The following is a 122,413-nucleotide window of genomic DNA, read 5'->3' on the forward strand; positions in this document are numbered from 1 at the left end:
TCGATATCGATATTGATATTGGTACCTATATCGATATCGATATATATCGATATTGGTATCGATATCAAAATCGATGTCAGTATCGATATAGATACCAATATCGATATCGATATCGATAGTTATTATTTATATCGATATCGATATCGATATGGGTACCAATATCAATATCGCTGTCCATATCGATATCAATATTTATATCGATATCGATATTCGATCAATATTGGTATCTATATCGATACCGATACCAATATCGATATAGATATCGATACTGACATCGATTTTGATATCGATACCAATACCGATATCGATTTAATCATAACTATCGATATCGATATAAATCATAACTATCGATATCAATATCGATTTCAATAATAACTATCGATATCAATATCGATATCGATATCGATTTCAATAATAACTATCGATATTGATATCGATATCGATATTGGTATCTATTTCGATATCGATATCGATATCGATATTAATCATAACTATCGATATCGATATCAACATTTATATCGATATCGGTATTGGTATCGATATCAAAATCGATGTCAGTATCGATATCTATATCGATATGGTATCGATATCGATATCGATATCGATATCGATAGTTATTATTTATATCGATATCGATATCGATACCAATACCGATATCGATATAAATCATAACTATCGATATTGATATCAATATCGATATTGATATTGGTATCTATATTGATATCGATATAAATCATAACTATCGATATTGATATCAATATCGATATAGATACCAATATCGATATCGATATCGATAGTTATTATTTATATATATATTGATATCGATATCGATATTGGTATCTATTCGATATCGATATCGATATAAATATAAATAATAACTATCGATATTAAAATTGATATCGATATAGATATCGATACTGACATCGATTTTGATATATCGTTATCGATATCGATATCGATTTAAATATCGATATTGATATCGATATCGATATTGGTATCTATATCTATATTGATACCGATATGGATATAAATCATAACTAAATCGATAAATATCGATATTGATATTGGTACCCATAGCGATATCGATTTCGATATAAAAAATAACTATCGATATCGATATTGATATTGGTATCTATATCGATATCGATATCGATAGTTATAATTTATATCAATATGGTATCGATATCGATAGTTATTATCTATTTCGATATCGATATCGATATCGAAATCATAACTATCGATATCAATAACGATATCGATATCGATATCTATTTAAATATCGATATTGATATCAGTATCGATAGTTATTATTGAAATCGATATCGATATCGATATTGATATTGGTACCTATATCGATATCGATATATATCGATATTGGTATCGATATCAAAATCGATGTCAGTATCGATATAGATACCAATATCGATATCGGTATTGGTATCGATATCAAAATCGATGTCAGTAGTATCGATATCTATATCGATATGGTATCGATATCGATATCGATATCGATAGTTATTATTTATATCGATATCGATATCGATACCAATACCGATATCGATATAAATCATAACTATCGATATCGATATCAATATCGATATTGATATTGGTATCTATATCGATATCGATATAAATCATAACTATCGATATTGATATCAATATCGATATAGATACCAATATCGATATCGATATCGATAGTTATTATTTATATCGATATCGATATCGATATGGGTACTAATATCAATATCGATGTCCATATCGATATCGATATTGATATCGATATCGATAGTTATGATTTAAATCGATATCGGTATTGGTATCGATATCAAAATCGATGTCAGTATCGATATCTTTATCAATATTGGTATCGATATCGAAATAGATACCAATATCGATATCGATATCAATATCGATAGTTATTATTGAAATCGATATCGATATCGATACCAATACCAATATCGATATAAATCATAACTATCGATATCAATATCAATAGCGACATTGATATTGGTATCTATATCGATATCGATATCGATATAAATAATAACTATCGATATCGATATCGATATTGGTATCTATATCGATATTGATATCAATATCGATATCGATATAGACATAAATAATAACTATCGATATCGATATCGATATCGATATCAATATTGGTATCTATATCGATATCGATACCAATATCGATAAAGATATCGATACTGACATCGATTTTGATATCGATACCAATACCGATATCGATTTAAATCATAACTATCGATATCGATATCAATATCGATATCGATATAAATATTGATATCGATATGGACATCGATATTGATATTAGTACCCATATCGATATCGATATCGATATAAATAATAACTATCGATATCGATATCGATATTGGTATCTATATCGATATTGATATCAATTTTAATATCGATAGTTATTATTTATTATTTATATCGATATCGATATTGATATATATCGATATTGGTATCGATATCAAAATCGATGTCAGAAACAATAAGGTACCCAAAATTGAGCCTTGTGGGCCACCCATAGTGGCTTAGTTTTAATAACAACGTTTTGTGTTAAAAGCAATCGAATGCTTTGGACAGATCACAGAAAACACCAATGGCATTCTGCGAACGTTCCCAGGCATCGTTAATATGCTTTATAAGTCTTGCGCCTGCATCCGTTGTACTACGACCTTTAGTGAAGTCAAGTCAGTCAGTAGAGTCAGTCAGCCGAGTCGAGTCAGTCGAGTCAGTCAGTCGAGTCGAGTCAGTCAAGTAAGTCAGTCGAGTCAGTCGAGTCGAGTCAGTCGAGTCAGTCGAGTCGAGTCAGTTGAGTCGAGTCGAGTTGAGTCAGTCGAATCTGTAGAGTCGAGTCAGTCAGTCGAGTCAGTCGAGTCGAGTCAGTCGAGTCAGTCAAGTCGAGTCAGTCGAGTCAGTCGAATCTGTAGTCCCAATATCGATATAGATAGTCAGTCGAGTCGAGTCAGTCGAGTCAGCCAAGTCAGTCGAGTCGAGTCAGCCAGTCGAGTCAGCCAGTCGAGTCAGTCAAGTCAGTCGAGTCGAGTCAGTCGAGTAGAGTCAGTCGAGTCGAGTCAGTCGAGTCGAGTCGAGTCAGTCGAGTCAGTCAGTCGAGTCAGTCAGTAGTGTCAGTCAGACGAGTCGAGTCAGTCGAGTCGAATCTGTAGAGTCGAGTCAGTCGAGTCGAGTCAGTCAGTAGAGTCAGTCAGTTGAGTCTAGTCAGTCAAGTCAGTCGAGTCGAGTCAGTCGAGTCGAGTCAGTCAGTCGAGTCAGTCAGTCGAGTCAGTCAGTCGAGTCAGTCAAGTCAGTCGAGTCGAGTCAGTCGAGTCGAGTCAGTCGAGTCGAGTCAGTCGAGTCGAGTCAGTCGAGTCGAGTCACTCGAGTCGAGTCAGTCGAGTCAGTCAGTAGAGTCAGTCAGTCGAGTCAGTCAGACGAATCAGTCGAGTTGTGCTTGGCCCAAAGCGCTGTCATATCAGAGTTGACTATAATATCGATTCAAATTGATATCGATTATAATATCGATATCGATATTTATATCGATTTCAGTTATCGACTATAATATCGATATTGATATCGATTATAATATCGATTTCATTTATCGATAATATTAATATCGATTATGATATCGATTTCATTTATCGACTATAATATCGATATTGATATCGATTTCAGTTATCGATTATAATATCGACTCTCATTTTAACTATCTAATAATAAACATTAATCAATAATCTAATTACGGATGGAAAAGCCGGTGGCAGATGGAAATATAGAAAAAAAAATATTTTTCACAAATCCAAGACAACAAATTTTGTAAATACATTTTAATTACATTATCAAATTTTAATATAAGAATAAACTAAACTGTTTACAAACCCGAATTTAACATCACTATATAAATGCGAATGAAAGAATCTGAAAACAAAAAATCACATTTGATTTACCACTACAAATCCAATAAATCCATCATGGCGGGATTTACTGAATTTCTAGAAACGAAATAATATTTTAACACAAAACAATACTTAGTCTTCTCGTTAAACCCGGTTTGATGGATGGCCGCCAAATATGGCGCTTATTATCATAATATATCGATATCTGATTATTGTGGTCGTGAGTGGCCGTTATTGTTAATCATTAGTTATTACTGCTAGCTGTTTTTATTGCTTACTATCTGGCTCCTCTCATTTCGATGGGATGTTATTTAATATAGCTGCGTATTTATTTTATGGGGAGTTCAAAATATTTTTCCTTTATCCCATCCTGTTTAACAATGGTTTATAACACTGCTGGAATAGAGGCCTCTTTTGATGGGAGGGTAACCTTATAGCTGTGTTGGTGATCGCAGAATACGCTGTAATAGCATAGAGGCCCCCGCTGCCTGATCTTCGTTATATATAATCCATCTCTTAGTCACCTCATAAGAAACCCGCGGTAACCCATGCAACTCTACGGCTCATAAACATATCTATGTAAAAAATCACGTCAATAACGTCGTAAATCGATATCAAAATCGATATTAATATCGATATTATAGTCGATATCAATTTTTATTGATATCGATTTCAGTTATCGATTCTTCAAATTGATCAAAATTGTTCAAATTGATTTAATTGTTATAATTGTTATAATTGATATCGATTATAATATTATAATCGATATCAATTATATCGTCAATAACGTCGTAAATCGATATCAAAATCGATATTATAGTCGATAACTGAAATCGATATCAAATTGATATCGATTATAATATTATAATAACTGAAATCGATATCAATTTTGATTGATATCGATTTCAGTTATCGATTCTTCAAATTGATCACAATTGTTCAAATTGATATCGATTATAATATTATAATCGATATCAATTTTGATTGATATCGATTTCAGTTATCGATTATAATATCGATATTGATATCGATTATAATATCGATTTCATTTATCGATAATATTAATATCGATTATGATATCGATTTCATTTATCGACTATAATATCGATATAGATATCGATAGGAATGTTTTTTGATTAGGCGTTACTTGCTTAAGCATTGCCTTGTTCGTCGTTCATGAAAACAGGTATTATATTTGGTGCTGCTACTTGACCATAAATCTAGAGGGCATCAAATAAATCCAATCGCAACTATAAATCATAAGCAATAATTTGTGATAGGAAAAGAATAGTAGGTATAATATGTAAGGTGAAACCTTAGTAGGGCCCCAGGATGGTCATTTACGATTGATAATTTTGATTGTGAAAGTGCGTCTGTCTTTTAGTTTATTTATGTTTGGCTACCATCATAAATCCTGATCAAATTTGGCACAGAGATATCTTGCTGCCTAAACACGCATAATGAACAACATTGGGATAGGTAACGTTTCCGCATGGCTAAAAAAACAATTTTTACTTTTTAATACGAGTTTTAGATAGTCCACCTATCCGCACTCGGCCAGAGTGGTGGACTACGGTCAATCAACCCCTTCTCATTGTGAGAGGGACCCGCGCCCATTATTTGGCCGGTAATGTGCAAATATCATGATGATCATGATGAATGTGCTTAAAGGTCAGGCATTTTGAACATAATACTTACAATATACAGGTAGGTGTGATAATAAGGCAGTGGGTGTTCTGCGAACGTGTGTGCATATTTCGAGCGCGCTTCGGATAATCCCAGTTATTTCGTACAAGTTAGCAAGTCACTGTCGCGCGAAACAGGTAATAGCTTTTGTTACTGGTCTTGTAGGGCGACCATGGGATGAGATACGGAAGTAACCCGAAAAATTAAGGAGTAACGTAAAACCTTCATTTGTTAAAAGCCACATTTCATCTACCTTCACGGATCTAATGCAGACCAAACAAAGTGTCCCAACACAGATCAAGTTATCTGCTTGCTCGAGCGCATTTTTTTTAATTTTTTCCGATCTGGACTAGTAGGAGGCTTCATCCGTGGCTAGTTACCAAGGACAAAGACCTGCCGCCAAGCTATTAAGTTCCGGTAAGATCGCGCGTAGACACCGTTAAGTATAACTGCCTACCCTAACCCTAGCAGGTTAGACTACGTCAGAAATTATTTAATATCATCAACGTATTTATCGGCCCACTACAGGGCACGGGTCTCCTCTCAGAACGAGAAGGCTTGTTCAAAATTCAAAAAATTCTAAATTCATTTATTTCAAGTAGGCCTAATATCTATCATCATCTTTTGAAACGTCAATTCTGTCGGTGTGTAGTGACTCTACCACCGGTTCGGAAGGCAGATTCTACCGAGAAGAAGCCGGCAAGAAACTCAGCAGTTGCTCTTTTCCAATATCAACAATTTACATTTTACATTTTAAAATTCATTTTTCTAGTGAGAGTTGAAAGCGGAGCCGGATGCTTCCAAGCAACCTTGTCATTAAGAAATTCATCAATTGTATAATAACCTCGCTGTAATAAATGTGTTTTAACACATTCTTTAAACTTATGCATTGGTAGGTCCAAAATTACCTTAGGAATCATATTATAAAAGGATATAAAGGATTGGTAGACTTCACACGCCTTTGAGAACATTGGAGAAATCTCAGGCATGCAGGTTTCCTCACAAAGTTTTCCTTCATCGTTTAAAGCAAATGATGTTTAAATTGCTTAAATTAAATTAAAAACGCACATAGCTCCGAAAAGTCAGTGGTGCGTGCCGGGGCTCGAACTCGGTCTCCACGAAACGAAATCCGAACCTTACCCACTAGGCTATCACTGCTTCGAAATTATTTATTCAACAGTATTATAGGCTGATCCTTGGCACAGTAAATAAAGAGGCTAACTTGAGATCTCTTAGCTTAAGTTTAGCCAGTCAAGCCTATTCGATCTTGCTCTATTACCATAGACACTACCGTTACGCCCGCCCCTACTTAAAATCCAAAATATTTATAATTCGCATGGAGTCCATATTTCCCTCTAACACTTATCTGTCCTCAGATTATTTTTATGATGCGACCCCTACACAGAGCGGGTGTCGAAGCAGTTACGTTCGGAATGGCCGATTTGAACGCTAACTTTGAGGCTGTTTTTAACCACCCTGCATTACTTATGCATAGAAGCCACTACAAGCAGATTTTCTTTGGAACTTCTCGAGTAGTTTTTTAACTTCGTTGCATTGTTGCGACACAGTAGGAACTGTAAATGGCAGCTAACAAATGGATAGTTGGAAGTTTTTATAAGTTTTCAAGTAAAAGCGCGCGTTGACTTTTGGGTTGAATTCTCTTTGTTGCATGAACAATATAAACGGGGAAGTGTGAACTTGCGATTGCGTTTATCAAATAATTGCATTAATCTGACCTGTTTTTTGTAGCTATGATAGCCTAGTGGATACGGCTGTGGCTTCCGTTTCGGGGGGAAAAAGTTCTATGTGCGACACGCATTATTTACTTTTCGCAAATGTAAAATGTAAATTGTTGATATTGGAAAAGAGCAACTGCTGAGTTTCTTGCCGGCTTTTTCTCGGTAGAATCTGCCTTCCGAACCGGTGGTAGAGTCGATTCTTCCCCCCATGGTCGTCGAGCCCTGGGGCTCTTCTCATGGCGAGCTTACGCGCTCGCCCTACTCCCCCGGTGACGCCGTAGCTACCCCTCAGGTGGCTATCGGCAAGTGTCCATCCGAAAATCATTCTCAAGCATTCAGTATCAAGTAACTTTAGCGGGAAACTGCTCGGTTATATGTCAAATGTAATAAGTAAAAACAACTTAAATAAATAAATACCTAAATTTACCACGACAATACAAACATCGACATCTAGCCCCAAAGTAAGCGTAGCTTGTTTTACGGGCACTGGGTTTGCTGTATATTTTTATGAATACTAAATTTAAAAAAATTAAAAAAAAATCAAAATTCATTTATTTCAAGTAGGCCTAATTTATAAGCACTTTTGAAACGTCAAGTCAGTCTGTTTGTAGTGACTCTACCACCGGTTTGGAAGGCAGATTCCAATGAGAAGAGCCGGCAAGAAACTTAGCAGATTGCTCTTTTCCAACATAATTTTAAAATTTAACAATCTTTAGAATTTTTCTGTTTTGTGAGAGATGAGAGCGGAGTGGCCTGCTTCCAAGCAGCCTTGTCGTTAAGGATTCATCAATCGCGTAGTACCCACGATTTCTTAAATGTTAAATGGATTATATATTGTTTAAACTTAGGTAAAGGTAGATCAAATATTCCGTTCGGTATCACGTTATAAAAGCATATACCCATCCCCACAAAGGATTTCTGCACTTTTCTCAAACGATATGCAGATATCACTAATTTATGTCCGTTTCTAGTTAGTCGACTGTTTATATCGACTTTTTGTTTATAATTACTTATGTTTTATTTAATAAAGATTATATTATTACAAACTAGCTGTTGCCCGCGACTTCGTCTGCGTTTGATTTTGTTTTTGATATGGCATTAAATTTAGTTGAATATCTAAAAAAAATATAAGTATGTAGTATCGCTAAGCCTTAAATGAGGGGTTCGCTGCTGTCCGCTGCGGAGTTCAAAAATAATTATTTAAATCGGTTATAATTTAATTATGGTGGAATTATGGTGTAAAATCGTCAAACACTCATCCTTTCTCCAATAGGAGCCGAGCTTAATGTCGGGATAAAAAGTATCCTATATTACTTCTAACACTTTCAAGAATAGGTGTACAAAGTTTCATGAGGATCGCTCAAGTAGTTTTTGCGTGAAAGCGTAACAAAGACACTTACATTGACATTTATAATATTAATAGGGATATTATGGTACGAATGGTTTCGCGTGATCTAAGTTAACTTAAATACTTATGTTATAAGATATACACATAATGCCGATAATTAACCGCTATAATAATTAAGTACAGTTATTTAAAAGGTACTGCCAAAACAACCGCGTCTAAACTTACCACCGACGTAAAGCGCGGTGTAGCAGGTAAACTATTTATTGTTATTGTGCTATAAAGTTTCAACAGCTACTAGGGGGCTCTTAATTGGTTCCTACAATGTTCGCTTTTACGATGATCGCTTAACGATCGCCGCTACCAGGCTCCTAATGGCACCAGACACACTTTTGTGTCGTTAGAGGCCTAATCTATACCACTATCGGCGCAATCATAAATACATTCCAACTAGATAGAACCCATTGAACGTATTAATACTAACTATCCAATATCCATGTATAAGTTTAACGTAGTTTTTTAGTAGTAGTAGTATTTTGTCTGGTGTTGGGAGGCTTTGGCCGTGGCTAGTTAACCACCTTACCGACAAATACGTGCCGCTAAGCGATTTAGTGTTCCAGTGCGATGTCGAGTTGAAACCGATTAGGGGAATGACTACCATACTCCCTAACAGGTTAACCCGTTACTATCTTATACCGCATCATCACTTAACATCAGGTGAGATTTCAGTCAGGGGCTAACTTGTAGTGGAATAAAAAAAAAGTAGAACTTAATGTGATAGCGCCGGGGTAGAACTACCGCTATGTCTATATCATTTACCAAACAGCGTTGTTTTCCAATATGTATATAACAATCTTAAGACAATAGAATCTTATTTAGCCCAACAGCTAAGTCTAGCAATTCAAAGGGGCAATAGCGCCAGCATTTTGGGTACCATGCCCATTAGTGAACAGTTAGACGGCTTACATTTTGTTACAGTAAATTTTGATAACTATAAATTCATATTTGCCAGATATTTTATTAAATAGTCAATAAATAGTTTTCAAATAAAAATTTTATTTATTAACAACCAATGTTCATGAAATAAAATCTCATATTTATTATTAATATAAATATAAAAATAAGTAAACCTAGGAAGGGATTCTGGTATTACTATGGCTAAAGCGACGGGTTATGTGTGTATGTAGAGTTAATATTGAAATTCAACTAAGTTTTAGGTTAAACAATTTATACTACAGACAATTAAATTATGGCCGATTACATTTGGAAGTACATATAGAGTAAAACCAGCCATCGTTCAAATAGTAATTAACGTTAGTGTTCAGCGTCGGTATAAGTTGTAACTAAATAGTATTTATCCAACTGTATGTTAAACGAGACTTTAATTAAAGTTATGTGTGTTTCAAGCAATTAAAATATCACTTGCTTAACGATGAAGGAAAAACATTGTGAAGAGACCTGCATGTCTCATAGTTTTCCACAATTTCAGCCATTTTTTGTCACTTGCACTATCACTTGCTTAACGATGAAGGAAAGAACATTGTGAAGAGACCTGCATGTCTCAGAGTTCTCCACAATTTCAGCCATTTTTGTATGCAGATCATCGTGTCCAAAACCAGTGAAAACGCCCCACGCACTTAACACCCGCGGAATGTTGCTAGCTCACATTTTTTTTTACAATTTTCCCATTTTATGGTGAACGCTCAAACATTAGAGGTAACATTTTTAATGTCAACTGCTAAATGGTATGAAGTGGCCAACCGTTTGTTCGAGAAACACTTCTAAAATGGAGCGGTTTTTGATGCTTCAATATTAGTCGTGTACACGGTTTCTGTGTGTTCTTAATTCTGTGCCTTCAGTCTATGCAAATGAAACCGCGTGGAACAGCTAGCGATGTATGAATCTTATATCTTATATCTTTAAACGAGCAATTCTTGTATATGTATATATAATTGAAATCTCGGAATCGGCTCCAACGATTTTCATGAAATGTAGTATACAGGTGGTTTCGGGGGAGCTAAATCGATCTAGCTACGATTCATTTATATTGGAATCTCGGAATCATTTATATTGGACATACGACCATTTTTTTAAGTCGATTCATTCGCGGACGAAGTCGCGCAGGTCCGCTATTATAGATTATGGTAGGTACTCAAATGCAACAGTTTCAGGGAATCACCCAACTTCGGGTTTAAAAAGGTGTTGTTCTTGCATTACACGCCACAAACACTCGCATCGCTGACCTACTTTCCTAATTCACGCTAAATTATCGTCCTGCCCTCCCGTTTCCAACTATTCATTAGATCCTTATATTAAGTTGCTGAACAGAAGCGATGGTAGGACTTCGACTTTACTTTCGAGGGGCCCAGTTCAAATCCCACACACTTTTCTAACTTATGTGCGTTTTAAGACTCCTTTATTTATGATACCATACCAGTATTTGTGAAATTAAGCATTGCTCCGTAAAACAGGCAAAAGCAAAAATTGTTTCCAAGCATGCTACCTTAACCTATGATTCAACAGAAAAACTTTTCTTGTCATCATGTCGTGTCATAGAAAATGCAACTTTATCAACTTAGCGTGTATTGTACGATTTGTTTATTAATCGACTGTAATTTCAGCTGTTATATTGTAAATACGCACCCACAAAACCTAGTGTGGGTACCATCGGTAACATGGAATCTGTAAATGTTGTTTTTGATAATAAATATTTTTTCATTTTTTTTTAAGCAATTAAAATATAGTGTGCTTTATCGATGATGAAACTTGCATGCCTGTGAGTTCTCTATAATGTTCTCAAAGATGTGTGAAGTCCTCAAATCCGCACTGGGCCAGCGTGGTGGACTACGGCCTTAAACCCTTCTCATCAGTGGCGTGCACTTCATATATGCACAAATGAACTGCCTACCCCAATTGTATACACCTTGTATAGAAGGAGAATTGTTCAATGCACGCCACTGTTTCCCACAATGTGGGAGGACCCGTGCCCTGTAGTGGGCCGATAATGGGCTGATATGGTGAATGGTGATGATGATGACTTTCAAACCTACTATGCACAGAAAACTTGTTCGAACCCATTAAAAATCCGTTTAATAAAAATTTTGAACGCACAAATAATAGGTGCATACAAAGAAGCGAAAATAGAAAACTCCGAGAAAATGTAAAGAAAAGTCTCACATCGCGTTAAGACTGTTCGTAAACAAAAAGGTGCTAGCTCCATATGTACTCGCTACTCGCATAGTCGGAATAAAGAGTGGAAGGGCATTGTGGTTGGTAGGTACGTGTTCCACGGGCTGCCCTACTTCCCTGATTCCCGCTAAATTGTCACCATACACAGCGGCTTGCGTTGCGGACGGCTTATTGGATCTGTGGATACACATTCTTCTATGATCTATGGTTTATTACTAGATAGCTACGTTTCGCGATTTTACCCGTAGTGAATAAGTCTGTTTTTTATTGCAATTACAACTGTAATTATAACTGTAATAAGAATGAATATAATCTATCATCTATCAAATTTCCAGTTCAATTCTTCCAGTAGGTTTTACGTAAAAGATTTGCGCTGCGTAAGTACAAACAACATTATAACATAACATGTAAACGAAGAAAATAGCAAACACATACACTTTTGCATTTAGGTTTATGATAATATATAATATGATAAGTTATTAATGCGTAATTTTTTTTAAAGAAGGTTATAATTTTGAAGATAAAAAAATAGATACCGTACTAGTATACCAAAAAATCTAAAAGATACTAAATAGCTACGTACAGATGCTATATAATCAAATTTCAGCTGATTTTGTAACATGACAATTCTAATCAGTAAATCAGTAAAAAAAGTGTCTCAATTGAATATTGTTTACAAACATATTTTTAAAAACATCTCTTTTCAGTGAAAAACTGATTAACAAAATAAAAATATTGTAAGAGTAAAACACTTCGCATTTCCGCGAATTCAAAGAAAAGACTTCGTCGTCTGGTCCCGCCATTTCTAAAGTTTAGCGTTCCACATTCAAATTTGAAGTTTTCTCAGTCGCCATTAGTGGAATCGCGAATACGAACACGTCTTCTGTTCGGAAATTTATATTGCAGAAGGTTTATGTTGCAAAGTTTTAATTACAAAAAGTATTAAGCTGTAAAATATTAGGGTATCATAAGAAACTTCGTGGAAACTAAGAGATTTATTAATATAATCAAACACTATGTTCGGCTCATTACTGAACTGATCTTGGAGAAATTTGGCAGAATGTTAGTCGAAATATCCGCTAGACCAAAGAGTAGACGCAATACAAAAACGGTAAACACAATTAAAAATAAAAAAACTATAACCATTTTCAGATCATTACCTAGACCGTGGACCTTAGATGCGGCTAGATCAAGCAAAAACCGGTGCAATTTATATCCATTCCAGTTACTTTATATGACAATCGGTTAGCAATAAATTCGCACGGGCGTTTATTAAATTCATACATTATAACATCAACATAATTATGATTTATAGTAGTTACTTATTGCGTTTTGAAACTCTGCCTTGGGCGATGATGAGTTTTTTGCATCCATTAATATAAATTCAATACCTTGGTAGTTACAAATCAGGGAACTTTACGGTGCTCACCCGTTTTAGAGCACAAATATAGTTTATTATATAAATCATGTGATGGTCGGTACTTCATACTGACAAGACGTTCTTTGTTTTGCTCCGTATTTAAAAGTCATTTTTAGTCGTTAAAAGTGCATATAATCATGTTATTCAGTCATCACAGTATTAATTGTGAACGAGTGATCATAGTTTGAATTGTAAATTCAGTTCCTTCAACTGGACAAAGGAATACGTTACGTGTTTAACATCAGGAGCAGAGCGTCTAACAGTCAAGAATGTATCGCATCAATCAAATATGACAATCGCGCTTGCCTACTGCAATAGTCATTGGCCATTGCGCCTAATACTTCATTTAATAATCGACTGTTTGGTAAGGATGTGCACTCTCTTATATATCGGCTAAATAATCGTAATATATTTAATTAGGCTTATAGTTCAATTAATAATTTAATTAGTATTTCAAACTACGCTTCAATCATCAACTGGAAAATACCAGCTGTATTTTGGTGGGCGGTATGTACGCTCCGCGTATATATTCAACTTTTATCAATAATTCAAATTAATTTCACTCTTTTCGTATACTATCGTTCTCATTTGCAATCTGGTCTAGCCAATGGCAGAGCTCGCTTTCCGAGCCTACGGTTGTACACGAATGCTCATTGGAAAATTACTAGAATTTGATCTTTTATTATTCCCGCTATCGTGGTAGACAACATAATTCAAGTTATTTCGCCCCTGTGAAGTTGTTGTGCAGCGTGTGAGTGGAGTGTGGATCCAAATCTTCATTCTTGTGTGCCGTGCCGTGCCGTGCCGTGCCGTGCCGTTCCGTGCCGTGCCGTGCCGTGCCGTGCCGTGCCGTGCCGTTCCGTGCCGTGCCGTGCCGTGCCGTGCTGTGATATGCTATACTGTCGCCCTTTGCAGTTACGATTGCATAAAAGGGCTAATTTATAGTGGAATAAAGAAAAGTTTAGTAAATAATATAGTTGTCACCACCGCTCCTCGTCGTGGACGTCGTACGAGACGACTAAGCGAATATAATGGAGAACGGCCAACAACGTCCTTTAAAATTAGGCCAACAACGTCCTTTATATCCGTAATTCCAGAACGTTTCTAAATCGAATCGAATCTAATCTGCCATTGTTTAGTGCGGCTAATTGAGACGTCGGGTTTCGCTTGAAATATCGATATTTCATTTTATACATACGCGTTTCATCGCCCACGTATCTACCTACTTACGTATCGCAATCAGAACATTTAAACCTTACGGTATAATAAGAACAATGTACCTACCAGCTGCGTCGCTATTCCCGTACTGTAAAGTAGTACCTAAGATAAAGAATTTGATGATTAGAGACAGTTAGATAGTTTTTTTTGTTTTATTTTAAATGAATAAATAAATATACTACGACAATAAACACATCGCCATCTAGCCCCAATGTAAGCGTAGCTTGTGTTATGGGTACTAATATAGTCGATGATTTTTTTTTTTTTAAATATACATAAATACTTAAAATATACAGATAAACACCCAGACACTGAAAATAATCCATGTGAATCGAACCCACGGCCTTGGACTCAGCCAACCGCCTGTCATGAAGTTAGTTGAAGTTAACTAAATGATTTGCCATTTGTAAGTTGGTTAAATCTTTAGCCGACAACAACAATTCTAACGCGATGTCAACATTATATGTACCTCCAAGTGTAGCTAAAAACTCTATTAAAAATAAAAAATAAAACATTAATTTTCTTAATGATTGAAATAATTTTTTAATTAATTGATATAATTTATCATTAATTTTAATGTTAAAGACAACGGTATTTATCGGGAGGTACATGGAAAGTTGCTAAAAATAAATAAACAATATAGCATCGTATCCGTTACGTGTTTCATAAACACTATAGATATGGATTTTTTTATTTTTTTTCATTTATGTATATTTTGTTAATTTAGTTATTTGAATGTAGCTTTATAATAATTTAACACCACCTATTTGTTCTCCCTCTTGTTATCCTAATCCTAAGGTTGCCTGGCAGGGATCCATTTTAAGCGATAAGGCCGCCTTTTGTATTCTACTCCAGTTTTTGTGTTTCTCTCTATTCGTCCTTTATTTTCCTAACTGTGTAGTTGTGTACAAATAAAGAGTTTAAATAATAAATAAATAGGCGTAGTAGGTATTTAGTAGGTTTTGGGGCGTAATTGTAACGTATCTAATAGGTTATAGGCGGTCTATATTGCGGTCGGTCTGACCATCGCAGTTATGTAGGTACTTACATTCTGCTTGACTCAGATATTATAGAGAACAATCTCATGCAAGAAAAATATTGAATGAAAGTATAAGTACAAATTAAAAAAAAATTGTCGACCCTTAATATTATTAATGACAATACATTACATATGAACGTGCTAGTGTGTGCGTGTGAATTATAATGTTAATATTATCCAGATCCTTACTCTTCAATCTGTTGCCATAGACTTGAAAACGTTGGCTCCGGAGCGAGTTATTTTTCGTAGCAATAATTGATCCATCTTATAAACAGAGACATTTCGTAGGGGCATGTACTACAGTGTCACCATGTGTCCATAGACCATGCGAGTTAAACCTCATGTGCCTGTTATTAAACCGGCAACAACGGCCTTCAGGCCGGAACACGGCACTGCTGGCAGCAGAAATCCTTCTCCGGACGAGCTCTGTCACAAAAACTACTACTACTGCTAGATTTAAGAGTCCTAAATGAGTGGCTTGTAATATACAGAGGAAGAAAAGAAAGGTAAGATAAATGATCTAGTTCCCACTCCCCTTATTACCATCGAATCGCAAGGAACCGTCAGGATCTGCACCCCTACGTGCTTGATATACCATGGACGCGTACGATGCGTTATACGTCCTTTTTTCTGATTCTGAAATGCCCTTCCAGCTTCCATTTCCCCCAGTACCTATAATATGAGTACCGTCAAATCAAGAGTGAATAGGCATCTTCTAGGCAAGCGCGCTCTACCTTAGAATGCATCATCACTTACCATCAGGTGTGATTGCAGTCAAGCGCTCGTCTATTTACATAAAACAAAATGATCCAAATAATTAATTAATAATTTTGGAAATGAATAGATGATTTAGTGTGCGCAAGCACTTTGCAGTTTATACAGCATTTCGCAATCCGGAGTAAACTGCTTCGATATTGGTTCTGGCTCATTATTGATAAGTGCAGGTTTCGGGTGTTGCTGCCTTCAGGGCTGTACTTACCTAGATAGGGTTGTCACTCTATCTCAAATAAAAAAAACTGGTTCTCTTGTTACACTTCGCTTTTATTAGACTTTTCTTACTACCATTTATTGTATTATGCCATGTGGTGACGGCAATCGTGATTATCTACAAAAGAATCCGTGAGGCTATATGTCTAACTTTTATTGGTACGGGAGCTAGCAACGTCTGAAAAGTAAGAATTTTAGGTCAGCTGATTTTGTGATATTTCGTCCTTCTTGCACTTTCGGTTAGAGTCTGGGCTATCTGGCTATCTCACCGTTCATTAGTGCGCATCCTACCTGTCCAATAATTCTGGATTTTAAAAACATTTTAGAAGGCGTAATTTTGATTTTTTTTGTTTTTAAATAAGTCTACCTGACATACTTTTTTTATTGCCAGACATTTTCGACAATGCTAACTATGTGCCATACGCGATTTTTTTTTTTTTTATAATAATTTCAAAGTATTTTATAATGTCTGTAATTTTAATATTATGATATTTAAAGATAAGAAAAACTTAAAATAAATTTTCCAGACATTAATTCGATTGTTAAGTCTTGAATTAAAATGAAAAAGTATTGCAGTATAATGCTAGTAGTCCGAGAGAGACAGATGCAGAATAACTTCTTCTGCTTCTTGGGACCTTTCGTTGTCTTCTAAAACTCTATCATCTGCAACAGAAAAAAATAATCAGTGTAATTCTTATTGTTCGATATAAAACATTTTAGTTATTATTGATAAATATTCCATTTCACACTTACTTTGAACAATAATATCTGCAACTGAGGATGGTAATTGATCTCTCAAAAACCAGACAAAATCATATTTCTCACCGTTAATGGTCCAACCGAAAGCCATTGGAGATAAAGATGTTGGATGTTTTGAGTGAGCATTTCTCCAAATTTTCGTCACGTAACGAATTGCAATTCCGCTTTACAGGGTGGCAAACTGGATGAGTGAAAGTTTCGAAGTTCTCATCTGATTTTTTAGACTTACTTACTTACGTACTTGAAAATAAATGAAATCGAACATCATCAACATTGGAACAATTTTTTTATGTTTTTTTTTATTATGAATTTACTGTATTCTTATATGCCGACACCACACCGCAGAATGAGTTTGATACCCAGATAAAATTCGGTAAAAAAACAAATAGTAGAAAATCGACAACCCTGTTTATTACCCTCTTGTAATAAGTGACTCTATAACGTAGTTATAGATAAACTATGAGCCGGACCTGTACATTGTAAATACTAGTTGACGTAATATTAAGCCAGGAACACATTGACAACACGCAAAGTGCACATCATAGATGCATAAAACACTGCCTGTTTTAAATCATTGAGAAAAATTCAGTTTTCCTTATCCTAAGGTTGCCTGGCACTAGTGGCGTGCACAGGGTTTTTGACCAGGGTATGCATAAAGCAGGTACATGGCATAAAATGTGAAAATTCCCCTCTAATACGAGTTATATAAAATAATTTGGGTATGCAGTGTTTTTATGCATGTATGAAGTGAGCGATAAGGCCGCCTTTACTACATTCCTTAAGTATAATGTAATGTAATGATCTAATGATTTTTTATTTTTTATTTTTGAATGTTTAACTTACCTAGTGCTTACTATGCTGGTAAAAACCGTGAAGAATGGAGATCAATGATCTAACGTACTGGAACACTAAAGTGGCGATCACGACCCTCTTTACCAAGACTGACTGAGAAGATTTTATTTTTTAGTTCATTTATTCACTTCATAAAAATAAACATGCCATGATTGTGATACACTAGTCCCACAAAAACAGTTGTTTTTACCATGCAGTATGCTATTTGGTAGGAAATAATATTTTAGTACATTAATTTATTTGACTTAACTCGCATGTACCTAATCAACATAATTCACAGCCAACTAATATCCCACTGTTGGGCACAGTTCTCCATCATTGTGGGGGCTTTTAAAGCAGAGGCTCACCATGCTGCGTGAATGCTGGTTGGCGGGATTTTTGACGTTTATCTTCACACAAGGTGGATCTACACGATCAGATTCTTCACTCTCAGCGGTTACGGGTATGTTTAAAAAAAATGATGTATATAAATTTAATGGGGTGTCGTATATTTATGAAGCGTGTTCCATATATGCCCATGACATAAGGGCGTTGAACTAATAAGGTATCAATTGATCAAGGAATCGAGATGTAGCGAAGAACGGTTAAACTTGAAATGTAGCACCTTCATTTTGTATACAGGTTTGATGATGGTTTAAAGTTGCTGAGGCAAATGACTTGAAGTGCTAAATAGGAAGTAATAATCGTCGTACAATGTCTTACAATGTTTTAAGTAGGTATATTGTCTAATATATAATAAAACGTGATTGCGTTAACGTTTAACTAATATTTAATAAAACGTACTTGCGGTAACGTATAACACACTTGTTGCGTAAAGGCCGCTCTAACAGTATATTTAAACAACACAGCGTTTGTGTTTGCCGCACTCGCAGAACGCCGGAAAAACACGCCCAGCGTGTTCGGCCGCATCCTTGTAGGTACATTTATTTTAACACGCCTAGCGTGTTCGAGCCGCACACGCGTTACGTAGTTTTAAAACACAAACGTTGTGTTTTCAGCAGTCAACGACGACACGTTGACTGCTGCCTAACATTAACAAATACGGTACACGAGTGCGGCAGGATTACACGCTAGGCGTGTTTTCAGCACTGGTGAAGCGTATTCGAAACAGGCGCTACGAGCATGCGGCCCCACACGCCTGGCGTGTTTAAACTTATCGCGACAGCTATGCGGCCTTTACGCAACAGGTGTGTTATTACATCACTCGTATTTCCTCATTTATTTATTGAACAACATGAAAACCCAACACTTGTCGAATTTTAATAGCAATTTGTATTTTTTTGTTGGATAAAATAGAATAAAACTTTAATGTAGTCAACACAGATTTTCTTTTTTTCAAAATTAATCATTTTCTAAAGAGCTTTAAATATAGTGGCTTTACATCTGGTAGGTACACTATTTTACTATATTCAAAATCGCGGCAACGTCAACCTGTGTGTAACTTGTGAATGTCATTTAGGAATCATGATAAATAAATAAGTAAAAAAACAGTATTAAATACCTACTTACATACGAATGCGGATTGCCGACAAAGAAGCAAATTTTAAAATAATATGCATTTTAAATATAATAATCCTTCCAGTAAATATACAGAACCATTGTTAAATTTACTTTTAAATTCGAAACAATAGTAACTCATTCCTGAGTAGTTTATTGGTACCGCTGGCCGCACCGATAACGTTTATTTAAGAAGATAAGAAAAAATAAGGATGCGGATGCATCGTTTTGTAATTCTGTCGGTATAATGGAATGCAAACCGATATTTATAAAATAAATTATTGACGATACCGATACCAATGAAAATAGTGCAGGCGAACTCAGGCGTACAAATATTAAAAAATATACAAATAGACGTCAAACTTATGTTGCGGATACCTTTATTGCAGAAAAACATTGTAGAGTATGCTAAAATATAGGACGACGATCCTATATCGATATCAATATCTATTTCGCGTCCCTATAAAATATTTTAAAACAATGCAATTATCTAGGTGGGTATTATTTAGTGATCGATGGTATTATACTATTGTTGCAAATATTTGGTCGAAAACATGTTTTTTATATGAACTTGTTAGTTATACGTGTGATGGTCGATTCTCTCGATGGCATGGGAATTATTAAGAAAAACACTCATGTATAATGATTAGATAACTAACAAAACAACGAATTTTAAGTAGGTATACTGTCTAATATATAATAAAACGTAATTGCGTTAACGTTTAACTAATATTTAATAAAACGTACTTGCGGTAACGTATAACACACTTGTTGCGTAAAGGCCGCTCTAACAGTATATTTCAACAACACAGCGTTTGTGTTTGCCGCACTCGCAGAACGCCGAAAAAACACGCCCAGCGTGTTCGGCCGCATCCTTGTAGGTACATTTATTTTAACACGCCTAGCGTGTTCGAGCCGCACACGCGTTACGTAGTTATCAAACACAAACGTTGTGTTTTCAGCAGCCAACGTGTTAAGAGTTTGGAACATCGTCGCAAGGTTGCCTGCCTTTCGGTATTCTATAGGATATATTTCGGAGAGTGTGCTCAAGAACTATTTGATCTAGTCTAGATCTAGAGGGGGGACCTCGCCTTTTTAACATCGAACCGCGAGGCACCGTAAGAATCTGCATCCCTAAGTGGTCGAGATACCGCGGACGCGTAAAAAGCGCTTGCCATCTTCGTTTCTGATCCGCATCGCTAGGATCTGGAATGCTCTTCCAGCTTCCATTTTCCCCAGTGCCTACAATATGAGTACCTTCAAATCAAGAGTGAATAGGCATCTTCTAGGCAAGCGCGCTCCACCTTAGGCTGCATCATAGCTTACCATCAGGTGTGATTGCAGTCCAGCGCTCGTCTATAAATATAAAAAAAGTCTGCTCACAAGTAGTGAAGTAGGTAAATGATAACCGAAATCAAGGCTAAACTGCCAACGACCTGACTCCAGGTTGGTACCAAAAATACAACTTAACAGAAAATAGACAATACCTCACCTACCTTGGCCCAACCAGAGTTCCGAACCACGGACCATGTAATCCCTAGTTGAACATGCTAACAACTTGACCAGGGGTTCCCAACCTTATTTAAGCATGCAGCGGTGCACTTACTAGTTAAGAAATTGGTCACGGCCCCCGCGCCCTAACCTAGCAAGTTAAAATAGATAGGCAAGTACCTACTTCTTAGTTAGGCAGATAGGCGTAAAATAAAACATCATCATTATGAAACTAATTAAACAATAATGTATAATGAATAAAACTATATCTAACCCCGACAATACCATGGCTACGCTGGGTGATCTCCATACAACTTTTCAAAGTGTGGGGACAAGCCGTGACTCCGCTGCAAAAGGACTATCAAATAATATTATTTCTTGATATTTTCGAAGTACATGGCTCACCTCTTTACTTTCTCTCGGCGGTTAGGTTGGGAACCCTTCACTAGACCAACGTGGCAGTTAAATACGTCATCGTCATCATCATATCAACCGGTAAACGTCTAACTGCTGGATATAGGTCATTTGTAGGAAGTTCCAAATTCCACGGTTTTGTGCCGCTTGGATCCAGCAGCTACCTGCGAGGCGCAGGGAAAATACAGATAATATAAATTCCAAATGCACAGCGCTCACCGTTGCACCAAGGGGGTCGTTAAAATATGTTAAGTGTTAGGTAATAGGTATAAATAAAAAACACATCTATTTAAATGTATTTAAGTGTATTAGCAACGTTGGTACATGAGATTACTGGATAATACTGTCGTGGAATATCATCGAGACGAACAATTCGTCCACCAATAACAATCGAGTGTCCGAATGAGTACAAAACGTATAGTCGTCAATAAAAACGTGCACGCCCTAAATGCTTACATTACAATATTCAATACTTCAATACAACTCCCATTTACGCCCCTATTCTATAAATTCAATAACTGAGTAAAAGCACGGGCACAAATACTACGCGCCACCCCAAGCCACGCAACACCACAAGTGTGAAGACAAATCAAATCATAGTATTATATATGACTAGACACACGTTAGGTACTAACACTTACACAACGTATTTCTAGTCCAATAAAATACTAAGACTTTGAGTCAACACGGAGAAAATCGCGTGAGGTGACATGTTAGCTGTGTGTAACCGGCTTAATTTCCAGGGTTTGAAAATTTTGTCGATTCAGGCGTAGCCAAAACCATACCATATGTTTACTTAATTCACAAAAATGTAATAGATTTTTAATCAAAACAAATAATTTTAAAAACCTTGAGTATTTTTACCTACTTGGATAAGTAGGTTGTGTATGGTTGTGTTTTCCATGTGAAATATGTGATGCAGTGGAACAGACCGGCTGTTGTGGCGGCGACGCAGTGGGCTTAAAATAAAGACAGTTTATTTCCTTTAGTAAACCATCCTTTTATACATAGCGAAGTAATTTCAATGTTTCTTTTACTGTGCGCTGTGTGTGTATCTGCTACAATCGTAACCACTCTTGTGTTTATGTATACCCGGCTTATCAAATGCGAGTTCAACCTTTTAGTAAATCAATTAAGTTAACAAGAACTGTATTACAAATTATTATTTAAAGGACAATATTTATTATTTAGTTTAGTTACGACTGAATCGTGGTTATGCTTATTTATTACACAAATCCTAAACAGTATCATAATACTTAATTATATAGAATTAAATAATTATTATACCTATTAATTAATATGGCCATCTTTGAATTTCTCCGGTTAAATAATTAAATATGATTAATATTATCGAAAAAAACAAATCTTTATAAACAAAGCAATAATTATTATGAACACAAGCAAAATTACGTTACGATAATAATATTGTGAATTTTTTCTTTCGTTTAATACAATAAAAATTAGTTATTTCAAACCCTGGTAATTTTAATTTATATTTAGTTCACTACTGGTAAATATATAAAATGTGAGCATTCATACAGATAGGATTTTTATATAATTAAATACTCGACTAGTACAAGATTTTTTTTTTAAATTATTTGAAACGTCAACTTTCCATACAAATTCGTACGTTACATTCATACGTTCGGAATCACGTGTTACAAACTTGCAATATCGCTAGATAATTTTAACTATCCAATTATATACTATAAAAAGTTACTAACAACGTCTAATACCCGATAGCGTAAAAAATGAGTAAAATAAAAAAAAAAAAAAAAGTTAAAAAAACAATGGAAGCCTTATAACTTTAATACGGACTTATATGAATAATTTTAGTCGCCTTTTGCTTCGGACGACTCTAAAAGATAAATAAAATATTTGCGGTAGTCTTTTCAAACAAATCCTTACATTTGAATTAGCAGTCAATAAAGTTACAATAATATACACTATTTTATATTATACCTATAAACAATAGGCCTTTTGTTCTTTAAATAAAAACAACTTAAATGAAAATTCATAAATATGCAAAGTAAAAGGTAAAATAAGGGAAAATAAAAAGAAAACAAAACCAAATAAAAATCATTCTTTAATATTCGGTGTGTATAATATAATTTTCTTTATGTTAGAATGAATATTATTTCCTATTAAAATCTACTTACAACTTGACATAAGACAAACTATTTAAATACAGCTAATTAATGTCGCAACGACAAAATGAATAATTGATTACTCGTTAAATAAAATTTCATCGATAAAACTTTTAAATAAAATATAAATAAATCGAGTATTACTGTTCCAACAACTCTTAATATAGTCTGTGGTGTGACCACAGACAATAATATAATTATTTAAATTGTGGTGTAACACGAAGATAGTGTAGTAATAACTTAAAAACTACTTAATACCTTCAAGAGATCTTGTGGGTATCGCGACAGCACTGAAAGTTTTTTATGTATAATTTGTAATTATGTAAAAGACAATAAATTGTAAGTTCGCTATATAGTTTAATGACGTTTGTAAACTGCACATAAAAAACAAATTACGTAGTAACTTTGTAATAGCGAATCTATTTTTTTTTAAATATTACAAAGTTATTTAACATTTACCGCAACATATTTTTTAAAATTTGTGATAATATTAATTTGGGTTTTAACCATTGGTCAGTAAGGCAAATAAGCTATAAAAATAACTGTTATATCTAAAGCAATAACTTCAAAGTTACATCGTCATTAGACGACCTGTCTGGAACGCATTTTTAAAAAGGTTTATTTATGTAATATTCTCAAAAGAAAAAGATACAAGCCTCGCCCAGCTGTTCCTATGTGTGCGGGCGGAAAATACAAGCAATACAAGTTGAACTGAAAAAAGTCCAGTGCTGTCGATGGAAGATTGATAAACGATATACACAGCAAAATAATGAGTAAATTGCTATTAAACAATACTTAGAGAGTGTTAGGTAAATATTTGATGTTAAATTATAATACAATAATTAAATTATATAATATCAAGTTAATCGATACCCCTAATAATGCCTACCATACAAATTGAAACCATAAATAGAAAAATATCATAAACATTAAATAATTAAAAAAAAAAATTGAACTCTCCTCTTAAATCTAAGCCGAAATATTTGCAATCTGTGGATATTTCTCTTTCCAACCAAAAAAAAAGGTTCGCTTCATAGAAGCGACGTCGCCCTGGCAAGCAATATTTTATTGAAAAATCTGTTTTTCACAATCGCTAAATTGTTTATAATAAAATATCATACAAAACTTACATACACGTCGTCATGATCATACAACATAGATTACGCTTTAACTTCAAAAAAGCATGAACACATACTGTTTTTCACACAATTTATACGTAACAATACAGAGCTGTTAATACCTCAAACGTCAAAGAGGACCCAACAAAGACAGTAATGATACTGACTTATATTACAAACGCAGAAATTGCTGTCTCTATACAAATGACCGCTTAAACATTGTCACATTTAAAATTTAATATATACGAGTGTCGGTGACTAAAATTTCGTAATTCTAATTTCCTTGGACACTTGTTATACAGCATCAAAATGACGTCAGTCTATTGGAGACAAATCAAAATGACAGCATTTGATCCTCTGTCCCGTGGCATATGAATAAAATGAAATGAAAAATCATCATCTTCAGGCTAATAATGTCCCACTGCTGGGCAAAAGCCTCAGTCCTCATAGGGGGAGAGAAATTTGAGATTAGCTGCTCTAATACGGATGAGTGAACTCTAACTTTTACATGTTAGTTATAACAACGCTTACAGCTTTACACATTTACTCTCCAAGGCAGAACTGAACAGAAAAAGCCAGTACTTACCTGACATTTTTTTCCCTTTGGCAATTATTTAAGTCACTAAATCAACGAGGCCACTTTCATGAGCCTAAGACTATATTCAGGAATAGCAACACTTTAAGGATATTTAGAATTCTAGAATTTACATTTCCCATTAAAATTCCTATCTTACACAGGCTTCCTCTTTTTTTCAGGAGAAAGTGATTAAGAGCATATAGGGTATTGGTGGGCTACTGAGGTAATAGCATCTCGCTTAAATTCTGTGTTCGTGTCTTTTTAGTTTCTGTGTAGGCCCTGCTATATGTGCATGACGTCACTTAAATCATATAATGCACTGGATGAGGGTAGTTTTGTACCAGGTTACTCAGTCAATCACCTTCGCGTCGCGGACGTTTGGAAATGCATTATTGTGCATAAAATACATCGAAATAGAACATCACAAAAACCCTTACTCTAACCGCTTATATCTTTAAATACATTATATTATGGACCGAGAGCTGGTGGGAAATTTTGAGCATGCATTTGATAAAACCTAAAATAGTTTGTTCTCAAAACTCTTCTTCACAGAGCATGGAAATTTACTGTCACTGTCAGCCTGTTTGTATTGCATTCACGATTTATATTTTTAGTCCTAATTTATTATCACATTAAAAACAGTTCCTGATAAAATTTAAAATTTTAATACTTCAGATTTGTTCTTTAGTGTAACGACAGGCTATTTAAGAGCGGTACGAACTACAAGGCTGGCAGATCTGTAGTGTATTATTCAGTTTCGAAAATACTGCGATTTGTATACCTATTATTAAATAATAGCAAATTTTAACGCGAGTGAGTTTTTATTGCGGACAATCTATAAAACCGACGTATAGGTATCAAATAGCTATCAAAGTTAAGGTTTTTGATAACTACCTCCTCAAAATTTTACACCCACTCTCCGGCTATCAGGTTCGATTATGATAAATAAATAGCTACAACACTAAAAAAAAATATAATAAAAAAACGGAGGGAAACCGCCTACCAAATTTCTAAACTAAAGCTGCCAACTTCACAATCGCGTTTAATGTTATTAATTCTTTGTTTGAGAGATCATGACCGATCCGTAGGCAAATATTAAAAACTATACTGTACTTTTTTTTAATAAGATATATTAAAAGTTCAACAAAAAGAGATAATAAATATGAACCAAACATGACGTTATTTACTTTGAAAATAACAATGTCTTTGGAGACAATAAATATCTGTGTTTTCTTATTCAAAGTTAAGAAACATTCATTACGTCTTTTTGTTGATCTTTCTTTAAATCGTCCGCTTCATATTTCTCTTTCGTGACACTATTTTTGAAAAGTTCTCTTACATAATATCGATTCATTTGAATACTCATCAAAAATCTATTCACAAAAAATATGAAGATTAGTTTACTCATTGCAAATGTCTGTGTGATCGTTTTTACAAATGCATATGTTTTCTATAGCATATCGTTTAATTATAAAAACTGGGACACTAAAATTAAATAGTTTCCAACAATAACATGATTGTATATATTGAAAATAATATAATTTTAGAATCAAACTCTTTTTCAATAACATTGAGTTAGAATTAGTTTAATAAAACTAGTTAAGAAGTTCTCTTAAAATAATTTAATTTCAAAGTACAGTTGACTAATAAAAAGCATTCTGTCACGCTGACAATATTTTATTAAACTACTTGACAAGTGACAGCCATTTTAACTGAAAAGGAAAAGAAGACTGTTCCATAGTAATTACATTGAAGAACCGACCACACACAATGCAATGAAATTCAACAAATGACAGTGCGTATCTACAAACGGAAATGTTAAAGCTTACAAATACAATCCAATAATGCTCTTAAGGCTATATAAAAGACGGATATTCCTTAAGTATATAAGAGGACAATAGACACCTATATTACATTATTCAAAGGTTCTGGAATGAATACAAAATATTACAAAAACTTCATATCGCATTATCATCTATTAGCCCCCCCACTCGTAATATTAACGAGTCTTAGATAATAGTTGGGCTAAGTGTCTACTGTATACAATATAAATAATAACAATATTCAAATCCTGAATATTATAAAGTTAGTACATTATGGTTAAGATACGATGACCGTTCATTATTACCTATGCCATATTTATAGCAAAAAGGTTGAGTCAGCAACAAAGATCACTTAAACTTTAGTCAATGCTTTTCTCTTTGATAGTATTCACTAATGCTAAATCGCTACTCTATATGGTCAGAACGAGGGACTCTATTAAGATAATTAATAGCACGAGCGTAAGCGATGTTATTTTTAGCAACCTCTCACAAAAGTTACATTGACAAAGTCCTTCGAAACGCGAATATCAAATTTTACATACATCATAGTGTATGCATATATTATTGTGCGTTAAAAAAAAAGCATACAAAATCACCAACGATACAACCGCGAACGTTGATAACACGGATAACTTTTTAAACGTAGGTATATCTAATATTTAAATGTGTCGCTGACTGTACCTAATGGTGAAAAACGAACATCCAAATTCCATAAATTTTATGAGCCTCAATGATAATATGTACTAAAAATACAAAAATTCAATACACAACACCTACGGGAATCCCCTTCTCGAAATAGTTTAATAGTAAAATGGCACAACTATGTACAGGGGGAATTGACTCGATCGTGTATGAACATAAGTTGATACTTGTAAGGCGAAACACATATGAAAAAAATCACAAAACAACTACTTACGTGTTCTTTGACTATCGTAGTGTTCTTTATCAATTTGTAAGCATGAAATCATTCAATCAGGCAATCTTCAAATTACTTTACTAGATGGCACCACAAGATCCTACATCGCGCTAATGAACTTTTAACAAATGAGCGTTATTTATATAAATTCCAAAGATGAAAAGTCGGAAAAAAGTTATCGAGTCAACCGGGGAAACTACAGCTGGCAGATAACTTGAAAACAGAATTATTTAATTTGACCATACAGTGGGTCGACGCTGCCAGCATCTTGGTTTATATTCAATTAGGTTTTATTTTGGAAAATAGGATTGTTTTTCTTCATAATACGAATTTTTAACCAAGTTGGGCGATTCTTTCATTGGATATTTTACGAAAAATGATCATCATCATATCATCGCCGTACCGGCCCACTACAGGTATTTCACCACACTGTCCCAGTGCGGTTTGACTCCACACGCCTTTGAGAACATTATGAACTCTGAGACATGCACGATGTTTTCCTTCACCTCAAGTAATATTTTAATTTCTTAAAACGCACATAACTTGGAAAAGTTAGAGGTGCTGGGATTCGTACTCGGCCCCACGGAAGGGAATTCGAAGTCCCACCCACTGGGCTATCACCGCTTCTTACTGCGCTTTTATCTATTTGGTCCTACGAAATGTTACGTTAATAATTCTTCAGATTTATTATTTTGAATATGATTAGCTTAATTGACAAAGAACAGCATAACTGTCACCGTTAGCTTATTATTGATACGTTATTCGCCTTTATATGAATTTTAGGTTAGCACTAAAAATAAATAAATTAAATTAAATTGATCGCAATAAATATTGATTACATTAGCTTGAAAATAACCAAATCCATAACTTGAATATATTAGCAAAACTTTAGCAACCGAAATCGACTTTTGATTTCTTGTACATAAATATTACTGTTATTTATAGTCATAAAACATCTCACTTAGTCTAAACTCAATTAAGAAGTAGAAAATGCGAAAGAACCGTGATTTAAAAAACCTCAGTACGTAAATGAATCAAAATAATGACTTAATAATTTTAATGATTTTTGTAAACCTTACATTTAATATTGTTTATGGATACTTCACATCTAGAGCTATATAGAAGAACTTTCGTAACTTTCGACCTTTACTGCTTTATAATAAAGTACAAAATGCCATACACTGTCCAAATACGTTTAAACATCTATGAATTCAGACCAACCCGAATTAGAAAATAGAATAATATCAAAAAAAAAGCCCAAACTTACTACAGCAAATATTCATTCATAAATTCCCCAAAAAAATAAACGCAATAAAAAAGCTAAATCAAAACCTTGTTATTCTCGTAATATCACGGACAAATCACAATACATGTTTATTTGGGTACCCTAAAATGAAAATAAAGATTGTTCATAGACAATAAAAAAAAATCGAAACGCTTGGTCCATAGACACGAACTGTAAAAAATACCGGTTTTATTTCCTAAGTCAGTCCTGCGGGCCTAGACAAGGTTCGGAAACAGCATATTTCTTTCAAACGCTAACGGAAATAGATTTAATTTGTATTGATTGTAAGCAGTGTAAAACCGATAATCAACTACAATTTACCAATTTACGTGCTATAAGATAAGACGCTTTCAAATTATTTTTGAAGTTATCTTCTTTTGGTGCGTTTGGGAAAAAATGATGAGCATAAATTTGTACGATACGCGCGCACTCCGTCACAAAAAACCGACACCTTGAAGTTAGCTATAAGGTGTACACTTTCAACTGTCAAAGCCTGCGGGCTCATTCCGGTGATTTAATCGATTTATTATACGGAAATACCAAATTTTCAAGATATTCAATTAGCGTTTATAGAAAAAATAAGCTTTTCTTGTCCAGACCCTCTGTTGAGTGTAGATATAGTACATAAAGTACTCAGTAGCCCGTTTTAAGTTTTCAAGACAACAAATGTACGTTTTCACACAATATGACAGATTTGCTAGAATGTCATATATTACAATATTATTGACAACACGTTTAACCAATATAGAAAATTGTCCATAATATTGAAGGGTGTGCGGAGCCTTTGTTTACATGAAACTTGGGAGACCTGTCTTATGAAGTATGTAGCTTCAAAACCCGTACTGTAAGTTTTTAAGTTAGCAAACGTGTCAACCAGTATTACAAAACTATCGATAGTTTGACTATAGATGACCTTGAAAACTATTCTGGGTATCGATAATATCGATAACGCTTTTCGAGCAATAACATTTTAAATGATAGTATCGATAGTCGACACTAGGCAATACAATCGATAGTAGACACTGTGGATACTATTTGTTTTGACTTTACTATAGATAGACTATCGAATTTGAACTATCAGTATGCAGCATTAGGGAAAGATAGATTTACGCTGAAGCCATTGGTTTTTTTTGTTTACCTGAAAAATTATATTAATGGTTGAGACTGACTGTCCCACAGAACTTACTCACTCACTCACTCAGGACTCTTACTTGCTATGATAATGCAAACAACGCAACGCGATTTGAGTGAATTCAAATCAAAAAGGTTTTTTCAATCGGTGAAAATACCACAGAAAATCTTATACCACGTGGCATTAAGTGTCTGTAGAAATTTCTGAATTTGAAATTCTGGTTTAATGAAACGCACCAGTTTGATTTGAATCTACACGCGTTCCGTCGCGTTGGATCAATTTTTGTAATTTAAAAATGTTACCGCCATTAGAGTTCAGATCTTAGGCTTGGTTTAAACGGATTATTGGCTTTAGCGGCTGCTTGGTGGCGGCATCTGTGCTTGAACACCCTGAAGATTCATAGGCCGTCCGTTGGGGTTGCCCATGCCAAGGCCATCAGCGTAGTTTACGTCCATCGCTGGCATATCATCGTTCTGGAACATATATATTTATTTATACACATATATTATTATTATTAACACAGTGACTTTTATTATTACCACTCTCGGAGACGAAATTTTTGCACGGCAACAGGAGCTAGAAGAAGTTCATGCCAGTTTGACATTTGTTATTTGCGTGCGCCAATGTTCGGAGAGTGGATAAAATCGTGAAAGGGGATAAACCTTTTGTCCATTCCCCGTAAAGAAAATGTCTCCTGCCAATTCTAGTCGTGCTGGATTGGTATATATCACTTTGTTTTTTGTCTCCAATTGAGTGACGCCATTTTGGCGCTGTATGTTGTGAAGCTAAACCAGGAACTAAAATCTAAATTACTAATCATCATAATCCAGTGATAATAACCGGGACCGATGGCTTAACTTTCCAAGGCAAGGGGGTTGACACCACAAATTTCCTAACTTCGGGCTCTTACTAAAAAATATTTTACAGAAAATACAACAATACCTAACAATTACTGGCCGACCGCGGATTCGAACCCAGGACCTTGTGATCCTTAGCTGAACAATATAACAACTAGATTAACGAAGCATTTCTAATAATACTATCATATTAGTTCCAGAGACACTCCCATGTCGCATTTGGCGCTTCAAATGGGGAAAACATTTAAGCTGTCATTTTGTTCATAATAGAAGTCAGTGTATGTACACATAAAATTTTATACTTAATTTAAATAAAATCTAGCGCATACCTATACAATAATGCTCCTGTATTTATATTCTATACATTGCAAAGAGATGGGAGAATTTATAGCAAAGTATAGATGAAACATAAATGTAGCCCAAACCTGCATTAGAGCTTACTTTAAAGAACAATATTTTTTCAATAGCAAAAGAAAGTTTCCAACTAGGCGAGATCTTTACAATTAATTGGAGCAAAAAAAACATATCTCTTCCGGGTCGGGTTGGTTACAAAATATAAACTAATATTTTATAGACCATTGGTTGCCTGAGAAAAAAATATCCCAGAGACTAGACGGTGAAATAGTAGTAGAAAAACAAAATACAAATTTTTATCACCAAAACATTCTGTGTGGGTGTGCAGTTAAAATTTTATTCTATATCACATTAAAATTTAATTTTTGTTTAATTACTAGATTATCTTATGATTCAAAAGATTATGTGCGGGAGTGTAGTTAAACATTATTTATTTACATTAAACTTTGATTTTTATCAGATTATTACATTACAAGCTGGTGCCTGCGTGCTTGGTACACGGTTACAACGGTGTTTTACAAATTGATCTGTTTTTCTGGGCTAAAAAGTAACCTGTTACTCTGCGTCCAACTAACTCTATGCCTAAAAATCAAGGTGATTAGTCGCTTAGTAAGGACGCTAATGGATAACAAACAAATAAACAAACAACCAAACTTTCTCATTTATAATATTAGTTAAAGTTAGGTCTTACCTCGCGATGGCGTCGTATGGTGCGATCTTCATAGCGAGTGCCACCCGTAGAGGCCATGGGGCGACTCAGTGTACTGTTGGCTGCCGACGGTGAATGCGGAGCTCCTCCCGACATGGGTGTCCCTTGACCTAAAGCCCCATGCCACCACAATCAGCTATTTACACTTATGCATTACACCTTCCTTACATACGAGCGCAAGACAATATAGAGTTATAGACAATACCACAATGCAAATGCATAATACTCGATTACAATACAAGCTGTACTAAACATCAATCCAAATTTATAATTAACACATCTTTATCATATTTCCTAACGTCCATATTTACTTGTCTTATTATGTAAACTATTTTTTTTTTATATTTAGTGTACACATATTTTTTGAAATAATAAATTACATACAGATTTATTTTATTTGCTTCTTTATTCGCATCTTGATTTGTACACAACTACGAAGATAGGGAAATAAAAGAAGAATAGAACAATAAAGATGGAAGTATAATACAAAAGGCGGCCTTATCGCTAACTAGATTCCGGTCAGGTAACCTTACACTTAAGGGCAACACATACACTTTTATATGGCGTTAATCAGTTTCGATTTTGGTCAATGGACCGATTTTGACTACATAACAATATTCACCCGAAGTTATTAAGATCAATCTAATTAGAAATCTCCAGATGACAGAGTGAAATGTTAAATAATTCAAAATATAGTTTACATTACATATAATAAATATATATATATTACGACAACACACACATCGCCATCTACCCTTAAAGTAAGCGTAGCATGTGTTATAGGTATCGCATATATATTTATGTATGTTATCCACGCTACTGTGACATGTGATCACATATATAAATACTTATAATATAAAGATAAACACCCAGACACTGAAAAACATTTATGGTCATCACACAAACATTTTGATTCCCACAACTGGACTTTGGACTTGACCGTTGGACTCATAAAGAAGGCTCAATGCCCACTGCGCCAATCGGGTATATTAAAGAGGCTACCGATACGAGACAAACAATAAAGCCACAGTATAAATAGCGTCTTGTGTAACTTACCGCTGGTGTTAGAGGAGGCCCGAGGTTGGGCGGCTCGTGCGGGGGTGAGGAAATCTGCCTCGCGCCAGCCATGCTTACGGTATACCTCACGCAACTCCGCGTGCGACCACATCGTCATTAGCACTTGACCTGGTAATAACACATCCCGTTTTCACTAACGACAAACAAAGCAATGACTAAGTAAGTAACGCCTAATCAAAAATTTCTAGAAGATTTAAATATAAATAAATAAATATACTAAGACAATACACACATCGCTATCTAGCCCCAAAGTAAGCATAGCTTGTTTCATTGGTACTAAGATGACTGATGAATATTTTAATGAATAATATAAATAAATACTCATAAAATACAGATAAACACCCAGACACTAAAAGAAAACCATGTTCATCACACAAACATTTTCCTATCGATATATAATCAAGGATTGTTTTTATATATATTTCTTGCGTGCGTGTGTATGTCACTGAACACCTCCTAAACGGCTGGACCGATTTGAATGATTTTTTCGGTATGCGTTTGGATGGGACCCTGGATGGTTTAGATTCACAAATCAGCCTGACAGATGGCGCTGGGGTCCGCTAGTACATATATATATTTTAAATACTATTGAAAAGTGCAAACCTGCAAACTTCAGCACTCTGGGGGTGTGGCGGTGACGTTGCTTGGTGAGATTAAGCAATCTCTCCACTCCGCCCGCTTCGAGTAGCGAGCGCGAAAACTCAGCGCTCTTTTTGATGACTTCGTTAAGTGTTGCTAATACTGCCGCTATCGTGTCGTCCGATGTGCCCTGGAATTAAATTGAGTTTTAGGAAATGAAATGTATTCATTTGAATATGAATATGTGATAAAATGTTCTTAATAAAATAAAAAGTCGCAACATATCCGGTCAGGCAACCCCAACATAAAAAATTTAGACATTAAAACAATCTAGTTCGGAGGCTTATCAAAGCCGTTAGTCTACTACTTAAGGATACACAATTGTTTGAATGATAAAGGCCGTAGTCTAACAAGCAGTGGTGTGCTTAGAGGGTATGCACAGGGTATGCAGATGATATGTAACAAAGAATAACTCCAGTAAGAGTTATAAAAACTTAAGAGTAGGCTTTTTATAACTCATCCAAAGCCTATCCTAAAGTTTTTTATAACTTGTACTGGAGATTTTTTTCATTTTAAATGATCTGCATACCCTGTGCATACCCTATATGCATGCCACTGCTACCAAGCCGGTTAAAGGTTTCTTGTATCCTTACAAGAAACCTCACACGTCACACGTCTGTGAGAACATTATCGAGAGCTCCCATGCATGCAAGTCTGTTCTGTCTCCAAACGCCTAAACGGATCTTAATAAATTACAGCTAAGAACTATCTCGATTACATCAGCTATCAAACAGAAAACAACACATCGAGATCGGTCCATTTGCTTAGGAACTACAATGCTACAGACAGGCAGACATAGATAAACACGTCAACACCCCTAATTTTGCGTTGGGTGCTTAACAGGAAATATGGTCCAAATACCTGGTCATGCTGTTGGTTTCCACTGGGCAGTTTCTGCACCAGGTCCCGCATAGCGTATTTGCCTATCAGCTCCTTGTTACGCTGGTCGATGGCCAGATTCCTGAGAGCAGTGGCCACGGCGCAAACTACCCTGTCGACCTCCATTCGCAGCAGCTCAACCAAGATTGGTAGACCTGGAAAACATTACAAGTTGTGGGTTAAAAGTTGGCATGCTTTTAATATCAGGTAACTAAAATGAAATTGCATGTGAGCTGGACTTATCGTATGGAAGCAACAAAAAATTCATTAGCTACCTTTGTATAAATCTATACTATACAATAGTAACAGTAGCTTTAGTTTTACGTTTAATTATGGCAAGATCAATAAAGTTAAACAATACGAATAAAGTTATCATCTTACAACAATGTAGAAAATTCTATGACGCATTAGAGAGCCTTTTCAAGGGCTGTTTGAATAACGTTATATTTGATTTTGACTTTGAATATGCAAAGTTAATTTGAGTTTTTTTTTATTATTAATGGAACAGAGAAGTACCTAGGTATAATACTATGCATAAATAAACTGTATGTAAGTCAAAATAATATTAACGATTTTGTAATTTTTATTAATAAATTAGTTTAAAATTTAAATAGACAGCAGATAATAATAAACTGAACACGAGTATAAGTACAAGTACTAATAAGGTGCTAGAATTGCAGCCCCAAACTGGTTAGCGCAGCGTTGGTCGACCCCCAACGAGGTGGACAGACGACATTAAACGCGTCGCAGGTAGACGCTGGATCTAAGTGGCACAGAACCGTCGAATTTGGATTTCCCTACAAAAGACCTATGTCCAGCAGCGAACGTCTGATGATGATGAAGTATAATTCAAAACTTCTTTATTCATGTAGGCCTATCACAGGCACTTATTAAGCGTTCATACATATAATATGTTTACATAATTGTAAGGAGATGGTGATAACTTCGTTCGCCAACTTAAACCTAAAGCTACGAGGGTTCCAAACGCGCCCTGGTCTAAGAAGAGCCCGCAACAAACTTAGCCGGGTATTTTTTTTTTGTTAAGTAAATAACAAAATAAAAATAGTTTATTTCGGTAAGAAACAAAGTATCAATATATCGCTGAAGCCTTCTTTTAAGAGTAGTATTACTACCCCTGTGTCAGAAGACTCCGCTCTTCCATTCTAATTAAAATAAACTCAACAAATTACATTAAAATGAAGGTAGGTAAACAAACAAAACAAGAGATACAAAAGAACAGACATGTTATACAGAAATTTAGATGATAATAAAAATTACAACCTGTTTAATATTCAAAATAAGTATGCGTCTTTGTGTGTATGTATGTATGTATGTATGTATGTATGTATGTATGTATGTATGTATGTATGTATGTATGTATGTATGTGTGTGTGTGTGTGTGTGTATGTGTGTGTGTTTGTGTGTTCGTGCTCATGGTTTGTGTAAGACAAAATTTATGACAATCCACGACTGATAAATTCAATTTTATTTCCGACGATTTGTTATCACCATCTCACAGTAAACTTATATTTCGCTAAGTTAGAGCCAATTCACACCCAAGCTTTTTTATCGTTTAAATATTATATAAGTAATGTGGTTTTCTCATTACTATACCTTTCTCTTTCCTGACGGCAGCTCGTATGTCTATGGATGGTTGCCAGTAGCATGCGGCTAGGTTCTGTAGCGCGCCAGCCGCCGCTTCCAAGGTCTCCGGGTTTGAACACGTCTGCAGTAACGCCATGTATAGTGGCACTACCTGTGGTGACAAAGAAAATAAACAAATATTATTTGCTTCATTATCCACCCGTTACCGGCCCACTACAACACACGGGTCATATCTTAGAATGACACGGGTTTAGTTCACCACGCTGGCCAAGTACGGATTGGTAGAATGCACGAGCCTTTGAGAACATTAAGGAGAACTCGCAGGTTTGCAGGTTTCCTCACAAATTTTATTAATTGTGGGAGGCTTGTCCTTCGTTTACGCTCTAACTAAGAAACAAATAGATTTTTGAAAGTTAGTTGAAAGGACAGAGAGTAAAAAAGGCTATCTTTTATCCCAGAAACACAATTACACAAGTCAACGGTCAATTGGTAAACCCGTAATAAACGCTGTCGAAGAACGAAGGTCAACAACTAGTGGTATAACATAAGAGTAAACGTACCTCGGGTGACCACAACATTTCAGTGCCTTTGGGCACACTGTATCCCAGCTGCGTGTTAGTGTTATTGTCTAATTGCTGAGGTTCGGGATCGCTCTTGCCCAGTGGACTTGTTGAATTCGAGGATGAGGAACCCTCTTTCTTCTTTTTACTGCCACCAAAGCAGCCCAGATTTTCACCTGCGAAAATAAATGATTAAAATGTAGCTACATTTCTAAAATAGGAATATATGTAATTCAAGACAATATGTGCTAGTATAAGCGGTGATACACTACAGGGCACGGGTATATACCCAGAATGAAAAGGGGTTAAGGCCGTGGTCCACCCAGCTAGCTCAGAGCGGATTGGGGGACCACTCCACACACCTCTGATAACATTATGGAGAACTCTCAGACACGCACGATGTTTTCCTTCAGCGTTGAAGCAAGTGATATTTTAATTACTTAAAACACACTTAGAAAAAATTGTATAGAAGCAGGCGTTACTTTGCGGAAATCCATGATATATTAACAAAATTAAGCTTAATTTGCTATACTCCGCGAAAAACAGGAGAATCTGTGTGGTGTAATTTATAATTTCTTCAATCCTTATACTCCACATCAAACAGATCCTCGGCAATACACCCTCTACGCACGTTTCGCTCCGAAACCGGGGCATCATCAGGAGATGTTGACTTTACAATGAATAATTGTCTTAATAATTACTAATAATAGCAAATTAAGCTTAATTTTGTTAACACTTATAAAAGTTAATTGAAGTCTCCATTACCTTTCGACGCGCTGGCTTGTATCCTGGATTGTCCTGAAGATTGCGTAGGGGGCGCTCTGGTGTCGTATAGTGGATCTTCTATTTCTTGACATCTGTCAATTATAAATTTTATTTAGATCTCGTGATTTATCAAAAATATTGTGAGACGGAAACTAAGTATTATAAGTATTATAAGCTTTAAAATTTGATAGAAGCAGGCGTTTACTTGCGGCAATCCATAATATATTATTAAAATTAAGCTTAATTTGCTATACTCCTCAGGAGATGTTGACTTTACAATGAATAATTGTAAAGTTAACAACTATTCAACATCTTCTGAGGATGCTCCGGTTTCGGAGCGAAACGTGCGTAGAGGGTACATTGCCGAGGATCTGTTTGGTGTAGAGTATACGGATTGAAGAAATTATAATCGTAGGGGAGCCCAAGCGGGCATTTCGGGATTTACTAAAGCGCGGCAGATTAATATACAGGGGGATACCTTGTACCCGGTTAAGTACCTCCACAAAACATGAGGCGCATATATAAGGCCGCCCGTGAATGATACAGGATCAGATTAGTAAAAAAAAATTGACCATCAGAAATTCTCGAGCGCGTCAGATTAAGGTAGGGTGAGTTAATTACATCCTAAAAAGTGTATATTCCACTAATCTGACAATTTGAGAGTGACGTAAAAAAAGGGGAGGGCAACAAAGTTGTAAAAAAAAACGTCATCTCGACATTCTCGAGCGTAGCTAAATTTTTTTTTATTTTGAAGGAAATTATTCAAGAATAATGAAAAATATATAATCTGACGATTTCCGCAAGCCGAAATAACAAAAATTCGTCGATAAAGTTAAATGCGTGCAGCTGCGTGATGCCTACATTTCCTTCTCCGCGTTACTATTCCTCTCTCACTCTTTCTCTATCTATTACTCTCTCACTCCGTCCCCACTCTGGTTTCTGTTGCCATGACGCCATCACAGCTGATCATAAAGACTCGTTCGTGGCATACTGTTTACAACGTGTTTCCAACGTTTTGGCTTTTTTTGCTATTTTAATATTATTTGTGTGAGTTAAAGTTTATAAATATTTAATATGAGTGATATTAATTTGAAATGTGTATTTTGTGGTGATACTTTCACCACAAAATACACATTTCAAATTAATTGTAATCCTTACAAAAAACAATTAAATTTACGGTAGAAACATTAAAAAAATGTGTAAATATTTTGGAATATCGTCGGAGCAAGCCGATGATTCTTCAGATGAAGATGATGATTAATTAATCTATTAATTATAAAACATTCAATTGTTTTAAGTTTTTTTTAAGTAATTTTTTTATAAATACATGTAATTTACTAAAAAAGCATACACTTATTTATTTGCATGCTATTTCCTGAGCTTTTTAATTAATTAAGTTCAATGATTTAAAAAAATAAGAAAAAAAAATTTTTTGAAAGTGGTTTTTTTGGAATAACTTTTAACCGGCTTTATCGATTAACTTCAAAAACTAATCCGCCTTTGAGCTTGAAAAACCACGTCGATCGCCACCAAGCTGGTCAAAATCGGTTGATTCGTTCGAGAGATATCGTGAACGAAAGAAACCCGAAAGAGTTAAAATTGCAAAAATACTTACGAGGATGATAAAACTGCGTCGAATGGTGCCAACTTCATGAAAATTGGTTGATCCAGTCAAAAGTTATTGCGGTTTGGAAATTCCAAAAATAGTGTTCTATGAAACTTTTATCAGACTTTCGAGCTGGGAGAGCTCAAATGCATAGAAATATTATTTCTTTGAACTCAGCGAACTCAAAATATCACATAAATTATATTTTGAGCTCAAAAATGTCATAAGTACAATTTCAAGCGCCCAGGAATGGAATTAGCGGGAAGTTGCAGGGATGGCCTTTAAAGTGAACCGTTTTTCTAATTTTTTTTTGTCAGATCAGGCGAATCCCTCTAGATAATCGTCAGATTATGAGACAGTACGTTTTGAACATAAAGATGATCCATATATATCTTAATCTGACGCGCCTGAGTATTTCAAAATGGCGATTTTTTTTTGCACATTATGAAAATGGCCGCGAGTTTGCGTCCCATCGAAATCGTCAGATTAGTGAATGAGAGCTTTTTTTTGGTGTACTTTACACTCCCTTAGAAAATCTGACGCGCTCGATTAAATTTTTTTTTTTTTTTCATTTTCAACCCTTAAATACAACCACCCGCATCATGCAAACGATTAGATTAACATACGTACATTATTAAAAATACGTAGGGCATTGATGCTATCAATATCTGATGCGCTCGAGGATGTCTATGCAACAGTTTTTTTTTACATATTTAAAAATCTATAGACGCTTCCCCCACCGATGTAAAGGTATATATCATATAACATTTTTTTCTTCTTATCATCTAAGCTTTGCATCCCAATAGGTCTCTACGACGCTCGAGTAAATCCCCATTTAGCCTCGTGGGCTCCCCTACTATAAATAACACCATACAGATTCTTCTGCTGTTCGCAAATTAAGCTTAATTTTCATAAGCTTTAAAATTTTTCTGTCTTTTTTTTTTTTTTTTGTATAATGATTTTCGTTTATAATTAATTTTCGCTTGGTAGGTACTTATTCCTAAGCAATTGTGGTTAATGTTATCGTATTATATGTATAACTAAGTAGTGGAAACTTCGTGTGATACAAAAATACGGCATTACTTTTATGTGTAATAGTACTGTTTGTTTCCCTTGAAAAGCTAATAAATAAATAAGATCAAATAGCTGGTTCCGGATCAAATAGCTTATAGAAATATCCGCTTCTTTATTGTAATAGTAGACGGTCCAAGCAGATGACCCACTTGATGGTAGGTGGAAAACCAAAGATCTACCACTACTAAAAGTAGCTTAACGACGTAGTTCCAGTATTCATAATACCAACAATGCGTTTTCAGATCCGGAGCCGCGTTTCCGCCGAGCTGTTTCTAGGCGATAGTTTTCCACTAACCAGGTGTCAGCTTGGGCCGTCAATAAAAAAAGCGAGTCTCAGAGAGTTTAAGATTCTAGTAAGAACTTATGAGCGATTAAAATATCACTTTCTCCAACGGTGAAGGAAAACATCGCGATGAAATCGCAAAGGTGTGTTGAGTCCACCAATCCACTCTGGGCCAGCTTGGTGGACTACGGCCTTAGCCCCTTCTCATTGTGGTAGGAGACCCGTGCCCTGTAGTGGGCCAGAAATGGGTTTGATATGATGAATAATATTAAATGCATTTATTTTAGGCCAAATACTTATAAGAAAAAAATACTGTAATGATAAGCAAATAAAGAGTTCGATAATATAACTTAAATCATTTTAAAATCACCATTTAATCAAAAATTAAAATGTCTAATAAAAATTGCAATTAAATATTTTATAAAAAAAAAAAAAAAAGCTAAATAAAAATCAGATTAACGCTTCTCATTGTGGGAGAAAAAAACAAGGAATCAAAAAGTACTTAACACATAAATTTGTACAAATTATGTTTTCTATGAATTAGACCGAGCAAGAAACTCAGTAGTTGCTCTTTTCCAACATAAAATGAGGATATATTATACCTATATGACAGATTCCGTAGCACGCAAACGCAGTTCTCAACAATCTTTGTGCCGATGGCGTTGGCACTCAATGCTGCGCGTACGGCGTGGAGTAAAGCTTCGGCGAGACCAGCTAGTGATCTTAGCCGACGACGCGCGTACTCGCCAGCGGATGATGCATTGCGAAGCACGCCCGATGCGTTGCGGAAAACTAAAATAGATAGATATTATATTTTAATAAATAAATATACTACGACAATACATGCATCGCCACCTAGCCCCAAAGTAAGCGTAGCTTGTGTTATGTGTACTAAGATGACTGATGAATATTTTTATACATAAATATATAGCAATATACATATGAACACCCAGACACTGAAAAACATTCATGCTCATCACACAAACTTTTTCCAGTAGTGGGAATCGAACCCGCGGCCTTGGATTCAGAAAGCAGGGTTGCTGCAATCTGAGCCAATCGGTTGTCTAATATTACATGGTAGCTAATTTTTGACGACCTGGCGCAGAGGTGAGCACTTAAAGTGGCAGGTTTTTCTCTATTCTGATTTTTCTCTGGTACCAGAGAAAATTCAGAATAGAGGTGGAGGGAGGTTGGGTGGTGGTTGGATTCCACCGTGGCTTGAAACCAACATGTTGTCCCCTTGCATCTGACAAGTGTTTCCTTGTCAACATCATTTAACCGACTTCCTTCAAACTGGTGGAGGTAATCAATTCGGATGTTTTTTTTATATGTAGGGTCAAAACTCATGAACGACGTGTAAATGCAAACCGAAATATAACTTCACAGGTTAAGTTGTTGAGGGCTCTTCTTAGACCAAGGCGCATTTGGAACCCTCGTAGCTTTATGATTAAGTTAGCGAACAAAGTATAACATATAGATTATCGCTTATTACGGAGATATTTATATGAACGCTTCATAAGTGCCTGTGATACGCCTGCATGAATAAAACAATTTGGATTTGGATTAAAACTCAATCTAGCCCCAAAGTAAGCGTAGGTTGTGTTATAAGTACTAAGATTGGTGTTGAATATTTTTATGAATGATATACATAAATAAATACAGAAACACCTAGACACTGAAAAACATTCATTTTAATCACTCAAACATTTTTGAGTTTAGGAACCAAACCCACGGCCCTGGACTCAAAAAGCGGAATCGCCGCCCACTGCGTTAATCGGCCGTCACATTTTTATAAATAATTTAAAAAAATATATATTAATGTATATGTTGTGCTTGCATCTATTGCTTAATTGTCACAGTTTAGATTTGTAATTTAGATTTGGCCTTATTTTAGTAATAAGATAAACCCTTAACCAAAATAATTTGTAACGCTGTTGGATTACTAATGAATAAATAAATATATATATATATTTATATGTCAGTTCATAAGCTACTTTTTCGGGCATGTTTCGTACCTGTGGACCAGTACGTATCGCCAGGGTTAGTGGGGTGCCAGCCGGAATGCGGAATGATGACTTTGTTGACAATGACTTGCGCCGCGTCGTCTATTATTGACTGCTTCAGGTCCTCGCATGAGGACATGTTCCATATTACTCCCGTTACCAGTTCTTTTACCTGAAACATATATTTACATATATCTAATACCTCTGAACGGGCAATTCTTTTATACAACAGGTAAAATGAAAACCGAAATAATACTTCAGAGGCTTTACTTAGCTTAGACTGATAAGTTTCAAAGACAGTAAATAATGTACCTCACATTATTTACTGTCTTTGAAACTTATTAGTGAAACCGAAACCATTGCCATAGTTTTTACTAAAAGAAATCAGATACAGCCCTAAACATCACATGCAAAAGTAAAATCAAGTGACTCCTGTTACTTTATTAGGTACGCGTCGCGTAGCGTAGGTACTATGCGCGTGTCGGTCTTTTATCACCAAAAGGGTTGTCATAAATAAACACTTAAATAATTATGTAACTTAAATAAATACGTACACGTAACTATGTAACTTAAATAAATACTTATTACGTAAAACGTAAATATAATTTCGGAAACGGCTTAAACGACGTTCATGAAATTTAGTATGCATGGGGTTTCGGGGATGACAAATTGATATAGGTTTCATTTTTAGATAACGTCGTTTTATCCGTGTTGTCAGGCAATGAAAAACTGCTACAAATTATCATACGAACACCAAGATAAATGTAACCACCATCTACAATGTTATACCTAATAGTTCAGGTGGGAAATCGGACGGTCCCGAAACCGTAAAACTCCGAGTCTAGATGATTATTCTTTTCACTTTTTATTTAAACTCTTGAACAACCAAAAAACGGTTTACAAAAGACGGACTTAATGCTAAAGCATTTTCTGCCAGCCAACCTTCGGAAGTGCGAGAAAAACGAGTATTTTACTTATTTATTTATTTATACTCTTTATTTTTGTACACAACTCAGAAAAACGAGACAAAAAAAAAAGAACAAACACATGAAGAATGAAGCAGGATACAAAAGGCGGCCTTATCGCTAAGTAGAGATCTCTGTTAGGCAACCTTACGATTAGGAAAACTATGAGTAAGGGTGTGGCAAAAAAATAAATTATATTAGAAAGTATAACATTTTATATTTAGAGATATTGTTTGAAGATCAGAAAATCTCTGTATCTACTTTTTCCGCCCACCAATCAGCACTGGACCAGCGTGGTGGTCTACGGCCTAAACCCTTCTTATTCTGAGAGGGGACCCGTGCCCTGTAGTGGGCCGATAATGGGTTTATGATAATGATGTTGAACTACTCTTTTCTTTGGAGTACAATAAAAGTGAAATCATTCATTCATTCATTCATTCAATCACTCAACAATACGTTCAGTAATTCATTCATTCATTAAATCAATCAATAATTCATTCGTTCAATAATTAATTCATTCATTCATTCGTTCATACAAATAGTTACCTCCATGTCGGTTGTTCGACACAGTAGCGCCATCAGTGAGGGGATGCCGCCCGCGTCTCGTATGGCGCGCTTGTTCTCATCGTTCTGCCGCCCGTACGACAGGTTTCGGAGCGCGCCGCACGCGTTGCGGCAAACTTCAGGGTTCTCGTGCGATATCAGCCGCACCAGGGGAGGGATACCGCCTTGGGACAGATAAATAATAGGAATTGAAGCAAAATGGATGGACACAAGAACGACACACATTTTTATATCGACGACCTTCCCCGACCGACTTGCATCATAGATAATAGAGACCTATGATTTTTTTTTTCCACTAAAAATGAACCATTAACTACAATTTCGCGATTATTCACATTTGACGTTACATCTGACGTTTGACAGCAAACATTGCAAGATTTACGCCTATCGCGAGATACGTAATCACCCTTACGGGCTAACCTGTTATGGGGATGGCAGTTATTTAAACACCCCTAATCGGTTGCTACGCGACAACGTAACGGAACGCTGAACCGCTTAGCGTCTTTGTTTGGTAGAGTGGACGGACCAGATCAGAGAAAATTCAGAAATTACAAAATTCTAATCGAAAATGTATTTCAAGTAGGCCTATTTTATAAGTACTTTTGAAACGTCAAGTATGTCTGTTTGTAGTGACTCCACCACCGGTTTGGAAAGCAGTTCCTACCGAGAAGAGCCGACAAGAAAGTCAATAGTTGCTCTTTTCCAACATCTACATCTTGAGGGAGATGAGAGGGACGCTGGCTGCTTCCAATCTACCTTGGCATTAAGAAATTCATCAAATGTATAGTAACCTCGCTGTATTAGAAGTGTTTTTACACATTTTTTTAAATATATGCAACGGTAGGTAGGTCCAGAATTAGCTCAGGAATCATGTTGTAAAAGCGTAAAATCAACCCCACATAGGAGTTCTGCACCTTTCGCAGACGATATGCAGAGGCTGATGATGATGAAGTATCACGTCCAATTAAGGGTTTTTTTTCATAAGGTTCAAAATAGCATTAATTTTGCTACTTTTCTTTGTTTGGTTGCGTCACCGGTCATAGAAATACGTATCAAAAAATACCCAGACTACCTACCATAGTTCTGTAAGCGGTAATGGTTATAAATAATTTATATGTGTAAAAGGGTAATTCACCGAAACGTAAGTCGTACCATAAATTAGGGACAAAAAAAAGCGAGAACAATAGCGACACTGACATTTATCCTTATGAAGCATCTTAACGCCCTACGAATAAAGCTTAGATTCGCGTAATTCTAATGTCAACAACAGATGACGTCATTTTCAACTGACGTTATTTCTTTACTATATACCTAAGCTCCTCGTCTTCTGCTTGTTAGGGTCGTCCATGTACGTGAGATGCTGCAAGTATGCCGCTGCGTTGGCCTTCACGACGTCAGAGGGTGAGTTAAGGAAGCCGATCACTTCGGGTAGGTTGGGATCCCTCCACTGTAGACCGCCGCCGTCTTCGCGACCGCCGACGCCCACTCCGCCGTGGACTGTAAGTAAAGTAAAGACTAAACGCTCAACTCAAAAATAAAAAAACTTTTTTAAAAACCAGGGTGTAAAGTATTTTGATTTTATGCATTTAAAAAAATTAATATCTTATAATAATTATTATCAAAATTAAGCTTAATTTGCTATACTTCGCGAAAAGCAGGAGAATCTGTGCGGTTTAATTTATAATTTCTTTAATCCTTATACTCCACACCAAACAGATCTTCGGCAATATACCCTCTACGCACGTTTCGCTCCAAAACCGGAGCTTCCTCAGGAGATGTTGACTTTCCAATGAATAATTATTAAGTCACATCAATACACATAAGACTTTTTGGGAATCACATTTAAATAGTTATATGGTAAAATAATTATTAAATCCCCCGGAAAGGTTATCTTCGTGCTATTCCGGGATATAAACTATATTATGTCTACCGCCAGGATACAAGCTATATGTGTGCAAAATTTCATCAAGATCAACCACTGCATATAGTGGTTGTGCCGAACATAGGATATAAACAAACACAAATAAATAAAACAAACACACTTTTTCATTTATGTATTCTAAGCTATCTTACCCAGCGCCATGTTAGCCATTTGTTTCTGAAGTTCCTCTTCGTCACCGTACATTGACTGCCCGCCTGTGCTTCCTAAGCTTAGACCATTTTGTGAATCCTGTAATAAAAAAAAATCATAAACTTAACAAAATTTTGTGTTAAAATGAAAAAATAATCCCACTTCTGAAATGAGGACACAAAATTTTCTTTTCTTTTAATATTTAAACGGAGCAAGTAGATGGCTCACCTGCAGGACTAGCACAGGCAGGAGATAAAATTATATCCCCGCAACATTATTATACGAATGATACACGTTATTTATATCCCCTGACAGATAACGTGTCCACCTGCTAACGTTCTGGAACATGGAATAGGAGCATTTTACCCCCGTTTGTTATTACACATATATTTTTGGATATTATTTTGCACTTGTGCGCCAATGCTCTGATAGTTGATAAAGCTGTGGGAGAAGGTACATCTTTAACCTTTCCCCGGGGAGATAATTGTCTCCTGCCCATGCTAGCCGTGTTGGTGTGATTAGTGTGAGACCATCGCCTATAAACAGAGCAAATTTTGCAAGCAGTTTAAGAACGAATCCTACGATGTGCCGCCTTGTGTCCTGCAACCTGACGCCTTAGCCTCTTTAGATCCTGTGATATGCGAAAATTCATAAATTGCACTTGTCCGGTGGCTAAATATATTGAGTGTTATTATTAACTATTCCGTAAAAACTGAGTTCTTAGATTTCAGCATTTTGATGATTCTTCCAGATAGCTTAAGGAAATCACCGTTTCTATAATAAAATCAAAGTTGTGAAACTGACCTTGAATGGTGGCGCTTGGTGTTGTGGTTCGTACGCAGTGGGATAATGTTGATATGCGTACGCATCGCCTGCATATTCTCCGCGCGGTGACGTCACGCAATAGTGCCGTCCCAGTTGCTCTAAAGATGCCGAGTCGTACCTAGAAACAAAACATCAACATGTCATGAATGCAAGGTCTATACTAATTTAAATAAAACTGTATCCATCGCCTGTAGCTATGGCCTTATCTTTTAAGCAGGGTTAAGAAATAATCTATTTTTATATTGTTTAAACATGTGTAGTGTGTACATTTTTGGATTGATCAAACTGATTTGGGGACTTTATATTGAAGCGCGTTTAGTTGCCATAGTTGCCGTGCCCGCCTTGCTATAAGTTGCAAAATCGACCATAAGCGGGCGTTCAACCCAGTCAACGCTTCACAAAGATGCGTCTCATTAAACGTTTTATAAATATCGTTCATAGATACAGTTTTCAAATATTTACCGGAACCGGAAAGCAAACTTATCTAAAACTTTTTATCTTCTTGGATATAAAATAGAATTTAGAATAAAATAGAAGTTTATATAAATCGAATAATAAATAAGCGACCTTAAGCCTCATCAGGTCATCTTTATTGTTTGCCAAAATATCACAAATGGTTTGAACGACGGCATTAAGAATAACATTTATTACAATTAACCTATTTGACAAGCTCTTCTAAAACTTCAAGACTTATAGTTAACGTTACTAATTAATTTAAATCACTAAGTTGTTTAAATTAATGAATAAGTTTTGCATACATAATAAACATTCGACTCCCTACAAAGCACACAAAGCATCCACTGGATACTGGACGTCAATCGTTTGATGATATGATGACGATAGCATATTAAAAGCAAACTAACCTCTGTTGCAGATGTAAATTGTGTTGAGGTGGCATGGCTCCTGGAGACGCGCTTCTGGGGGACGCACTACCTCCGCCCTCTACATACTCCTATAAAAAGAACAAAATGTAAAACTTTATAACAAAAAGTCAGAGACCTCTCAGATCCCGATGACCTAAGTATGTAGGGAAAAAAGATTAAAAATTAGAATAGAATACAATATTAATGGCCTATTTCACTGACCTATGCCACAGAGGCCTTAGATACTTTGACTTAAAATAATTACTGTCGACTGCTAAATGAATTGAGTGACTAACCGCCTGTCAGAAACACTACTATAGTGGAGTGGTTTTTTGATGCTTCAATATTAGTCAAGTACCTAAACGGATTCTGTATTTTCTTAGTTCTGTGACACGAGCATATAGCCCTTAAATAGAATGGAGCGTTACCTGCGCCATATAAGCCGGCACCTGTGGTTCGACGAGGTACGCAGGTTGTGCGGGGTAAGCGGCGCCGTAATGCGCGTACGTGCCGTAATGTCCGCCGCCCGTGCCCGCGCCTACTCCTCCCGCATATCCGCTCCCCACCGAGACTGCTTCCATCACCTGATGATACAAAATACATCCTAATTTGTTTTACCGATCGAGGAAAACTTACAGCTAGGAAAGAAAGAAGGATAAGTGAAGTAATAAAGCACATCAAATTACAAGTTTTCATATAACTGACATAGAAAAAAAGGGGAAAATAACGTGCAAACAATGACAGTCAATAATCAATCCAACAAAAATCTCCGAACTAAACTAAAATGACAAGTCAAAAAAGGAACCAGTGCCTGAGCAGCGAGGCTGTCCAAGGCTGTGGGTTCGATACCCAACACAAGAAAATGTGATTTTTTTTCAATGTCTGGGTCTGTATATTGTGACTGACTGACTGACTGATCTATCAACGCACAGCTCTAACCACTTGACGGATCGGGCTGAAATTTTGCACGTTGCAGTTATTACAACTTAAGCATGCGCTAAGAAAGAATTTTTGAAAATCCTTCATTTATGAATTTATTTACATCCATCCAAGTTACATCCATAAAACTCTGATTTTTAGGTTTACGATTAAAATATAAAGAAATAAGTGTTTCACAAATTTTAAAAATTTCCCCCCAAAAGACATCAAATAGGGGTGAAAAATTTATCTGAAAGTTTCTGTTTTTTTAAGTAATTTACGTTCATATTTTTCTATTAGCAGCAAGACACTTATTTAAACTAGCAAAACAAAAGCTAGTTTATTTATAATTGCCTTTTATAGGCCTACGTGAATAAAGATTTTCTGAATTTGAATAAGCTTAATTTGTAGAATTATGCCTGACCGCTTTGTCAGCTTGTGCATATGAAACGGATGTTTTACGGGAACAGAAATAGGCCGGGCGTTGCAATCGTGTTTTTAATTTTGGTCTTGTCAAACGGCCGACTCTAGTGCTGTTTTTTATACAGCTCTTTTTCGCCGTACGTTATTCGCAGTGATAACTGGCGCGCCCTCTAGTGTCGCAGTTTGGCCCACTGTTCGCTGGCAAGCAATAAACTACAGCTATTTTATATACCCAACCCCAGCTAGCAATGGCCAGGAACAATTTTCTCCAAGGGGAAAGGATAAAATATATATCCCCACAGTTCAAATCCAATTCAAATAATCAATACTGATATTATTAAGTTGAAGAGTTTGTTGGGTTCAACGCGCTTATCTCAGGAACTACTGGTTCGAATTGGGAAAAATTTTGGTATTTGATAGTCAGTTTATCGAGGAAAGCTATAAATAGGCTATATAACATCACATTACGCCTATTGGAGGAATAGAGCATAAATGAAAAAATCTTGCAAAAAATATTCCATTTGAGAGCTTTCGAAGCGTGCGATGCGTAAACGGTTAAAGTTACGCCAAAACAATGTATGACGGAATTTTTCTCTTTAATACTTAGTTGTAATAAAAAGTCCGCGTCAGCGTATGTCTATCATATCCTGACTAATACGCGGACAAATTCGCAGAGTACCGATGGTGTTCTTATAATGTCAAAGGGGGTAAACGTCTCCTTTCCCTTATAGCCGCACTGTGGCAGTTGGATAAGTAATTTTTATCTTTGTGAGTGGATATAATCAGGGGATTTTTTTTTTGTCTACTGCCTATTGTAGCAGAGCTGAAAGAGTCGCCCTCTTTCAGCGTAGAACCTGGAATAGTCTGGGATTATGGAAAATATGCAGGCTGAAATGATGAATACGTGTATTATGATAGTTAAGCTTTATTTGCTATACTCCGCGAAAAGCAGCACGGCTAGCATGTGCAGGAGACAATTATATCCCCGGGAAAATTTATCTTCTCCTACAGCTTTATAAACTCTTAGAGCAATGGCGCACAAGTGGAAATAATATCCGAATAATATATCTGAAATAATGAACGAAGGTAAACTTCTCCTTATCCATGTTCCCGTGCTTAGCAGGCATGTAGCAGGTGGACACGTTAATTATATCCCTTATTAGGGGATATAATCGGGGGATATAATTTTTATTTCGTGCCCGTGCTAGCCCTGCTGGCGAGATTCACTGTAAAGTCAACATCTCCTTGGGATGCTACGGTTGCGGAACGAAACGTGCGTAGAGGGTATATTGTGGAGGATATTTTTGGTGTGAAGTATAAAGATTGTAGAAATCATAAATTACACTAGACAGATTCTCCTGCTTTTTGCGGAGTATAGCAAAATAAGCTTAATTTTCATAATAAATCATGGAATTCCTGCTTCTATTCAACACGTATTCATGTGTGCCGTGTAGTGACCTGTTACGAGGCGATTAAGCTGACATAAGGAAGAACGGTTTGCAGCGTCCTTTCGTCCTCAAACCCTCCCGTTGGTGACGCCTTTAGTCCAGCAGTGGACTGTTGTAGGCTCTTGATGGTGAATAAGAACTCTAGCTGAATGTACTCACATGAGGGTATTTCTGCGACGGCGCCATGGTAAGGTGCCCCATATGGTTGTAGTGGGAGGCGGGCGAGGAAACGTACTGGCCGTAGTCGGGTTCAACGCCGCTGCCGACGGGGTATTCGCCCGCCTTATGTAACATAACAAAAATCATCATCATCACATGATTGAATGAATGAATGATTTATTTATTTATTTACTTCTCCACATAAGTATAAGTACAATATAATGTTGCTTACGGGCTATTGCGTTACACAGTTATAATGTGGGGACTGATGCTTGAACTAGGTAAAACCTGTGTCTCAAGCAATATACAAGGGTGAAAATAATATAGTTTAAGTAATGTTATAATTACAGTTCTAAGAACAATATATAAATTTAAGTAAGAGTAACTTTATGTTCAATATTTTAAATAATAATAACAAAAAAAAGGTACCCTTATCTAACAATTTTTGAATTCCTTTATTTTAACAGAAGATTTAATAATGTAAACACGTCATCAACACATTACAAGCCCACTACAGAGCACGGGTCTCCTCCAACAATGAGACGGGGTTAAGGCCGTAGTCCACCACGCTGGCCCAGTGTAGATTGGTGGACTCCACACACCTTAGAGAACATTATGTAGAACTCTTAGGCATGCCCTTTTCCACACGATGTTTTCCTTTACCGTTTAAGCAAGTGATATTTTAATTATTTAAAACGCACATAACTTTAGAAAAGTTAGGTGCGTGCTAGGATTCGAACTCGGCCCCCCGAAAGTGAAGTCGAGCTTATACCCATCGCGCTATCACCGCATATTTTCATATGTTGCAAATATTTCATACAACGACATTAAAATAACATGAAATACATATTAAGTATTCAAATACATATATGTAGCTGGGCCGTCTGACTAGGTCGCATATGTTCTACTACGGATCACAAGGTCCTAGGTCCAGTTTAGGCAAATAAATGTTAGACATTGAGTTTTTCTTCAATATCACCCTGGACTAAAGAATGGTTGGTGTGCACTCCCGTGCCTAGGAAAATCGCTTACGAATGATAATAATAGTTGAAGCCCGCCAACCCGCATTGGATTAGCGTTGTGGGTCAATGCTTCAATTCGCTCCTCCAGTGAGTGTTAAATAAAAAGCTGGACTGCCGTTGATGAACAATCAAACGATTAATCAGTTATTTTCCGTAAGGAACGAAATAACAGTATAATTCCTTATTTAATAAATATCTAATAATAAAAGTTCATGGACGGGTTTAGGTGCTAAGGAGGATTGTTAAGCACACTAGTGCCGATTCCGGTGTACACAGATCTCTTTATCACTATCGACCCATTACCGGCATTTCAGGGTACCGGTCTTCTCTTAGAATTAGAAAAGTATAAAACAAGAGCGCGCGTTGTCGAACTGGATGCGAATGAAAATTTGTTCCCGTCGACATTTTCATTACGCTTACTAGTAATTAAAACCTCTGTTCCGTGAATTAATTCATTGTTTTCCCGAAATTTAGAGAAAAGCATTATGCAATTCTCGGCCGAATGAGTACTTACTCGTAACTGCCTCGTTTTGGTACAAAGGCTTCTTTATAATTTAGCCGTCAATTCTTCCGTGAACTCTTTAGATACCATAATGTTTTCAAAGGCGCGAAATGTCCGCCAATCCGCACTTCGCCACCGTTGTGGACTATGGTCTAAGCCCTTCTCATTCTGAGAGGCGATCCGTACTTTGTAGTAGACCGGCAATGGGTTTATAACGATGATGAAAATATATAAATAAAACATGCAATGATGATTGAAAAATCTTCTATATATATAAAAGAGAAAGTGTGTGGGTATGTTCCGTATAGGCTCCGAAACGGCTGGACCGATTTCAATGAAACTTTCAAGGAATCTCCGGATTGACCGGGCGTGTAATCCTGTAAAGTTTGGTGACGATCGAAGCACACCTATTTTTGAACTGTCAAACACAGCTTTTAGTTACTATGATTTAATAAAATAAAACAAAATCTAGCCCGGCGAAGCGGGCTGGGTACGCTGGTAATAAATAAATATACTACGACAATACAGACACACATCGCCATCTAGCCCCAAAGTAAGCGTAGCTTGTGTTATGGGTACTAAGCAGTGGCGTGCATAGAGGGTATGCGCAGGGTATGCAGATGATGTAAAATTCTTTGTTGTTCTTCTGCTTTTTATAACTCTAACAATGCCTATCCTTAAGTTTTTTATAACTCGTTTGATGTCGTCCGTCCACCTCGTTGGGGCCGACCAACACTGCGTTTACCTGTGCGGGGTCGCCATTCCAACACCTTGGAACCCCAACTTTCATCGGTTCTCCGAGCTATGTGCCCCGTCCATTTCCACTTCAGCTTAGCAACTCGCTGAGCTATGTCGGTAACTCTACGGATCTCCTCATTTCTGATTTGATACTCCCAACATTGATCTATCCATCGCCCGCCGAGTGATTCTGAGCCTTCTTACGAGGCCCACAGTAAGCGACCACGTTTCGAAGACTTTGGTCTTCAGGCACTGAGGGATTTTGGACGAAAAGATGTCTCGAAGTTTTCCGAACGCCGCCCATTCGAGTTGGATTCGGCGGTTCACCTCTTTCTCAAAAATTAGGATTAGATATATAGGAGGGTATGAGGATAGGAGGACTATTATAGGCTATTGATAATAATGATGATTGCTCTACCTGCATAGCGAGATGGTGCTGATGCGCGAGCGCAGCCGAAAGCTCCGCGTCCTCGGTGGAAGCGTCCGACCGCGACACGGGGCTGTGCTGCGGACCATACGCGCCCTCTACCGGCCCGTTGCTGCAACAATAAAAAAAAAATTTTAGAAAATTGCATATTAGTTTGGTGTAAGATTAAGAAGTTACCTATATTGATAGAAGATTTGTTTAGCTGTGAAGCCAGCCATGCATAATTAAAAAAAAACATTTTTCCGTGTATAAAAGTATCCCATGAACTGGAGAAGTACTGGAGATGATCCAGTATAGACACCAAGTACTTCAATAAGAATAGTGCAGAGTTGAAATTGAAGAATACTTTTCACTGTTTACTTTATACTCGTAGGTCCGAATAAAAAATAAACAATTTCGTGATACATATTTTCCTAGTTAACTATTTTGCATTAAAAACCTGCTGAATTGACTAAACAAATTTCTATGGAACCAATCGGAAAGTAATCGTTCAAATGAATTTGAATTTGAAACACGAGGTTATTTTTTCAGAAAGTCAGAAATGTATTTCGTACGCATATTAGATTTCAATACCGCAGACAATAAGATATTAAATTATCCTGCCCAAACTAGCGAAATTTGCATATCGTCTTGGAAATGTTACGAAGTCCCCTTATGAGGTAGGTATATCAGACGTACCAATGCATACGTTTAATAAGAAAAGAAGAAGAAGAATAAGTTAAAAAACAATTTATTTCAGCGAGTTTACTATGCAATTTATGAATTTCCTAATGATAAGGTGGCTTGGAATTAGTGTTGCCCAAATTCAGTCTTGGTCTTGCAGTCTTGGTCTTGTTCTTGCGTTTTTGCAAGACCAAGACCAAGAACAAGACCGCGTATTTTTAGCAAGACCAAGACCAAGACTGACCGTGCAAGACTTGAGCAAGAACAAGACATAGCCTACAAGACTCTTGCGTCTTGCAGCTAGGACTTAGCGCTATTTCACGGAGTAGTTAGGTGTAACAGTTCGGTGTATAGGTAGGTAGGTACGCTTAGGAATTCTATGAGACGCAAAAAACTATATCAAAGAATATGAAAAACTGGACCTATGCGCATTACGACTAATACCATAAAAATAGCGAATAAAAAAATATCTATTAAAATCAAACTGAGTGCATGCATAGTTATGTTTTAACCATCGGCACTTTGATAATGCGGCATCAAAGGTTTTGTACTTACTTCTTAAAGAAATTTGCCGCTTTTCGGAAGTACATGGAAATGATACACGCGCCGGCGGCTTCTTTTGAAATCTAAAACAATCGTTGCCGCCGCGCCGAAATCATAACATTTGACACTATTCATGCAAAATAATTTCGAATTTTAAGAGTACCTACAGGTGTTCCAAAGAATAAATAAGTTTCAGATTGGTGATTTTAGATTGGTGGAGGACGCATGAGACAGAGTATCCGATTTTATCGAAAATGGCCCGTGATTTTCTCTCAATACCTGCAACTTCAGTACCCGCTGAGAGGTTATTTTCTAAAGCATCATTAGTAATTAGAAAACATAGAAATAGGTTAAGTGATGAGTCAGCCAGATGGTTACTTTGTATTAATTCTTGGTCAAAAGAATTGATATAAAGTATCATAACCTAATGATAAAGCTGTTGATTTGTGTTGTATTTTATTTTTTATTCAAATAAATGATAAATCGTAAAACTCTTTTATTAAATTTCTTATAAGTTGAGGGTTCAATCTCTTTCTAGACAGATAAGTATTGTTCTTTAAAATACAGTCAAGTTATTGTAATTAATTTGTTTTTTTACATGTTTTAGCAAATGTAAGCTTATAAATCATAAATGTTTATTAAGAAACAGTTACTTCCATGGAAAACGACATATAGGTCAGTTGATTTTTCGAATTTCTTATCAAATCTTCAGTTATTTATTAATCTGCTTGATCTTTACTATGGCTATGTTAATTCAAGCTCACAATGTTCCAATTCTAATACGTTTTTCTAAGATTTAAAGTAAACTTTAATAAATAGTAATAGACTAATAGGTAATTGCAAGACTTGCAAGACTCTTGCTGCAAGACCAAGACCAAGACCAAGACTGGGAGCGCAAGACCAAGACCAAGACCAAGACCAGGTGTATTGGCGCAAGACCAAGACCAAGACTGGCTAAGTCTCGTCTTGTTCTTGCATTTGGGCAACACTACTTGGAATCGCCAGATCCGCTATAATTCCTCGCAGGATAAAATAATGAACGTGTTACATGTGGATAATGGAAAAGAGCAACTGCTAGGTTTCTTGGTTGTATTTTCTTATTCCATAACAAGTTAGCCCTTTACTGCAATAAGACCTAATGGTACGTGATGGCCCAAGATGGTAGCCGGCTAGCCTGTTAGGGCTTTATTGCAGTTATATTAAATTCATGAACACCAATTGATTTCTACGCGACGTCTTAACATACCGCTAAATCGCTTGGGGGGACTTCTTTTTCCTTAGGGTGGTAACCAAAGCTTTATAGCCCTAGCGGCAATATGGGAATTTATAATGTCTGGATTTTTATTGGCATAGAATGCCTACCATTCTATGCCAATAAAAATCCAGACGTAATATAAATTCCCATATTGTCGCTGCCGTTGATAGAACCAACGTCCTTAAAAGACCACAGCGCCATCGCTACGCCATGGAGGTAGTCATTTTTCTCGATATAACTTCCCTTTTGAATCAGTGGTAAGTAGAGTCTGCCAGATCTGATTTTGAAAATAAAATTCGATTTTTTAAATGATGTCTAAAATCTGTTAACTAACCCCTAAGATTTGTTCCAATTGAGGCAAGCAAAGCAGAACTTTTCTCACGTACTTCATGCGAGACCTTTCGAAAGAGATTATAAGTTTAACTCTACGCCTATATTCCGTGGCGGTAAATCACTTGAGAAGCCTTATATTATGTTTCAGCCCTTTTTCCACGAACCAAAATATACGTGTAAATTTCGTTATCTGGATAACTTTTCGAAGTTTGACACGATATTGGTTCTGCCCCGGGCGTCGAAGAAAAATACATCAAAGTTTTCTCGTAGTAAGCGTATTTTTGCTTAATCGATTTTCCTTTTTTAAACATAAAAATTTCATTTAAAATAAATCTATGTGTCCATGTATATTTGTTGGTTTGAAGGCGCTAATTTGTAAAACAACCAATCTGATAAGAAAAACTTTTGTTTGGTTTTAAAAGTCCAATTTTGAGAAAGTTTTTACGTTATCTACAATCAAAGCAAACTAAATAATTTCGTGGTCGGGAGATGCAACGCGTTCGATCGATTTATTGTGTAGGGATGTGTATTTTTATCTCTGCCCGACTGGCATATGCAGGAGACAAAAAATTCTATCTCCCGGTAATATCAACTGACAAGGTATAGAGTTTACTTTTCCACCTGTAAAAGCACTGCTATAGGAAAAAGGAGAAGTTATAGTAATATAAGTGTAATATTAAAGGGGGGTAAACTTCTCCTTAGTCCATACTGGGCCAGCGTGGTGGACTACGGCCTAAACTATTATCATTGTGGGAAGAGACCCGTGCCCTGTAGTGGGCCATTAATGGTTTGATGATGACGATGATGAGAAAAATGTGCAAAGTTATTCTACGCAAACTTTCGTTTCATCGTAGCAACAGGAGCAATAATGAAAATATAGATCACTTTTGGACCAGCAAATTTCTAAACTCACTTTCGTAATTACATGACAATAAGAGCAACATCTATTGCCTATCATTATAACCACTTCACTTGCTGCGCTGTAATTATAATCAAAACAGACGTAGACTTTGTTTCATTTAGGTGCACATGTTCAATGCGCATTGTACGTGAGGGTATCCGGCAAATCAGAAAAACAATCGTTCCGATCTATTTGTTTTGAAATCACTGAAACATCTGTTAGTTTAAAAATAGTAATGCAGTCAAGACTCATGACAGTTGTGATGTTACACGTACGAACGACATAAGATCGGATATGGTAAAAAAATATGTTGGGTGGAAGGACTATAACCAGTCATAAAATAAACAATGCATTCAAGAGTAAAGTCTGGCACGAAAAATGACAGATCTGTCATTTCGTATCTCTATCGTAATCTGTACTCTACTCTGCGTAATTCAGGAGTGACCTATGGGAGGAAACCCGTGAAAATATCAAAACCGGTGTCGGTTTTAGGTTGGGGTATCGTTTTCTTTTATTGAACCGGTTAAATAGATACGTCTCAATTATCAGATATTTAAATCGCGTTTTTTTTAAATCGCGTTGATAACCAGTTAGTTTAAATTAACTCAGCTTTAGAAATCGTTCAATCAGTTAACCGGTTAAAAACAGAACGATATTTCAATCGGTTACCAACCAATTCCCAGTACATTAAAACTACATACGAGCTCTATTTCATATATAGAGCTCATATGCGTGACACTTAACCAGCTAAAAACTTGCATTTATCTGTCGGGATAGTGTGACTAACAATAAAGGGTTCAATTGGCATTAATTACCGCCAGGTGTTTTATTGCTTCAACCATTAGGCGAGATCACTGGTCGTCTAAATTCAAATTCTCGACCAAACTCCACCGTTACGTTACCGTCATTTTTTATTTGAGGGTGGAATTCTTTTTTGCTCTGTCTATAGTACTAACCACTATCCCACTTCTGAGCACGGGCCTCGTTTCTCAAAGAAGACCAATGCGAGTTGGTGGGCTATAACGACTATTAGCAAAAATTAGTGATATTAACTGGCTTAACGTGCTCTCCAAGTCTGTCCCTTTTCCTACTTCCGGTGTGGTGCGGAAAATTTCTTCCACACAAAAAACACAAAACCTAACAATTTTTGTCCCGATTCGGAATTCGAACCCAAGACTTCGTGATCCGTAGTTAAACATGCTAACCACTAGACCAACGAGGCAGTTTTTTAAACATTAAGTAAAACAAAAAAATGGTATGAACTCAAATTTATGTAAATATTCTCTACGAATTGAAAATTGCTGTTAACACCGATGAAATTCAATCGAATTTAAATTTAAATTACCTGCCGGTTGTTCACCCTAAAGATAAGAGCAATAAAACTCGTAAGGATAATTACGTAACACAATACTTTTTATCATACCTATTGTAATGTGATTATAAGCGGCGATAGCCTAGTGGTTAGAGCTTCGACTTCCATTTTAGGAATGCTGCGTTCGACCTCCGACACATTCTTACTTTTCGGGTGCTATCTGCGTTTTTAATTTGGGAAAATTAATATGACTTGATTTATTGGTTAGGGAAAATATCGAGAGGAAACCTGCATGCTCGAATGAGAGTTTTCCATAACGTACTTGAATTCGTGTGAAGTCTAACACAAACTTGGTCACCTCAACCGTTCATATTCTTAGAGGACTTAGTGGGCCCTTTAGTGGGCCGTTAATTGGTTAATATTAGTATTGATGATGAATGTGATTCTTGCAATATGATAAACTCAAGTTCCACGCTAGGCAAACTGATAAAAAGTTTACTCCATTCCGCGAGTCGTTTAGGGATACCCATTGGTTTTTTTTTTTGCACTGTGGACTCTTCGAAATGTTGTGACTGCGTAATTGACTCTTAAACCTCTTGAGTTAAATTGGTTTCAATCGATCTCTTCACGAGGGCGTTTTAAACAATCGTATTTGTTTTCCGTTTTCAGAGGGATTCATATCAGCATCATCTTCCTCATCATCAGCAGCAGCAGCAGCAGCAGCAGCAGCAGCATCATCACATCAGCCTATTGAAGCCCACTTTTTGGACGTAGGTCTCTTGTATGAAGTTCTAAAATCAACGGTCCAGGGCCGCTCTTTTTTCCAGTGGCTCCCAGCCTCGTTTGATGTTATATTTTATGTTAAGTAGTTCGTATACGAGTGTACAGTTTTATGGCGTGTCAAATGCTTAAGCTCTACCTTGTTAATCCACTAAAAATCAGTGTGGAGTTTTTAAACGTCAACAAAGTCTTAGTGGGGATTAGGGGTGTCACTAAAGAGTTTTGTTTTGTATTATGTTCCTTTATTTAGAGTGTAGCGGATTTACTTCTGTAATATTTAGTAGCTTTACATTTAATGGGTTTTACAGCATAATCATCATCATCATGAACTACAAACTAAACTACTTTCAGCTACACTATCGCATTAGGTTTAAGTATTCTGTAATGATAGTGTTAGAATAAGAATATAAATAAATAATAAATAAATCATCTATGGCCCATTAGTATCCTACTGTGGAACACACTTTGGACTTTTTCATAGGAGAAAGAGTTTTAGCCCGCTAAGGCAATCTTATCTCATTCTGAGAGGAGCCCCGTGCTGCCGGTATTGGGTTAATAGTAATGATGATGATGATGCCCTCTTCGACCCACGCAGATCAAGCCTTGGGGACCTTGGGTGCCATTTTGCTCCAATGCAGGTAGCAAGGGTTTAATCATTACACAGTATAATCATAAAATCCTAATATTACCTGGAACCACAGAATCGTTAAGAAACATACAGAAACCGCGTAGGTACCCGATTTTGAAGCATCAAAAAGCACTCTACTTTATTAGTGTTTCTCGAATAAACTGTTAGTTCACTTCATACAATTTAGCAGTAGACAGTAATTATTTTACCTCTAGTGTTCTAAAAGTTTACCATAAAATTGGAAAATGGGAAAAAAGTTTGTGAGCTCGCAACATTCCGCGGGTGTAAAGTGAGACGCGCGATACGTTTTCACTGTTTTTTGACACAACGCACTGCATACAATAACGGCTGAATGAGGATTCTGTTTATTCTTAATTCTGTGCCGGGAACATAGAGGCAAAAACACAATGTACATATTTGATCGGTAGTCAAACATGCTCACCACCAACATGGCATTTAAAGCAGATTACGGATTGGTTTGACATTTCATTGACTTAAAATTTGTTATTTAAATCTCAACCTGTCAGAGGTATAGCAGATAAATTGCAACCATACCTTTAGTCGGTTTCTGCGCGGCGTCATACGGCGGCACATATTATTCGGTAGGGTGGTAATTAGTCGCAGCCGAAGCCTCCCACCAAACAAAATATAATATAAAACTTACTAGCTTCTGCCCGCGACTTCGTCTGCATGGACTTCAGAAATGGGTCTAAACTCCAAAGCTTCGCTCGTTAACAATTTTTAATCCTACTACGGGTACCATTTTAGAGATCGGTATAGAAAGTCCTTCAATAGCATAGGTGGCATGCGTACCAAATTTCAAAGCTGTCTGCCGGCAGACATCTTAGAAATAGCTCGTATAAAATTTTTAATTATCCCTAAGGAACTACTAAAGGAATCGGGATAAAAGGTAGTCTATGTTCTTTTCCATGTCAAAGGCTATATGCATGCCAAATTTCATCCAAAGCTGTTCAGTCCTTTTTGCGTGATTGAGTAAAATACATCCACACAAATTTGAAATTTATAATATTAGTAGGATTAATAAACGTACTATCCATGTTAAAATATAACCGTAGAGAGATAACTGAGAAAGAAACTAAGTATTCACCTTAAAAAAAAAGCGGCCGTCTCAAAAGTGAAAGACGCATCTAGACCACACTTTGAGATCAAAGACTAGTGTTTCTGAGATGGGAATGTCTTTGTACCGGCGGGATGATGTAACAACACGTCGTCCCCGCGACTGTTTTGCCGGGCGGGTTTTATAAAATTGCATTTGTTTTGTGCCCGAGTACATGTGGCTTTCTAGTTTATTATATTGTGACTAAATAAAAATGTATCCGGCTGCGAGCAGTTGCCTCGAGCTTTTCGCTGTAGGGTTTCACATACTGCGTTGAACTTACAAGTTACTACGATAACAACGCTTGTTATATTGTTAAGTTTTTTTTTTACAGAATACGGAGTAGGGTGCAGCACAAAACGATGCGTACTCTTAGCATTTCTATTGAAACAATGAGCCTACAAAAATCAAACTTTAAAAATGAATGATTAAGCTTTAAAAACGACTGACAGCCGGTCGGCGCAGTGAGCAGCGGCCCTGCTTTCCTCGTCATGGGCCGTGGGTTCGATTCCCTCACTGGAAAAATGTTTGTGTGATGAGCATGAATGTGTTTCAGTGTCTGGGTGTTTATCTGTGTGTTATAAGTATTTGGATTTGTTTTATAAGAAGGTTACCATATATAGCTCCCAAATTTGTTAAGACGTATTTAATAGTTAAATTTTTTTAGTTATAGGTCTTTGATCATCAGTTCAGAATTAGCCGGAATGGATTCTATTAGCTAGAACTAATAATTAGTTTCCCATACAATTTAATATTGGAAAGTAGGTGGTATACGTGTGTGAAATACAATTTAGTTAAATTTTATAAGTACCATATGCCGATCATTTATCACGTCTTAATAAAGTAAGTTTCCCAATTAAAAAATCTCAATTTCTAGGTTATATAGAATAAATAAATAAATAAATAAATAAATATACTACGACAATACACACATCGCCATCTAGCCCCAAAGTAAGCGTAGCTTGTGTTATGGGTACTGAGATAGCTGATGAATATTTTTTTATGAATATAATACACATAAATACTTATAATATACAGATAAACACCCAGACACTGAAAAACATTCATGTTCATCACATAAACACTCTCCAGTTGTGGGAATCGAACCCACGGCCTTGGACTCGGAAAGCAGGGTCGCTGCCCACTGCGCCACTCGGCCGTCCATACGGCCATAGAAGTTTTAGTAAAACTTTTGTATAATCTGGAAATAAGAATACATCGATTCCGGATGTCTTAGTATTTTCCGCTATCAACATCAAATTCAATGGACATTCGAGATTGCAATGGGTATTGCAATATTCACAATCCGTATCTAGGAAGTTGTAGGAATTTCCTAATAATGTCAAAGGCTTATTGAACACCTTTTTTTACCAGACACGACCATGTGTTTCTTTACCTCGAGAGCTAAAGTTAAGAAAATCAACTGATCTTATTCTCTCTCTCTTCTGATATGAAATTCAGCTATCTTCCCCGGACATTTCTAGAGAGTAAAGTCTCCAGTCCAATTTTTAATAGCTGTTTTATTTAACGGTAGCTCACAATTATCAATTGTATTTCAACAGCAGCGAGGTTGATATTGGAGTGACGGGATGAGATAAAAACAAACGTTTAACGCACCTCCAGTTCACATTGTTCCGGGATAAGCAGTTCGATGTCCCTTTTGAAGTGTACCTACCGAACGGTATCCACGTTCCCATATAAAAACCATACAACAAAGGAAACTTTTCGTTTGAAGCATTCGACAATTTCCTGAACGATTATGAATTTGAAACAACTAGGTCTTTGTCGGAGACGTTGATTAGACTTTTATTGATTTTGGTGTTCGTTTAATAACAATCATCGTTATCAAGGGGTTATATCCTAGTGGTTAGAGCTTCGGCATCCTTTTCGGGGTAACCGAGTTCGATCCTCGGCACAGATCTCTAACTTTTCGGAGTTACGTGCGTTTTTCATTTAAGAAATTTAAAATATCACTTGCTTTAACGGTGGAGGAAAACATCGTGAGGAAACCTGAATGCCTGAGAGTTCTCCATAACGTTCTCAAAGGTGTGTGAAGTCTACTGATACGCACTTGGGCCGCGCGGTGGACTATGGCCGAAACTCTCCTCATTCTGAGAGCAGACCCCCCGTGCCCTGTAGTGGGCCGGCAATAGTTGGATCATGATGATGGTGATGATGACCGGCCGGCCCACTACAGGGTTACTGTCGGAATTACTGTTACTGTTGCCCATTGCAGATTGGTAACTTGACACGCCTTTGAGAACAAATTCGACGGCCGATTGGCGCAGTGGGCGGCGACCCTGCTTTTTGAGTCTAAGGCCGTGGGTTCGATTCCCACAACTGGAAAATGTTTGTGTGATGAACATGAATGTCTTTCAGTGTCTGGGTGTTTATATGTATATTTTAAGTATTTATGTATACTATTCATAAAAATATTCATCAGCCATCTTAGTACTCATAACACAAGCCACACTTACTTTGGGGCTAAATAGCGATGTGTGTATTGTCGTAGTACATTTATTTATTATTATTTATAATAACAGTTAAATAACAGTTTCAAAAAAAAAAATTATGGAATATATTAAAAAAATAGCAGCAAAAGAAATAATAAATTTACTGCAGCAGCAGATTGGCATTATATTTAAGGACGGGTTTTTTTTTACAAAAAAACGGATAAGTCTGCCTTTTACTAAAGCATTTTCTACTAGAAAACTTCGAACGTGGCAGAAAAACGACTGAAGGTGTAGCCAAAAGGTTGTTACAAGTCATACTCATAGTACCTACCTAACTTATAGCTTAGATAAAGTACTCAAAAGTTATATTACGTTTATGGGGTAAAGATTGACAGAGGCTCCTTTTTAACCGGGAAAATTCATGGTTGGCATGGCTAAGATCGAAAGTTCAATTATGTTTTTGCCAATTCCTACTTAAATAAAGGAACAGATTACGATGAGATTCGGAATCTGATATTGAAGAATCCTTGACCTCTAAAGTCTATTATATTAGTACCTATTATTAATGCGACTCGCGGGCAAAGCCATATCTAAGGATCTCGTTGAGTGTTACTTTAATTATCTATCATTCATTTACATACTTTTTTTTAATCTCAACAATGTTAATTTATGAAGGGAAAAAAAAAAAAAAACCTTCGCTTGTGGGGCTTTTGTGGGCTCCAGCAGGACTTATATCCCCCAATTATATCCCCTGACAAGGGATATCATTAAAGCTGTGTCAGAAACCTCCTAACTATACGCGCCGTTTCAAGGGCTAGAGCCTCCTATTATGAACATTACTTTTTATAATCTATCATTTATTCTTTTTAATTTTTTTAATTTCTTAACAATGCTTAAAAATGAAATAAAAAACACTATTAAAAATTTATAAAAAAAACATCCACCCTCCGCTTGCGGGGCTTTTGAATGCCCAAGCAACCGGCGGTCAGGGCTCCAGAGTGAGGAACCTCCTCACGATACGCGCCGTTTCAAGGACTACTGCCTTCTGTATCCGACCCTTGCTCCAATAACCAAGCGAAAGCTTCTTAGGATATTGGTCGAAGCTTTTCGCGAGAAGACCATTGACTGAAACGACGATCAACAACGAACAACAACGGTCGAATCAACATTCCACATGGCGGTAATCTCGTAAGCACGGTCCAAGTATTTAGATACTTTTTCCTTTTCAACTTTCACCAGATTATCGTCATGTGGAATAGTAATGTCAACAATTATTGCACGGCGCACTGATCGATCAACTAGCACTATATCAGGTCTATTAGCTGTAATATACCTGTCAGTAATCGTTCGATCCCAGTAGAGCAATGCACTGCTATTTTCAAGAACTGACGCCGGGTCGTACCTATAGTAAGGCATCTCAAAATCGATTAGGCCAAACCGAAGAGCAAGTTGTTGATGAACAATCCTGGCTACTTGATTATGCTACTTTTTATGAACATTAGTTTATTATTACATCTTATTATTATATTATCATATAAATGAGAGACACTGTTCTGAATCATAGAAACGTCCCTAAAAAATTTTTTACCGTTATAAAATTCGGAAGTTATTACATGTAAATTCGAAAGTAAATAAAATACCGTAAAAAATCTTTTTACCCTGTTGTAAGACATTCAGCATAAAATGCTCGTATCACAACAATAACATAACATACAATTTCTAATAATTTTACCGGATCGTCATTAACTCCACCTGTACTGTACCCTGTATGGGTTTGAATTTCGGAATATACTGTAGGTAACCAAAAATAGTTCTTAAATCTAGTCAGGTACGTGTGTAGGATTTTTATGTGCGGAACGTGTGCAGGGGCTCGAAGCCGTATCTGATTTATAGATTTTAAAACACACTTTTGCGAATAACTTTACTGAATAGGAATCTTATTAAACCCTTCTCATTCAGAGAAGGAAACCTGTATGGGCCTTAATGGGTTAGTGATGATAATGGTGCAACAAGTAAGCGGGCCGATTATTTTCTTCTAATAAGTGAACAAACGTAAAGATAAAGTATCAGAAATAGTCACAAAGAATAGAGGCAAGAGACAGAGACAAACCGGAAATAAAACTTTACACTAAAGATCTCGAAATTAGCATGCAAAATAAAAACAGCGGATTACGAAAAATTTGGCGTTCAGTTTTATGACAACCGGTAAAATTATTTAAAAGAAAGTTAAGAGTTAATAAATAAATAAATATACTAAGACACAAATCGCCGTCTAGCCCCAAAGTAAGCTTAGCTTGTGTTATGGGTACTAAGATAGCTGTTGAATAATTTTATAAATATAATACACATAAATACTTATAATATACAGCTTAACACCCAGATACTGAAAAACAATCATGTTCATCACACAAATATTTTCTAGTTGTGGGAATCAAACCCATGGCCTAGGACTCAGAAAGCCCAGGGTCGCAGCCCACTGCGCCAGTTAGCCGTCAAATGATGTTGATGGTGTTTAGAAAGTAATTACATATGCGGATACTCAAGGCAGCCCTTAATTAAAATAATTTAGAACTTCCTCTTTCTATAATACTCTATCGTAGGTTTTGCATTGAATGTGGACAGTTACGATGTACAGTAAACAATTGGTGAATAGATAAATAGACAGGCTCGTTTAAAACAAGTAGAGTAGCAATCAGCAATGGTTAAAAATACAAGGCAAGCTTAATACGAGACAAACTCTAAATAAAACTAGACACTAGAGACCGATAAAGCGGTCTCGAAACGAACATGTAAATAAAAACAGCTTGGTACGAAAAACTTGGCGTTGAAATTTGGGACACCCTGTAAGTAAGGTTATACAAAATAACGCAGTGAGTTGTTTTATTGTTGGTGTGTAGTACGTACATGTGTGACACTCAAGGCAGACTAATTAAAATAATCTACGATGTAGCCATATTTAAAAGAGTTAGTTCTACTCTTTTGAATATGGCTACATCGTAGATCTCTCATTGAATACAATGGCCTGCTTATTGCAAGTGGTCCATCAGTGGCAAAATTAATTATTGAAGAAAAAAGTATGCGTGCGCAGGGAAAAGTAATAATGATTCATAAAAAAAAATGTATTGTATAATTAAAGTAATCATTATTATCTAGAAAAAAGTCCGCGAGGAAATACAATATCTGACTATCACAGCTAAGTCACAGTAGCAGCTTTTGTGTTCTAAAATTTTATTAGATCGCCGCGACCGCCGCGCCCGTCGAAACAAAAAATGATAAGAACTGTATAAGAAATAATACCTACTGCGATAATAATGTAAGGTACATTATTATTACAGTACTTATTAATTCTTATTCAAATAAATAGTTTTATCATCAACGGTGTTTATTTAGCCATAAAATTCTTTTTAGTTTATTCCAATCGGACATTTAAGTTATCGCAAGTTTAAACATTCAAAGACTATATAAAATACGGTTCTTTTTAAAACTAACAACCGATTTTTTTAAAAGAATACAAAACTTCAAAATATCTGTACACACTACTACTAATACTAAACCTCAATTGAATGCCACACATCTCCCAAATAAACTGTTCCTACGGGATGCTACAAAAACAAAAGCGAAAGAAGTCGCGGGCGACAGCTTGTGTCTGAATAATGTTACAAAGAACTTAAAGACAACGTCACGTGTAGGTATTTCACTTGTATGTACGTAATACTTGCGAAACAACAAAGTAATTCCAAAAATAGTTATATTCCGAAACGTTTCTAGATCATTCCTTTTGTTCTAAGCCTTTGATAAGTGGTTTAAAAGCAGACGAAAAGTAACTTCAAGCGAACGAGTGATCAATTGTGAAACCTAAGGACTTCAGCTACGAGTACTATTCTGGACAAGGATTGACCTGCGATTTAAAGTATGTTCTGCAACCTTGTCGAGAAGATTAAAGTCTGACTTAAGTCATCAGGTGTTCTTATTCCAAACTTTAGAAAACTTAGCACACAATGATAATAATAAAAAAATCATATAACGACGCATATCAATGCAAATAATATTTTGGCCAATACTCAGAATGGATGTAAGTCCCGGTCTCGTGGTACAAAGGAACTCCTCATCATTGATACTGCTATTTGCCAGCAGGTTCGGCGAAACAGAAAAAACCTCACGGCTGCTTGGATTGATTACAAGAAGGCCTATGATTCGGTGCCTCATTCGTGGCTCATGGAAGTCGTTCGGTTGTATAAAGTCGATGCAACTCTATGCTCTTTTCATGAGTCATGCATGAGGCAGTGGATGACAGTCCTTCGTCACCCAGGAGCTCTTGAGAAATCTGAATCGATTGAACCGATAGGAATTAAGCGGGGTATTTTCCAGGGCGATAGTTTGAGTCCTCTATGGTTTTGCCTAGCCCTTAATCCTCTCAGTAACTTGCTGATGGACTCAGGACTAGGATTTCGCCTTCGCAGAGGTGGTGAGCTCATATCTCACTTACTGTATATGGATGACCTCAAGCTGTATGCATCAAAACGATCAGACCTTATGGCATTGTTAAAGATAACTCAGACCTTTAGCAATGACATAGGGATGGAATTTGGTGTAGACAAGTGTGCGGTAATCATTGTAGAGCGAGGTAGGGTTGTGAGCTCTGAGAATATAGTTCTTTCAGAAACTATTATTCTCAAATCACTTCGTGAAGGGGAGACCTATAAATATCTTGGAATGTCAGCACTTGGTATTGAGGTAGGGCACATGAAACAGGTAGTGCAGGAACGCTTCTTTAGCCGCCTGAAAAAAGTACTAAAGAGTCTTTTATCAGGTGGTAATAAGGTGCGTGCCTTTAATAGCTGGGTCATGCCCTTACTCATATACACTTTTGGCATTCTAAAGTGGACTCAAACTGAACTGGACACCCTGGACTGTAAAGTTCGCAAACTGTTGACGGCTTACCGTATGCATCACCCACGTTCCTCTGTAATGAGGTTGTACATCCCACGCAAGTGTGGAGGACGTGGTCTTCTGAATGCCAAGAACCTTCATAATCGTGAGGTGTGCAATCTTAGAGATCATTTTCTTAGAATGAATATGGGTATGTGTAAGGATGTCGTTGCAGTAGATAAGGGTCTTACTCCACTATTCCTTGGCAAAGAGAACTGGCGCAAGCCAAAAGTACTTAGCAACTCAGATCGTGTGGCGGTATGGAAGAGTAAGGATTTGCAAGGCAGATTCTACATGGCCCTGTCGGGACCAGATGTAGATCAAATCGCATCTGTATCCTGGTTACAGTTCGGTGACCTATTTGGGGAAACCGAGGGTTTTGTCTGTGCAATTATGGACGAAGTCATCAAGACGAGAAACTACCGGAAACACATTATGAAAGATGGCACTCTAGACATATGTCGAGCGTGTCATCGTCCTGGGGAGTCCCTCAGGCATATAGTTTCCGGGTGTTCTCATCTTGCTAACGGCGAATACTTGCACAGACATAATCAAGTAGCCAGGATAGTTCATCAACAACTTGCTCTTCGGTTTGGCCTTATCGATTTTGAGATGCCTTACTATAGGTACGACCCGGCGTCAGTTCTTGAAAATAGCAGTGCATTGCTCTACTGGGATCGAACGATTATCACTGACAGGTATATTACAGCTAATAGACCTGATATAGTGCTAGTCGATCGATCAGTGCGCCGTGCAATAATTGTTGACATAACTATTCCACATGACGATAATCTGGTGAAAGCTGAAAAGGAAAAAGTATCTAAATACTTGGACCTTGCTCACGAGATTACCGCCATGTGGAGTGTTGAGTCGACCGTTGTTGTTCCGATCGTCGTTTCAGTCAATGGTCTTCTCGCGAAAAGCTTCGACCAACATCTCAAGAAGCTTTCGCTTGGTTGTTGGATCAAGGGTCGGATACAGAAGGCAGTAGTCCTTGAAACGGCGCGTATTGTGAGGAGGTTTCTCACTCTGGAGCCCTGACCACCGGTTGCTTGGGCATTCAAAAGCCCCGCAAGCGGAGGGTGGAAGTTTTTTTTTTTTATAAATTTTTAATTGTGTTTTTTAATTTATTCTTAAGCATTGTTAATAATTAAAAAAAAAAAAAAAAAAGAAAAATAATAAATGATAGATAGCTAAAAAATCATGTTTTTGAAGTTATACTTTACTTTTGTCGCGTTAGGGAAAAATGGTAAGAGTAAACTTTTACGATGCGCGCGAACACCGTCACAAAAAACCGACACCATGTAGTTAGCATAATCAGCATTTTAGTGTTTCTAAAAAAGGTTTGACAGTTGAATTTCAATAATTCAAACAATACCTTTTTTCTATTGTTAGTGTTGTTTTTTCTACAAACGTAGAATAAGGCGAAAGTTAAAATTTTTGAAAAGATTTTTATCTTGTTACGCCAAAGACGTTTTCCTTTTTTATATTTAGTTTTACATTTTGACACTGAGACACAGTTGTTATAGAAGACTTAGCCCAAACAGTTACGAACAAGTAAGTAAACAAACAGCATGTCTAAATTAAGTAGAGTGTCAGCGTTATTTGCAAAAATACAAGGCAAGCGTAATACGAGACAAAATGTAAACAAAACTGTACACCAGAGACCGATATAGCAATTTCCAATCTCGCTTGTAAATAAAAACAGCGGTGTACGCAAAAGTTAGTGGCAAAAAGCGAGTGTAAACGACAAGATATTTATCTCCTTGGGAGATAATTAAGTTAGAAACAAAGAGAACAGTTGGTACACCTGGGTACTTAATCAATGTAGCTACAGGATTGCTCTAGGAGAATTCTTGTATCGAGTTTTCTAACAATTTCCTAGAACAAGAACTGTTAAGCACTAGTTTTATTTTGATTAGCCCAGTTACATGTTGAATGAAAATTTCCGAATACAATGCGTTCGGAACTCCATTCTTATGGTATTTAAGTAAAATTTGTAGATAACAATATCTAAATTTGTATACAACTCACCAAAACAAAATACGGAAATTCTTTAATAAAGTTATTTATTGAAATCATCGCAAAGTGTGAGTCAGACCACGCATCGAGGGTTCTGTACCATGAAAATAAACGTCTTATAATAATTAGAAGACTTTGGATAGAAACGGGCGTTACTTTGCGGAATTACATTATTTATTATGAAAAGTAAGCTTATAGACAATATCGCGTATAACCAGAACTTTGATTTTTCTCACTAAAATAAGAGACTGACTTAAGTTTTTGGTATAAGTTTAATTCTAGTACTTAAAGCCGTCTCTGGTGACACACGAGGTGGACGGACGGACACATAAAATGGAATAAGGTCTTATTTTTTATGTATTACCTATACTTATATAATGCTCTATCGACTCTTTTTATTTAAGACTTTTTGTTTTGCAAACTACGTGCAGATAAAAAAAAATTATTCAAGAACATGGAAATAAAATAACTTCCTACTATCATATGACCTAGTAACCCCTCTTAAAAGATTCAATGCACCTTTTAGCTCCATTTGCAATAAAAATAAAAATATTTTATAATTTTTTACCTTTTTAATAATGTTTTGTCACATACGAGTATAATATCATTTATTGCTACTCCATTTCGAACACAGCAGGCAAACACAGTAGCGAAATAAGAAGTTGTAACAGACGGGGTCGAATCCTAACAGTTATTTTTAACTTTTTAATACGGAACCCTAAAAACCTTGAGAGTGATGATTTTATTACTCTGAAACGTGGTCGCTAAGCTAACTATGGAGTCCTCAAGCGGGCAATGGAGAGAGATGTGCTTGGAGGTTCTTTACGGGAATGAGGACATCTGTAGAAAGGCTAGGGTCAGTGACAGTAGTAATAGGCGGGGCACATAGATCGGAGAACGGCTGGACGTTAGGGTCCCAAGGTGCTGGAATAGCGACATTTCTGACGCCCTCCCTGGCGCAACGGTGAGCGCTGTGAATTTAATCAGGAGGTCCGATTTCCGGAAAGGGCAATTTGGCAATTTATAATTTCTGAATTTTCGCTGGTCTGGTCTGGTGGGAGGCTTTGGCCGTGGCAAGTTACCAACCTACCGACAAAGACGTGCCGGTAAGCGATTAAGTGTTCCAGTGCGATGACGCGTAGAAACCGATTAGGGGTAAGACTACCATACTACCTCCCTTACAGGTTAGCCAGCTACCACATTAGACTGCATCATCACTTACCACCAGATGAGATTGCAGTCAAGGCCTAACTTGTAGTGGAATAACCTCAAACGAATTGCAGGGAGCCACTAGATCTATTAAAAATCTTTCCTGATTGTGTATTAAACTCCCTACAGGATAGTTCCTATACGGAGTTTAATACACAATAACATAAAGGGAGACATAGTTTTCCAGCAGTGGACGTTTATTAGTTGACATGATGAAAAAGCTTTATTGGCTCTGTTGATTACGGTCACTTGGGAAAATTTTGATCAAAATTATATCCCTCGCCTAATTGCTCAACGTAAACATTTTAATAAACGCATCCTCAATAAAAAAGGCAGCTGTGTCTTAAAATTCCATTAACTGGGATTAGGCACGCCTTCTATATTTAGATTCCCCTCAATTTGCCGTTCTTTAATCACTTTGCGAAAATTTTTGATCCTTCGTTTATTATATTTACGCGAGTTTATAACTTAACAACTTTTTTATTGTTTCTGTTTATTACAAGCAATACGCAATGTGCACCGAAAATATTATTGTATCCGAAAGATTATTGGATTGAATAGTGGAAATGGTATGAAAACTAAGCGAGGTCAAAATGTTTATTTTCCATCCAGGTGATGGATGACCTCGGGGTGTTTAAAAGGACACCTCTACAATGGGCAGATAATATTCGAGCAAAAAATCCATTAATTAACGATTTTAATGTCTGAACGTTGACGGGGGTTATTGACCGATTCGGTGTCGCAATTGACAACGTGATGTAGTATTGGCAGTATAGATATAAAAATGCTAAAAGCGAACAAACTTTTTTTTATTGGCCTAATTGTTAGGTATTTGGCGTTTCTCTCAAAGAAACCGCATTCGATCCCCAGCACGCTAAGTTATATCCGTTTTTAATTTATATAATTAAATATCACTTGCCTTAACGGCGAAGGAAACATCGTGAGAAAATATGCACGCCTGAGTTCTTGATAATGTTTTCAAAAGCGCGTGAAGTCTACTAATCCGCATTGGCAACAGTTAGGTGTCCACCTAACTGTACACGGGTCTACTCTCAGAATGGGATGGTCTACTCTCAGAACCCTTCTCATAAATAACTTTAACGAAAAAAGGATTTTAATTTCAACGAGCCTGGTGCAGGGAACTTGCGAAACATTTTGCGAAAATATAAAAGCGTCGCGAGCGCGGTCTACCCGTGTTTGTGTTGTAAATAGAAAAACGTAACGTAATTGGTTTTCCTCTATTTCTGAACCGCCTAGTGCCTGCGCCCTGAAACCTTTACTGTGACATCTCCTGCATTTTTTATGTCGTGAACAGTCGAATGTTATATTAAGTAATGTTCCATCATCATCATCAATTCCAAAGATTGACGTCCACTGCTGGTTAGATCTATAGTTAAAATCCACGATCCTGGTCAGCTGTCGTCAACTCGTCGGCTGCCGACCAACGCTACGTTTACCGGTGCGAGGTATAATTCTCTACTTGACGGAATATTCCACATAACATAGCTTATTATACGTACTAATCTTGACTCTTCCGCAGTCGGATAACTATAGTAATGCGTTGGCAAACCCGTTGAAAAGTGGACATTCGTAAGCTGGATGTACACCGTAAGACGGTCAAATGAGCCGCATACGTAGACGGATAATTGTCAACTTAGCGCAATTAAGCTTTAGGTGTGCAATTAAATTACAAATGGGTGCGTTCGCGTTGTAACGCCGGACGACGGACGGATAATTTGGACCAAAGTGGACGAATCGCCTGGTTGAGTACAGTGACTACTCATCTCTATTTTCATTTGTTTTTTTTTATTGAAATTGTTTCGTTGTGCTGCAATAAAGTTATTCTATCTATCTTCTCCCGAGGTTAATGATCAATCTCATCCAAATTCTTAATCGAATAGTAGAGTTAGAAGAGCCATCGTTATCGACAGTGAGATCAGGAAAAGGATAGCATTTCTAAATTGAATCTTGGATCTAAAGTATTTGTTTTATATTATTTCGGGTGCTATTATATTTTTATAATTTTTATAGTGTTTTTAACTCACCACCACTCTACCGTCGCACTGCAAGGAACCGGGCGGGTGTTCACCCCTAATGTTGTAATGTTCCGAAAACTCGCACGAAGCGATTTGCATCTTCTTTTCTCATACCCATGGCTGGGATTTCGAGTTCTGTGTTTCCTAATTCTTACAACCTGGATAACTAACAAGAGTGAACAGGCATCTTCTAGGCTAGCGCGTTCCTTCTTAGGCCACATCTACACTTTCCATCAGGTGAGATTGTGGTCAAACGCTAGTCTATTACAATTTAAAAAAAAGAAGAAAAATACTACATGCATTTTAAAAAATTTAAAGATTTGCAGGTATTGTTTGGAAGCAATTACTTTGTCGTAGTCAATGGTATTCGCTGTACAATAAGTTTTATGTGAAAGCTGGGAAGAAACCTTTTCTTTATTTGCGGCAACATGACAAAAAATAAAGTAAAAGATTACGATTCATCAATTGCCTTTTGGCGCAGTGGGCAATGACCATGCTTTCTGAGTCCTACCTAGGCAGTGGGTTCGATTCTGGAAAATGTTTGTTTTATGACTAGATGATGACTAGATGGCGATGTGTGGATTTTCGTAATATATTTATTTTATAACAGTTTACTTCCTGGCTAAAGGCCGCCTCTAACGGGAGGATTTTCCCATAATCAAGCTGGGCAGACGAGTTGGTGATCGCAGTAGACGGAAGTAGTAACAGAGAGGACGCAACTGCCTGTTTCCCTTTATATTAATGTTATATTCACAAAAGTGATATAATGTACCGCTACCAATAGAAAGACCACTCAGTTAAGTATTGGAAATCAGGATCACTCAAATACCATTATAAAAAAATAGCACACATTTTTTTTTTTTTTACGTATAATGAGCAAATTACCCTAACGTTAATATTGTAAACAGTATATGAAACGTTAAATTTTTGCGCTAGAAGAAGCACGTAAACTTGGCTTTGTTTTGTGTACGTGATATCATCCATTGCAAACCGCGAATAAGCACGCACGGTCCACTTAGTGCATCGCTGCCATAAAATAGCCATGAATCTTTAACTAAAAACGGGAATCAGGAAAAAAAACAAAATTCATTTATTTCAAGAATGCCTACTTTATAAGCAGGTCACGTCATCACATCATATGTCGTCAGCAACGTCACTAAAAAAAAGATGTTTTTTTTTTTTTTACTCTAACACCGGTTCGGAAGGCAGATTCTAAGGAGAAGAAATCGGCAAGAAACACTAGAGCAGTTGCTCCTAAATTTAACAATCATTATTATCTTGTATTAGCAGTTTTTAGTAGAAGAGCTGTTTGTGGCAGAGCTTGTCCTGGGAAATTCTACTGCCATGCTTTTTTGCCGCAAAGCGTCGTTGTTGCAATGCTGTTTTCCAGTCTTAAGTGCGTGGTTGCAGGTGTAATTACACCTACGCCTCAGGTTAATGGACGCAGGGCAGCATGTTGCAGACATGGTCCTGGCATCCTTGAGGTGATTTATAGGCGATGATGGCACTTAACAAAAGGTAGGCCATCGGCTTGGTCCATCAATCATAACTATAAAAAAAGCAACATTGCTACGAGGGAAATTTATTAGGACATAATCGTATTAAAATGGAAACAGTTCCCAACCGCAGCGTTTAGCGCCAACTGTGGTATGTCGGTTAAGGTTTTTTTTATGGCGTGCGTTATGCAAGCGCGTGCGCAGCGAGCATTCAAATAAGCCCCCCGAGGCAGACTGACAACGCGACTCGCGAGATATAACATTCCTGCATAAATATTATAGGGCCTCGGATTACACGCCGTATAACAATAAGCGTTTCTTTTTTAATTCAAGCATTGATAGCCCAGTGGTTAGGACTTCGGCTTCACTTTCGGGGTGACCAGTTCTAATCCCAGCACGCACCTCTAACTTTTCTAATGTCTCTAACTTCTCTAACATTTCTTTATGTGCGTTTTAGTAATTAAAATATCACTTGCTTCAACGGTGAAGGAAACCTGCCTGCCTGAGAGTTTTCCAAATTCTGAAAGGCGTGAGAAGGCCAGCAATCCGCACTGGACAGCGTAGTGGACTACGGCCTAAGCCCTTCTCATTTTGGGAGGAGACCCGTGCAAGTGACCTGTAGTGTGCCGGAAAAGGATTGTTGTGATAATAATGATGATGAAAGCCCTTAGTGTGATTTTGCAATCTTGTTTTAGCGGCCTCACCGATTTAATTGTAAGGGCCTTATCGATTTATATGCGGCATCGTCTCGGCCCACGAAATTTCTTGGCACGTCCATCACGTAGTGGGTTGGTAAAAGGTTGGAAACGATGATGAGAATGATGTTTTGCAACACCGTTTTTAATGAGAAGTGGCACAAAGAAACATAAATTGCTTGCATCCATGAAGACCGACATAGGATATTTGTAACCCGGAAAAAGAAAGGGTTTATACGGGATTTATGAAAAAAAAGATTTTTTCAGTTGCTTTGAAATTGTAGGCTCTTAACCAGACTGCCTGATAATATGTTCTTTTGTCCATTATTATTTTAATTCTATTATTTGCGTCGCATACGTTAACAAAAACATTTTATTTACCTATTAAGGATTTATAGTGATAATGGTATTATTGGTAACTACGCGTATTTTCAGTGACTTTTAAAGTTTAGAATTTTAGCCGACGGCTTGAAAATAATATTTTTGTCACATATTTATACTAAAACCTTATACCTACATATTACCAACGTATAGTGATTGTGGTATGTAAATTACTTGAGAAAACTAAATCAAATTTTCAGTCCGGACCGCGATGCAGTGAACCGGGCGAGGCTGGGCTAGTGATACCATATTATTACCATTTCGAAAGGAGACCGAGACTCGTACATTCGTATTATCATCGTCCTGCTCTATCGTAGAAGATGGAATTAGATCATAGATATCGTTGGCAAAAGAGGGGCACACCGCAAAGAATTAGTACGACCTGTTACCCTACTCCCGACGAGGGGGCAGTTCAAACTTCTTATTTCTATCTGACCCCCTAAGAAAACAGCGCGTGGACTGACCGGAAAAAAAAGTTTTATCTATCTTTTTATTACTATTTCTACCCCAGAAGTGAAAGAGGAGGGCATGTAGAACTGACCCGCAATCTTCAAGTTGGCTATATAAAATGAGTTATTAATTTACTGAGGTAATTTTAATAAACTACCTACACCTCTGTCTCTAAATAATACATAATTTATATTAAGTTTAAGCTAGAAAGCCGTAATAAAAGGCACATAGGCGATAAAAAAGCTAGGGTAGTAATGATTATGTTAACCAGGTTTATCTTATTCGGTTTTAAATAGCACTGTGAAAGAAAGAAAATGATTAAAATGTAAGCTACGTCTTATACAACGAATATAGTTAACACCATCTTATTAAATAAATGATTGTATGTCACGAGTGAACGTTAAAGTCGGTTTGAATAAAGAAAGTTTTGAGTCTGATTTAGATATATGTACCTACACAACACAAGTTGTAATAAATATATGTATCTATAGGTATAAACGCCAGAGAATTTACTTTTTTGACGTCTCATAAAAATTGCAACTCTGCGAGCTATTACGCAATGTCACTCGAGCAGAAAATTTCATTTCGTTAGCTTTCTAGATATGCAGTAGGTAGTTTACTACCTACTACTAAATTTTAATTATTATTGTGTCTCGTTTTTATTACATCAAGACGTTTAAGGTAGGCAATGTTTTTTCATATAAGCGGTGATAGCCTAGTGGGTAAGACTTTAGCTTTCCTTTCGTGGAGACCCGAGTTCGATCTCCAGTGTACTACTGCCTTTTCGGATTTATGTGCGTTTTAAGTTTATGCATGCTTTAAAGTTCTCCATAATGTTTTCAAAGGCGTGAGCAAGCAACCAATCCGCACTTGGCGCACAAACAGCGCGGTGGTCTACGGCCCACAAACTTCTAAAACTAGGAGGAGACCTGCGTCCTGTAGTGGGTCGCTCAATGGGCTATTAACGAGGATAGTAAGGTTTTTTTTTATGTAAACCTAGTTAATGTAATTTGCCCTGAATTGTTATTTAAGCGATTATTTGAAACAATATTTTATGGTAGCAAGGTAGTACATTCTCGGTTTATCAATAAATATGCCCACCCGAGTCCTGAACATTAAAATTCACCTAGCTCCCTCAATCCAACTACGGTAACACATATGTATAGGGCATACATACACTAATATTCAAATAAATCGCAATAGTACAATTTAAGTAGCGTTTCCGCTGAAATCAACAAATAAACTAGCAAGTTGGATGTTACGTTCGTCTTAACTTTTGAGAGAGAATAAATTTTCCTTCTCGAAAAACTGCGAACTGGGGAGCACTATAATTATTAGCTTTATGACTCCGACGCAACAACGCCGGGGTTTGTTATAAGTTTAACGTGTCTGTGCGTGTGTTTGTCTGTGGCATCGTATTTCCCGAACGGATGAACAGATTCTTGAAGACGAATTAGTCGGGAGTGTTTTTAGATAAGTTTGATGAAAATCGGTCCAAGATGGCCGCCGCCACAAAATGGCGGATTTCATATTTCTGACAACTCCCTCCCATGATATGAAAGAGTATTGAAGAGATTGAAAGAAATTGACTTTAAGTAGAATAGTGAACCTACACTGTATTGAGGTTTTAAATTTTTAGTTTCTAGCGATTGTAGAAGCCACAGATCAACGAACCTCGAACCGTAACAAACAAAGACACTTTCGCATTTATAATATAAGTACCAATGGACAACGTATTAGTCAATGATCATATAGGTATAGTACACAAATTGGTCTGTACAGTTGGCGTGTTTTAATAGTGCGGTTAACCAATAACCACTTTTGACTCACGCTGGAGATCTCGTTAGGAAAACAAGGTCACAGAAAATGTAGACATTAATTTTGTTATGCATCGCATATTTAGTTTTAAAAAAAGTTATTTTAATTAATTTTTAGGATACCGCACACTCGATTAAAATTCGTTAACAAACTATTAAAACAAAAAGAGACTTAAGAGTGAATAAACGAAAAACTGACTCTGATTTATTTTGAGGAGAAAACCGGGCACTTTTGGTACAGTAGGTAGTTAAACCTACTGTACCCACCGTTCGTTTGCAATTATGCTAAGTTTCGCCAAAAAGAAGAACGATGCTTATTTGCGACATAATCAATGCAAGTAGTCAATCATTCCGCCAAAACCACGGAGCCTAGAATTAATATAAAATTCGAAATATATGGATGACCTCGCAATAAAATTACTATAACTTATCAAGGCCACAGATATACTATGAAATACTACGGAACCTTATCCAAACGAGTCCGGCAAACACTTGGCCGGTTTTATAATAATATTATTGAGCTGAGCACAACGCTCTTGTATCATGCACTTGTATAAGAGGGGGGTTTATACTGCCTCGTCGGCTCGTTGGTCTAGAGCTTACCACTTTAACCTGCAGATTTCGAGGTATCGGGTTCGATCGCCGGGTCGGGCCAATGAATAATGATGCGGTTTCCTACCATATTAAAAGAAGCAAAATTGGCGGTGATTCACCCCGTGCCTCTTCTCAGCGGAAACTGCCTTCCGAACCGGTGGTAGAGGCAATACAAACAGACTGACTTGACTTTTCAAAAGTGCTTATAAACTAGGCGTACTTGAAGTAAATGAATTTTGTTTTTTTTTTATTGGAGTAGTCTGATAGAGGTTAGCCACTGCAAGCTTTTAAATATAAGAGTTCCGCAACCGTTCTCATCATCATCATCACCATCATCAGCCCATTAACGTCCCACTGCTGGGCAAAGGCCTCTCTCCTATGAGATGTTTTCATCATCATTCTCAGTCTGTTCATTGACGTGTTCCACGTGTCAGATTAACATATTATTGATCTTCATAGCGTGTAAGCTAGATATACTAACTCGCATATGTTGAAGGTTCCGTTGATTAGCATGAACCGTATTATTATAACTTATCTTTTTATTTTTCCTATTGTTACCAACATTAAATTAATTTACATCTTCATCAACATCACCTACACCCTATTACAGTCCTCTGCTGGACTAAAGGCCTCTCCCAACTGGAGGATTTGCCAATAATCACCACACTGGGCAGGCGGGTTGATGATTGCAGTGGATGGTAGTAGTAGCACAGAGGAAGTTGTTGCCCGCCCTCCACTAAATTCCCTTAGTCGCCTCGTACGACAACCGCGGGAATAAGAGGGGTGGTGACAACTGTTATCTGATCTGCCGTCACAACACGGCACTTTTGATATTATATTCAGCCAGCGTTTGTAATGTAAGCTCAAAGTATGTGTTTATTTATGACATCATATTAGAAACCTCTAGATTTATTAGTGTTTCTCAACTATATTTATGCATGTTTTATACTTATAAACATTTCTCTTGAATCACTCTATCTTAATATTTATAAAACTCCTGTCACGATGTTTGTCCGCGATGGACTCCTAAACTACTTAACCGATTTTAAATTAAATTGGCACACCGTGAACAGTCTGGTCCAACTTAAGAGATAGTATAGCTTAGATCTTTAATTATAGTCGCAATTTTATTCTATTGCAAATTATTTGTCTATAATTTTGGCCAGTCACATGTTATAATATATATATATATATACTACTATTTTTTAAGGCTTAGCGATTCTGAATACTTTAAAAACAAAATCAAACGCCGACGAAGTCGCGGGCAACAGCTAGTCGATTTATAAAAAACGCATCAAAACCCCGTTGCGTTGTTTTAAAGATCTAAGCATACATAGGGACAGACAGGTCACTGATTTTTATTCATACTACGTAAAGATTTACTTGAAACCGACTCACTATAACTTTGGTTTAATGTAAATCATCACATAGATAAATTCAGATCGCGATTCTTTTCGCAGCACATTGTAAGTATTCACATTTCCGCGCCGTACGTCATTACATTACATAAATTTCGCTACCCTAAGGAGCTGTGACGGTACTTTGGGGCTTTGGGTCTCGGCATGTTTTGTTCATCAAAGGAATTCCAAACGCTTCGCTCGGCACGCTTTGCACACTTGTATTGCATAAACTATAACTTGGCCACTTCACGGTTATGTTCAAACCCCATTCATTGGATTGAAACACATACCTAGCAGTTGGGATGCAGCCAAACCGCAGAGTTTATAGAAGAATAACAACTTTATTAAAAACAAAACGAATGAAGAAGAAATAATAACAGAAAAGAAAATGAAATTTAGAATTATAAATTAAAATTACAAGAATCTTTTAAAATCGTGCGTCCTGAATTTGGGGGAGGGACGGTTTTGGGATGGCAGAGACCCATTTCTCCTTACATATTTTTTTATTGAGATCATATGTGTTTTTCTGAAAAAAATATTTTCAGTTAAATTTAAGGTTGTGTTAACATTAATATTCAAAAGCCCATAGAATCTAAATATCCGGTCGGGCATATATGTATTCATGTTCTAACCTGACTAAACCTAGGCTAGTCCTGAATTATCAAAATACGTCCGTATTCACGAAATTTATTTTGGATAACACCGACGACGATTTTACACTAACAATAGAAACGGAGCGAAAGACGTATCAAGTGTAAAATGGCGTCTTATGTTAATTTCATTAATTTAAAAACAATAAATATATAAAAATGCGTATTCCTTAAAATTATTATAAGCTTTTCTATTATATCGACAATTTATACAAAACTTGCATTTTACTGAAGTATTGAGTTTTTCTCACAAAAATTACAATTATCATTTTCCATTATCTCAAAAACTTGTGTTTCCTTATATAAAAAAAAAAAAAAAAAAAAAGGAAAGTGACCATCCTTTCTCCATCAAGCGTATCTCGAAATGATAAAATTTAGGACGCAAGATAAAGTCAAAGTCAAAAATATCTTTATTCAAGTAGGCCCACAGGTGGGACTGACTTTTGATGCGTACATAAGAACCACACGGTAGTGAGATGATGGCGATAACCACATTCGTAAACTTAAAACTAAAGCTACGAGGGTTCCAAACGCGTCCTGGTCTAAGAAGAAGCCCACAACAAACTTAGCCGGGTTATATAAAAAAAAACCACCCAAAAATAGGCTTTTTTAACAACTAAAAAGCAAAACATAAATATATAACATAAGTCGGTGGCAAGTGCAATTTCATAATTACTTAATATTGATATACTTTGTAGAAGATTACATGGAAATCTTTATTAGCAAGGAAAGTGTCTCGTAATTTTCTAAATATTAAAATTTTAAGTCGCAGATTCTGATGAAAAATATAATTCAGATGAAGGTTATTTGAAATATTACGACGACCGTCACAAACGGCCGATGGATGGATGAAGGAGAACTCATACCACAATACATGTGTAGCAAAAGCCTATGATTGCTCATAGATCGCTCTTAAGCTTTCTGAGGATTGACACAGTTTTGTCAACTTGACCTTCATGCCGTATTAGTAACCACACTTTAGGTTAATTGATCCGTTGACAGGCATAAGTGAATTACTGGGTAGCAACCAAGTTAAAGATTATACGATAGGCAGGCTTCTACGATTTTATTATGCAAGTAGTTACCAGTAGGGCTTACAAATTGGTTCATTTTTCGTAGAAAAAATCGCTATAACCGGTTGATATCAGATAACGGTAGCAAGAAACGAATTCTACTAAGCGGTTGCTGGCCGGTTTCCCGGTGTGAGCATTGACTGAGTTCATTGAACGCTCGTTAACAATCACTTACGTACAAGTGAGGCGAGAACGGTTCGTTCTATGTATCTTTGACCGCGTGGCCACGTGCAAGAAACTTATTATAAAACTGTTTTATATACGAAACAGTCCCAAATCAATGCACTCGAACTAAACCTGAATGTAAAAACTCGACAATTATATTTCATCTAAGTTTTCACAATTTGTCAACATAAGGCAGTCTTCAAGTTACTGGAACAGTAAGTGCATAAGTCATGCAAAGTAATGCATCAGGTAATGGAAGGTGGATGGATCCATGTATTGGCTAACCGCATACAATAACCTCGTATATGACGAAGAAGATATTTAGATATAAGATATATGAAGAAGATTAATGGACATTAACTACCTATGATCGTCGTCCATTCACAAATACATAAACAGCTGCTTGTTGAAAGTCAATATAACGATATAGACAGCGTTTAATTTGATGAAAATGATCGGTGCACTCATTTAAACAGTGTGAAAGAGAACAATCTACCGCTGTCATAGTGTATTAATGACTAGTTACTTATTTATTATTATATACTCGTACCTATATATAATAATAAAATATTTATCATCATATCAACCCATTACCGGGTCTCCTCCCACAATGAGAAGGGGTTAAGGCCGCAGTCCACCACGCTGGCGCAGTGCAAAAATATTTGAGTACCAGCCCGGAGCTAGGAAGTTGTCCACCGATCTACCACGGAGACGACGTCTAGGCGTCGTTATGAGTTATCATTACTCAGAATATTCAAGTGTTAGGTGAATAAGCTTGTTCAACTTTTGGCCCGAAACCCAAATCCCCTAACAAGCTCCTAGACACTCCATACGCAGAGTAACAAGATTGGGGAGATGGAAAAAATATTTTTTTTTATAAATAAATATCCTACGTCAAAACATATATCGCCATCTAGCTCCAAAGTAAGCATAGTTCTGTTATGGATATTAAGATGACTGATGAATATTTTTTATGAATAATATAAAAATAACATAAATACTTATAATACTTATAATACACAGATAAACGCCCAGACACTAATAAACATACATGTTCATCACACAAGCATTTTTCAGGGGAATCGAATTTTTGGGAATCGAACCCACGGCCTTAGAAACACGGTCGCTGCCCATTGCGCCAATCGACCGTCCAAAATATATGGAAACTTGATAGCTACACATCTATACGCTTGATAGCATTCGCAACCAAATATCTATTGTTACCCATTTGCTTTAAAATTAACTGGATTTATATATATTCAAAATACAAATGTTGGTATTTAGAAAGAATTCATTTATACTGCGTTTATAGTAATTATACTTATTATTTAAGGTAGTAAACAAAAAACTTAAACAAATTTAAGGACCTCATAATTGGACCAACCAAAATACTTTTAAAGAAAATGCGGATATATATTTTGCGCCGACTTTAAAATCGGCGGATACTTTTTTGACAGTACTTAACAGAATCGGGAACCTCCTGGGAGTCGTCAAAATATAATTATAACAACATTATAAAAACCTAAGCATAATCAAAAAAAGGAATTCTGATTCCCTTTCAAAACACTCCTAAAAACTTGTTTTGCGTAAATTACGCGATTAACGTTACTTTTAGTTGTTTAAGAAGATTTTACGTTTAAAAAAAATTATCTTCTCATCGCGATGAAAAACTAACGGCGCGCGCCAACATTACCCTTCTTATTTTTGAACGTGACGGTTGTGTTAAAGGGCAGCTTAGGATGTGTCTGCGGATCGCGGAATAATAGCTTTATATCCCGTATAGATTTTCCAACACTTCAGTCCACCCGTCCGCTCATCCTTTGATCCAATATACACTGATATTTTCGTTGTAATTGTGCTCAACATTCCCATCGACTTTATAACTGCTTAAAGTGTTCTGCATTTTATGAGAGAGTGAATATGAGTATCTAAAGAATGGATGGGAATCGTCCAGGCATGCGTGATTAACCTTAGACTGCATATTCATTCGTCACATACCATCAGCAGACCGATCACTGAACACCAAACTAAGCTAGCCTCTCTGGAACCGCAAAATATCCTGTCAATCCATATTTTGCATTCTGAAAACTATGTTACACTTCAACTCGGTTGGCAGATATAATTACGTGATGTCGTGTGTAATAAGCGGTGATAGCTCATCGTGCCAGTAGGTAGGACTTCGACTTCATTTTCGGAGGGCCGAGTTCGAATCCCAGCACCTCTAACTTTTATAAGTTATGTGTGTTTTAAGCAATTGAAATATCAGTTTCTTCAACGGCGTAGGAAAACATCGTGAGGAAACCTGCATGCCTGAGAGTTCTACATAATGTTCTCAAAGGTGGGTCAAGTCCCCCAATCCGCATTCGGCCAGCGTGGTTGACCCCTACAATCGGTCCGTAATGGGCTGATAATGACAATGACGGGCTGACATGTTGAATATATAGATATAAACAATATATTATTATACCCATATTAAAAAAAAATGACCGCTGTGGCACATCTTGAGAGCACGTTACGCAGTCTGTTCCAGTTATTAAAGGGGCCAATGCAAGTTTGTTGTATCCTAGTTATATATCAGAGCTTTGGAATAACAAGGCAAAAAAAAAAAAAAAACATTAAATTAAAATTAATAGATCCCACTATCTAAGTCGGTTAAAACACTATAGTTTGTGTGAAACAACGTACCCAATGTATAAACGATATATATTACATAAATTTATAGAGTATGCTTTGAACTTAAAAAGGCCTTTCTGCGATGAATAAAGCAAAACCTAATTAACATTGCAAATAGTTGACATTTAGCTTAGTCTTGAATAACTAACTACCACCCTGACTAGCCTACTCGAAAGCAGCGGGGGGTTAGATAAGTACTTTTTTGAAACGATACATATTATACCTACTATATTAAGTAACATATAGCATATCTGTTTCTAAAGCGATGAAAATGCCGCATTCTAATGCTAGCACGCTAAACTTTTGTTAAGTTTGCCTTGAGTTTTTATTTTTAACGTTTATACAACTTGTAAATGAAAGCAGAAATATTACTTCAGATGCTTTAGATGTACATTATTTACTGTCTCTGAAAATTGATTAATCATGAAATATACTGATACCCTTCAGCTGTATTTTGTGATTCAGTTAAACGCTGTATATGGGAACGATAATATTGGAAAAGAGCAACTGCTGAGTTTCTTGCCGGCTTCTTCTCGGTAGAATCTGCTTTCCGAACCGGTGGTAGAGTCACTACACACAGACAGACTTGACGTTTCAAAAGTGCTTATATTAGGCCTACATGAAATAAATGTAGGCCTAATATAATAATGAATTTTGAATTTTTAAATTTTGATGAAAGTTTATATGAATAAATAAATACATATACTACAACAATACACACATCGCCATCTAGCCCCAAAGTAAGCGTAGCTTGTGTTATGGGCACTAAGACGAATAATATACATAAATACTTTTTTATATACATATAAACACCCAGGCACTGAAAAACATTCTTGCTTATCACACAAAAATTTCCCAGTACTGCGAATCGAACCCACGGCCTTGGTTTCAGAAAGCAGGTTCGCTGCAACTGCGCCCAATCGGCCGTCAAATATATGTTTTCTATACTTATAAAGTGCTGAAGGGCATTTTGTAGTGTCTTGTTACTAAGATTTCTATGGTGGAAAAAACCCCAATGTGCACTATCTCTTATCATAGTCAAGTCAAGTCAAATATTTCTTTATTCAAATAGGCACATAGATGGCACTTTTGATGCGTTATTATATACAAAATGTGTACATAGCAGTGAGTAGTGATGGCGATAACTACAATCGTAAACTTAAAACTAAAGCTACGAGGGTTCCAATCGCGCCCTGGTCTAAGAAGAAGCCCACAACAAACTTAGCCGGGTAAATATAAAGGAGTCAGGGCAACCACCCCTCCCCCTTCGGCCTCAATGTCGCTCATCGCAAATTACAAGACTGTCGAGAGCTAAGCTCGGACAATTCTACGAAGCCGGGGGATTTGGTGCGCTTCGATATACGAATGGAGATTTTAAAACTAAAACCTATACCTACGTACATATTAAAAAATAAAAAAAAGGAACAAACCTTATATAATCTGATTTTATTTGTTTTTCAGGTACCGAAATGTTAACAGAGATTATCATCATCATCCGCAACCTATTTACGTCCTACTACTGGTCACAGGTCTCGCCTATGGTAAGAGGGAAGGTTTAAGAGAGCGCCACGTCACTCCGATGCAGGTTGGTGGGCTTAAACTACTATTATCACAAGTAAGTGATAATAACCGAGACGGTCGTAATAACGTGCTCACCGAGGCACGGGGGGCACGACCTACGGCCTAACTCCGGACTGGTACTGAAAATTATTTAACAGGGAAGAGACAATACCTAACAATTCTAGGCAACACCCGGGATTCGAACCTAGGACCTCGTGTTCCGTAGTTGAACATGCTAACCACTAGATCAACTTCTCATTCTAAATTTCTCTTCGTCTCTCTGTTCTTAAAAATTTTGTATATGCATTTGAAATTAATAAAAATTGATAGTTACTCCAAGTCTAGCTCAGAACACTAGAAAATATGATACGTGTAATAATGAACGAGCGCGGGATATAATATGTCCCCTGCTATGCTATGCTATAAGATGTCAGCTGGTTAATAGGGTTTGACAGTTATGCTAACCGGTTTCAAGTGGTATCGTACCGGAACGCAAAATCGCTTGGCGGCGCTTCTTTATCGGTAGGATAGTATGTAGCCACGGCTGAAGCGCATCACTCAGTACCACCAGTCAAGGCCGGATAAAATTTAGAAATTATAATAAATGATTAAATGAATTTAATCATTTATTATAATTTCTAAATTTTATCTGATTAAATGAATTAATCATTTATGAAAAACACATGAAAACACTTTTATTGTACACCACAAAAACATATAGAAAATTTTTAAATAAAATTTAACACAGTAAACAATTTGTGATGTTAACCATACATGTATGTAACTCTCAGGCCCATATACTTGTATCACTATCAAAGAAATTACGCTAGGCACAATGCTTTGTTACTGACTGAATGACAAACCAACAAATACACCTTTGCATGTATAATATTGGTAAAGAGAAAACATAAAAATGTTCTTATTTTAATTGCAAAATGGACCAAAATGGGGCGATGAATTCTCAAGTTGGGGTGACTCGGTCAAGTGAGATATGATAATATGAAAGAGATTTCTAAAATATAATATTTTTTTACTAGGTTTTGACTTATCATTAAAGTCTATAATATATCCCTTATACCCGATGTTTGCAAACATAAAATCCTACTCATAAACTTACTCTTTCTTTCACGCAGCGTCTTTTCTGGAAAGACTTTTATCTTGTTCGTTAAATAAGTATAACTTCTAACGCGTGTACAGGAGTACACACACGTTTTTTTTTACAGCAATAATTGTAGCAGCAGTATGGCCTGTGTTCATCAACCTGAGGCGTAGATATTAAGCTATTTGTGCCTGTAATTATCCGGCAACCACGCCTAGAACTGCTTTGCGGTAGAAATAAGCATGGCCATAATACTCTCCCGGGCGAGCTCTGTCTACAGAAAGCTCTTTAACTACTGACTGATCTTTGTACGTAGCTAAAATATAAGATAAAAAAACATAATCATAATCATTTATTTGCAAAAAAACATGTGAAATTATAGATGTTAAAAATATTATAAGGAACAAGGTTTTAGCCCATTTAGAGGTATGCAAATCTTAACTTAAAAATAATTAAAAACATTCATAATTAGATTACGTCAATTATAATATAAATTAATTAATTACAATGTCAATTTTATGTCCGATGCTATATAATGATAATGAATTTAATTTAGGCCTTAAGTACCAGCAAAGTACTCATCTACGGAATAATAACATTTTTCAGTAAGATATTGTTTTAATTTGCGTTTCAGCTTATATGTACTAAGATTTTTATCAGTCAGCTCCTCCGGCAATTTATTGTAAATCTTAGGTGCCATATTAAAAATACTTTTGCCAAACTGCGCAGATGAATGTTTTGAAAAACAAATTTTATTTCGTCTCCTTGCACTCTCAGAGAACCTAAACAGATTTCCATTTAATTTGATGAATAAAACAACTTCATAAATGTACAGGCATACACTAGTCAATATTTTTAATTTTTGGAAGTGAGGTTTGCATGTGTCTGTTGGTTTTAGGTGACAAATAGCACGTATACATTTGAAGTGAGCTTAATTTTTAATTTCAAAATTGGAATATCTTAAAATCACTCTTATATTCCCTAAATCATTTGAATATGAGCCTTTAATAGAAATATTGTAACCGGGAAAATCTTTTGTAAACGACTAAGGCTTCCTGTTTTGTTCCGGTACACAATAAAAAATATTTATCCATTCACTCGATGTTATAAAGAATGCCGGAACGTTGCTTGAAAGAAATTTATAAGCAATAAAAGAACATAAGGATTTTCTTATTGTTTTTGTATTACAACAAAATGAAATCGAATGCCTCGGATTATATATGATTTCGGCACAATTGATAGCCATAGTCTTTTTGCTTATACGTTATTGATTAAACAACGATAAATATTATCGTTATTTAATCAATCACATATAAGCAAAATTTATTTTTATTTTAATTATTTCATTATATATGATTTCGGCACAATTGATAGCCATAGTCTTTTTGCTTATACGTTATTGATTAAATAACGATAAATATTATCGTTATTTAATCAATCACATATAAGCAAAATTTATTTTTATTTTAATTATTTCATTTAATTGCCACAGGTCCATTCATCAAAACACGCCTGTAAGAGTTTGATTGTAGCAATAAGGTAACCACTGCTTTTTCAACCATATGGTTTCTTGGTTCTTTGTTCGCCTGTTTTTTGCGATCAAAAAAGTTTTAACTTCTTCAAAATTTAATTTAATTTCTGATTTCTAATCCAATATCAAGAGAAACGATTTAAAACATAATATCATTGTTCTAATAGAAAATATTACTCCCACATATATATATACCTACCCTAAACATAATCTAACGATGATAAGAGCTAGCGTCTTATTAATTGCTTAGTAACACACTATTGACTGTTATCAAATTAAATGTTATTTTTTTAACAAGGAATTCTTATGATTACCGAATAACTGAAAGTAGACAGGAAAATTGTAAGGCCAACTTAAGTTTAAACAAATGTGATTTATTAAGACTGAAAAACATTATAAGTGTTTACTTATAACAACCCTATTGAAGATAAAAGACCGACACGTGCATAGTACCTACGCTACGCGACGCGTACCTAATACGTACATGAGTCACTTGATTTTACTTTTTCATGTAATGTTAGGGTTGTATCTGATTTATTTCAGTATAAGCTATGGCAATGGTTTACTCAAAAACTATTAGCGTTTAGGTTTCACTGATAAGTCTCAGAGACAGTAAATAATGTACCTCTATAGCCTCTGAAGTTTTATTTCGGTTTTCATTTACACGTTGTATTATATTTCTTTAAATAACGCAAAATCTAAGACAAATACACAAATAAAGTTAAATTTAAATAAATGTTAACACAAATCCATAACAGTAGGTTCAGAAGCAGTAGTCGATTTATCACCTGTATTGGAGCGGCATAAGCAATTTGGCAATGGTGCCAGTAGTCGGAGACATTAGCGATAAAACTAAATTGTGACCGCTTATCGCAAGCCTGGCCACTGTTGCTGTTTGTTATCACAAAAAACAATATATTTATATATAGTTTTTGTATATATATATATATATATATAGATATAAATATATTTGTAAATGAATATATGAGTAAGCTATTTAAAGGAGTCGCATTATGTGCTTTAAGGGGTAAAGAAAAGATCTCTCAATTTAAACTATCAAGGCTGATATTAAAAGACGAATATAAGTACAATTTATTTTTTTTCAAAATATACACATAGTATACTTTATAAAAAAACTTCAGCATATATCTAACAAATATTAAATAAGCAGTATGTTAGTGACGGTATTGAAATTAACAAGTTAGTGCAATAGCTTTATTTTCAAAGAATTATTGTTAGACAACCCTTTGTAAAGAAAGACGAGCTGAACAACATAAAAAATAAAGGAATGTAAAGAACTTCATACAGTGTACATTTTGTGCAGAGTGCAGAAATATAAATTATTTTGCACGATAAAATACTGACTGTATTGGAGCGTGGCGTTCTCGATAATTCTCATCAATCGTGGACGAATAAATCGAGAATGGGAAAATTGTTAATGAAATTTCGTGTTCGGTAGCCCATCTTTAACTCTTACATGAGCGAGTATATTTTGAGATTGGCAATAAGTGAATAAAAACACATATCATGTTTTTATAGGACTGTCATGTATTGTTGGAGTTTGTAAATTGACTTCTGCGGTAATTTTAAGGATTCTAAAACACTAAGTAGAATAACCATTATTTTAAAACATATTTAATTTAAATATCACTGCAAATTTACACTTCTTTAAAGTGCAAATTTTAAGTGCAAGTTTAAAGAATTCGAGAGTATTTAATTTAAGTTTGTGAATAAAATGTGAATAAAATTGTATTGGGCTGCTCCGTCTCTAGAGCTTCTTCAATCGATTAAATAAATCTGCGTCATTACCAGGTGAATTATTATAACATTGCTCGGCCCAGGCATCCTTTCTCATACTAGGGATGTAGAGCAAAGGTTTACTATTTATAAATCGCTAGAAAAAAGGGATGGTTTGACGCGCTGTAAGCTCTTTGATTCGTATTACTTATCACGACGATTAAGAAATATAGTGCACAATTATGAAAACTGTAAAAAGATAATTCAATTCAAAACTCGCGAAAGTATTGTTTCAAATATTTCAAATAAATATATTTATAACGCAGACATTATCAAATAACACAACTTATTATTTGATACTGCTCAGATAAGTCATTGCTGGTAAAGATCGCATTGCAATTGGTAATGAACATTCCGAACGAAAAATCAGGATGCTTACCTAATGGAATTAAATTCGACTAAAGATCGAATAGAACTTTGTTTCTACAAGACATGAATACAGCATAATGATTTAGCGGTTCATTTAAACAACGAATATATTTTTTGTGTTAATACACTTTTTCATTATTTCGTCAATGACAGAGAGCGAACTGTAAACATTCGACATACAGCTGCGAAATCCAAATGATTTCTTGCTTTCATACAGGCATCCCAGAAACGTAATGGTTAAATTCAGGCTGTTGGATAACCACAACCGCAGTTTTGATAGAATTTCTAACGCAAAGAGTAAATAGCAAGTAGATGCAAAATTTTCGAAGCCCTCCTTCAATTATAATTGGAATTTACCTTACGACCACTTACTTGAGGCACTTAGCTTAACAAGATGGTTCCAAAACAAATATCAAGGAAGTGTTTTGTTAATTAATGTAATATAATTAAGTGATGGTAAGGAAATAAAAGAAGAGGAATCTAGAGATATATAATTTCATTATTTTCCGACAACCGATCGAAGTCCACTGCTGGACAATTTTGTAGGGAGTTACAAAATCCACGGTCCTGGGCCGCTAGTGACTTGTTCTTGGTCCGTCCACTTAGATGTGAGCCGATCAATGCTGCATTTACCTGTGCGGATTCGCCATACCATCACCTTGGAACCCCATTTATCCCCAGAGCTAGGTGGTTTTTGGATATATATCCAAATGAATATATAAAGGCAGAGTAAACCTCAATTAATTTAAGTCTGGCGACACTCAGAAACCTGAATGATTAGAATTCACTAAGAGTAGATACGCCATTATTAGATAAAGCCCCTCCGTCGGAAAGTAATATTGAACTCCACAACTTTATAGACATTTCGCCGACTGGGATGTCTTGATCTCTTCAAGACGTGTCTTACAGTGGGAAATAGATTTTGATTTGTTATCATACAGATCTGAATGTCATATTTCTTGTTCTCTCTTGGTATTATTGGCATTATTTTCTACAGATGAGATCCACATTATCGTCTCGTTCATACGATATTGTGTCATTTCGATTTTAACATGACTCTGTTTTCAAGGGTACAAGAGTGTCACAAATATCCCATTTGTCACTGTTTGTATGATTTACGATTTACTTTATTTTATTCCTCTACAAGTTAGCCTTAAACTACAATCCCACGTGATGGTACGTGACGAAACAATCTAAGATGGTAGCGGCCTAGCGGTATGGCAGGTATATTAAGAATAGCATACTCGTGATAGGGTTCTCCGAAGCATCATACCGGAACGCTTATTGTCTGGTGGAAGATCTCTATGGACCGAAGCCTCCAACCAGACCAGACCAGAGAAATTATGAATTCCCAAATTTTGCCCGCCGAATTTTGATCGAAGCGTTACTACCACTTATAAGACCACAGCGACTGCGCCATTCGTTAAAAACTTTAGCTCACTTACCGAGATATTGACGCTCACGACTTATTTATTTACCTTCTTGAAAACATTGATTTTCCACTACAAGATAGCCCTTGCCTGCAATCTCACCTGATGGTAAGTGATGATCAAGTCTAAGATGGTAGCGGACTAACCTGTTAGGGAGTATGGTAGTCGTACCCCTAAAAGGTTTCTACGCGACCGTTTCTCATTGGTACACTAAATCGCTTAGCGGCACGCCTGTGTCAGTAAGGTGGCCAAAACGGCCAAAGCGTGCCATAAGCCCAGAGCAGAGAAAATTAAGAAATTATAATTCCCAAATTGCCTGCCGGGAATCGAATCCGGGACCTCCAACTTAAATTCACAGCACTCGCCGTTGTGCCAGGGTAAGTGTCCTCGCACCACCCTCGCACACAAGCCACTCGCCGCAACCACAAAATGCCACCGCTGGCATATTTACGGAAGTTTTCATACATTTTATATGGACTCGTCGCTGCCGCTCACTACAGAAAATATGCCGGTGGCGGCGTTTTTTGGTTGTGGCCGGTGGCCCGTGTGCGGAGCCTTTCAGGTCTTTGTCCACGGCTTTTTCTATTACCGAAATATTGAACAAAATACTATAGAAATTCAATTCAATTCTTCTTTCACAGGAGTGCCAACGCATCACAATGCTATGTCAATGTCGCAATACTTTGATTGCTATCATCTACTAGCTTTACCCCGGTTTTACCCGCGTCGATACGGGTAATGTAGACTAATTTTAACGCATTAGAAGAGTTTGTTTTTTGTTTGGGAGCGCTAATCTCTGGAACCAAAAAGTCAGTTGATATTCTTTTCGCATTTGATAACTCAATTCTTACGCAAGGCTAGGCTATACATTTTTCAATTAAGTTTTTAAGTGCCCGGGTCTCCTCTCAGAACGAGAAGAGCTTTGGCCAGCCAAGTGCGGTTTGGTAGACTACAGACGTGCCAGCATTGGCACAAAAATATGTTTATTACGATGTCACATTACAAATCTTTGAATTACTTGGCTTTACTCTACTAGAATATGCATGTAGGTATACTACATATATACCCTCCTCTTGAATAACTCTATATATTGCCGAGGACTGCATTTTAAACCGTTACGGAGTTTTAAAGATCTGAGCGTACAAACATCGGAAGCGACTATTTTTTATATGTAGACGGCCGATTGGCGCAGCGGCCAGCGACCCTGCTTTCTGAGTCAATGGCCGTGGTTTCGATTCCCACAACTGGAAAATGTTTGTCTGATGAACAGGAATGTTTTTCAGTGTTTGGGTGTTTATATGTATATAATAAGTATTTATGTATATTATTCATAAAAAAAATGTTCATCAGTCATCATAGCACCCAAAACACAAGCTGCGCTTACTTTGGGGCTAGATGGCGATGTGTGTATTGTTGTAGTATATTTATAAAAAAAAAAGTGTAAGGTGTGTATTTATATTATGTAGCAATATAAATACACACCTTACACCTATATCAAGAAGAAGTGTTGTAGTTGAAGAGCTTATTGTGACAGAGCTCGTCCGGGGAAATACGATCGCAATTCTTATTTCTGCCGCTAAGCGGGATTGTTGCAATGCTGTGTTCCGGTCTGAAGGGCGTGGATGCCGGTGGAATTACAGGCAGTTGAGGCTTAACACCTATGCCTTAAATTGATAGACACAGGCATGTTGCGGGATGTGCTTCGTGCATCTCCTGTGAAGTGTTGCTCTGATTATATGCGATATTTTCCATTTACACATCAGGTGGGCCATCTGCTTGGTCCACCAATTATAACTATATTTTTTTTTTTTTTTTTAATATAAATATACTATGACATTACACACATCGCCATCTAGCCCCAAAGTAAGCGTAGCTTGTGTTATGGGTACTAAGATGACTGATGAATATATTTATGAATAATATACATGAATACTTAGAAAATACATATAAACACCCAGACACTGGAAAACATTCGTGCTCATCACACAAATATTTTCCAGCTGTGGGAATCGAAACCACGCCCTTTGACTCAGAAAGCAGGGTCGCTGTCCACTGCGCCAATCGGCCGTCAAAATTGGTATTTGGTATCAAGCGGTATCCCACCAAAGAGGAAATCAATTCTAGGTTGCCAATAGTAAGCGACAGAGCCGTCGGGAGTCCAAACAATGGAAATGACAACTAGACAAGACCATTATTGCACGTCGCATAGAATGTCCAATGATGCTCTACCATTGTCCGAAACTATTGATAACTGCACTCCCAATAAACTCCAGTGAAACTTATCTTGAATAATACTAGCTGTTGCCTGCGACTTTGTCTGCGTTTGATTTTTTTTTGTGATGTGGCATTAAATTTAGTTGTAGATCTAAACAAATTAAAAGTATTCAGTATCGCTAAGCCTTGAATGAGGGGTCCTCTATCTCCAACCACAGTTTGAGCAAAATTAAACACATATAACCTCAATAATACAAAAATAATTATTCAAATCGGTTATAATTTGTCGGAGTTATGGTGTAAAATCGTCAAAACACTTATCCCCTCTCCAAAGGAACCGAGCTTAATGTCGGCATAAAAAGTATCCTGTATTACTTCTAACACTTCCAAGAATATGTGTACAAAGTTTCATGAGGATTATTAAGTAGTTTTTGCGTGAAAGCGTAACAAACAAACTTACATTGATATTTATAATATTAGTAGGGAAGTAGGGATTAATGTGTAACCTAACTTCAAAAGACGGACACATTGTGAGTGTTCTGAAAAAACATTCGTTTGATTAAAACTAAAGATTTCTTAGTCGTAGAAACGGTGAAAGCCCAGAGGGTAGGACTTCGACTTCACTTCCGGGCTAGCGAGTTCGAATCCCAGCACGCATTTCTTACTTATCGTTATGTGCGTTTTAAGGCATTAACTCACTTGCTTAAACGTGACGAAACCTGCATGCCTGAAATTTCTTCATAATATTCTCAAAGATGTGTGTAGTCCACCAATCTGCACTGGGCAAGCTTAGTGGACTACGGCCTTAATACCTTCTCATTGTGAAAGGAGACCCGTGCCCTGTAGTGGGCCGGTAATAGGGCGAAATAATGATGATGATGATCCGACGACGACGCCTCGAATTTATTCATTGTGGTTCGAGTGGTCGAACTGTACGGACCAAAAGTGAAATATTGTCACGTTTATTTGAAAAATAAATTAGCGTAATGATTATTGAAGTTTTTATATTTACCACGAGCGACCAGAAGAACAACGAAAATAGGTGACGTTGTTACGCTAGCATCGCAACTTTTAATCTCGCTCCGTGTCTCCTTATCCGTCATTTATATCGTTATTCATATTTGAGCAATTTTGTTTATTGTATTCGTACTTAGCTATTTGAAACGAGGTTTCTTCCTACTCTCTCATGTTATCCTAATCCTAAGGTTGCCTGGCAGTGACCGCTAATAAGCGATAAGGCCGCCTTTTGTACTCTACTTCCATCTTTGTATTTCCATTTTTTTTTCATTTTCCTATCTTTGTGTTGGTGAACAAATAAAGTGTTTAAATAGAAAATATATACATATTTAGAAGTAAATGATGCTATGCTATTGGCCTCATAAGAAGCCTCAGAGTCACTCAGCGGGCGATGGAGAGAGCTATGCTCAGAGTATCTCTACGTGATCGAATCAGAAATGTAGAGATTCGTAGAAGAACCAGAGTTACTGACATAGCTCAACGAGTCGCGAAGCTGAAGTGGCAATGAGCCGGGCACGTAGTTCGGAGAAAGGATGGACGTTGCGGTCCCAAGGTGCTGGAATGGCAGCCCCGCACTGGTACGAGGTCGACCTGGGCCTGGGCGACCCCCAACGAGGCGGACAGACAACATTAAACGTAATCCAAGCGGCACAAAACCGTAGAATTTGAAACTCCCTACAAAAGACCTATGTCCAGCATTGGACGTCTATCGGGTGATATGATGGTCTAATTAGACGGCCTCGTGGCTGGAATCTAGCACTAAAGAAATATCGTCGATCGTACTTGCCACCTTTCCCATTGTCACGTTATCATCACAGACCGCATTAATTAATACGGTCAGGTGGCGTGATAGAAATTTGAGATTGCGGTTCAGTAAACTATCATTGTCAAAAAGAATCTAACATATAATTGTGTGAGGAAACGAAAACTTAATAAGAAAAATATATATATCGGACAGATGAAAGATGAGAAGTTGTTTAAATACTAAAAACTCGACTAAAAACTATACTTTTTGTCTGGTAGGAGACACCCTAACGACAAAGACGTGCCGCTAAGCAATTTACTGTTCCGGTGCGATGTCGCGTGGAAACCGATTAAAAGTCTGACTACCATAGTCCCTAACAGGTTAGTCCGTTACCATCTTAGACTGAATCATCACATAACAGGTGCGATTGCAGTGTAGACTAACTTGTAGTGGAATAAAAAAATTTTTTAAAAACTTTTTAAAAATACACACAGTGTGAAACAGTGAAGTATTGAACCGAATATCAAATTTATGAAAAGTCGTATTTTGGACTATTAGTACGTACGTATATTGAGCTTTTCGGAAATCAAATCAAATCAAATCGTTTATTTGCAGATTGGTATTACATTGTTGGTAGGTACACAAAACATAGGGACAAACAATCTGCCTTAGATGGCATGCAAAAAATATATATGATCGTACAATAATTCCTACTATAGGAAATGAAAGTTTACATATTGGTTAGTACTTATTTCTGTGAGATTTTTGTAGTTTAGTATTTATTTATATTTGTAATTAAAGTACTTATAGTGTACGTGGTGAATACCTCCCATTGGAAGGTCTTTCGTCTTTAGTCCAACAGAAGACTGTTACGGGCTATTGAAGAGGCTAGAGCATGTAGATTAAAAAAATAATTACCCATTTAATTTGATAACAAAACGTTTTTTTTTTCTGATATATCTGCCTTAGTAAATTTAACACAACATAACATAACATAATACAGCCATTGTCACCAGGAACGCAGAAAATAAGAAAGTGATATTTTATTCAACTTAAACTAGCCAGTAGTTTCGGAATTCTGAGGGAACCCTGGTTTTTTATGCATACTTTAAAAGCATATGATCTACTTTTAAAGTCCAAGTCCTGTAGGCGTTAAACTAAAGCGCGAAATCTATCCAAATATAACAGACTTGAAAACAAAGATTCTACAAATTAAACTGTCTGTGTGTTTATATAAACTGAAACTCTATACCTGCCAATACATTAATATCGTTATGAAACTTTCCTCAAAGTAAAAGTTCTTAGCGACTAGCGAGCTTTTACTGAAGATATTAATAATTTATCAGTGAAAAGTGTAGAGTTCAAATTTAGTTTCATGCCATTATGTTGCTTGGCGCAGTGGCCTTCTAGGCATGTACGTAAATAGTGGGATCGATTTTCCATGCTGTATGGGGAAATTTCTATGCAATCAGAAGACAAGCCAAGTAAGAAAAGGTCACTACCTACCTCTTATCAAGCGGTCGTGTAGAATTTGCAAGCGCTAATAGATTGGGTTCGGATAGCAATAGAGGAAAAGTAAGGCTTAAGTTTTTTTTTTTTTTTTATTGTATTAATTGTCGGACGAAGCTGATGTCCCACCTGATGGTAAGTGGAAACCTTGTCCAATAAACAGATCAAAACTAAACGTCCTGCAACATACGTGTTGTTCAATACGTCCATTAATTTGAGGCGTAAGTTGTTAAGCTTCATGTGGCTGCAATTACACCGGCAACCACAGTATTGCAACGATGCTGCTTAGCGGCAGAAATAAGTATGACGGTACTTCCCCAGACGAGGTATTACTGTCGACGATGTAAGCCGTGCTATGTCGCATGTGTCGCACTGGTTTACTGTCAATAATTTACTTTTAAATGCAAAAAAAACTAAGTGTGTGGAATTTATTTTACCAAATGTAAAGAAAGTTAATAAAAATATAATAATAAATGGAGAATCACTAAAAATGGAAGATTCCACAGTTTTTCTGGGCATGACCTTGGATTGTAAGCTTCAGTGGGGTACCCATATAGATACACTAGCAGGTAAACTAAGCTCGGCTGCCTACGCCGTCAGGAAAATTAGACAGATTACTGACGTAGAAACAGCAAGACTTGTTTACTTCGCGTACTTCCATAGTGTGATGTCTTACGGGATCTTATTATGGGGCAAAGCTGCTGATATTGAAACTATATTCATATTGCAGAAAAGAGCTGTACGGTCAATATATAAACTTAAACCACGTGAATCCCTCCGTGAAAAATTTAAAGAAATTGGTATACTTACGGTAGCCTCACAATACATTTATAACAATATAGTATTTGTAAGACAACATATTAGTGTTTATAAACAAAAAGTGGATATAAACAGTCGACTTACAAGAAATGGTCATAAATTAGTGACATCTGCATATCGTCTGCGAAAGGTGCAGAAGTCATTTGTGGGATTGAGTATACGCTTTTATAATATGATTCCTAAGGTAATTTTGGACCTACCAATCCATAAGTTTAAAGAATGTGTTAAAACACATTTATTACAGCGAGGTTATTATACAATTGATGAGTTTCTTAATGACAAGGTTGCTTGGAAGCATCCGGCTCCGCTTTCATCTCTCACAAGATAGAAAAATGAATGTTAAAATATAAAATGTAAATTTTTGATGTTGGAAAAGAGCAACTGCTGAGTTTCTTGCCGGCTTCTTCTCGGTAGAATCTGCCTTCCGAACCGGTGGTAGAGTCACTACACACGGACAGACTTGACGTTTCAAAAGTGCTTGTATTAGGCCTACTTGAAATAAATGAATTTTGAATTTTGAATTTTGTCAGTTTACGCACACCGAGTGATTCTCCAACTTTAAATGTCACTTTTTTCATTCTTTATTGCTTATATAAATAGGCAAATGTTGAGAAAAAACCCTAATTTTAACACTCATGATATTTTTAAATCTCTTTTTATTAGTTAAACTAAAAGTTCTGTCTTGGACGTCGGTGTGTCTGTATGTGCGGATCCCGTATCTTGTGGTCACGATAACGAGCGAAATACTTGACTTCACTTATCGAGTTGTTTTTTTTTATAGGCTTAAAATTACTGAATATTTTGAGGAATAGAAGCCTATTACTTTTCAGTTTTCACGGTATAATTAGATGTAGTTTAATTATTATTTACAAATAATCTCAATTTTATTGTAATGAATGAGATTATGAGGCGTGCACTTTTGGATTTTCCAACTATTTCTAATACGAAGTTCTGGAATATAAGTGACCAGCGAGGCAGTTTCACCCAGTCTCACAGTTGAAATAACTCTACATTACACTATAATAAAGTCGGTGGGATGACACAAAAGAGCTGTCACCTCTTCGCAGCTCTAAGAGACTTTCGAGAACTCCAAGTTGCATTTCAATTTGGACGAGTCCTTTTGTATCCGTTAGGAGTACATCAGGTATGTTATAATGAGATATTTCGTACGCCTCGATCGTAATGCGATACGCAAAATACTCAAAAATGCATCGTGAAAAAAGTTACGGGCATACTTGCTATTCCTTCAGCTGTGTCTGGGCTTTTATTTTATTCGTATTATACAAGAGTACATGATTATTTTTCCTCTAGCAAAATATCGAAGTAAGATATCGTGAGGAAACCCGCATGCCTGAGATTTCTCCATAATGTTCTCAAAGGCGTGTGGTATTCACCAATCCGCACTTGGCCAGCGTGGTGGACTAGGGCCTTAACCCCTTCTCATTATGGGTGGAGACCCTTGTAATGGACTGGTAATCAGTGGCGTGCATAGACAACCCATGCACAGGGTATGCAGATGATATAAAATGAAGAAAATCTCCGATACGAGTCATAAAAATTTCCTCATCCTAAGGTTGCCTGGAAAATATTAAATAAATAAAAAACTTAAGGATAGGCATTGCAAGAGCATATAGAAAGCCTACCCTTATATATTTATGACTCGTATACTGGAGATTTTCTTCATTTGGTATCATCTGCATACCCTCTATGCACGCCACTAGTGGTAATTTGTAGGTATGATGATGATGATGATGATGATGATGATGATGATGATGATGATGATGATGATGATGATGATGATGAATGACCTGATGATGTTATGGTAACGAATCGAGTACCAAGGCCCTCGTGATCCGAGTTAAGAATAAATATTAGTAGTGACTAACCTAGGTTAAGTTTCCGGGTCTACCAAAAACAAAGTACGACCAGCCCACCATAAGAAATTGGGGTTCGCTCACCGCCGTGCCTCAGAGAGCATGTTAAGCTATCGGTCCCGGTTATATGTGTTCAATACAACAATGTGCTGACCGCATCGTCAGCAATGTTTGTGGAAACTCGCGTGGACGACTTCTACGCGATTATGCGCAAACGCGCTGCGTCCTTTATCAGCAGACTTGTGAGAAGAACTAACGCCGTCCTCAGTACATTGGCTTGTATACTAGACAGCCCTGTCTAGTATAAACCGCCAACGCGCAAAGCTTGAACTGGAAACGAGCGTTAGGGGGCGCAAGTGGTTTTTCAAGTTAGGGTTTAGGATTAGTGATAGGAACTAACATAGGTCTAAGTTTATATTGTTACTAACAAAATACGGAATGAATTCTATTATATTTATTTATTGTTTAAATACTCACTCACATATTTTGACAATTCTTGAAATCCCAGTTTGGCCTTGCCTTAGACCGTACTAAAACTTCCATCTACATAGGTCGGAGTCTGGTAGTATCTGTCTTTTAACTAAATGATCAAAAATATCCTGATTTGTAAAAGAACCAGAGGAACTGGTATTAGTCAACAATTCGCGGAAGTTGAATTATGATGGGTACAGCTTGGAGGAAGGGTGAACGTCGGAGCACCAAGCTGCTGGAGTGACGAACCCGCACCGATAGGCGAAAAGTTTGATCGAAGCGAGATAAAAACCGAAGATTATAATGATTGGTGGCGACTTTAATATGCGTATACGGTATAACTTGGTTGGTATTCACACAATTAATTTCCACAAAACGTTAATTTGTTAATGGATTAAAAACTCTAACTTCCATAAAACTCAGTTTATATGCTGATATAAACATAAAGCGGGGAATTTTCGCGAATAATTGAGAGGAAGATTGTGAAATTTAGCACTTTCGAACATCGCGCACCGTTTTGTTAATGTAACTGCGACACAGTTCCAACTTCTGCAGTATCATCGTTAAACATTTAAGTGTATGAATAGTTTATTAAATTATTTTTGATATCACTACTACTCCACTCTTAGTCAGAGATAAAGCAAGAGAAATACACATTCTGTGAAGGTTTCAATTCTATACATATGTGATATAGCCCGCTACAACAAACAAACGTACGGACGTACGAACAAATAGCGGAGACTTAGTAATATGCCCCTTGGCACCTTTAGAGTGCGAAACGATAAAAATCGATTGAGGCTTTAACTTAAGTTTTTAGATTGCTTAGGGAGTACAGAAACCAGACGTACCTACTACCTATAGCTAATATTTTTTTCTAACAAGTTTTCCAATCAACAAATACCCAACGCCCGCGGTAGGGAAGGTAAACAACATTTCGCTGTTAATTCAATAGCTCGAGACTTAAATAGAAATCGGTTAACGATTGCGCGGTGAAAATCTAGGAACGGTAAAATCACGACTTTTTTGAATTAAGAACCGTAATTTTTTATGCCCGGTACCCATTATAAAGCATTTTTTTCTTCTTTTGCGAGTTTGTACTTTAAGATTTATATATTTTTTTATTATTATATCAACCCACTATAAGCCCACTACAGGACACGGGTCTCCTCCCACAATGAGCCTTCTCATTGTGGGTTAAGGCTGTAGTCCACCAAGTTGGCCCAGTGCGGATTGGTGGACTCCAACACCTTTGAGAAGATTATGGAGAACTCTTATATATGCAGGCTTTCCTCACGATTTTTTCCTTCACCGTTGAAGCAAGTGATATTTTGATTGCTAAAAACAAACATAACTTAGAAAAGTTGGAGGTGCGTGCTGGGATTCGAACGCGACCTCCCAAAAGTAAAGTGGAAGACCTACCCACTAGGCTATCATCAGCAAGGCTTCAGATGATGATGACTTTAAGAGGCCAAAACATAACGCTAATTGTCACTTCAGTTCCATTGTTCCTCTTTGTGTCTCGATCTTTCCGTATGTCAACGCCCTTTTTAGAATTCCGTACCCCAAGATAGAAGAAGCCAGATGAATAATAATGAATAGTAATAATAATAATAAATATACTACGACAATACAGACATCGCCATCTAGCCCCAAAGTAAGCGTAGCTTGTGTTATGGGTACTAAGATAGCTGATGAATATTTTTATGAATATAATACACATAACTACTTATAATATACAGATAAACACCCAGACACTGAAAAATATTCATGTTCATCACACAAGCATTTTCCAGTTGTGGGAATAGAACCCACGGCCTTGGACTCAGAAAGCAGGGTCGCTGCCCACTGCGCCAATCGGCTGTCAAATAAGCCTACTTGGGCTATTTTTTTTTTATTTCTAATCTAACAGATGACGCACGGGATGGCAAGTAGGAAACTATCGCCTATAATCAGAGCAACACCTCCTACAAGTTGCCGCCCTGTGTCCATACCTTTGGCGTAGGTGTTAAGCCTCATGAGCCAGTAATAACACCGGCAACCAAACGTATTTACAGACTACAAAAGCTTGAATGCCTTCAAGGCACTTTTGCCTGAATAGGCAAGCTCGCCCCAACTTAGACCGCATCATTGCTTTACATCCGGCATGATAGTTGTCAAGCGCTAGTCTATCTAGTATAAAATATATATATATATATATATATACTAACGGGTCCCTATTAATTGTATATTATGTGTAATGAGTTAATAAATAAAAAAAATAAAAAAATCTAGTATAAAATATATATATTTATATATTACCCGTTAGTATATATATATATATATATATATATATATATATACTAACGGGTCCCTATTAATTCGCAACTGCTGTCCGTCCTTCCGTCACCCTGTCAAATTTTTCGAGCATGTTTCATATAACAATAAAAAAGCAAAAACCGGGCCCATTTAATAAACAAGTTTCTTTAGTGTTCTTTTGTCAAAATAAAACTTTGTGGATTCATATGGGACCTTAGTACGGAACCTTCGTGTGCAAGGCCAACTCGCACTTAGCCGATTTTCTCAACAACGAGTCGTCGTATCGAATGATAAGGTTTTTTTTTGTGTTTTTATGTAAGAAGCTTATTTTGTTGAATTATAATGAGGGTTTTACAGCAATAAAAATATAAGTACGGAACGGTATAATTACCACCCACCACTGACTGTCGACTGATTCTCAGAACAAGAGTACTTCATCGTAACATATTGTGATCCTCAACCCACGTATATCCTCCTGCTGGCCTCCTCTCACAGAAGAGTAAAGAGTAAAGAGGGACAGGGAGAGATGTTTGAAAAAGAGAACCTATAATTATCACGAAGAAATAGGACGAGAAAATATAGAGCCATAATAACTAATGGCTCTCATGGAGACGTTCATACGATAACGTTTAGCAAGGGACCGTTAAAAAAAATTTGAAACAAACGCAGGCAAAGTCGCGGGCAACCGCAGCTCGACTATAGAAGTAGTAGTTAGTAACTGTTATCTCACCCGCTGGTACGTGATGATGCCAGTCTAAGGAGGTAACGGGCTAACCTGTTAGAGGTATGGCAGTTATATTAAATCCATAATCGGTTACGGTAAAATACCAGAGAAATAGAAAATTCAGAAATTAAGAGTTTCCATATCAAACCCGGTAACTCCCACTTAAAACCACAGCGCTCACCGTTGCGCCAGGGAGGTCTTCACAACACTCCGAATGCTACACCGTCACATCACAATCCAGCTATAAACTTGTGATTAAGTAGAAAATAAACAAAAAAACTTTTACTGCATATCATGCACTACGTGTCATATAAGCGATAGGTCACCGGCCATCTACGCCTCAGTTATTGTGTATTATATACAACATGCACTTGTGGTAAATAGGTAAATGACTGTATAGAACTTGTGCATGTGTGCGTGGGCACAGTTGATTCATTGTTGTCCGACTCGCTTGTGGTTTACTGGCCTAGTGGCTAGTTAAAATAGAAGAAACAAATAGTAACTGGTAGGTTTGAAAGAACGTTCGCAACGTTCAACAATAAAATTCAAGATGTTGATTAAATAGTTTCAAACTCTTTATAAATTAAACAAATTGTTTAAATAAGGTTAGGATATAGATTATCAAAAATTTAAAGCTAATTTAAAGATTTGATTATTGTACCTACTTATATTTTTATTCTGTATGTAGAACTTGTTAATAATCCCTACTAATATTATAAATGTCAATGTAAGTTTGTTTGTTACGCTTTCACGCAAAAACTACTCAACCGATCCTCATGAAACTTTGTAAACATATTCTTGGAAGTATAAGAAGTAATATAGGATACTTTTTATCCCGACATTAAGCTTGGTTCTTTTGGGAGAGGGGATGAAAGTGTTTGACAATTTTACACCATAACTCCGACAAATTATAACCGATTAAAATAATTATTTTTGTACTTTAGAGGTTATAATATGTGTTCAACTTTGCCCAAACTTTGTGTAAATCTGATGAATGTGGTTGGACATAGAGGACAGAACTCCTCAGCGGACAACAGCAAACCCCTCATTTAAGGCTCAGCTATACTGAACACTTCAATTATTTTTAGAACTACAACTAAATTTAATGCCACATCAAAAAAACAAAATCAAACGCAGACGAAGTCGCGGGCAACAGCTAGTTAGATATATTGCATGTTTAGTAGTTACCATTTAGTGTATTGTACCTTCATTTGACCTATACCACATTAAAATCATCTTACTCACATCCTGGGGTAGTTGGAAGAGATCTTTTATAGACATCAGCTTTCCTTTAGTCACTTCATGTATCATATGTTCACAATCACATAAATAAAAAATAAATCCTACTTAATATCTTAAATGTGAAAGTTTATCCACACTTTTGTTACTCAATCACGCAAAAATGGCTGAACGGGATTTGGATGAAATTTGGCATGCATGTAGCGTTTGACACGGAAAGGAATATAGGCTACCTTTATTCCGATCCCTTAAGCAGTTCCCGATGGAAAATTAAAAATTGTTTACGAACTAAGCCGCGGGCAGGCCGCTTTGAATTTGATATGCATGTCAGACATGCACTTTCTATAACAATCTCTCAATTAGTTTCCGTGGTAAGATTAAAAATGATTAATGAGCGAAGCTTTAGACCCAATTCTGAAGTCTACGCAGACGAAGTCGCGGGCAGAAGCCAGTAAGAAATAAAGGAAAACTGTTTTTTTTAAACTCCCCAGTGGCATATTGTTAATTAAGCAATAATGTGTCTGTCTTCAAAGTTTGGCAATTAAAAGCTCTTAACCCATTCATCATCGTCATCACACCAACCCATTACCGGACCACTACAGATCACGGGTCTCCTCCTACAATGAGAAGGGGTTAAGGCCGTAGTCCACCTCGCTAGCCCAGTGCGGATTGGTGGACTCCACACACCTTTGGGAACATTATGTAGTACTCAGGGAAGCAGGTTTCCTCGCGATGTATTCCTTCACCGTTGAAACAAGTGATGTTTTGTTTACTTTATTTTTTTTTGTCAGTTGTCGCAAAAGTCATAATTTTCCTTTTAATTGTTTAACATTCACGTCACTTTTCAGAGAAATGTATAAAAAAATAATCCAGACCACCTATCATGGTTTTGTGAACGGTATTGGCTTTCCTAATAATTTATCTTTATGAGAGTGTGATTTACAAAAGCTGAAGTCTACAATCAAGTACATAAAAACGTCAACAATCGCTACACAAACTTTCATTCTAATACCTTAATATGTTGCTCTTGGTGTTTGCTCATTCCTGAAGACTTTATTTTTATTCCACTATAAGTTAGCCCTTGACTGCAATCTCACCTGGTTATAAGTGGTGATGAAGTCTAAGATATTAGCAGGCTAACCTATTTGGGAGTATGGTAGCTATAACCCTGATCGGATTCTACGCAACATCGCACCGGAACACTAAATCGCTAAGCGGTACGTCTTTGTCACTAGTTTGGTAACTAGCCACGGCCAAAGCCTCCCACTCCCACCCCTGTTACTACTACTCCAGATTTCCAAAGACTAGACATTTTTGCCGAGGCGGCAATTAGATATGTTTTAACGAAGCAATAATGTGCGCTTAGAATTAGCATTGTTTGCATAAAACACGGCCTGATCCTTGTTAAGGTTGTGTTAACAGGGAAAAGAACAGACTCATTGTTCGTGTACACTAGGACTAACTAACTTGCATTTATATGAAGTCTCATAGTTTACTAAAATTAGAAACGAACATTTTCTTAAGTCTTAGTAATTAAAAGCACACATGTTATGTTTTATGCTTGCTTATTCCCAAGGGCTTGCAAAGACGTTGTTGCCGTGGAGACAATTAGAAATGTTGCCATGAAACAATAATTTGCGCTTACATTTAGCATTGTTTGCATGGGATACGTCCCGATTTTAGTTAGTGTTGTATTATCATTGTTCGTGTACTCCCGGGTTATATCTCGCCCGTGTTTATTTTATAATTAGTATACATTTGTTACTACAAGAAAGTACTAAGTCTTGGAATCCTGAGAATTCTCCATAATGTTCTCAAAGGTGTGTGAAGTCCTCACTGGGCCACAGAGGCGTGCATAGAGGGTATTCATAGGTTTTGCAGATGATAAAAAATGAAAAATATCTCCTGTCCGAGTGATAGAAAACTTAAGGATAGATTGTATTGTAAGAGTTATTAAAAGCCTACCCCTAAGTATTTATGACTCTTACTGGAGATTTTCTTCATTGAATACCATCTGCATACCCTGTGCATACCCTCTATGCACGCCACTGCTGGGCCAGGGTGAGTTTGCAGATAATATAAATATAATTTAGTTCGTTTTTTTAGTTTTTAATTATTCTGCGGTCAGAGTTATAAAAAACTTAAGGATATACATTGTAAGAGTTATTAAAAGCCTACCCTTAAGTATTTATGACTCGTACTGGAGATTTTCTTTATTAAATATCATCTGCATACCCTGTGCATACCCTCTATGCACGCCACTAGTGGGCCAGGGTGGTGAACAACGGGCCTGTGTAGTGGGCCAGCTATAGATTGATAAGACGATGGGTGTACAGATTTCAAAAATCTATTCCAGAAAATATAGTATCAAGCATTACTATGATAATAATATTCTAAAGCAGAATTCTAAAGAATTCTTGCAACACCTGAATTCAGGCGTAAGAAATTCGTAGACTTGATAAAATGAATACATCCCGCTCCATTGAATGCCGCTACTGGCGTCTGGATCTTACACCTCATTGTGAAGAATCAGGTAATGATATTAAGGGATCGTGTATCACGCTGTAGAAAATACTTTTTCTAGAGAATATTTTATTTTATTTTATTTTATTTTATTTTATTTTATTTATTAAGGCCCAAACAGTATACTTAATACTTAAAATTAGTACAAAGAAAATAACACATACACCAATTAAGTAGCCGCTAATAAATCTAACGAAATACATTAAAATTGACAGCAAACTTATAACATAATTATGAAACTTTAGAATATGTATAAACACATATTATTGACAGATAATGTAAATAAGGGAATACCCTTATTAACAATATCCATCCAATCCAAGTGGATATGTGAAAACATAAGTAGAACTTTTACGTAGAACAATTAGAAGTTAGAATTTAGAATAAAGATGTTTTTTTAACTGAGCAAGAGTAAGATTAAATAAATCTAAATCCGAGAAATTATTATTATAGCTTTGAGTAGCTCTATAAATATAACTATTAAGAGCGTATTTTGATCTGACTAAGGGCAAATAAAATGGAGGGGATTTTCGCCTAGATATAATATTCTTTTGACAAACAAAACCAATTCTACTAAGTAGTTTTGGAGTATCAATTTCATTCCTTAAATTTTTTTTTTTTTTTTTTTAAATATAAAGTATAACATTATATACATTTTTGTATTTTAAATAACTCATGTAACTTTTTTTTTATTTAGTTTAGTTTTTAATTATTCTTTTATAAAATAGTGTAGATGGATCATAGTTGCCCAATAAAAAAATATTATTACATAATTTTTTTTTCCTTCTTCTTTCCTTATAGTTAAAAAAACATAGGGAATATAATAAACATTTTTAACAGCACATAAAGAACTAGCAAGCAACATCGAATTTATTTTACCTATTCAAGTAAATAGAGTACGAAGATATTCTTATCACACCTGCATTCTGGCGTAGGTAATTCGTAGACTATACCCGCCATTGAATGCCGCTACGGAAGCCTGGGTTTATACCAATCGAATAATGATATTAACGTATCATAGAAGTATCAAGCTTCGCCAGCACGGCTAGAATGGGCCGGAGGCAATTATATCCCCGAGGAAAGGATAAAAATTTATCTTCTCCCACAACTGTATTAAGTCTTAGAGAACTGGCGCACGAGTGGAAATTATATACACATAATATATATGTGTATATAACCCTGGACAGCCAAGCGCACAAATGTGTCTATCCTGGCGCAGCTAGGAGTTCGTGTTCGACTTTCGTCTATATGTTACCAACGTTTGCTTTCCTATTTCGGGCACATAATGCGGCGGGGGAATGATAGCCTGGAAAAAATTATATTTACGGGCAACACCGAAGGCAAAAGACCTAGAGGCCGGTCCCCAACAAGATGGGCAGACCAGCTGAAAAAATCAAATTCAGACCGCTTCTATCAAATCGCAAAAATGGCCTCCAACAGAAGTCGATGGAGACATTTTACCAACGCGAAGTTGAGATCTCACCAGGACCACGATCTTCAGTGATGAAGGAACGACCATAGAGAGAGAGAGAATATATATGTAATAATAAACGGGGTTAAACTTCCACAATTCCTTATTCCCGTGCAAGTGTACACGGTAATTATATCCCTTGTCAGGGTATAATAGGGGGATATAATTTTTGTCTCCTGCCGTGCTAGCCCTGCAGAGGTTACAAAGTATATAAACTAAATTCATCTGCTCACTTCTACCACTTAAATTTCGCGCATTATGGCTGTGTATATGTACGACATTATTAAAGGCATAGTAAATATATTATATATTTTTTTTCGACACAAAATTGACCAAGCGATATCAAAATGATTTTACCTATTCAAGTAAATAGAGTACCAAGATATTCTTATAACATCTGAATCCAGGCGTAGGAAATTCGTAGACCTAACAAAATGAATAAACCCCGCTCCATTGAATGCCGCTACGGGCGCCTGAATCCACACCTCGTTGTTAGAAAATCGAGTAATGATATTAACGTATCATGTAGCTTTCAAAAGATTTCGCTCTAAAGGACTCCTATATTATTTGTGTCAAAACTCTCGCCTTTTGTGCCCTATTCATGGTTCAGTATATTTTCTTAGATACTAAATAGCGCAACAAAATAATTACCCGGCTAAATTTCTCCTTCTTAATCTAACCAAATTAAAAATTAAAAATTTCTTTATTGATGTTGGCCCATCACGGGCACTTACGAAGCGTTCATACATATATGTTTACATAATTGTAAGGGGATGGCGATAACTTCGTCGCGAACTTAAACCTAAAGTTTCGAGGTTTCCAATCGCGCCTGGTCTAAGAAGAGCCCACAACAAACTTAGCCGGGAAACCAACCAGTTTAGGTTCCTCGTAGCTTTAGTGAAAACGAATGTAATGTAATTATCACCAACCTATTTATAGTGCAAAAAATTGTAAACCTGTGTTTTCATAGAACATCTAGGAGGGAGTTCTACTGGGCAAGACAATCGTGTAACTTAGCGACAATTATTTCAGTAAGACCCCCAATACGCTAAGGATTAATTAAGTCTGAAAGAAATTAGCGGTCGTTGTATTGATTTCCGTTTTAATCACCTCTCTTTTTAATAGCCTTTCGACACCGCAGCCATTTTAAAGATTGCCGGTTCTCCACGTTTTTATCCGAGTACCACTTTTAACAAGTTTCCTGTAGTAGTAAATCCGTTCTACACAATATACCCCGACCTTCCGCAACGCCTCGATTTCGCCTGTCTGTGATATAACTTGGTTTTCACGGCGTCTAGTGTAGTGTGAGTTTAATCTTAAAGCTTATAACATACACTTTGATCTAAAACATACACTTTGATCCCTTATTGACAGGAACGTGTCAACGTTATCTCAAAGGCAAAGTACGGGGTCTTGGGTCAACGCGGTTTAACCAGAGCAATCAACTGATTCATGTCATCGCAACCAAGAAAAACCAACCACCCCTGTACCACTCAAGTAATACAAAGAATTAAAAAAAATACAATATAAGTTTGCGAACTATTTTTAGCTCACATCTGTCTAAGGCAAGAGCTAGGCAGGTCAACGGTAGTTCTTGTTCTACTTTATAGACGAAAGGGAAAAGATAAGACAATAAACATGCCCGGAAAACAGATACCTAAAAAAACTGAGCAAGTACAAATCCAACTAACGCAAAAAGACCTCTGGTACCATTGGAAGGTAAAGTAGTTATTAATTGGGTTAGGAACCAAGACGACCGATTAGCGCAGTGGACAGCGCCCCTGCTTTCGAAGTCCAAGGCTGTGGGTTCCATTGTCAAAACTGGAAAATGTTTGTGTGACGAACATCACTGTTTTTCAGTGTCTGGGTGTTTATCTGTACATAATAAATATTATAATGTATATTATTCATAAAAATATTCATCAGTCATCTTAGTACCCGAAACTCACGCTAGGCTTATTTTAAGACTAAATGGCGATTTGTATACACACATCGTAGTGTCGTAGTATATTTGTTTATTTATTTTAACTACCCAAAAAATATCGTTTCTGCATCCCAGTTCCTGCGTATTTGTAGTTAAAACACAGAGTATGTTACAAACACGAATAGCGCAGTGGTTAGAACTTCAGCACTACTTTAGGTGGGACTGAGTTCAATGACCGGCGCTTCTGTTTTAAGCAATCACATAGCACTTGCTAAGCACCAATTTGTTTATTTATTTTTAAATCAATTAGTACGTTTAACACCAATCACACTAATTAAATAGATAGCAGATTAAAACGAGAACAAAAAAAAAAGAAAATACAATTATTATTTATATTATAATTACCAATTGGGCCAGCGTGGTGGACTAAGGCCTTAACCCCTTCTCATGGTGGGAGGGGACCCGTGCCCTGTAGTAGGCCGGTAATGGGTCGATATGACGATATCACTTGCAAAGCGGTGAAGGAAAAAAAGCATGTTGGAACCTGCATGCCTGAGAGTTTACTATAATGTTCTTGAAGGCGTCACCAATCCGCATGGCCTGCGCGGTGGACTACGGCCTACAACTTTCTCATTCGAAGACCCGTGCCTTTAAGTGTACAGCTAATGGATTGATAATAATGATGGCAAATACTTTAAAGTAGTTGACAGCATAATAATTACTGAGTTGTCAAAAACATCTGTGATGACTTAGCAAAAAGTCGCTAGTGAGGGAGTTTACCCAATTCAGTTAATGTTACATCGTAAACCTCACTGGTTTACCTAAAATAAAATCCGAAAAATAGTAAGTAACTCATCTTCTCGATATTTTCAGGACTTCGCGTTAAGAAAAAGTTGTGAATGAAATTCCAGTATATTATGTAGGCACCTTAATTAGCGTACTTTAAACTTAAAAAAATTAACTCACCGATACAGAGTTCCCGAGTGAATTTTCTTCACGCCGTCCATATCTGCCGTGGCCTTGTTATCATGTCTAAACTGACTCTATGTTATAGCTTAATAGCTAAATGGGTTAATATTAAATAGGTAAAGTCATTATGCCCGTTGATTAACTACACTGTGGCTTATTTGTACACGACACCTGAAACAATAGAAAAAAACATTATAGTATGCTTATTTTTTGTAAGTAACGAGCAGAGTTTAGTGGTTATGGGCATTGGAGTTCCTTACGGGGGGGAACTAATTGGACACTCAGAACGCACTTCTAACTCTTCGGAGTTATGTGCATTTTAAGCGATAAATCTCACTTGCATTACGCACTGTCATGAAACCTGATCAGGAAACCTGTGCCTGAGAGTTCTCCATAACGTCCTCAAAGGCGTTTGCAGTCTATACCATTTCGAACTTAGCAAACTTGGTCGAATACGGCCTAAACCCTTCTCAGTCGGAAAGGAGACCGGTGCCCTTGTAGCTGTCTCCACATTACAGAACTAGATGGCGCCAATCCTGCATCGCGCTAGCGAAGTGTTCACTAAGAATGCCTATATATACAACTTCCAAAATGAATTCACCCGCTCGGAGGAAGATCTTCCTATTGTTACGGTCGAGCGTATCCCCATAGCTACCGTACACCCTGATAAAGATGATACTTTCTGTAATGCAACTTAGCGAAATTTTCTTTATTTCATTCTTGTTTTCGTCAATAAATAGTATACATTTGATAACAGATACCCTGTCAAGAAGGCGATTAAGAGATACCCTGTCATCTGTAAAATCAGTATTTTTATTTTATTCTGTGGATCCGATCCGGCATCATTTTGCTACCTTTCGGATCCGGCAATATTTATCGGATCCGCCGATATTGCCAGAAACTTGCTATTGTTACAAATCGTGCGACCGATACTACGATCCCGTTATCACGTGCCCGCCCGAAATAAATTCCAAATTATTAATGAAGTGGGAAAATAATATTTGATTCTTATGAATTATATTTCTTGTTTACAGACATTTAAAATTTTTGAATTCATTGCACTCGAGGACTTACCGGAGTACTGAGGAAAAATGATATGGGGGTTTAGCAAAGTGTCAATAAAAGTAGTTTTAAGTACCTACAGTTAAAATAGTTTCGAACTATTAACATTAAACACCAATCCAGCGTAGGAATCTCTATCGGAGTACCGTACAGGTAATCGGTTTAAGTTCGGCTTCTCGCCCGATAATGTTCGCCGTTTGTCAATTGTCACCCCTAATCCTTTGATAGTTCGGTGTCCCGCCGAAGATAAATTGACGAATGAGGTCAGAGCTTTCGACGATTACTGGTTATAGTAGGTTATGGGTGGGCATTAACTATGACATCCATAATTCTCGACATAGTATGAAGCATAGTCGCCTTCCGACTCTATCTATTTATCTGCTGACTTCTTCATAAAAACGCATAGGATTTGTTGGGGTTTTCACAATCGCAAAAAAAACTAATTTTAAAATAAATAAATAAATATATTACGACAGTACACACGTCGCCATCTAGCCCCAAAGTAAGCATAGCTTGTGTTATGGGTACTAAGATGACTGAGGAATAATTATAAGAATGACACTGAAAAACATTCATGTTCATCACACAAACATTGTCGCGGAAAAAAGCCTTGGCTCAAATTTGGACGGCCGATTGGCCCGCTGGGCCAAATTTGCAATCAAGTCGCAGAAAAAGTGAGTCCCATTGCTTACGTAGTACATAATTTCACAGGGTAGTTAAAAATGACGCACTAGAGAATTGCAGAGCTTCTAAAATCCTAAAGCAACCACTGAGATTTCAAGTCTCTGGTAGATTTACAATAGCCACATTTTTCACTAAAACTATTATTACAAAAAGCAACGCTATTTACTCTATCTGAGTATAACTTTTTATTCAAATAAATACAATAGTATTATTGGATGCAACCGTAATAAATATTAAGAATATACTTAATCTAAAACTTCAACTAAATATATATAACTTAACTAACCTATTTCTCATTTAACAATAGTAATATAACTTTATGTTACAATGTACTGACATAGTAATGAATGTCTCTGACATTCATTACAAATGCGTTATTAATGACATTTTTATAACAACTATAGACTGGTGAGATCTACGCTTGCCTAGAAAATGGCTACACTCTTGCCTTGAACTTTGAAGATACTGAAGTGATATGCGGCAGGAAACAAACGCCGGAACTTTCTACACATTAGGGGTTCGCATCAGAAACTTGTCTAATTACCACGCGAATAAACATCGTTAATAAAATATTAGCAATGAAAAATCAATCTCAAGCAATTGAAAAAGTAATTTTTCACTTTAGGGACGTCGCCGAAAAAGCAAACATTCAGTAATTTAACAGGCATCCTACTGGGAAATCATCTGTAGCAATTTAATATTTTTTTACACAGCTTGATTTCGTCTTGTAGGTCCTCGATATTAATAAGTAAAAACGAGCAACGAATTAAATATAGCATGAACGAGCTTCTCATAAATAATGGCAATGCCAATCATAAAGAGTATGACATGATTGGCTTTTGTAAAAACCCGAAAATGTATAATACATCTTCTGAAGTCGAACCTCACTAAAAGAAAACGCCAAGTTAAATTGGAAGATAAACACTTCATTCAACGACTTCGTCCTTGTACCAATTTTCTTTTCAATCTATTCAGCAGATCTGCCCTGCACTTTAGAGACACTAACAGCAATACAAGTGCAAACACAATCCTGGAAAAGCTATACAAAAATAACAAATACAGCAAGATAAAATCGATAATATTTTGAATTTGTCGATTTTTCGACCCAGTTGCATGGATCGTGGTCACGACGGGACTGCGTAGGCACGAGATGTCAAATTGGATGTCACGGGCAGAATCTGACTACCCGCTTTCGTGTTCTTTTTGTCGGTATTTCACGAACATTTGGACACACTACAATGACAACGTCACTTTTAAATTGAGAAGCTGTACGATGCTTTCTTGGTTTGCATAATTCTAACACTGGGTTCTACACACTTGCTAATTTAAAACCGAAATCTTAGTTAAAAATCATTAAGATAAAATCTATCAGTGGGTCATCCCACAATATCACATTATAACAACACCCAAACACCTTGGCAAGATAGTAACCAATCTCAGTGCGAAAGAGAGATGTGAAAATATCTAAAACTATACAAGAAACTGCATGACGAAAAGTTCAACTAACCAGCGACAAACCACAATAATAACGCGTGAGGGGTGTGCTGTTGTACTTCTCACAATTAAAAGTTTATATCTAATAACCTGATTGTAGCAGGAAAAGTTAAGTGCAGATTGAACAATAGAAAAGAAACTTCCAATAAAAGAACTTTGACTATCATAATAAATCTGGTAATCAAACTACTTCTAACTAAGCTCTTGATTATTTGATGGATGGCATAACCCAAACAAAAGGCTAAAGGTTTGCACTGTACCTGCAGAAACGCACCCATTCTGCTCCGAGGACGTCAGGTTAAACTATAACTTTACTAATTAGAACGTAGTTTATATATTATGCTAGCCTTTGACAAATAATAGAAACAATAATATTATCGTACACTACGTATCTAACTAGTTACCGAGTTGATTAAAGTCCGCAACGTCGACGTAACAGTTAATTTAGTCCTGACTTCATATTTCTACTTTTAATTGCGAAGGTAATTAAGCCCGCTCCAAATGCGGTGCGAATGCACCTAATGTCCACGGCTACTTTGGTGGACCGTCGTTATTATTTTCATAGCATAGGTACTTTACTTAACAATTGTTGAGTACTTCTATACTAGCAATAATTCAAATCGATGATGTATAAAAGGGCCAAGCGGTCCAGTTAAATAAGTCCCATTTCGATAAAGGGCTTAATCCCTGAACACAGCCTTTATCCTAAGATTTGTATTATACCGATACTTTATATATAGTAAAATAGAATTTATGATTCTTATTTGAAAGATCGAATTCTCCGAGACTTCTTCGCCAAACGCTCGTGGCAAAAAAAAACAGGATTAAAGAATGTGCGACTGTAAAACGATTCCCATTAGGTCCAGTTTGCTTTGACATTACTGTGTTGCGATAATCGTAAACGATACTACGATTGGGAGCATGCAGATGTCATACTAAGCGTACAAGTCCGCGTTCGGGTAACTTCGCGATATCTTTTGCTAACCTAAAGTCTTTGAACTGTGAATGTTGCCAGTGATGACTTATGACTCCTAACTAAACTTGGTCGCCAGATAGATCAGACACTCAGAAATGAGAAGACACGAATAAACAAGAATTATCGACTTAGCCCGACGAATTGTTGAAGAGGCAATGGGCATGGCACATAGTTCCAAAGGCAAATGGAAAACCCCTTCACCGAAAATCGTTACGTTGTTGGTGGGCCCACAACATCCAAAACCAGATTCACCGAACTCTGCCACAAAACCAATAGCCAAAATATAAAACAAATAGCCAAAACTACTTTCTGTACATTTGGCTCGAAAACTGCTGAACGAATCGGGTCAAATTTTTGTTACGAGGAAATTAAATAATTAAATGACGCGAGGCGTCGAATTTTAACAATTAACAGACATGCGGTATTGTGCGACTGTATAAAGTCCAATTTAATTAATAAAGTGACATATGAAATGTGAATTCTTTTAAATTGAACGTGGACGAAAAAAGGGGGGAAACAGCTAGTAAAGATTATAATTCTGAACTGAGAGCAAACTGTTCGAATTAACTTAAAAATGGTCTAATGTCAATAAAAATCACTAAAATACCAACCGACAGCTGTTTAACAGCTGCGTTCCAGAAAATAAAAACCAGTAGTATTTTCACTACGGTTATAGTATTTGGAAAGTGCGAATCATTTTCATTAACGTTAACGATTCATTTGTTTAAAGAACTTTAAAAATAGCTAACTGAATATGTGTGTCTCGTGGCACGCGTATGGGACCGGCTTTAAAACAAAACCTATTACATTTCTCTCATTAACTAGATCTTGTTGATCCAGTGGTTCGACTATGGATCTAGGACCTAGACCAAGCCAAAAAATATAAGGAAATGTTTCGGAAGCCCGATGTTCGGTAATTGGCGTTTACCACAGGTATGCCTCTGCGCCCTCTGCAAGAACGTTGTTAAGCCGTCCGGTCTCGGTTTTACTATCACTATACATGTGAAACCCGCCAAACCTCATTGGAGCAGCAGATCAAAGCTCTAAAATACCTCCTTCTCGCCATGCGAATATAATCTCGAAATTAATAGACTGAGGACGATGATGATGAATATTCTTCTTTGCTTTATTAGTGTTTCAGATCGGTCATTTAGGATTCGCCAAGAAGTTATTTACTGCCAAAGACTAGGTAAGGACCTTATTAATAAAAATCTAATGAGTAGTTTGGCATTTATGAGGGGAAGCTGTTATGTGACTAAGTTTCTTGTGGTCCTAAAAAGTTCTTGGACCTTATATATATATATATTAACCTTCAGAACTTCCATTCCTCAAGGCAGTATTATTGCAATATTGTTAGCGTGTTACATTAAATTAAATATTAATTAATATTATGAAGATTAGCGTAATGTAATTGAGATTTAAACAACAATGTATTTTTTATTTATAATAAACAGGTTTAAATTATTATTATTTTTTTGTTTAAGAATTAAATACATATTATTAACACTTAATAATTTGTCATACTAAACTGATATTTTGGTATAAAATGTTTCCTACCTTCATAACTCGTTTTAGTGTGTACCACCATCCCGGCAATACATTAAAATAATACGCAATAACGATCTGTAAGCGTCTTATTTACACACCCGTTTTAAAAAAACAAACACATAGGTAGACTGTTTAACTAATAATTAGCTCTAACTATGAAAGTCAGGTAAAAAATTAAAAAAACGAAAATGAATGCCTTAATTATGAATCACGCTGCACAGAATGACTCGCCGGACGCGAGCCGGGGAAAAAAGAAGAAATGTGGCAAATGCCTCACAAGTGATATTTTTAGGTAGGTATTTGATGGGGTTTTGGTTGCTTTGACGATTTTGACCGTTCACTCTTCCATATTCCATGTAGCACCCGAAATAAGTTTGGTGAACCATGTTCCCCACTGGGATGTGCACGAAAAGCATTGTGCATATCAGGCGCAGGTGCGTTATATTGTGTAGGAAACCCCCATAACCATTTAAATTACTCTGCCAATGTAAAAACACTGCTCCACTATGTGGCCAGTCATGATTAAGGCACCCCATCAGCACTAAGGATTTTAAAGTTTTTATAAAATTTACTGGTGATGATTTAGCGCGAATGAAAATTTGCATGGGAAGCTTTTCCATATTACTAAACCTTACAGTAGATAAACCATGTAACATCTAGTCATTCTCATATACAAGGAATTTCTAACAGAATCTGTCTTTTCCAAAACAATATCCAACAATACATATCAATCATACCAACAGACATTACTGCCTCCAAAGGATTGACTATAAAGAGTATGCATAGAGAAAAGAATGACAGTCTATACTGGATAAATTTACTTATCGCTAGTAGAAAATAAAAAAATAGACAGTAAAGAAACCATATTTTATAACATATGTTATACACTCTTTCAAACATGATAGTATCTAGACTCTAAGGTGAATAATGATATCACAGACAGGAAAATAGATATAGCACATTTTGAAGATTAATTTTTCCTGCTATGTGTTTCTTACAAAACATGACATATTATTCAGTCTCATAACACATAATATAGTTGTCATGTGAAGGGTCAGTGAAAATAACACAACTTTCTTCTTTTAATATTTTAATTATAATTTTTCCTTTTTCTTCTTAATATTACACACTTTTTGTATTCGTCTTTCCACCTTCCCATCCACTACCCGACTGACCCGTCATCAACGTCGATGTCTATTTTTGTCGGTCCAATCACCCCACCGCCACCGTGGGTTGTGATTGGTCGATGTTTTTCTGCATCGATGTCATTGGCTGGTTTCATTAAAATCAGCCAACTAACCATCTAATAATCTAATAAATATTCTTGACGTAGTTAAAATCAATAAAAGTAACAAGTTCTACATTCTTAAAGTAATAAAACATTTTTAAATAATAATAATTTATGTGGGATGACGGTGATTTAAAATCCGTATATTACCGAACCTAACACATGATGGGGTTGGTTGATAAGATTTAATAATTAGACTAGCTGAGCTGTGCAACTTAAACTGAACCAAATCGGTTATTACCGGAAAACACAAATAAAATGACATTTTTAAAAAAAAGTCCTAGCTAGATTGATTTATTGCGTCCGAAACCCCCTGTATACTAAATTTCATGGAAATTGTTGGAGCAGATTCCGAGATTACAATTATATATATATATAAGAATTGCTCATTTAAAGATATAAGATATGCTTCGTACATCACACAGATTTATCTTATTTGGGTGGATTAAAGGAAATAGCATTGTAATAAAAGCTAGTACTTCTGTAATATTTCCATCATATTCCTTCGTAAACTGTACTTCAATAATAAATACTTACATCAGTTGAGTATCGAAATGTAGATAAATAAACATATTATGAAATGATTTTAATTATTCTAACACTAGACCATTCTTGTATTCTGTGAATCTTAGTTTTTACTAAAAAAAATTCCCTTTATACTTTATACTTGGTTGTTGACCACAGTTGATCTCAGAGGTTAAAAAGACCGTATTTTTAAATTTTAAATCATAATCTTAAAGTTATGTGCATTTTCACATACTATTGCCCTAAAAACTTAGGTCAGCAAAATCTGTGAGGGTGACGGGTCAATGAACCTGAATTTTATGATTTTAAAATTTCATTCCTTATCACAGAGACAAATTTAGTAGAATTTTCAAGCTTTTTCTGCAGTTATCTATAATTTGGTACCAGATGATGGAGGGATACTAACATATTTATATTGTAATTTATAGCATTACTGAGAGATTTTCATCAATTAACTGTACATAAAGTTCTTTATTTATCATATATTTTTAAGTATCTTGCTCTAAAATAACAAGTAGTTTAATATTATATGGCCATAAGAATAACAAGTTACAACGGGCAGCACAACGTTAGGAAGTGAATGAATGTTAAGCATAGTAAATCTATAGGGGTCAATACTCACGTAGAACACGAATTATACGATACTTTGCACGTAAATACCACTGATTAGAAACAACCAAAAATGGCCACAAACATCGAATTGCACCGACTCTGTCACTCCACACTTTGCGCTCTAAATTAAACGGAACGTGAGATTAGTTTTTACAGCAACAGTTTCCCGTATGAATGCACTTTCCAACAGCTTTTACTATCACACGGCCCCTACTATACGCAAGTAGTACAAACAGCATGAAAAATACTTAGCGACTGACGTACGTACTCTACGCACTGGGAGCGGTCGGAATGCAATCACCGGTCTTCAGAAACAGATATTGAACCATCCAATGCACTCATACAGCGTATAACAATGTCACTTAATTCAATCCATTTATGATGATTTTATCACAAATCACTAGAAATTTATTACACGACAACGAAGCGAAATCTATCGTTGCCCCTCCTCCCTTCACCGTAAAATTAATCATAGACAATTTAATTTTTTTGATAGCGTTTGACAATTTGGCAACAGTTTTAATTAAAAAGCCTAATAAATATTTCAGGCCAAATATATCAGGTATAATGTTAAAAACACATTTCAACTCATTGAAACTGATTTATGCAGGTAAATGCTGTTGTTTTTCTGTATTTTATTCTAATAATTCTGTTGAGATTGCAGTCTGTGATTTGTCTGTGGAAACGAAGCAATAAAACTTTTTATTGAATTATTTTATTTATTTATATAAATTTATTTCATGTTTTTAATATTTAATTTAAAATATATTTTTTGTCCTTTTTACCACATATAAAACAGATTTTGGTCTTTTAAATTAAGTTAGAAGCCATATTGAATTTTTAATGACATTGAAAACATAGACGATACGTTCGGATACATTGATCAAATATTGTTTTAGGGATGTACCCCATTGTAACACTAGCAGTAGCTTCTGACTCTACTTGATTTCAAGACATTGATTATTTTATCATTCACTTCTTAATATTTTAGCTTCAAATTATGATTAAATCAAAATTTTTGTTCATAGTTATTGTTAGATTTGGATAAACTACAATTTTAATTATTATTAACTATTAGGTACCGACCATCAAAAAGTAACATTAATTTTTAATTAAGAGAAGTTGTTGTAACTTCAAAAAACTGAATAACATATTTATGACAACTATGTACAATTACTTACT

At 36.4% G+C, this 122,413-nt stretch overlaps 1 protein-coding gene across 4 annotated transcripts; it reads right to left on the minus strand.

Moving 5' to 3' along the window:
• Positions 1–28,682: 28,682 nt before the first annotated feature.
• LOC120634678 (catenin delta-2) lies at positions 28,683–121,669 on the minus strand. 4 transcript variants are annotated; one of them, XM_039905441.1, is made up of 20 exons: positions 121,509–121,669; positions 113,040–113,213; positions 53,879–53,999; positions 51,199–51,321; positions 48,679–48,834; positions 48,251–48,339; positions 47,367–47,505; positions 46,565–46,661; positions 45,803–45,988; positions 44,474–44,655; positions 42,975–43,134; positions 41,562–41,751; positions 37,997–38,088; positions 37,232–37,407; positions 36,681–36,822; positions 35,049–35,221; positions 34,152–34,317; positions 33,528–33,656; positions 32,454–32,581; positions 28,683–31,024 (listed from the first exon to the last, which is right to left on the minus strand). In XM_039905441.1, exons 2-20 carry the CDS (start codon positions 113,078–113,080, stop codon positions 30,902–30,904), a joined length of 2,613 nt encoding a protein of 870 aa, XP_039761375.1. In that variant the 5' UTR covers positions 113,081–113,213; positions 121,509–121,669; the 3' UTR covers positions 28,683–30,901. The 4 variants fall into 4 exon arrangements, with proteins under 4 accessions (XP_039761375.1, XP_039761374.1, XP_039761373.1 ...); XM_039905440.1 differs by having other exon boundaries at positions 121,500–121,669; XM_039905439.1 differs by having other exon boundaries at positions 121,242–121,669.
• Positions 121,670–122,413: the final 744 nt, after the last annotated feature.

The sequence above is a fragment of the Pararge aegeria genome, chromosome 24 (assembly GCF_905163445.1).
Source record: "Pararge aegeria chromosome 24, ilParAegt1.1, whole genome shotgun sequence".
NCBI classification, from domain to species: domain Eukaryota; kingdom Metazoa; phylum Arthropoda; class Insecta; order Lepidoptera; family Nymphalidae; genus Pararge; species Pararge aegeria.

Bases quoted from the DNA above. Each gene is read 5' to 3' on its own strand.
- LOC120634678 (XM_039905441.1), bottom strand. From the start codon at position 113,080: ATGGACGGCGTGAAGAAAATTCACTCGGGAACTCTGTATCG. The intron at 47,506-48,250 runs GTTAGTTTGCTT...TTTTGTTTCTAG, and splicing joins AATTTACATCTGCAACAGAG to GTACGACTCGGCATCTTTAG. The intron at 32,582-33,527 runs GTAAGTTACACA...ATGGGGCTTTAG, and splicing joins GGCCTCCTCTAACACCAGCG to GTCAAGGGACACCCATGTCG.